Source organism: Hyperoodon ampullatus, assembly GCF_949752795.1.
Source record: "Hyperoodon ampullatus genome assembly, chromosome: 6".
In the NCBI taxonomy this organism is placed as follows: domain Eukaryota; kingdom Metazoa; phylum Chordata; class Mammalia; order Artiodactyla; family Ziphiidae; genus Hyperoodon; species Hyperoodon ampullatus.
The window spans coordinates 39,026,689-39,146,453 of NC_136919.1; the positions used below are offsets into that span (position 1 = coordinate 39,026,689).

At 39.3% G+C, this 119,765-nt stretch overlaps 2 protein-coding genes across 3 annotated transcripts; both read left to right on the top strand.

Moving 5' to 3' along the window:
* Window positions 1-12,779: 12,779 nt before the first annotated feature.
* On the top strand, window positions 12,780-38,451 carry ZNF367 (zinc finger protein 367; the record flags this gene model as incomplete). The annotated part of the gene is made up of 5 exons (XM_079705755.1): window positions 12,780-13,190; window positions 30,949-31,099; window positions 34,130-34,249; window positions 35,567-35,705; window positions 38,229-38,451. 5 exons carry the CDS (start codon window positions 12,780-12,782, stop codon window positions 38,449-38,451), a joined length of 1,044 nt encoding a protein of 347 aa, XP_079561881.1.
* A 4,576-nt stretch (window positions 38,452-43,027) lies between these two features.
* On the top strand, window positions 43,028-95,434 carry SLC35D2 (solute carrier family 35 member D2; the record flags this gene model as incomplete). 2 transcript variants are annotated; one of them, XM_079706341.1, is made up of 12 exons in its annotated part: window positions 43,028-43,179; window positions 59,402-59,435; window positions 61,385-61,471; window positions 68,078-68,145; window positions 72,556-72,627; window positions 73,825-73,893; window positions 78,278-78,380; window positions 79,676-79,768; window positions 85,349-85,416; window positions 92,919-92,997; window positions 93,970-94,052; window positions 94,779-95,434. In XM_079706341.1, 12 exons carry the CDS (start codon window positions 43,028-43,030, stop codon window positions 94,879-94,881), a joined length of 1,011 nt encoding a protein of 336 aa, XP_079562467.1. In that variant the 3' UTR covers window positions 94,882-95,434. The 2 variants fall into 2 exon arrangements, with proteins under 2 accessions (XP_079562467.1, XP_079562468.1); XM_079706342.1 differs by lacking the exons at window positions 78,278-78,380; window positions 79,676-79,768; window positions 85,349-85,416.
* Between the last annotated feature and the right edge of the window lie 24,331 nt (window positions 95,435-119,765).

A 119,765-nucleotide genomic window follows, 5' to 3' on the forward strand; every position in this document is an offset into this window, starting at 1 on the left:
GACATCATAAAGAATTTCACTTATATGACACATTGTATATTATTTCATAATTTTCTGACGTGCTTTAGATAATTAACTCACATGTGTTCATTGAAGAGTACTATATTCAGTGCTGTGTAGATTGTAGGGAAGTGAGTTGAAAAGAGGGTTAATTTCATTTTTAAAAGCCATTCATTGAGTGCCAAATTTCACACACCTTATCTCATTTATTCCTCATACAGTCATGAGGTAGACACTAGATCCATTTTTAAATGTTTTTTGAGTATGGCTGGATTGCTTTAAATGAATCAGCATTTTCAGATTTGTCATTATAAATTGAAGTGCATAGCTACTGAGTTTTATTTTTTTTTTTTTGGCTGCAACCTTAAGCTTGTGAGATCTTAGTTCTCTGACCAGGGATGGAACCCGCACCCTCAGCAGTTGAAAGCACAGAGTCCTAACCACTGGACCGCCAGGGAATTCCCATACTGACTCTTTTTTAAAATCAGTGATTTTCTACTGCATCTTTACATAGCTAGTAAGAGTTTTTAGAGTTTCTAGCATGAAGACCATATTTCAAAGTTAAATTAGTGGTGGTGTCTATTGATATCTATAAATTCTCTTTCCAAGTAGAAGAATTAGTGTCTTTTAATGTCTTGATCATTGACATGCCTCTTTATGGAATTCTTTGGTTTAATTTTTATTGTAAAGGTCTCTTTAAGCAGATGGTTTTCTCTTTTGCCTCTTATTATAGTGAATTTTGTGAAATAATTCTATTTTTTCCCCTCGAAGCTTACATATTGCATATATATCCCTTTCAATCAATCTACGAAACCTGAAGAAAATTCTTAGAACGACTAAATAAAAGTAACAGTGTTGTCATATAGTTTTAAATCCCAGATACAGAAAAAAGACAATAGCATAAGTCCTATTAAACATCAAGCTTCTACTCCATGAAAGCCACACAAGTACTGGCCGTACAGAAAAAGATCATTCAAAAAGAGTCAGGGATGTTCTTTTTAGGAAATAATTTTTCTTACTTTGGCATGTGCACATTTGAAAATATCCATAGTTAAACTAACTTATTTGTAACATTCATTCACTTTATGCCTTCTAATTAGATAATTTTGATATTTAATTCCTAAGATAAATTTAATGTTATAAGAGATCAGACATTTCCAAAGAGGTTCTTTTGAATGTCAGAGGCCTTTGGGTGCAGGTTAGCAAGGAGCCACAAGACTTCAGGGGGTCAGCTATTGTTTTGCGCATGTCAGTCTTAGAAAAGTAAATATAACCCTTTAGAATGGGCAAGTCCATAGAGAGAGAGAGCAAATGAGTGGTTTCGAGGGTCTAGGGAGAGAAAGGGGAATGGAGAATAACTGCTTCATGAGTATAAGGTTTCCTTTTGGAATGATGAAAATGTTCTGGACTAGATAGTGGTGATGACTGTACAATATTGTGGATTTACTAAATGCCACTGAATTGTTCATTGTCAAATGATTAAAACAGTAAAATTTATGTTATGTGTATTTTTTTACAATAAAAATGTAATCTTATTACAAAATAGTAATTTTTAACTATAGATAATTTATACAAACACAAGAAGAAAACATCACCATCAATCTCACTGCTCAGGTAGAACCAGTGTTGCCATTTTGGTGACTATCCTCCCAGTTATATCCCTATGCATATAATTACATTTCTGTTTCAGTTAAGGCTTTTTGGTTGCAAGTAACAGAAAATAGAAAACCTGGTGTCTTCTGGAAACCCTGGGCAGAAACGCAGCTGTGCCTCTGGGGAGTTGAAGGGTCATTGAGAGGTCAGGAAGTTCATTGTATCCTTTCTACATCTCTCCTCTGTGGGCTATGTGGGTCAGATTTCATCTCAGATTTTTCTTCACTTCTCCATTCAAGGGCTGATTGCTGCCCCACAGCTCCTCAACATACCTGCTGACGGTCTAGCTGCACACAGACTGGCTGGCTCTCTCAGACCCAATTCCAAATTCTGCTCATGGTTCAGTCAGCTTTAGCAGGGGAGCTGGGGTAGGCAATATAAACAAGAACCAATTCAGATCACTTGCTTTGAAAAATTTTGAGATAGCTTCAAAAATATTCTCAGCTTTAGCCATTTTCCAAGGCATGAAAAAAATCATAATGATAATAACAGTTTACTCTAGAGGAGCTTTAACAACATGTTATACATATACAGTTGAGGATAATTTTCTTTATTAGTAGATATGTCATAACCAATTGCAAAAGTGGGTGTAATTTTATTTATTTATTTAAAAGTTGATGTGTATTATATTTTCAGTTAAGTCATCAATTTGTCACTTCAAATGGTATGCTCTGGAATTAATTTTTTTCTTAATTTCTTATCTGGTTGAAGGCTAGGCAGTCTTAGGATGCATGTTGATGATATGAGGGTTTTAAATAAATATTACTTCTAACAGAAAAGGGCAATTTGGGATTTTGTTTAAAAACAGTTTTATTGACATATAATTCACATACCACAGAATTCTCCTGTTAAGTGCACAATTCAGTTTAATTAGTTTACAAAGTTGTACATTCATCACTACAATCCAAATTTGAGCTTTCCTTCTACCCCCAGAAGAGTCCTCTGCCCAACTGCAGTCAATCCTTTTTCCGCCTCTAGCCCAAGGCAACCACTAATCTATTTCCTGTCTCTATAGATTTGTAAAAAGGACAATTTTGTTTTATACAACAAAATATTTATGGTCTTTGTGGAGCACTCACAATGTCTTCATCTGTAAATAACATCCAATTTTCAAGTTTGAAAAACAATAACTTTTTATTTGATCTTAAACAAAATATGTAATTTGTTCACCAACATGTTTTTTCAACTAAACATTCAAAGTTATACATGCAAATACAGTATACAAGTATATAATTTTAGGTGGGGATCTTAAGTCTTTCTGAGTTTCCCCCATTAGCTGTCCCTCCCTGCCCCTATCAGCTCTGTCTTTTGCCCTGCCAGTCACCATTTGGAACTCCTAGACTCTTGAATGGGATGCTGTTCTTCTCTACACAAGTCTAGGGAGACTGAGTGAGGTGCCAGCCAGACTTCCCTTTCTACCTTGTTCTTTATTGTTCATTGGACTACCACATGTGCCTCTAAGGATGCACCAGGCTTTTTAGAATGCTTGGAGTTGTTGTACAGGAGAGGAAAAACTTCAAAAGTATACACTGAATATCACTTTCCTGAAGTCCTAGGTATAAAGTTCTCAAGAAGTTAAAGCCTCCAGGAGGACTCCTCATTCCTACCCTAATCTCTTGCTTCCCTGTCCTCAAGGCCATGCTTTTCTTATGGAAGTGCCTCCTTCTAAACCTGGTAATACAGGTGTCCCACTCCCCTGCTACTTTTCAAGAAACTCTAGTCCCTGCACATGGTCTTATTCTGAATCCATGTTTCTTTTTTTAGCAGCTTAAGCCCTTAAGTATGGGTTATTTAATCTAGATTAGAATAACACCCCAGGGAAGAGGGCCTGGAGAAGAAGAGTTGCTGGTGACTCTCCAGGTCCCACAGAACAGTTGGGCATGGAAGTGAGGGCAGACTTTGGTGCTCCATTTCAAGAAGCAGTTTAGAATAGCTGTGGGTAACTTAAAATCTGGTTCTCTTGATCTCTTTCCAGTGGGAGTTCAACATATCTTTTATTCTCTGGACTGCCTAGGCTAACTACTGAATAAAACACACAATACATAATCATGTTCATCATGCCATCTCCCAAGGACAAATTTTAATTCCCAGAAGTAATGCAATGAACCCATGAGGAGAAAGAGAAGTATTTTCCTGCTTACTCATAGTTTATAAGCCACTTCTTGATAAATGGAATCTGTCCTGTACATTATTTACTGGACATTATAATATGAGATGTATTGGTTCTTCCCTTCATTGATCCTTCTTTGATCTCTGCTTTCACATTATGACCTCTCAGGCCTTCTAGGAAAACAAAGCAATCCTATTGTTAGCCCAATAGGTAAAAACTGTACCTTTTACAGGCAGCTCCCTTAGCTATATTAGACCTCGCTAAGGCTGTACTTATAAGTTCATATTAAATTCTTGGCCAAGGTCATACTCTGTCCAGGGAGGATAGGATGTCATGATTTCATTCTTCTATTTATAAGCACATAAATTATTATATGCTCTCAATCTATGTGATTTCTACTTGCCCTATTTACTAACTCATGGATATAGTAGTATTTTGTCAGCCCTGTCTAGTGATGTCTCACAATTATCACCAACACAATCTATTGATAAGACAGAGCTGAGTTTATTGTTTACATTGGTAAGGAAGAACCACATCTCCTCAGAGTTTTGGCAGTTTCTGAAAGGGGGAAGCTCAGGACAGAACTTATTGAGAATTTGAAGTTTGGCTTAAGAAAGGTCTTTCAGTGTAGGGATTTGATTAGAATTGGGTAAAGATCAGATAAAACTGTTCAGGATTGGTAGAAACAACAAGGAATGGGTTTTGAGGCTAGGGATTCAAAGAATCTTAGGGCACAAAATGCCTGTGGATGTCTTACTTTGAAGGGTTTCTTTTAGGAAATTCCTGTGATGAACTGTCAATCTTTGCCTGGGAAAGAAACTCCCAGAAAAGTAATGAAGACAGAGGAATGAAAACATGTTGATGTAGATGTTAATATAGAGGATGAGGTAAGTGGGAGTGAAGTAGTTTCAGTTCTCAGTGTCCGGGGTGAGTGGGGTGTACGGTTTTGGTTCTCAGCCCCTTTCCAAACACTTCAAGTGAATTAAAGTGACTTTAGCTGTTGAAACTGGTAAATTCCCAAATGTTTGATGGCTCAAACATGAAAGAACTATTTTTCACTCAGGTAAAGTCCAAAAGAAGCATTCCTGATTTATGGATGGTTTTCCTCCTTGGGGAGAGAAGGACTCAGGCCCCTTAGAGACTGAGCTCCATTATCTGTTAAGACAATGGCCCTCATATCCGAGCATCATCAGAATCACTTGGAGGGCTTGCTAAACCATAGGTTGCTGGGTCTCATCCTCACAATTTCTGATTCTGTAGTTTGGGGGTGGGGTGGGGTAAGGTGGGGGGATGGGGTCCAATCACTTGCATTTCTATCAAGTTCCCAGGTGATGCTGATGTTGTTGGTCCCCGAGGCCTAGGCTTCATCCGCTGTATCCTCAGCATCACAGTGGGAGATGGGGAGGTGAGGGAGGAGATCTGTCAACTGCTTTGTAATCTCCTTGGCCTAAAAGTGAAGCACATTACTTCTGATCACATTAATTGATGATAACTTGTCACACGACCCCCACCTAGATAACAGGGGGCTAGGAAATGTATTCCTTGGACTAAAAAAGAATCTTTGTAGAAAATGAACTTTTTGTGGTATCAAGTTACAAAAATTCAACCGAGTACATCTTAAAGATCTATTTGGCTTTATTGGATGATTCATGAATAAGGCAGCATTCCATCTAGCAGGTAGAAAGAAGCTCCAAAGGGCTATAGAAAGAGAAAGTTCTTTAAAGGCAACACAAGGAAGTCATAAACAGAAAAGATTATTTCAGGCTTAGGTAACCTCCCTATGAGGACAGAAGGGGTCTGTGTGGTGGACACCTCATCTTCCTTTGTAGGATGAAGAGTGCCCATATGACAGATCACCTCATAGTTGCTGAGCAGAAAACTCCCAGGGGATGTTGAAGCTCCAGTTAGGTTAGGTATTAAGCCCTGGTTTGATGGCATGGCTTAGCATAAGGGAGCCCATTTTGGGCCCATGATTTTCTTTTTAACAGCAGACAGCTATCCATCTCCCCCAGGCCTCTAACCACCAAATTTCCAAGAGCACCCTTATTCTCATACATAGAACATACTCAGTTCCTCCAAAGATCCATCCAATTTACTACATCCAGGTAATACACAGTCCTCTTTGCAAAGCACAAAGTGCCTCCTCATGGTTTACCACCTATAAACCACACAGTTGTCTGCTCTACAATATAATGGTGGAGCAGGGACAGGATAAAACACCCATTTGGACAAGAAAAAAATGGAGACACACAGCAGTCCTTAGTCCACAGAAATGACAAAATCCTGAAGGGCAGGCATTGAAATGGGGTGGGAGTGGGGTTTCATTGAGTGGATTCTGCTTATGCCTCTGGAAGAAACTCCCTTTGTTTCCCTGTGACCCCTGTGGTCAAGAATTCTTTGTGACACTTGGTAGGCTTATGATCTATTTGCATCCAGGCTGTTCAGTATGACTATAACCACAACCTAGGCAGAATTCTGAGGCCTAATCTGTTTCTCTGCGTCTTTGCCCCCTATTGCTCTCTTAACTACATTGAAGCCCTATGAAACAATAGATGAGAATCCTGCACTCTTGGTCTGATTGTTGCCTTAGCCATAAGTTTTGGTACCTAAACCTCTTTGGGTCTTATCTCTCACTGTTTGGGGCCTGCAGACAGCTTTTGCAACCCCTAGAGGCCCAGTGTTTGTTTTTTCTGTATTGCATTCCATTTCTGCTCTCAGGCTGGCCAGTTTTTTTCCCTGAATTCCACCTCTTGCTCGTAATAACTTGCTAAAAGCCGAAAGTAAACATCAGCATATGCTATCACACCAACTCTTACCAACTACTTCCTCTAAAGCTACTCAGTAGACCTCTGGTCTTCCTTCCTACCTACCAGTTAGACAGTTTTGTCAAATGTCCTGTGGCTGCATGACATGGGTCATTCTCTCTTCAGCTTTTGATATCAGTTTCTTTGCTACTTCCACCTGATAATTAACCCAGCTTTGCATATTGTTAGATTTCTGTAATATCAACATCTTACTTCTGATACTAATTTCTGTATTAATTAAGGTAATTCTGGCTGCTGTAACAAATGTTCCATGATGCTCTTTATGGCTGGTAGCTTCTCTCTTTGTGGTGATAGAGGGACACCTCTTCCTTTCAGATCGTGGCTCTGCTATCTCTTAAGGACTCAAAGTCTTTGGTTTGATTCTCTGCATCCAGCTGACAGACAGGAGAAGAGACTGTGGGTTAGGCACATCTTCCTCTTAACATTGCTGGTCTGCAAATAACACATCACTTTTGCTCATATTACATTGCTGAGAACAAGTCACATGGTGACACCCAGGTGTAAGGAGTGACAAAACAGTAGTCTCTACCTGTACTGTCCTTTTATAGGAAAACTCTACACTGTGAAAAGGAAGCTCATGTCTTTGGTGGATATCTAGTTGTGTGACACACCGGACCACTCTATCATTAGAGCCATTCTATTGAAATCCAGCTTGGATATAGGTACTCTACCAGTTAGGAATGGCTTTGGGCCATTAGTGACAGATTCCAGAAATAAGAATGACTTAAGACCAAAGTTTATTTCTCTGTCACATAAAAGATATCCAGAACTGGGCCATCTTGGCAGGTATGGCTGTTGCATCAAGTCATCAAGGACTCAGATTCCTTCTGTTTTTCTGCTTTACCATTCTTAACACTAAGCTTCAGTTTTTCAAAATGGCTGCTAAATCTCCAGACATCACATTCACAATTCAGGCTGGAAGAGAGAAGTAGGGTGAAAAGACTGAAGAAGCTTCCTGTGATACCACCTAGTAACATTGCTTAAGAGCTAATTGAAAATGAACACATCTAGTTTCAAGGGAGGATGGTAGATGTAGAATTTTAGCTAGGTACAATGATGCATCAAAAATATAGGGATTTTATTATGAAGAAAGAAGGGGACCATACGTAGTCAGCTAGTGCCATAGGGTCATTCTGAATACAGAAAGGAGGAACATATAGCTTCCTGCTATGTTTCAGGGTAATAATGATTCAGTGTGGCACATTGGGTACTTTATTCCCTGATTAACCACATGAACTGGGTAAATGCAAAAACTAAAAATATTGTATTTTTAAAGTCTTGTCCTTTTTCTGAGAATCAAATTCCAACTTATAGTCAGTCTAAATAATCACCAATTGTCATCACTATATGTGTGTTAAACAAATTTCATATACTTCAATGTGGTGTTTCCCAACCACATCACACATATTCACTTATGAAGTTAGTCAGTCAATTAACAAATATTAATTTAACCTCTGTGATATGCTCTGCAATTTGAAAGCTACTGGTGAAGATGAAAAAGAGATAAGACATAAGTGCATTGAATTCAGGGTCCATCAAATGGGATATATAAGATCAAATAATATTCTAATACATATCAAAAGACTTAAAAGTTTTGCAAACTTTTGGACCTATCAATTCTACTTAGAAAAATATAACCTGAGAAAATTATCATGAATGCAGGCAAAGATTTAACTATATGCATGGTCATTAAAGCATTGATTTTAAAAACAGAAAACTAAGAAAACAAATTGAAAAATAGAGGATAGTTCAAGAAGCTATGGTGCTCCCATGCAACTAAATACAATGCCACTTAGATCACTGAGAAAGAATACTTATGACATAATACACGTTCATGATTTACTGTTAAATGGAAAACACACATCTCATTGGAAAAGATGTACTTTTTGCATTTTTAGTACTACCTACAAGCCATCTCCCTCTTCTCTGAGAAATGTTCTTCAGATCATAAAGATCCCAGCCCACCTCTTTACTACTGGATTGTGCCTGCTGATTACACTACCTGATCCAAGCTGGACAATCAAATTCTACCTCTTAATAATTTGAAGTTGAGCTTTGCAAATGCCAATCTGTTTCTTCTGGTGGCTTGAATACAGCATAAACAACTCAGAGGCTGGTGTATGGTTGTGTATATTTAGCCATTTACTCGGAAAAGCAAAGAAATGTGTCTTCAGAGAGGAAAGAATGAAGTACACCTACAGATAGAGGAACTGAGGCCAGAAACCATGTGTCCCCAGAAGGCTCTGAAGACCAGTTTCAGGTTCTAATCCTGACTTTGAAGTCCATTTGACACCCCTGTTTCCTTTTAATAATTCTGTCTTTGTTTTCTAAACTGGTCTGACAGGCTTACTCTTACTTGCAGCCAAAGTTAGATTGCCTATTTGAAAGCAAAAGAGCTATTTCTAAGAAAATTAGCAATAACATCATAATGAGATATTTGGGCATTTGTGATGGTAGATAGGCAAATCAATGTTAAAAATGTTTCCTTATACTCTTAACTTGATGAAACTCTCATTGCACAAAGTTTTTGGAAAATATTTTGGGGAAAGCTCTTTTGAATGAAAAACATATCTGGTCTATGTAGACATTTTCCTGTTGATAGAGCTTAAAAATCCCACTGAAATACTATGGGGAACCATTTCCTCCTAGATTTCTTTCATCGTAAAAGGACTTTTTGGAACTCAAGTTTGAGTCTTCTGCCAAACAGAACATTGAGAAAATTATTTTGGATAATTTTTATGGTAAAATATCTTCCTGTTAATCATCTCAAAAGAAGTGATCAGGCATTTTTATCCCATTTCATGTACATTTATTTGCAAAGCTGTTTTATCTGCACTTTTAGCTGTGAAGACAAATCACTTAAAAGGATTTATGTTATGCTCAGTCTCCCACATTAACCAGAAGATTTTGTAGCAATCAAGCAGCTTCAAATGCTTGTTGATATTGTTTTCAAAGTGAAAAAAATCTTGCTTTCTTTTACTCAGATTGTATCTTGAAACTTTAAAATATATTTTAAAAAGAGGGTTTGAGGTATATAACTTTATCAGAATAGGCCTACATTTTTAACAACTGGAAAGACTACTGTAATAATATAGTAAGTATCCTTAGATGGGTTTTAGTATTCTGGGATGTTGACTCTGCCTAGGGCAGAAAAAAGACATCAGAAATATGATCCACACACTTCAGACAGCTTCCTGGTTGCATGGAAATGGAGCCAAACAAGCAGATCTTGCATGACCTCAGCTCTGCTCCTAGAATCATCCTCTGCCCACTTCATACATTCCTGGCATGTCTTTCATTCTCTTGTGGCAGAGAGCAAGTGGAGTTGCCAGCTTACTGTTGATGAAGAGTAATTTTTAGAAGCAGAAAGTCAGTGTCTTGGTTCTGAATGATTCATCTTGAACTCTGGGGCATGTTAAATAGTAACTATTGGTGCTTAATCTGTTGGATCTTACTCAACCCATAATTTGAGAGTCCAAGATGGATATATCACTTTTTTCTTTTCAGTGTTTTTCAAGTATAAAAGAGATGGATTATAGTTTCCTTCTAATGGACTCACAAGTATGTGGTGCAGTCATTTGGCATAAAATTACAAAAACAAAATGAGTGTTTATTAATTAAGTAAAATGAGAAATGAACTTTCAACTTTCCACATCAGCTATTTATTAAAATATCAAATTGGTTTTAACCTCTAAGACCTGAAATTTCTAGAACATGAGAAGGAGGTCTCAGAAATGTGGGGTGCCCATTTTTCAGCCACTTCCTCCTTTAGTTCAGCAGACTCTAAGGGGTATACTCCATAGGCAGTTTTCAGAGCCATCCTTACAAAAGATTTTTATCGAGTTAGGTGACCTTGGACAAGCCTGAAATTTCCTCATCTATAAAGTGGGAATAGTAATAACTACCTCACAGAATTGTTGAGAGCAGTAGAATGTAAGTGAAGCATCCAACCATATTATTGTATATCAGTAGATATATGCTATTATTATACTAGGCCTCCAGGAGATGGTAGCTACATACTATTTTGTTTATTTATTGCAAAGATATTTTCACTTGTTTCAAGGTTCAAAAGATACAAAGAGTTATATGTTGTATCTTTTGAAATCTTTCAATTTGTTTCCCAGCCATATAATTCCCCTTCTTGGGGTCAACTTATGTATCAGTTTCTTGTGTATCTTGCTAGTATTTTGCATATCTAAAAGCAAAAATGTATGTTTATTTTCCACCTTTTTAAAAAGATGAATAAAATCATACTAGTCCATTAAAAAAAAAAAATTGTCTGCGCCGGGTCTTAGTTGCGGCACGCGGGATCTAGTTCCCTGACCAGGGATCAAACCCAGGCGCCCTACATTGGGAGTGAGGAGTCTTAGCCACTGGACCACCAGGGAAGTCCCCATTTTTTCTTTTAATCACTTAAAAATGTATCTTAGAAGTTGTTCATATAAGTTAAACTTGTTTTTAAACACTTGTGGCATGGGGTGTGTGTGGGTGTGTGTGCGCGCGCGCGTGTGTGTGTGTGTTGGGGAGAGAGAATACTCAGCTATTATGCAGGTCTGTTCTAATTACCAATCCTAACCTTTAACTACCAAATATTCACTCATTTATTCAACAAATATTTATTGAAAGTCTACCATGAGTCAGGCTCGGCCCTGGCAATAAACCAAAGAACAAAACAAAACACAGTCACTTCTTTCACATTCTAGTGAATACGAGGCTGGACATCCCATTTTGCCCCATCCCCTTCCGAGCCCACACTGGCCCTCGGTGAGTGACTGTCAGACTTGGACTCCAGTCGTTCAGGATCCCTCTGGTGCGGGGTGGGGTCCTTGAGGCGGGGGCGGGCAGAGCCGGGAATGACCCGAACCCTCCGGGGCACCCACAGCTCAACGCCCCTCCAGACGGGGGATGAAGGGCCGGCCCCGGACGGGTGAGGAACCACGGCGGGAGGGCGGGGAGTCCTCTGGCGTCTTTGGGGCATCCGTCCCGGGGGTAAGAATGGACACACGCCTGTGTTCGTGTCCCCTCCGAGCCGCGAGCAGCACACGGGGACCTCAGAGACGACTTCCTTAACTATCCCACTTTACACAGACGGGAAACCGAGGCCCGGGGAGGCGAAGGCTGGGACTGATGCCCACCTCAGCCTTGGGGCGAGTAGGGGGTGCTGAGAGGGTCAACTCACAGCGAGTCCAACAGCTGGGCAGATGGGAACGACTGGGCAGTAAGAAACGACGCACCTTTTGGTGTCTACTAGAAACTGCAGTAAGAAGGCCTCGGTCCCCCTAGAGCGGGTGGCGGGAGCCACGGACGGGAGCGGGCAGCCCGGGCCCCAGCCCTTTAAATTCCCAGCCGCGCGGGAACGACAGCCCAACAGCCACAGGCGGGTGGGGCCGGCAGACGCGCGCCCCCGCCGGCCAACTACCACCCCTGGCCCGCCCCCTTTCTGATAACTTTCCAATCAGCAACTCTCTTACCGCCCGCCCCTGCCTGTCGCCCACAGCGCGCCTCCAACCCTGACTAACCGCGCGGAAGGACGGCAGGGGCGGGGCTACTGGAGGGTGTGTCTGGGCGAGTGCAGACGTCGCGCGCTCCCCCGGAGTTTCGAACGCTGTTGGCTCTTCAGGCAGAAAAAAAATACAAGAGCCGCGGCCAATAGCGTGGCAGAAAGGACCCGCGCGCAGGTCCGGCTCCGCCCCACTCTAGCTAGAAAGAAATCCAGGCACAGCTATTGGCTCGCATGTCCTGTCACTCGTCGCTGCGGCCAGCGGGCAGGGGACTCGCGGTGATTGGTTCCACCCAGGCGCGAAATGTAACGCGGGAAAAACTGGAGCAGGGACCCCGGCGGCAGGTTGTTATTTTCGGGGGCTCGGCGCCGCGCGTCCTGCTTTCCTGTCATCGCAAGGCAAGGCGCCCGCTGCTTCCCGCCGCTGCAGCCTGCGTTGGGGAGTACAAAGAGTGGAGGGCGGGCTTGACCCAGGGTTGGGGTCCGGCCCTGGCAGCCTGCTGCAGGCCGAGCGGCTCTGCTCCTTCGCTGGCCGCCGCGCAGGAGGGTTCTAGGAAACGTCCGCCTGCCATGAGCCAGCGGGACTGAGAGCCGGCGACTCGGAGCAGCGCGGGCGAGCGGAGCAAAGGGCCAGACCCGGGCTCAGGGAGTGCGGCCCACGGCCGCCGGAGCTGCGGATCGGGGCCGGGCAATGATCCGGGGTGTGGAGGCGCCCATGGCTGACAACCCGCCGCAGCCGCCGCCCGTCATCTTCTGCCAGGACTCCCCGAAGCGGGTGCTGGTGTCGGTCATCAGGACGACCCCGATCAAGCCCACATGCAGCGGCGGAGGGGAGCCGGAGCCGCCGCCACCGCTTATTCCCACCAGCCCCGGCTTCAGTGACTTCATGGTGTACCCGTGGCGCTGGGGCGAGAACGCGCACAACGTGACGCTCAGCCCCGGAGCCGCCGGGGGCGCCGCCTCGGCTGCCTTGCCCGCCGCCGCCGCAGAGCACCCAGGGCTTCGGGGCCGGGGCGCGCCCCCGCCCACCGCCTCGGCCGCCGCTGCCTCAGGGGGTGAGGACGAGGAGGAAGCGAGCAGCCCGGACAGCGGCCACCTCAAGGTAAGCGGCGCGGGCGGGGCTTGGGGCAGTCGGGGCTAGTTAACGGCGCGGCCCGGGAGCCGGCAGCGCCCGCAGACGCGGCGGGCGGGGCGGGGCCGAGTTTAAAACGCGAGGTCGCTCTGGCAGGGGCGGTGGCGTTGGCGGGTGACAGGACGCTGACGTCACTGCCGCGCGGCAAAAAACTGCCCCCGGGGGCGGGGCTAGGTTTCGGTCACGTGACACCTCCCGGTGGGTGGGGAAGCCCAGCAGACCGGAGGCCACAGGCCAGCAGGTGCAGTAGGCGGGAGCGTGGCCTTGTTGTCACGGAGGGGGATGGTCAACCCGGTCTGCCAGTCGTTCGGCCCACCGCTGAGTCTTTTCTGGCGGGAGAGGGCGGGAAGGGCCGCAGGCCTTGAACTGTTCCTCTGGGTGCGGGGGGAGGGGTTGCGCAGTTTCTGCCTCACCGGAGATACCCCGACCCTGCTAAAGATGCCCTGTAGAGATAGCCGAAGAACAAGAAGGGACTTAGGGGAATCTTCCCCAGCGGGAGTTGAGCCCTCGCTGTCTTTCACGCATCCAGCGTACAACTTTGCTAGGTTCTGAGAGCTCAAGGAGTGGAATGGGACGCTTGTTGTCACCAACCTCGAATTGCTTGGAGTCTCAGACTGTATTAGAGCTGGAAAGAATTCAAACCTACAGTTTACGGATCAGGCAATTGAGGCTTAGAGGCATTGGTGAAGGGAGCTCCCCAAGGTACACAGCTAGGTAGCGGGAACGCTGGTACTGTAGTTGAGTTTTTGTGGCTCCTAGTCCTGAAGCATGTGTTGGAGGTGCCTCTCTGCTGACATATACTTACCTCTATAGACTGTAAGCTCCAGGAGCTCCGGGACAATTTCTCTCTGGTAGACTTATTTGACTTTAATACCTTATACTCTGTAAATGCTGAATAAATGTGCTCAGTTAAGTATTTGTGTAATGAATGGTGCTAATATAAGGTTAATATTCAGATTCTATTTGTTAAGTGGCTATATAAGATAAGCAGTTTGCTAAAGATAAAACAAGTAAATCACCTTGTTGATAAGTACGTCTATATTGGCAAATACTATAAAAATTGAAACAGGTTTTATCATCATTTTACACGCAGTAGCAAAGATGTTGAAACACTGTGTTGAGCCCTGAGGAAATTGATACACTTTGTTACTAATGGCATTGTTATTAAAGAACTATAAATTTATACAGCTATATGCCTTGACACACTTCAACTCTTGAAGCTGCACTTCAGTAAAAATTTGAAAGAAGAAGCAGTAGAAATATTTAGATTAGTGCTGAGTTTGTGAAGTGAACTATCACTGTGTGCTGTCTCTAGGTAGCCCTTAGTAAGATGGCTGGGTATCCTAGATATTTTTCCGTGTTAACATATTTACATGTTTAGTACTTAAAAAAATATATATGTAGTAGGTTATATGGTTGAGCAACATAAAGACATATATGCACAAGTTACTTATAGAAGATTTTGCATCTATTATTTTATTCTTAATTATAACTGAATCTAATTTTGGATTATCCAAGAAGATTAATGTTATAATAGATAAGTGAAATCTATACTTTTGTGGGGGGGGGCTAAAACAGTTTTATCTTCACATAAACCTTTTAGAAAACATTCTTAATGCGTAGGTTTGAATTTTATTTCCACTTTGTCTACCTCTTTTCAGAAGTAAAACATAACACAAGTTATGAAAAACATTTAAAAGTGAAAAGGCTGTTGTATATTTCACTTTTTTGTCTCCTCACCATCTTTCATACCATAACTGTTTCATAAATTAGTAAACAAATTGATTTTAACGTGTCCTTTTATCAATGAAGCAATCCAAATACAGCTCCAAAAATTCATTCATTTAGTTTCTGCAACTTGAGGGGGAGCCTCAAGCCTCCGTATTTTGTGGCTTCTGGAATACACTTTCATTTAAGGAAGTTACCTAGTTTGATTTGTGATCAGTACATTCTAGACTAAAGGTTGGGAGTTCCAGCCTCCTTTACTTTGTTTTGCTTCTCTAAAGTACTCGTAGTTCTTTTATCTCCATATACATCGTAGGTGAATCATGCTGGCTGAGTCTGCTCACTTTTTGGGAAGACAAGTTTGTAATATAGTTGGTGCCAATAACATGGCACCAACTTCTACCCCCTTCTCTCAGTATGTGGGTTAGAGGCAATAACAGCTGTGGGTTTGAGAACAACTTTTGTGTTCATTTACTGTCTTTTGATGCCACCTTTCCCATGGGAGATGTTAACATCTGAGTCCTACACACCTGGTGTCAGCTTTTGCTTGCTTTCTTGTTTGTTTCTGCCCAACACTGCCTCTCCGCCTATGAGGAGAACGTCCATCTTCTACCAACTTATTTTGGCCCCTCATCACAAGATTGTTTAGCACTATTGGGATATAGTTATATATTAGCACTGTCTCTTCCCAGGTTGTAGAATTCTGGGAAGGAAGGGAGAAGGTCTAATTTTCATCTGCCAAATGATATTCCAAGCTTCCATATTTTGTGCCCTTTACTCAGACTGCATTCATGAGGTTACTTCTCCACTTTGGGACCCGTGTAGTTTGGCTTCTCTGCACATCCTCAGATACCACTTACCCTTCAGGACCCGCCAGCTGCCTATCCTGTTTCCCCTTTCTATCACCAATCACTTTAAACATCTAGGCTGCACATGACCTTACAAACAGCTGATTAGTACACAGAAGTTTTTGATAACCACCATGTTTAAACATAACGTCATGTTAACATGTTAACGTGAACATGGTAGCCACCATTTGTTATTTATTGCCTTGCAGAGCAAACCACCAGACTTTGTGTTGATTGTTTTGAATTCTTTAATTAATTTACCTTGTTTACCTGATGAAAAAGGATGAATTAGAGAAGTCCCCAAGATTAAGTTAACATCATATAAGTGGCAGAACTGATTGGAAATTTTTAGAGCCCTTACTCTTAATCTGTACCTGATATTGCTTCTGTGTTTATCATGTGTGTGTTGACTTTAGGGGTTTATTTATTTATTTTTAGTATTAAGAAGATGCAAGTAGGGAATTCCCTGGTGGTGGTCCAGTGGTTAGGACTCTGCGCTTCCAGTGTAGGGGGCATAGGTTTGATCCCTGATCAGGCAACAACATTCCGCCAGGCAGCATGGCCCCCCCCAAAAAAAAGAAGATGCAAGTAGACTTATGAAGTAATACACACTATTCATAACTACCTATATCTTGATTGAGATGCATCATGAGAATACACACAGTACAACAGATAGATGCAAATTAAGACTTAGAAAGTGGTCCAGATAGGTCAAGGTGAGGGATAGAGTTAGGAAGCAGATATGCGAGCCATAGGAAATTCGGATCTAAATCTGAATTCGAAAAGGGAAATAAGATCTATTTACATTTTCTCATGAAAGTGAGAAGGTACACATGCCTCCCTCTGAGAACTGTTTTTCTTTTCCTTCCATGTTGTATCTGTATAATTTATTTGAATTTTACTTTGTACAAAAATGTGTTGAGGACTTTTAGTTTTTTTAGTAATCACATGAATATAAAGTTTGAACATAACTTTTTCTAAAGCTTAGGTAAATGTGTACATTATTCTAAGTGGCTTGAGAAATAACTCCAATTTTATTAAATAACTTTAAAGTTATTGACATTGAAAACAAAATATTTACCATGAAATATTTTAGAAAACACTTTCAAAATCACTATCTTCTGGAGGTACGGAGATTGTTTTAAAAATTAAACCTGCTGAAGTATGCAAACATTTTTGGCGATTTATTCATTTTTCTTTCTAGTAGCTTATTTTGCAGCAGTTGCCATATAATAGCAATAGGATGTCTAAGAGTTTCTTTTTTAACTTTACTTTTTTTTTTTTTTTTTTTTTGCAAATCATCAAACAGTCTTGACAAGATTTCTCTCTTAAGCTACAGGTACACTTAGTGGCTGATGAGTTAACTCTATTATTGTCAAAATGTACATAGATACATGGTTTTCTTATTGCTAAGGCTAAAATGAAAAAGGTCCTCTTTAAGTGACACTGCCTATTTTTGTATATATGGTTAAAATATGCTATTTATTCATTTATTTAGGGTATTAGATGATTACTTGCCTTGTTTAATTTTCTTAGTTGAAAGAATGCACTTAGTGAAGTCTTACCTGTATATGGCTGGGATGTTGTATTATGTTGCATTTTTCAGCTCTTTATTTCTCACTTGGAAAATGCAAGTATGATTTGCATTTTCTTGTTCTAGATGAAACAAGATCTTAGAGTTACTGGGAGGCAGCCAAATAGTTAACTTTAAAAAAAAAAATCTTCCCCCACTATTAAACATGCTTGTTAAAATTTTTTTTTAACCAGAAACAGAGAAAATAGTAATGGATAATCTTAAAATTTTGATACTAGATAGTATTTGATACTAAATCAGTGATTTCAAATTGTAATAGAGTCAACAATATGTTTTTATGTATTTAAAAAATATTAGGGGGCTTCCCTGGTGGCACAGTGGTTGAAAGTCTGCCTGCTAATGCAGGGGACACGGGTTCGAGCCCTGGTCTGGGAGGATCCCACGTGCTGCGGAGCAACTAGGCCCGTGAGCCACAGCTACTGAGCCTGAGCTTCTGGAGCCTGTGCTCGGCAACAAGAGAGGCCGCGATAGTGAGAGGCCCGCGCATCGCGATGAAGAGTGGCCCCCGCTTGCCACAACTAGAGAAAGCCCTCGCACAGAAACGAAGACCCAACACAGCCAAAAATAAAAAATTAATTAATTAATTAACAAAGACTTGTTGAGAATTACTGACCCTATACTTTGCAATACTATACATTAAATGTATAAAAAAAAATTAGGGAAATGATCCTTTCATGGCAGAGGAGTTGTATTACTAAGGTTTTTAATTAATCTTATTTCATGTTCCATTTCTTTCTTAACAGAACAAATCATCTGCTATTTTTATGGATCATAGATGCTGTGTTTGTTTTGCATTTTTAAAACTATTTAAAACAATTATTCATGATATGATCATAACCAGCAACAATTTATACAATTATTGTGGAGAATTGATGAGATCTTTATCCCATTAACAAATATTTATTAACAATGTGCCTAAGTCAGTTAGCTTAGGCTAAACCATGCTACAGAATGAACCTCAAAATCTCAATCTCAACCTAAACAAAGCTCGTGTTATGTATCCTGTGAGGGTTAACAGCAGGTGTGCTCTTCATCCTGTTCATTCTGGGACCCAGGAGGAACATCCCCTACCTGGGACATGCGAGTCTCAAGGCAGAGAGGAAAGAGAGATGGTAGAACCTTGTGATGGCTTTTAGAGCTTTTGCTCAGAAGTCACACATGTGATTTCTATTCACATTTTATTGGTCAAAGCAAAGTCATATGGCCAAGTTGGCCTCATTGGGGCCCACAGTGCGGAAAGAGCAGTGAATATTTTAACAATATTATAATCTGCCACAGTGCTTTCTCACATTCTTTTCACTTATTATCATTATTATTTTGGCTGCATCGGGTCTTAGTTGTGGCACATGGGATCTTTGTTGAGGCGTGTGGGATCTTTTTTCGTTAAGGCATGTGGTCTCTTCGTTTCGGTGCTCGGGCTTCTCTCTAGTTGTGTCTTGCAGGTTTTTCTCTCTCTAGTTGTGGTGTGCGGGCTCCAGGTCATGTGGGCTCTGTAGTTTGAGGTACGCAGGCTCTCTAGTTGAGGCATGCGAGCTCAATAGTTGTGGCGCCAGCTTAGTTGCCCCCCAGCATGTGGGATCTTAGTTCCCTGACCAGGGATCAAACCTGCGTGCTCTGCATTGGAAGGCAGATTCTTTACCACAGGACCACTGGGGATGTCCCCTCACATTTTTTTTCTTTTTATACTTTTGTGGCAGAAAACACATAACGTAAAATTTACCATCTTAACCATTTTGAAGTATTAACTATATGAACATTGTTGTAATAGAACTCCAGAACTTTTTCATCTTACGAAACCAAAACTGTACCCATCTCGAGCTCCCCCTTTCTTCCTCTCTGTGGCCCCTGGCAACCACTATTCTGCTTTCTGTTTCTAAGTTTGACCATTTTAGATAACGCATGTAAGTGGAATCATGTAGTATTTGTCTTTTTGTGACTGCCTTATTTCACTTAGGATAATGCCCTTAATACTCATCTATGTTGTAGCATATGGCAGAATTGCCTTATTTTTTAAGGCTGAATAATTTTTCATTGTATATATCACATTTTTTCTATCCATTCATCTGTCAGGGGACATTTAGGTTGCTTCCACCTCTTGGCTGTTGCAGAAATAGGTTTTAATATCTAAGAATTTTTTAGACATGACTTATCCTATAAGATAACTCATCCATGTTGAGATTGAGCTTTTCTTTCAAGGTGAAAAGTGATTGAAGGGAATTTTGCTGTGGCTTATTATCAAGGTTCCAGGCTGATGTTTTTAAGCTTTGGGAAGGCTTTAGGTTTTTATATTGAGAGCAGTAAAAACATCTTCAGTTTGGATGTAGGTTTTTTTTAATTTTTCTTTTTTTTTTCATTTAACTTATATGTGTAAAAATTTAACTTACATGGAAAGAAAGTTTTTTTCTTCAAGGATATGCTTATTTTAGATTAGTTTTACATACGTAGAAATGTTAAGACATTACAGGGAGTTCCCATCAACCACATATCCAGTTTCCCCTATTGCTGACATCTTGCATTAATATGATATATTTGTTACAATTAACGAACCAAATTGGTACATTATTAACTAAAGTCCATAGTATGTTCAGAGCTCGTTAGTTTTTTTTTAAAAATTGAGCAGAAATTCACATAGCATAAAATTAACCATTTTGAAGTATAATTCACTGATATTTAGTAATTCACAATGTTGTGAAACCACCACCTATATCAAGTTCCAAAATATTTTCATCGCCCCAAAAGAAAGTCCTGTATTCATTAAGTAGTCACTCCCTTTTCCCCTCTATAGGCAGTCTCTGGAAAACACCAATCTGTTTTCTGTCTGTGGTTTTACCTATTTTGGACACTTTATTACATGGAATCATATGTGGCCTTTTGTGTCTGACTTCTGTTACTTACTATACTGTTTTTGAGGTTCATCCACCTTGTAGCATGTATCATTTCTATGGCTGAATAACAGTCCATTGTATATGTATATATACATATGTATATGACATTGCATCACACTGTCAAACTTTTCCACAGTGGCTAAAACTTTACATTCCTACCGGCAATATATGAAGTTTCTAGTTTCTGCACATTCTTGACAAAAAAACACCTATTTCTACTTTTTTCCTGGTTTTTTTTTTTTTTTTTGAGTATAACTGAGTTGGTGTGAAGTCGTATCTCACTGTGAGTGTGTGTGTGTGTGTGTGTGTGTGTGTTTAATTTTTTTTCCCTTCAGGCTTTACTGAGATATAATTGACCTCAATTATAGTTTTGATTTGCATTTCCCTAATGACTAATGATGTTGAGCATCTTTCCATGGGCTTGCTGCCCATACATACAACTACTTTGGAGATATGTCTATTCAAGTCCTTTACCCATATTTTATTTGAGTTTTTGTTGTTGTGTTGTAAAGGTTCTTTATATATTCTGGATACTAAAACCTTATCAGACATATGATTTGCAAGTATTGTATCCCATTCTGTAGGTTGTCTTTTCACTTTCTTGATAATGTCCTTTGACACAAATGTTTTATTAAATTTTAAGTCCAGTTTATCTATTCTTTTGTTGCTTAGGCTTTTGGTGCCACATCTAAGAATCCATTGTCAAATCCAAGGTCATGAATATTTATCCCTGTTTTCTTTTAAGAGTTTTAAAGTTTCAGCTCTGACATTTTGGTGTATGATGCATTTTGAGTTAATTTTTTATATATTGTGTGAGGTACAACTTCATTCTTTTGCATGTAGAATTCCAGTTATCTCAGAGCTATTTGTTGAAGAGCTATTCTTTCCTCATTGCATGTTCCTGGCACCCTTGTTGAAAATCAGTTGGCCATAGGATAAGGGTTAATGTCTTGATTCTCATTTTGTTTCATTGGCCTATGTCTTTCCTTATGCCAGTACTGCACTGTCTTAATTGCCATTGCTTTGCAGTAAATTTTGTAATAGGGAAGTGTGAGTCATGCTTTGTTCTTTTAAAATATTGTTTTGTCTACTTGGAGCCTCTTGCAATTCCATGAGTAGAGGATTGCTTTTTCCATTTCTGCAAAAAAGGTCTTTGGGATTTTAATAGGGATTGCACTAAGTCTGTATATCACTTTGGGTAGCAGTGGTATCTTATATTAAGCCTTCCAGTCCTAGAAATGTATCCCATGAATTTTGATATGTAGTGCTTTTATTTTCATTCATGTCAAAGTATTTTCTAATTTCCTGTGTGATTTCTTTGACCCATTGGCTGTTTAAGAGTATTGTTTAATTTCCATATATTTGTGAATTTTCCAGTTTTCTTTCTGTTATTGATTTATAGTTTCATTCCAAGTATGTCAAAGAAGATGCTTTGGATGATTTCAATCTTTTAAAATTTATTGATTCTTGCTTTGGGCCCAACATATGGTCTATCTTGGGAAACATTCCACGTGCACTTGAAAAAAATGGATATTTTGCTGTTTTTGTGTGGAATGTTCTTCATATTCTGTTAGGTGTAGTTGGTTTATAGTGTTGTTCAAGTCTTCTATATCTTTGTTGACCTGTCTAGTTGTCCTATCCATTAATTGAAAGTGAAAGTCTCCAGCTATTTTTGAGCTGTGTCTTTATTTTCAGTTCTGCCAATTTTAGCTTCATACATATTGGGAGCTCTGTTGTTAGGTGTGCATGTGTTTATAATTGTTATCTCTTTTTCCATCCTTTCACTTTTAAACCTATTTATGTTTTTGGCTCTAAAGTGAGTTTCTTGTAGATAGCATATAGTTGGTTCATTAAAAAAAAAAAATCCATTCTGCCAATCTCTGCCTTTTGTTTGCAGAATTTAATCTATTTACATTTAAAGTGATTACTTACAAGGAAGAACTTCTCCCATTTTATTTGTGTTCTATTGTGTTATACCTATTTTGTTTATCAATTCTTCGATTACCGCCTTCTTTTGGGTTTGATTTTTTTGTAATGAACCATTTTCTTTTCTTTCTTGTTTCCTTTTCTGTTTTTTTTTTTGAATTAATATCACCTTAGCACCAATAGTATACAAAAGTTCTGCTCCCATATATTTCTGTCCCTCCCTTTTTGTTATTGTTGTCATAATTACATCTTATATTGTGTTCCCATTAACAAAGACTTATTATTTTTTAATACACTTGGCATTTGTCTTTTATATAGGAAAGAAAAGAAGAGTTATAAGCCCAAAGTGCAATACTTCTGGCTTATGTAGTTACCTGGTGTCGTTTATTTCTTTGTATGGCTTTGAGTTATTGTCTAGTGTCTTTTCATTTCTGCCTGAAGAACTAACTCCCTTTAGATTTATTGTAGGAAAGGTCTAGCAATGAAGTCTCTTAGCTTTTGTTTGTCTGGGAATGCTTAATTTCTTCATTTTTGAGTGATAGTTCTGTTGAATATAAGATTATTGTTTGATTTTTTTTTCCTTTCAGCACTTTAAACATGTCATCCCACTGATTTGCATAGTTTCTCCTGAGAAATCAGCTGTTAATCCTACTGAGGACTGGTATGTGTGATAAACTGCTTCTTTCTTGCTGCTTTCAAGAGTCTCTCTTTGTCTTTGTCTTTTGATAGTTTGATTATATCTCCATGTATATCTCTCTTTGTGTTTATGCCATTATTTCTTCAAATATTCTTTCTGCCCTAGTCTCTCTTGCCTTATGGATCTCCAATTATGTGTGTGGGGGTATGCTTGCTTGATGCTGTGGTGTCCCCCAGAATTCGTGTGTTGAGATCCTGACCCCCGAAGATGGTGGTGTTAGGAGGTCTTTGGGAGGTGCTTAGGTCATGGGGGTGGAGCCCTCATGAATAGAATTAGTGCCTTTATGAAAGAGGCCCTGGAGAGCTCTCTTGCCCCTTTTGCCATGTGAGGACACAGCAAGAAGGCACTGGCTATGATCCAGGAAGTAGTCCCTAACCTGACCATGCCAGAACCTTCATCTTGGACTTTACAACTGCTAGAACTGTGAGAAATAAACTTTGGTTGTTTATAAGTTACCCAGTCTGTAGTATTTTGTTTTAGCAGCCCAAATGGACCCATAAGACACTTGATGTCCTGCTGGTATCATAGGCCCTGTTCATTCTTTTCTCTTTCTGTTCCTCAGACAGGATAATTTCAGTTGACCTATCTTTAAATTTGCTGTTACTTTCCTCCTGACCGTTCAAATCTGCCATTAAGACTCTGTAGTGAATTTTTTTCATTTCGGTTTTTGTATTTTTTAGTTTCAGAATTTCTATTTTTAAAAATAATTTGTGGGGCTTCCCTCGTGGCGCAGTGGTTGAGAGCCCGCCTGCCGATGCAGGGGACATGGGTTCGTGCCCCGGTCCGGGAAGATCCCACATGCCACGGAGCGGCTAGGCCCGTAAGCCCTGGCCGCTGAGCCTGCGTGTCCGGAGCCAGTGCTCCGCAATGGGAGAGGACACAACAGTGAGAGGCCCGCGTAACGCAAAAAAAAAAAAATAATAATAATAATAATTTGTGGGCTTCCCTGGTGGCGCATTGGATGAGAGTCCGCCTGCTGATGCAGGGGACACGGATTCGTGCCCTGGTCTGGGAAGATCCCACATGCCGTGGAGCAGCTGGGCCCGTGAGCCATGGCCGCTGAGCCTGCGCGTCCGGAGCCTGTGCTCCGCAACGGGAGAGGCCACAAAAGTGAGAAGCCCGTGTACTGCAAGAAAAAAAAAATAATAATAATTTGATTCTTTTTTGACATTCTCAGTTTGTTGAAACAGTGTTCTCCTGGTTTTCTTTTGTTCTTTGTCCATGGTTTCCATTACCCCTTTCAGCATATTTAAGACAGTTTAACATCTTTGTCTAGTAATTCCAATGTCTGCTTCCTCATAGGAGAAATTAACTCCTATGTATGGGAGTTAATATTTTTGTTTCTTTGCATTCTTTGTAATATTTTGTTGAAAACTGGGTGTTTTGAATATTATAAAGTAGTAACTCTGGAAATCAGATTCTCCTTTCTCCTCAGAGTTTGTTTTAGTTGTGTGCTGTGGTTTGTAGTTGCTTGGTGACTTTTCTAAACTGTTTTTGTAAACTCTATTCTTTATTGTGTTTGTTCTTTAAAGTCTGTTTCTTTAGCTTTAGTTAGCTCATATTTTGAGAGAGATCTTGAATGCCAAAAGAAAAACCCTCAAGAAACAAAAACAGAAAAGAAAAGAAAGGGGGGGAAAAAACCCTTCTAACTTTGCAGAATGGTCTGTGCTGTAGCTCTCCTGCTCTACTTAGCCAGACTGTTTACAAGTCTGTCTTAGCCTTCATTTCTTGCTTGTGCTGAGCCTAAAGATCAGCCAGAGGTGAAAACTTATGTTCTCTTCAGGTCTTTTCTGAGTATGCTTCCTGCGCTGGGCAGGCAAGTGTGTGGCTTCCTAAATTCCTGTCTTTAGGATATGTGGGCACTTTACAGTGCCCTAATTTCCCGAGGAAATTCTCTCCCCAACTTTTCCTCCCAGGCTTTTGGTGTGTCTGTGTGCCTTAGTTGAAATCTTTTCCCCCAGGTGGCAGCAAGTTGTTATTGGCCTTACAAGGTTTTTGAGAGATGCCCTCTGTGTAGCCACTTTTCTGCCCAGAGAGAGTTCTAAGTTAGCAAAACAAAGACAAGCATCTTGTGTCAGACCTTCAGGTAGCCCCCAGGCTGGGCAAAACAGACAAACAAAATTCTTTCAGAGTAAAGTCTTCTCTCTTCTTTCTTGAACCAGGGACTAGATTCCTACACTAAGAATGAAGGCAGTAATCTTCAAAGACCACTGAGTGAAGGGGTGGGGCAAGGGTTGTAAAAATTGCTGCAAAGCTTCCCTACTGTGTTACGTTGCTTGTTTCTTGATTCATTGTTCTCTGAGTTGCTGTAAATTTCTCATCATTTTCTGGAGATGTGACAAAGCTGATTCTGAACAGTTTTTGCTCGACTTCTTAGTGATCTTTGGAGGGGTGGGCACTTGGAACTACCTACTCTGCCATTTCACTGATGTCACTCAAGAAAGGTTTCAAAAAATTATTTACAGTTATACCTTTGAGATATTGAGGGTTCAGTCCCAGACTGCTAGTCACACAAGCTTTTGTTTCCCAGTGAATAAAAAGTTATGTTTACACTATACTGTAGTCTCTTAAGTGTGCAATAGCATTATGTCTAAAAATTACCTCAATTAAAATACACTTTTAAAAAATTTTTCTAAAAAATATTTCTAAAAAATGCTAATCACTATCTGACAACACAGGGTTGCCACAAACCTTCAATTTGTAAAAAATGCAGTATTTGCAAAATGCAATAAAGTGAAGCGTAATAGAGACTCTGGGAGGGCTCATGCCAAGGAGTACTTCCCAGAACTTCTGCTGCCAGTGTCCTTGTCCCCACAGTGAGCTACAGCCACCCGCCGCCTCTGCAGGAGACCCTCCAACACTAGCAGAAAGAAGTGAGAACTTGATTATCTGGGCAAGAGTCAGCTCTACCCAACACCAGTCCTCCCATCAGGGAACTTGCACAAGCCTCTTAGATAGGCTCATCCACCAGAGGGCAGACAGCAGAAGCAAGAAGAACTACAATCCTGCAGCCTGTGAAACAAAAACCACATTCACAGAAAGATAGATAAGATGAAAAGGCAGAGGGCTATGTACCAGATAAAGGAACAAGATAAAACCCCAACTAAATGAAGTTGAGATAGGCAACCTTCCAGGAAAAGAATTCAGAATAATGATAGTGAAGATGATACGGGAAAAAGAATGGAGGCAAAGATTGAGGAGATGCAAAAACTGTTTAACAAAGACCTAGAAGAATTAAAGAACAAACAAACAGAGATGAACAATACAATAACTGAAATGAAAACTACACTAAAAGGAATGAATAGCAGAATAACTGAGGCAGAAGAAAGGATAAGTGACCTGGAAGACAGAATGGTGTAATTCACTGCTGTGGAACAGAATAAAGAAAAAAGAATGAAAAGAAATGAAGACAGCCTAAGTGACCTCTGGGACAACATTAAACACAGCAACATTAGCATTATAGGGGTCCCAGAAGGAGAAGAGAGAGAGAAAGGACCAGTGAAAATATTTGAAGAGGTTATAGTCGAAAATTTCCCTAAAATGGGAAAGGAAATAGCCACCCAAGTCCAGGAAGCGCAGTGAGTCCCATACAGGATAAACCCAAGGAGAAACATGCCGAGACACGTAGTAATCAAACTGTCAAAAATTAAAGACAAAGAAAAATTATTAAAAGCAGCAAGGGGAAAACAACAAATAACATACAAGGGAACTCCCATAAGTTTAACAGCTGATTTCTCAGCAGAAATTCTACAAGCCAGAAGGAAGTGGCATGATATACTTAAAGTGATGAAAGGGAAGAACCTACAACCAAGATTCCTCTACCTGGCAAGGGTCTCATTCAGATTCGATGGAAAAATCACAAGGTTTACAGGCAAGCAAAATCTAAGAGAATTCAGCACCACCAAACCAGCTCTACAACAAATGCTAAAGGAACTTCTCTAAGTGGGAAGCACAAGAGAAGAAAAGGACCTACAAAAACAAACCAAAACAATTAAGAAAATGGTCACAGAGGCATACATATCGATAATTACCTTAAACGTGAATGGATTAAATGCTCCATAGGGACACATACAGACTGAAAGTGAGGGGATGGAAAAAGATATTCCATGCGAATGGAAATCAGAAGAAAGCTGGAGTAGCAATACTCATATCAGATAAAATAGACTTTAAAATAAAGAATGTTACAAGAGACAAGGAAGGACACTACATAATGATCAAGGGATCAATCCAAGAAGAAGATATAATGATTATATATATATATCCACCCAACATAGGAGCACCTCAATACATAAGGCAACTGCTAACAGCTCTAAAATACGAAATCGACAGTAACACAATAATAGTGGGGGACTTTAACACCTCATTTACACCAATGGACAGATCATCCAGACAGAAAATTAATAAGGAAACACATGCTTTAAATGACACAATAGACCCAATAGATTTAACTGCTATTTATAGGACATTCCATCCAAAAACAGCAGATTACACTTTCTTCTCAAGTGCACATGGAACATTCTACAGGATAGATCACATCTTGGGTCACAAATCAAGCCACAGTAAATTTAAGAAAAATGAAATCATATCAAGCATCTTTTCTGACCAGAGCGCTATGAGATTAGAAATGAATTACAGGGAAAAAAACGTAAAAAACACAAACATATGGAGGCTAAACAATATGTTACTAAATAACCAAGAGATCACTGAAGAAACCAAAGAGGAAATCAAAAAATACCTAGAGACAAATGACAATGAAAACACGATGATCCAACACCTATGGGATGCAGCAAAAGCAGTTCTAAGAGGGAAGTTTATAGCTATACAAGCCTACCTCAAGAAACAAGAAAAATCTCAAATAAACAATCTAACCTTGCACCTAAAGGAACTAGAGAAAGAAGAACAAACAAAACCCAAAGTTAGCAGAAGGAAAGAAATCATAAAGATCAGAACAGAAATAAATGAAATAGAAACAAAGAAAACAATAGCAAAGATCAATAAAACTAAAAGCTGGTACTTTGAGAAGATAAACAAAATTGATAAACCATTAGCCAGACTCATCAAGAAAAAGAAGGAGAGGACTCAAGTCAATAAAATTAGAAATGAAAAAGGAGAAGTTACAACAGACACTGCCAAAATAAAAAGCATCCTAAGAGACTACTACAAGCAACTCTATGCCAATAAAATGGACACCCTGGGAGAAATGGACAGATTCTTAGAAAGGTATAACCTTCCAAGACTGAACCTGGAAGAAATAGAAAATATGAATATACCAATCACAAGTAATGAAATTGAAACTGTGATGAAAAATCTTCCAACAAACAAAAGTCCAGGACCAGATGGCTTCACAGGTGAATTCTATCAAACATTTAGAGAAGAGCTAACACCTATCCTTCTCAAACTCTTCCAAAATATAGCAGAGGGAGGAACACATCCAAACTCATTCTATGAGGCCACCATCACCCTGATACCAAAACCAGACAAAGATACTACAAAAAAAGAAAATTGCAGACCAATATCACTGATGAACATAGATGCAAAAATCCTCAACAAAATACTAGCAAACAGAATCCAACAACACATTAAAAGGATCATACACCATGATCAAGTGGAATTTATCCCAGGGATGCAAGGATTCTTCAATATAAGTAAATCAATCAATGTTATACACCATATTAACAAATTGAAGAAGAAAAATCATATGACCATCTCAATAGATCCAGAAAAAGCTTTTGACAAAATTCGAGCCCCATTTATGGTAAAAACTCTCCAGAAAGTGGGCATAGAGGGAACCTACCTCAACATAATAAAGGCCATATATGACAAACCCACAGCCAACATCATTCTAAATGGTGAAAAACTGAAAGCATTTCTTCTAAGATCAGGAAGAAGACAAGGATGTCCACTCTCACCACTATTATTCAACATAGTTTTGGAATTCCTAGCCACGGAAATCAGAGAAGAAAAAGAAAAGGAAAACAAATCGGAAAAGAAGTAAAACTGTCACTGTTTGCCGATGACATGATACTATACATAGAGAATCCTAAAGATGCCACCAGAAAACTACTAGAGCTAATCAATGAATTTGGCAAAGTTGCAGGATACAAAATTAATGCACTGAAATCTCTTGCATTCCTATACACTAATGAGGAAAAATCTGAAAGAGAAATTAAGGAAACACTCCCATTTACCACTGCAATAAAAAGAATAAAATACCTAGGAATAGACCTACCTAGGGAGACAAAAGACCTCTATGCAGAAAACTATAAGGCACTGATGAAAGAAATTAAAGATGATACCAAGAGATGGAGAGATATACCATGTTCTTGGATTGGAAGAATCAATATTGTGAAAATGACTATACTACCCAAAGGAATGTACAGATTCAATGCAATCCCTATCAAATTACCAATGACATGTTTTTTGGAAGTAGAGCAAAAAATCTTAAAATTTGTATGGAGACACAAAAGACCCTAAATAGCCAAAGCAGTCTTGAGGGAAAATAACGGAGCTGGAGGAATCAGACTCCCTGACTTCAGACTATAGTAGAAAGCTACAGTAATCAAGACAATATGGTACTGGCACAAAACCAGAAACACAGATCAGTGGAACAAGATAGAAAGCCCAGAGGTAAACCCACGCACCTATGATCAACTAATATATGACAAAGGAAGCAAGAATATACAATGGAGAAAAGACAGTCTCTTCAATAAGTGGTGCTGGGAAAACTGGACAGCTATATTTAAAAGAATGAAATTAGAAAACTCCCTAACACCATACACAAAAATAAACTCAAAATGGATTTGAGACCTAAATATAAGACCGGACACTATAAAACTCTTAGAGAAAAACATAGGAAGAACACTCTTTGACATAAACCACAGCAAGATCTTTTTTGATCCACCTCCTAGAGTAATGGAAATAAAAAAATAAATAAATAAACAAATGGGACCTAATGAAACTTCAAAGCTTTTGCACAGCAAAGGAAACCATAAACAAGATGAAAAGACAACCCTCAGAATGGGAGAAAATATTTGCGAACGTATCAACGGACAAAGGATTAATCTCCAAAATATATAAACAGCTCATGCAGCTCAATATTAAAAAACAAACAACCCAATCCGAAAATGGGCAGAGGACCTAAATAGATCTTTCTCCAAAGAAGACATACAGATGGCCATGAAGCACATGAAAAGCTGCACAACATCACTAATTATTAGAGAAATGCAAATCAAAACTACAATGAGGTATCACCTCACACCAGTTAGAATGGGCATCATCAGAAAATCTACAAACAAATGCTGGCGAGGGTGTGGAGAAAAGGGAACCCTCTTGCACTGTTGGTGGGAATGTAAATTGATACAGCCACTATGGAGAACAGTATGGAGGTTCCTTAAAAAACTAAAAATAGAATTACCATATGATCCAGCAATCCCACTACTGGGCATATACCCAGAGAAAAACATAACTCAAAAAGACACTTGCATGCCAGTGTTCATTGCAGCACTGTTTACAATAGCCAGGTCATGGAAGCAACCTAAATGCCCATTGACAAACGAATGGATAAAGAAGATGTGGTACATATATACAATGGAATATAACTCAGCCATAAAAAGGAACGAAATTGGGTCATTTGTAGAGATGTGGATGGATCTAGAGACTGTCATACAGAGTGAAGTAAGTCAGAAAGAGAAAAACAAATATTATATATTAATGCCTATATATGGAACCTAGAAAAATGGTACATATGAACCGGTTTGCAGCACAGAAATTGAGACACAGATGTAGAGAACAAATGTATGAACACCAATGGGGGAAAGTGGTGGGGGGTGTGGGTTTGTGGTGTGATGAATTGGGCGATTGGGATTAACATGTATACACTGATGTGTATAAAATTGATGACTAATAAGGACCTGCTGTATAAAAAAATAAATAAAATTCAAAAATTGAAAAAATAAGTGAAGTGTAATAAGTAAGGTATGCCTGTATTATGATATTTTGTTTTAATGAGTGGAGTCCAAGAAATTATTTTAATGTTTATGCACATTGTTAACAGGATGGAATCCGACGTGGTAGACCCAGAGCAGATACTGTACGGGATTTAATAAATGAAGGAGAGCATTCGTCCAGCAGAATACGTTGTAACATCTGTAATAGGGTGTTTCCACGGGAGAAATCGCTCCAGGCTCACAAACGGACTCATACAGGTAAGTTGAGCAAATTTTAGAGAATGCCAAAAGTGATACTTAACTGAAAGCTGATTTGATGTTTGGGCCTATAAATTAATTTTTAGTTACCTTACATTTCCTTATTGTAAAGTTTTAAAAACAGGCACTGTGTAGTCAGCTTCTCTTTTGGTGGGGAGGGATAGTTTTCTGAGCATTGATACCGTGTGATTTCCAAAGTTATCATGGTAATTAATGTAGTTGACACAGAAATGTTATTACTAAATTTGATTCTATCCTTCTATGCACCTGAATTTTACTTGATATGCCCTTAAGTTGTCTGTATAATTGTTAAAACTGATTTGTAAGCCAAATCCTGTATCAGTTATAGTCGAATTTTTAATAGAATTTCTAGAGTCCTCAGGGTATTTGACCTAACTATTAAATCTAAGGTGAAGTATAATTTTTCAGAATTAAGTGTATTGTAGGTAGCTATCCCAAGACTATCATACATCTTTTTTTGTGTAGAGAAGTTATACTTGCATTTAAAATACCATAAAAATACCATATAGAGGGCTTCCCTGGTGGCGCAGTGGTTGAGAGTCCGCCTGCCGATGCAGGGGACGCGGGTCTGGGAAGATCCTACATGCCGCAGAGCGGCTGGGCCCGTGAGCCATGGCCGCTGAGCCTGTGCGTCCGGAGCCTGTGCTCCGCAACGGGAGAGGCTACAACAGTGAGAGGCCCGCGTACTGCAAAAAAAAAAAAAAAAAAAAAAAAAAATACCATATAGAGAGCAAAAAGATAATATAAAGAGGGCCTTGTTCTTTCCATAGATACAGTTGGTCCCACCCAGAAGGAGCCATATGGTTCTAATAATGATATCAAATAATTTACAGATGAGGAAACTGAGGCACAAAAACACCCAATTACCACTGACTTACAGCTTCTCATACCCTTAAGTCTAGAACTACACTGGCCAGTATAGTAGCACATGTGGCTGTTGAGCACTTGAAATGTGGCTAGTCTAAATTGAGATGAGCAGGATGTTTAAAATACACTTAGTATGAAAAAAAGAGAGTAAATGATATCTTTAATAATTTTTGATAATGATTACAAATTGAAATGATAGAATTTTAGATATATTGGGTTAAATGAAGTATATTATCAATTAATTTCACCTGTTTCTTTTTACTTTGTTAATGTGGCTACCATAAGTGGTTCTCATTCTATTTCTGTTGGTCAGTATGGGTCTAGAACTTGGGCTTTTAACCCTTAGTCCCCTGTTTGTTCCACTATGTTTATGGTCATAACCTGTTTCTTTTTTCTTTCTGTTTTTGAAAAGATATATATATATATATATATATATATATATATTTTTTTTTTTGCCGTACGCGGGCCTCTCACCGTTGTGGCCTCTTCCGTTGCGGAGCACAGGCTCCGGACGTGCAGGCTCAGCGGTCATGGCTCACGGGCCTAGCCGCTCCGCGGCATGTGGGATCCTCCCGGACTGGGGCACGAACCCGTGTCCCCTGCATCGGCAGGCGGACTCTCAACCACTGCGCCACCAGGGAAGCCCAAAAAGATATATTTTAATGGTATGCTAGAATACAGTTTTCTTAGCTAAATCCCTGAAAAAGGGTAAAATTTTAATTTTGAATCATTATAAACTAAGTGGCCAAGATGTTTTGACTTTAGATTATTCAGTAAAACTATTACTGAATGAATATCTGATTTTGAGAATTTTTGTATTTTTTCAATCTACTTAGTCTGAAATAACCCCAAATAACTGGTACACAGCTGTAGAGTACATGTTACTAGTGTGAAATCAGTTGCCAAGATTCAAGACCATGTGGCATAATAAGAAGGTGCCTGAGTCCCAGTCCGATCTACCACTAACCCATTGTGTGTCACCCAGTACTTCCAGGCTTACTGCACTGTATGCCAGGGAACTGAGCCAAAGATCTCCATGCTGTAGTTAAGCTCTAATAGTATATGCTCTGTAAAAAGCTTTTGTCTTACTTTATCCTATGTTTATTAACTTGTGTCCAACTGTCACATTCGTTTAGTACATTTCTAAATAATGAGAAATTTAGGGAAGACTCATTACTGTTCTTTGAGTCATATGGGAAGAACCAGTATATAATTGTTAACCAAAGAATGTTTATTCAAGGAATAATAAGTTTAATTATGATTGAAAAACAACCTTTTTGAGTACCTTCTTTAGCCTAGCACTGTGTTGTATATAGGAATTGAAATGGAGTACAAGGTGTTACGCATCTTTGTATAAGGAGGGTACCATGATACATAAACAACATAGGACACTGAGTTAGTGAAGGGATATGTAGCTTAATATTTGGAGGTGGGGGTTGGGGGGTAGGGAGGAGTTTTACTGAGACTACAGGATTGGGAAGATTTGAATGGGCAGAAAAGATAAGGATTTCAAGGAGTAGAAGATGGGGAACTGCCTCATGGCTGGAATGAATCTCCAAGAGGGAAGTAAAGATAAACCCCACTCCCTAACCTAGTAGCTATAGTGCAGGTATTAGAGGACCATTTAAAAGTCAGCAGATAATTTTCAGTTGTTCAAGGAGTATAGTAGGGTTTGGGGTAATTTTAGAGGGTAGTTGCATGGCAGCTATTCTGGAAGTGCTGTGCAGGTCAGAGACTAGAGGCCTGCCAGGGTTCATTCTAGGTGGGAGGGGCTACCAGTCTGACCAGGGGAGGTGGCAGTGGGAAGGCAGGAGTGGCAGACATGTTAAAGAATCAGCAAGAGCTAGCGATTTGGATTGTGGGGTGAAAATGTGGAATAAGTTGAAGATGATAACTTTAAGGATTTGAACCTGGGTACCTAAAAGCTCAACGCCTAAAGAAAATATTGGGCTTCCAAGTGGATAGATGCTTCATATCATCTAAGTGTGCCCTTAGCACTTCCACTTGCAGCTCTGCAGAGGCTGTAACATGTTTTATTGTTGTTTGCAGTCGTAACTTATATAAAGGTTGATTCTCTCTCCCTGCCCCTTCCCCTTCTCACCTTATTGTCTCAGAAATAATATATACCATCTGTCTACTTAGGTGAGAGACCCTATCTGTGTGACTATCCAGACTGTGGAAAAGCCTTCGTTCAAAGTGGACAGCTCAAAACCCATCAGCGTCTTCACACCGGAGAAAAACCTTTTGTTTGTTCAGAAAATGGTATGGTGTTAGGAGTTAAGTTTATGGAATAGCTAGTTGGGAGTTAAAAGTTAGAATATCTTTTGCTTGAATTTTGGGGAAGTGAGATTTTTGATAAAGATTTAATCAAACCTCATAAGTTTTCTTCCTTGTTAATTGTGATTCATGCTCGATTTCCAGGAAATGACTGATTTTTAAATATTCTTTTTAGGTGAAAATCTTAAAGGGCAATTAAAAATGCTATATCCAGTTGTATGCTGTAGAAAAATCTATACAAGTAAATACAGCCTTTAGAGTAGGCTTTTACTTTGGTTTTAAACTTTTTAACTGTTAAACTGAAAGAAGCACATTATTGTCGAAATTTTCAGTACAGGAGGAGCGGGGGTGGGGTGGATTTTACCAGCTCAACACTGCTACTGTTGGTAATTTCATAGTTTCTTAAGCTGTTTTTCTTATGTACATTTTTACACAGTTATATTTGAAATCCAGTACAGTTTTGTTCTGTTGCTCCATGGTTTTCTTTTTTTTAAATAGATCTTTACTGGAGTATAATTGCTTCACAATACTGTGTTAGTTTCTGTTGTACACCAAAGTGAATCAGCCATATGTAAACATATGGCCCCATATCCCCTCCCTCTTGAGCCTGCCTCCCACCCTCCCTATCCCACCCCTCTAGGTCATCGCAAAGCACTGAGCTGATCTCCCTGTGCAATGCTGCTGCTTCCCACTAGCTAACTATTTTACATTCGGTAGTGTACATATGTTGATGCTACTCTCACTTCGTCCCAGCTTTCCCCTCCCATCCCGTGTCCTCAAGTCCATTCTTTATGTCTACATCTTTATTCCTGCCCTGCAACTAGGTTCATCAGTACCATTTTTTTTTTCGATATATGCATTAGCATATGAACGATTGCCTCAATGTTAGTTATTAAATATTTAATTTGTTTTTAAAATTTGCTTGTTACCAACAAACATGAGGGGCATGTTTTCCTACTTAAACTTTTGTTTACCTTTGGTATGTTTTTTTATGATAGAGTCCAAGAATAAAATTCCTGGGTCAGAGATTTTGAACATTTTTATGACTTGTGCTAATAAATCACTTTCCAGTGGGGTTGAATGCATTTACATTGTGATGACCAAGGTGAAAGAACCGTCTTCACATTCCTCTCAGTGGCATTGATAATATCAGCTTAGGGTTATTTTTTTTTTCTCTTCAAGTTATAGAATGATAAATTTCATCATCTTAATTTATTTTTCTCGGATACCAGAGAAACTGAACATTTTCCATGTCCGCTGGATGTCCAGATTCTGATAACTGTTTCCTTCTGTGTTTTGAAGGCTGCCTAAGCAGATTCACCCATGCAAACCGCCACTGTCCGAAGCACCCTTATGCCAGGCTGAAGCGAGAGGAGCCCACAGATGCTCTCAGTAAGCCCCAGGCTGTGGACAACCAGGCTGCCGCCGAGTGGTTGGCAAAGTAAGGCTCTCTCTGGAGTCTACTGCAGAACACTGCCCAGTGTGGGGGTTGAAGTTGGGGACTTTGACAGTTCTTTCAGTTTAAATAAGTTGCTTTTTTACACATTTTATAAAATAACTTGAAATGGCACTTTGTTTCCTGAAACCACAGAATTGTTAGGAGTTTTATTTGGATCTGTGTGATAGAAAACTACTATATGATATTAATTAGTCTGAGTGCTCAGACCACAATTTATTTTAAAAGCAAGAGTTTACCCCATTTGAAAAGAATGTTTTTTATGTATTCTATTTCATTTGTCATTAATGCAGTCCCTCTTCATTTTCTTTATATTGGTTTTAGCTACGTGTTGATTATTAGAGGGATAGAGACTAGATGTTATTCTAAAGTAAAATTCCAAAAAGCACCCAGTTTAATTTTTTCTAATGGCAACAAGGGGACCAGTATAAAAACATTTCTCTAAGGATATTTTGATTTAAGGAGTCATCTATCACATACACACCAGCAGCAGCTGACTGCCGCTCCCCAGCTTCACTGGCTTCCTCTGTACTGAGGATAAAGTCTAGAATCCCTAATTGTGTTGCTGTGGCTCTGCCTCCCTCTAGCAACACAGCTGTCTCCAGCCACCCGGGCTCCTTGTCTCTCAACAGCACTATTGCTGTTGTTTCCAGGCCTTTGTGCTCACTTCCCTCTTCATTTAGCCACTCTGCTCGTTCTTCATTTCTTACTCAGGTTAAACACCACTTCAGGAAGTTCTTCCCTAACCTGCCCACTAACCCCCAAAACAAACAAGGTTAAATCCACTTAATAGATGCTTTTAAAACACATTGTATTTTCCCTCTCAAAACCTCCTTCACACATTTACTTGTTCAGTGGCTATCTTCCCTGCTGGATCGTAAGCTCCACAAGGGCAGGGAATATGTTTGTCCCGAGTACTGCATCACTTCCTTCCTCCCTCTTCCTCCTGCCTGGCCCCCACTGCCCCATTATATCTAATTTTGCCCAAGCCAGAAACTTATTAGTCATCCTTGTGTTTATCTTCTTTTTCTCCCATCTACTCAGTGACCAACCTATGGATTCTACTTCCTTAACAATTATCAGATTCAGCCACTTCAGTCTTCTCAATCCATTCTCCATGCTGCTGCCAGAGGAGTCTTTCTAAAATGCTAATATGATGCTCAATATTAAGTCTAAGTCCTTTATTATAGCATTCAAAGCCCTTCATTACCCAGTCCTTGCTGACCTTGCTAAGGTATTTTGCTATTTTGCTATTTTCCTTTTTTAGTTGTCCTTCAAGTCATACTGAACTGTTTGCATTTGTCTTTTTATACTTCTGAGTATTTCCAAAACTTTTCTAGTTTGAGTAGTCTGGATTTCCTGAAATCTGGTAATTGTATTTTTTTTGGTATGTAATTTTAAAAACAGCTTTATTGAGGTATAATTGGCACACAATAAATTGTACATATTTAAAGTGTATAATCTGGTGCGTTTTGACATATGTAGACACCTGTGAAACCATCACCAAAATCAAGATAGTGAACTTACCCATCACTTTCACAGGCTTCCTCATGTCTCTTTGTAATCCGTTGTCCCTGCATCTCCCTGCCCTCCTCCACCCCAAAGGACACTGACTGATCTGTTTTCTGTCACTATAGTTAGTTCACATTTTCTAGAGTTTTATACAAATGGAGTCATATAGTATGCACTTCTTCGTCTGGCTTTCTTTCAACCAGCATAATTATTTTGAGAGTCATCATGTTGTTGAGTGTATCATTTCATTCCTTTTCATTGCTGTGCAGTAATCTGTTATATGGATGCACCTCCATTTATTTATTAATTCACCTCTTGATGGGCCTTTATGTTGTTTTTGGCTATTACAAATAAAGCTGCTATGAACATGAATATACAAGTCTTTGAATGGACATTTTTGTAGGTAATGGTACTGTCATTTAAATATGCCTTTCTTTGGTTATCAAAAAAGGTGGAACATTTGTATTTTCTCTTGTGAATTATCAGTTGGCTACGTAATAGAAAATGATAGTGCTCTTAAATTTTTGAGTAAGCTCTATGTGTTACACATATTAATCCATTTGTCCTATTTTGTGGGTTTAAACTTTCTCATAGTTAACTCTGTCAGCAGCCATCATTCCTCTGTGGATAGAATAAATGGGTTTCTAATGATTATTTTACTGTTTCTATATTTTATTCTAGTCCATTTCGCATATGATCTTTAAGGCAGCTATAGTTTAATGACAAAAACACGTGACTAGAGAGTTGAGTATAAGACCCAGAACTGCCACTTGTTGATTTTGTTATTCTGAGCAAGTCCTTCAACTTCTTGAACTTGAATTTTTTCCTCTGTTATGGAAAAACATGTAATGTATGTGAAATCCCTTTATAACTTTATAAACTGAAACACAAAATAATACTGTAGGAAAGACCTCCCCTTTTTTTTTCTTTAAAGAAAAGTGAACATTTGAGAATGTTATATATACTGTATAAGTAATACGGATGCATTTCATATAGGTACTGGGAAACACGAGAGCAGCGTACTCCCACCTTGAAAGGAAAGCTGGTTCAGAAGGCAGATCAGGAGCAGCAGGACCCTCTGGAGTACCTTCAGTCTGACGAGGAGGACGATGAGAAGAGCGGTGCCCAGCGGCGTCTGCAGGAGCAGCGGGAGCGCCTGCACGGAGCCCTCGCTCTCATCGAGCTCGCAAACTTGACGGGAGCGCCGCTCCGCCAGTAGCCAGAACACTGACTCTTTCCACTGTACAAAAGTACTGCCCAGCGTACTTAAAAAGTAGATCCTTGGGCGTAAGCTAAGCACCTTATTTGCTTATCATAGGCTGCTATTCTGTAGAAATTTATGAAGAATGTCATTGCCCCAGAATATGGGGTGAGAGAGAATTGCACTTTTTTTATATGGTATTGGATTTCTTGTAAAGTTTAACATATTTTGTAAATATGGGACGTCTAGTACAGGGTAGAAAACTACATATTGTGGGAAGCTAGATTTTGCAAGTTTAATGCATTCATTGGAAGCAGTTCTCACAGGAAGCACTTTCTGAATAAGACACTTGTATGAAAAAAAAAAAAGAATGGTACATGTAGCCAAAGAAAGTTTAAATAGATTATTTATAAGATCATTTTTAACAATGTATATTAGTATGTTTAACAATACTGTAAACACTGAAACAAGCAAGAAAGTATAAGATGTGTGTAAGATATATATTTTTAAATTGCAAAATAGTGTGCCTAATAAGACTAGAGAAATGGAAAACTGACTATTTCGGAAGACTTTCTAACTTACCGACTTTGGAAGAAAATAGGTATTTGAAGATCTTGGTAAGATGAACAGTTCAGAATTTTCAAAATTGGAGTAAAATCAGTCTTATTCTATCTTTCTGAGGCTTTACAACTCACTGTGATATTTAGGTTTGAAAGCACTCGTCACCCTTAGCTTGTTAACTTGGGACCTTTTGCACATTTCATGTTTCTCATTTGCTGAAATTGAATGATTAATCTTGCAAAGTCTAGGTAACTTGGTAATTGGTATTTTTTAAAAATATTATGGGCCCTGTAATGAGATTTGGCAGTTGGATTTTTTTAATAAAAGGGACATCTACAGGGTTGTTTTGTAGTGAACTGTTTTAGATCCTTTGTTAGCAAACACTAAATTTAAATGTACTGCTTGTTTAGAATTATTAGCAAATGGAAGCCTCCTATTTATATTTTCAGTGCATAAAGCCACCTTCTTGCTTTACTTCAGAATAACATGCCAAGCTATTTTGTGTTCACTAAATTTAGCTATCAGTTAAACACTGCAGAAAATATTAGCGACTCAAATAAGTAGGCTTCTGGAATAGTTTTAACTGCAAGTGTGTTAACTTGTGTGGTGGTTTTAAATCATTTTTTCCAAAATAGATGAAGTTTTTAAACACCACTTTATGTACTGAAGCATGAATAGAAAAATCAAGAGCTGAGTAGTTCACCTCCTTTATGTAGGCATAAGCCTCCACCATTTTAACTTGTTTTAAGCAGAAACTAAATAACATCATAGCATGGTAATTTCATAGATTGCTTAATTGGAGTAAACTTCAGAATAAGAGAGGGAAATATGGGCTCTTCAGCGCCTTTTGTTTATTTTTTGTATTGAAGTAGTAGCCTACAGATGTAGTTTAAACATTATCTAAAATGTAGGCTTCTTTATCTCAAAATCCCAACGTGTTGCAGTACACAGATAGTTTAAAATATGTAGCCATGGGGAAGGGGAGGTACGTAAATGTCTTGAAATGGAGCAAAAGTATGAAAGATGATAGTAACAATTAATGTGTATGATGAGGACATACTTTAAAAATGTAATTCCTCTGTACAGTAAATTACAAATCTTGAGGGATTGTGTTTTTTTTTTTTTGTAATAAGAGAATTTATATTTGTAATGGTTTAAGAATTTTGTTTGTAATCTGGTATATAGAATTTTAACTTGGAGCACTTATGAGCAAGTAAGAGAGACTATAGCATCTGAATTTTCTTGGGTTAGGTTTCAACATTTTTCTCTAGAATTTTTCCTCTCAATTATCACTTAAGTGAATTTAAAAAGCGTCGTCAGTCTTGGGAAATTTAAAATTTGGTGAATTTACCTAAAGAAGGAAGTGCAGTAAGAATTTAAAAAATACAAATACTTGCCAGTTCACAGATAATAAAATTTAAGGCCTTCAAAAGTAAGAGTTTTTGTTTGTTTATCCTGTCAGCTTTTGCCAACTATAATAGTTATATTCACAAACTTTTTATTTGTATAATTGGAAGTTTTAAGAAATTATTACAACTATTTACTATAGAATTATTTTAAATGTTCTTTTTTGATATAAGCTGTATACTTGGACAAAATACATTGGCATCTAAAATTTGAGGTGTGTTAACACTGCTTTTTGTTTTAAAAATGTGGTTTACATTCAGATTTTTGAAGTGTTTTATGCTTCATATGGCTAAGTTGTAGTTTGGCAGAGTTAACAGCATAAGAATAAACATGCTGTAATTTTAAAAGATGCTTTGAATAAAAACTTATTTTAATTTACAGTTTAAAGTACATGTTCATTCTTAAACCCTTTATAATTTGTTTTTCTTTTTAAAAATATAATAGCCATAATATAAAAATCTAAAGATGGAAAGAAATGTCAACTATAGCCATACATTCTCCCATCATTATTTTGGTGCATTTTATATTTCATTCCAGTCTCATTCCAGGCATCATTTTAGCATAGTTGGAACCATCATGTGGATTCCTTTTTCTTACTTTAAAATTATGGCCTTTTAGAATATAGATATTCATTTAACTTCCTCATCTGTTTCATTATTACAGTGTTAAAAATACTGGTGTAAAAAAGTATTAAACTATTGCCAGCTCTATCCCAGGCTTTATATTAGGGTAATCAGCAACTGGGATTTCATTTCACTTGTACCCAGGATGTGTTGAATCTGGGGTCAAACCCATAGAATCCACTCAGGGCCTGATTACTTCTCTGAGTCAAGCAAATTTAATTTTTTTATTAGTTATTTTTGGTAGATCTTTAGTTGTTTACTTGCAATGGCAAGGTTCAGCCTGTCCAGGCTTTGTGCAAAAGAATTTCACAAGCAACTCTTTAGTGTGAGTTGTGGTTTAAGCAAAGTAAGGATGAGATTTTGACAGTGACTTAAGTTCCTGGAAGTATGTATATAGAAGCAAATTAAATGCAAATATGATTAAGGCTGTCTTTAAAAGTGACTTTAAAATAGTCTTAGACTTCCCTGGTGGTCCAGTGGTTAAGACTCTGAGCTTCCAATGCAGGGGGCTCTGGTTGATCCCTGGTCTGGGAGCTAAGATCCTGCATGCTGTGCAGCATGTGTGTGGGGGGTGGGGTGGGGTGGGGGTGGGGGGAAGCGTGACTGTTTTGCAGCCAAAACTTATTTGGAGACTCACTGGAAACACAGTTGATCTTTTTGAGGAAATTAACCAAAATGACTTCCAAGTTCAGATTTTTGGGTTCAACTTGAATATGAATTTATTTTCTATTTTAAACAGTCTTATGTGTGTTTGTTCCTTTCCTGTTTTGGGTAATGTAGACTCTTCCTTTCTGGCTCTTTTAGTGCTAGTTATTTGTCAGAAGTTCTGCTTTAGTTCTTATCAGTACTGAAAATGTTTTTGGTTGTTCAGTGACTCCAAAAGAAAACCATTGCATGGCATCGATATAATTAGGCTCAATTATCTATTTAACTTGAAATCTTTAGCTTTTCTAAGAAGTTGAAATTTCAGATTTTTAAAATTAATTATTTAGAATGAAAATATGGGACATTTAATTGAAAAAATGCTAGAGCAGGTAGACTGGTCAGAGTAGGCAGTTCTGGGAGGCCCTCCTTCAGTTAACATGAACAACAACCCGATGTTTAGATGCACCCATGTAGAAAAGAAATGGGTAGGGGGAGAACCTGCCTTAAAGCACCCAGAGGCAAGAAAAGCCTGGAGACTTTGCACCCACTATACCCCTAGCCATTCCACTCCTACGTATTTCCCGAAGATGAATGAAAATATACGTTCACACAAAATCTTGTACACGAATGTTCATGGAAGCATTTTTTTGGTAATAGCCCTAAACTGGAAACAACAAGACATGCCCACCACCTACCTAGTGAATGGATAAACAAATTGTGGTACTACTCAACAATGAAAAGACTCGAACATGGGTGAGTCACAAAAATAATAAAAGCGAAAAGAGCCTTGAAAGAGTACATGCTCATTTATATGAATTTTCTGAAAAGGCAAATCTAACCTAGGGTAATAGAAAACAGAATGAAATGGGGGGGTCGACCAATGGGACACAAAGGGCACTTTTTGGGGTGATGTAAATGTTCTATGTTTTGACTTGGGTGGTTACACGGGTGTGTGCATTTGTCAAAACATCGACTGTGGACTCGTAAAATCTGCATTTCATTGTATGTAAATTGTCAGTTAAAAATATTGGGAAAAAAAGAAAGCAAAACAAACCCTAAGTCTTAACGTTTCTCACCAAGGCAGCAGTTTGGAGTATAAAGTAGGGTCTTTAAACTCTCCCAAACCCGTCTCTGTTCTCCTTTTAGACACTGAGAGTGGTGCTTTTGAGGACGAACTCCAGCCGAACCCGCTCCTCCCGCGCCGGCAGCGTGGGGCGCCCGGCAGGGCTCTCGGGCTTGCAGGGTTCCCGCCGTGGCCCTTCCTGTTTCGGCCGCGCCCTCTCCCGCGCCGGCCGGGGGCGGGGACGGAACTGGGGCAGTGCGGGCCGGAGTGCGGCCGAGACCGGCGGCTGCGGGACATGACGGCAGGCCGCCAGGCCGAGGGCGCGGGTACGGACCACGCCTCCGCGCGTCTGCCCTCCCGGGTGGCCAAGCTACTGTCGGCACTCTTCTACGGGACCTGCTCCTTCCTCCTCGTGCTGGTTAACAAGGCGCTGCTGACCACCTACCGGTGAGGCGGGCGCCAGAGGTCCGGGCGGGGTCCGCGGGGGCCCCCGGCTGCTCCGCGGCGACCTGCCCCGGGACCTTCCCGTTCCGGCGCCGCGCTGTCCGGCGGGAGCTGCCCCGACCCCCGAGGTCCCCGGGTGGGGGAGAGCGGCGGGGCTGCCTCTGCCCTCGGTGCACCTTGGCCGCGCCCTGGTCAACGGGCGGGCGGGAACAGCGAGCGGGGAGCCTCACTGCTGACTCCCGTGCCAGTGTGGGCGGCTGTGTGCTCGGCACAAGGACCACGTTTTCACAGGGTCGGGACCTTCAGAGTGTTCTGAAAACCAAACCACAATCTAGCAAAGTCATTCTACTGTCAGTGAGTGCGGGCACACCTCACCGCCACTTACTGCTGTAGGACATTCCTCGCAGCTGTGCTTGTAGAGCTACCTCCCAGTGCTTTCACAAGTACCGGTGAGCTGGAACAAGTGATCTGAGTGTGTTCTTCAAATGTGACTGTTCTTTATACAAATCAAGATGTTCAACCATCAGAAAAGTCCTGAATGGATAAGTTTATTCGCATTGTTTGACCATTCATTCTCAGATTATCAGCATGTTCATGGAAAAATGGGGAAAACAATTAAAAATTCATATTCTATACTTTTTTGGATGAATGTGCAGTAAACCAGCAAATTTGTAGTTCCTTGAACCTATTTGTAAAGACTAGAAAATCCTGTTTAATTTTGCATTCGTTGTATTGGCATTGAAAGAGTTGTGAATTTAGACCCAGCTCCACCATTTAATAGCTGTGCCTCTTGGGCCAGCCTCAGAGTCGCAGTTTTTTCAGATGCAAAAGCTGGATAATTACAACTCTGTGAATTACCTCCCAGATCTCTGTGCGAGCTGTCAGAAGTGAGGGCTCCTTGTAAACTATACTGTGCTGCAAGAATGAAAAATCAGAATTTTATAAAGAGCCCAAAGAGACCTTAGAGTATCTTCAGCCCAAAGAGAGCGTCAGAGTATCTTCTTTTTATTTTATACTTGCAAAAGCTGAGACCTACATGAGCTTGGCTGGTTCCACCTCTAACAGATATTTACCAAGCACCTACTATGTGCCAAGCCCATCACTGGCACCAGGGAAGCAGCTGTGAAAAATGCAAAGCTCCTGCTGTGGAGATTCCATATCAGCGGTAGAGACAGAAAATAAACAGGTGGGCTCATGAATAAGCAAGGTGATTTCAGGTATGCTATGAGAGTGCCTGGGGTGGAATGGTTGGGGCTACAGCATTACACACAGAAGAAAATGTGCTGAAGTGGGCATGAGCTTCGCCTGCTGGAGGAACAGAGAGAATGTCATTCTGGCTAGAATGAGCAAGTGGGAGAAGGTAGGCGGGGAAGGCAGAATCAGTTCATTCATTCATTCAATAATATTCACTAAGCCCCTGTTATATGCCAGGCACTGTTCTAGGCATTCGCGATACAGAGTGAACAAAGCAGATCAAAATTCCATACATCGTGAAGCATCCATCCATATTCCTGGAGCATACCCGGAGCCTTCTAGTGGATCAGTAAATAAACTGGTAGAATTTATATTAAGTCAGATGCAGCTGTGTGGTCAGGAGAAAAAAATAAGGAAAGGGAGTTAGGGACTGTGGGCATGGGGAAGAGTTTTCAGTCTCAGCGTGATCAGTGAAGCCTCATTAAGGAGGTGACAGTTGAGCCAAGGCATGAATAATGTGAGGGAGATGGGGGAAGAACATTCCAGCATGGAAGAGTAAGGAGTTTAGGTGGGAATGGTACTAGATAGGGTCCCAGTGTAATGGATTTCTAGATTGTGTAGGGCCTTTGTGGACACTGCGGAAGCTCTGAGGGAGCTTCTGGAAGGTGTCAAGCAAAGGAGTAACATGATCTAACTCCCTCTAGCTGCTATGTTGAGAGCAGATTTTGGGGGACCAGGGTGGAGGTAGAGAGACCATGATAAATAGTTTTCATTTTAGTCTAAATGCAATTGGAAGTCCCTTGGAAGGTTTTAGAATGGGTAGTGACATGGCATCATTTGTATGATTAAAAAGATTTCTTTGGCTCTTGGGTGGGTGAAAAACTGATGGTATTGGAGCCAGGAATCGATTGTAATATTCTAGATAATTTTAAGTGGTGGCTTGGACTGGGGTGGAGGGCAGCAGTGGATATGGAGGGAAGGGATGGACTTGGGATATTTTCTGGTGTTCTTAGGGCTATTGATATTCTTTACAAGGTCTATTAGTGTGTTGCAGCATGCTTGCTGGTGTCCATGGGGAACAGAAACCCTCCCTCAAAGAAATTAGAATGAATAGATACATAAACATGGATCATTTAGTATACAGTGCAAACAAATGAAAGAAAAAGAAAACTTAAACACCTACCGTAAAAAACAAGAGAATGCTATTATAGGCTTTTGGGGAGTGTTGACAGTTATGTCAGTTGAAGTTTGAAGATAAGTCTCTGTTTTCTGCTCTTGACTAAGTAGTGTGCTCACTGACCACGGCAGTCAGTGCCTCCAAAAACATGTGTCTTCTTGTTGGAAGCAGGACCAATAAACACTGGTTAAGTGCTTGGAAGATGAAGGATAGTGTCCGAGCAGAAAGAATTTATATGAGACATCTCATGCTCTAGCCTTTTCGTCTTTAAAATTTTGAGTTCCATGATTGAAGGAGGAAATTGAGTTTTTGTCTCAGCAAAGCAAAGCCCCTTATAACCTTATAAGCAAATATTTCACGTTTCCATAATGTAATATTCAGTTGGAGGGCCCTGTTCAAAAAACATTGTTTATTCTCTCATCTCAAAATAGTTTAGGAGCACGTTTTTGAGGGGAAGAGGGTTGGGGTGATTTGGTTATAACAATAAACCATAGAAATCTGATCCAAACATTAGCTGTTTGAGGACAGAATGTTGTGTTGTAGGATAGAAGGAAGGACCTTTGTGTAGGTAGTCACCTAATTTGCAGGATTACGGGAATGTAGCTCAGGGGATTTTTTCTCTCTTACAGTTTGAGTAGATTGTGTCTGGTTGGGGTACAAGACTGGTGGGTGGTCTTAGTTATTTGTTAGTTTTAGGTCGTCGAGATGCTAAATTTACCTGGTTGGACAGAGAGAGCCTTTGAAGGACTTGGACTGTCAGACCCTGTTGGGGTGAGAGGGAGAAGCACGAATCTGTGGCCACTTGGTGACACTAGTGGTTCTTCGGAATCACATTCATGAGGGTTGTGCAGCAGCCTGGAGTGGTTTTTTTTTGTTGTTGCTATTTTAATACTATTCTCTATGACATGCGAAGATTTACTAATGATGCTTAGTCAAAAATATAAACTTAGTTGTATTCAGTTCAACAAGTATTTGCTCCATATTTGCTGTGTGTCTACTTTTATGCAATCGAAGTCTTTAGGATCATTTAACACAGTGGTTTCCAAACTTGCTTGGTAATGTGAATCACTTGGAGAGTTTTTTTTTTTTTTTTTTAAAGCTATTGAATCCAAGTCTCCAGTGGTGGGTGCTGGAAGTCTATATTAAAGAACAAAAACAACTCCTAATTTTCTCTTACTCTGATGAAAACCGGCTCTCTCCCAAAGATGCTGTTCCATTTGGCCCCTGGAAAGGAGCTGGATCCTGGTCACACCCTAGGTGTGGCCAAGAGGTGGAGTTGAGTCCTCGTAGCTTCCCACTGCCCCTGCTCTGTGGAGAGTCCAGACTCAGCACTCACTTTCTGTCCTCTCTGTAAGAGGCTCCTGAGCTTCTGTGGCTCATTTAGTGGAGTCCTGGTATTCCTCTCCACCCAGACTTGCATAAGCCTTCAGGACTTTGGGATACACACGCTGAACCATCACAGCCTGCCTTGTCCCACATCCCGTGGTCACTCCTAGGGCCGTGTGCTCAGTGTGACCCTGCCAGCCACTCCAGTCCCTGTGCAGGATGTCCACGCTCTGCGCTGCAACCCAGCTCATTTCTGCCACATTGCCCTTCAGGCATCCCTTCCCTCCTGGTCCAGCAGGAAGGCCCCTGCGCTGGAAGCCACGAGACTCCTTTCCAGCTCCTGCCTTGGCTGGTACTTGTCCTGCACAGCCTACCTTCTGCATCCTTCCTTCAGCATGGAGCAGCTCTGACTGTCCTGGGAGAAAAAACACTTTTGGGCTGGCTGGGTTGACGTTGAATTGATGATCACAAGCCTCAACCGGCTCTAGTACCACCTGCTAGTTTCTTCTGGGGGATTGCTTTCCTTGTCACAGAAATGACTCCTTCCCACTTTCTCTTTTACCCTGAAACCTCCCACACCCCCATCCTCCACTCTCCTCTGATACTTCATTGAGGAAATTGAAACTGTCAGATGATGTCCCCTTTCTGCTATGATGGAGGGAGCATCTTGTTCCTGTGGAAGGTCCAGCTCCCCACTTCTGGATGTCCCCTTCTCCCGGCTCCTTTCATTATCCTCCTCTATTCTACGTCAGCAACCTCTCTCTACCGGCTTAAAACATGTTTAGGTTTCTCAAGCAAAAATAACCCTCCCTTGATCCACATGGGTGCTCATTTCTCTGTTCCTTTCAGAGTCAGACTCTTCAAACAGTTTTGCACACATACTGTCTTTACTTCCTTGCATTCAGTCCTAAAATAATTCAGTTAAAATTGGGAGTTACTTAAATACAGAAATGTACAAAGAAGACAGTAATAATATTGCATATTCCCACTACCTAGAATCAATATTTTGAAATATATATATATATATATATATATATTTTTTTTTTTTTTTTTCAGTACGCAGGCCTCTCACTGCTGTGGCCTCTCCCGTTGCGGAGCACAGGCCCCGGACGCGCAGGCTCAGCGGCCATGGCTCACGGGCCCAGCCGCTCTGTGGCATGCGGGATCCCCCCGGACCGGGACACGAACCCGCGTCCCCTGCACCGGCAGGCGGACTCTCCACCACTGTGCCACCAGGGAAGCCCTTGAAATATTTTTTTTAAAGAAAAGTCATTCTGTGTGATCATTATAAAGAATTCAAACAAAAGAAAAATATTACAGTAAAATTTTAAAAATTACTATAATTGACAGGCAATAACTTCAGACATCTTTTTAGATAGATGGATGGATTGGAGAAAGATTCATAGACTGAATTACTTTTTATATAAAGTATATATTATAGATGCTACTAGTTTACTCATTTCTTTATAAATTGTTTTCTTTAATCCAAAAAGGAGTGGGAAATGGAGTGGGGGGGGCTTTCATTTAATTATTTAATTTTTTGAGGATCACCTAAGTCCCTCCACCACTTTTTATTATGAAAAGTTTCAAGCACACAGAAAAGTGGAAAGCAAAGTACAATGAATACCTATACACATACCACTGAGGTTCAGTAATTAACATTTTGCTATGTTTGCATTTTCCCCTGAACCACGGAATATAAGCTGCATACATTATGACACTACACTCAGATATTTCAACATGCCTCTCCTGAAATATGGATATTCTCCTACATAGTATCATTTTTGTTCTTAACAAATTTAACAGTAATTTCCTAAAATAATCTAATACCAAGTCTATAATCATTCCAATTATCCCCAAGATGTTTTTTATGGTTGCTTTAAACATTTGAATCAAGATCCAATCAAAATTCATGCAACACATACAGTTACATCTTTTTAGTTTATTTTAATCTAGAAAAGTCCCCCGTTCCACCTCTTTCCCGATACTGAATTTGAAAAGCCTGGGCCAGGTGTGTTGTAAAGTGTCCCATATTATGGGCTGTCTGGTTTATTTTTTGAAGTCTCACTTAACTTACTCTCTTTTTTTAACTGAAAGTTAGATCTAAAGGCTTGATTACATTCAGATTAAACATTTTTTGGCAAGACCACTTTATAGCTGACCCGGTAAACTTCAGCTTGCATCATACTTAAATACAGAAATGTACAAAGATTGTGCTACCATTAGTCATGCTGGCTGTGATGGAAGGCTTACTTAAGGTGGGGACTGGAAGTTGCATGTACATATAAAATGTAGTTTAACTGAATTGAATGGAGAAAAGAGAAATTAGAGTTCAACAAAAAGAATTGTTGACTTTCAAATATATATTTTTTCAATTTCTGATGGTATATATGGCTTCTCTGCTATAAATGATGACATTTGCATACTTCTCCCCATCTTTCCTCCCCTCCATGTCTTCTTTTACAGTGTAGCATCCTGTTGTGTAATTATAATCCCATAGTAGTTTGAATCTGTTCTATATTAAATGGATACAGTAGTCAGCACCCTTTTATCACAGTGTCTCCATTCCAGAGTTCATTATTTTGATTTGACTCCTAATTGGTTGATTCTGTTGTATGGTAGTATTTTTATGGAGAGTTCATGGCTGCTGTATTAATCGTGTTGAATATTCTTAACAGCTTTTTCTGCAACAAGTGTGCTTTTAGATCTGGAGAGTTTACTTATTCTCCCCATGTCAAGGAAACAAATTTGCCTTTTATCTTTTAATCGTTTTCTCTCTTTATTGAGAGAACAGCACAGCAATTAGCCCTCTCTGGTGGTATCTATCTTCTATATCTGTTTATGTTTGAGAGTTGGTCTTTTCCCTGCTCATTCACTGTGATTACGTCATCTTGGTAATTCAGTTTAAAGCAGTGGCCATTTAGTTCTGTGTTGTTTCTAAATGGTTCATGTGGCAGTTATGTGGTTTTTTTTTATATCTTTATTGGAGTATAATTGCCTTACAATGTTATGTTAGTTTTTGCTGTATAAAAAAGTGAATCAGCTATATGTATACATATATCCCCATATCCCCTCCCTCTTGTGTCTCCCTCCCACGCTCCCTATCCCACCCATCTAGGTGGGCATAAAGCACTGACCTGATCTCCCTGTGCTATGCGGCTGCTTCCCACTAGCTATCTATTTTACATTTCGTAGTGTATATATGTCCATGCCACTCTCTCACTTCGCCCTAGCTTAACCTTCCCCCTCCCCATGTCCTCAAGTCCATTCTCTACATCTGCGTCTTTATTCCTGTCCTGCCCCTAGGTGCTTCAGAACCTTTTTTTTTTTTAAGATTCCATATATATGTGTTAGCATACAGTATTCGTTTTTCTCTTTCTGACTTACTTCACTCTGTATGACAGTCTCTAGGTCCATCCACCTCACTACAAATAACTCAATTTCGTTTCTTTTTATGGCTGAGTAATATTCCATTGTATATATGAGCCACATCTTCTTTATCCATTCATCTGTTGATGGACACTTAGGTTGCTTCCATGTCCTGGCTATAATAAGTACTGCTGCAATGAACATTGTGGTACATGGCTCTTTTTGAATTATGGAATTCTCAGGGTACAGGCCCAGTAGTGGGATTGCTGGGTCGTACGGTAGTTCTATTTTTAGTTTTTTAAGGAACCTCCATACTGTTCTCCATAGTGGCTGTATGAATTTACATTCCTACCAACAGTGAAAGAGGGCTCCTTTTTCTCCACACCTGCTCCAGCATTTATTTGTAGATTTTTTGATGATGGCCATTCTGACTGGTGTGAGGTGATACCTCATTGTAGTTTTGATTTGCATTTCTCTAATGATTACTGATGTTGAGCATCCTTTCATGTGTTTGTTGGCAATCTGTATATCTTCTTTGGAGAAATGTCTATTTATGTCTTCTGCCCATTTATGGATTGGGTTTTGTTTTTTTTTTATATCGAGCTGAATGAGCTTCTTGTATATTTTGGAGACTAATCCTTTGTCAGTTGCTTCATTTGCAAATATTTTCTCCCATTCTGAGGGATGTCTTTTTGTCTTGTTTATGGTTTCATTGCTGTGCAAAAGCTTTTAAGTTTCATTAGGTCCCATGTGTTTATTTTTGTTTTTATTTCCATTTCTCTAGGAGGTGGGTCAAAAAGGATCTTGCTGTGATTTATGTCGTAGAGTGTTCTGCCTATGTTTTCCTCTAAGAGTTTGATAGCGTCTGGCCTTACATTTAGGTCTTTAATCCATTTTGAGTTTATTCTTGTGTAGGGTGTTAGGGAGTGTTCTAATTTCATTCTTTTATAAGTAGCTGTCCAGTTTTCCCAGCACCACTTATTGAAGAGGCTGCCTTTTCTCCATTGTATATTCTTGCCTCCTTTATCAAAGATAAGGTGACCATATGTGCATTGGTTTATCTCTGGGCTTTCTATCTTGTTCCACTGATCTACATTTCTCTTTTTGTGCCAGTATCATACTGTCTTGATTACTGTAGCTTCATAGTATAGTCTGAGGTCCAGGAGCCTGATTCCTCCATCTCCATTTTTCTTTCTCAAGATTACTTAGGCTATTTGGGGTCTTTTGTGTTTCCATACAAATTATGAAGTTTTTTGTTCTAGTTCTGTGCAAAATGCCAGTGGTAGTTTGATAGGGATTGCATTGAATCTGTAGATTGCTTTTGGAAGTATAGTCATTTTCACAATATTGATTCTTCCAATCCAAGAACATGGTATATCTCTCCATCTGTTTGTATCATCTTTAATTTCTTTCATCAGTGTCTTACTGTTTTCTGCATACAGGTCTTTTGTCTCCCTAGGTAGGTTTATTCCTAGGTATTTTATTCTTTTTGTTGCAATGGTGAATGGGAGTGTTTCCTTAATTTCTCTTTCAGATTTTTCCTCATTAGTGTATAGGAAGGCAAGAGATTTCTGTGCATTAATTTTGTATCCTGCTACTTTACCAAGCTCATTGATTAGCTCAGGTAGTTTTCTGGTAGCATCTTTAGGATTCTCTATGTATAATATCATGTCATCTGCAAACAGTGACAGCTTTGCTTCCTGTTTTCTGACTTGGATTCCTTTAATTTCTTTTTCTTCTCTGATTGCTGTGGCTGAAACTTCCAAAACTATGTTGAATAAGAGTGGTGAGAGTGGGCAATCGTGTCTTGTTCCTGATCTTAGAGGAAATGGTTTCACTTTTTCACCATTGAGAATGATGTTGGCTGTGGGTTTGTCATATATGGCCTTTATTATGTTGAGGTAAGTTCCCTCTACGCCTACTTTCTGGAGGGTTTTTATCATAAATCGGTGTTGAATTTTGCCGAAAGCTTTTTCTGCATCTATTCAGATTATCATATGGTTTTTACCTTCAGTTTGTTACTATGGTATGTATCACATTGATTGATTTGTATATGTTGAAGAATCCTTGCATTCCTGGGATAAACCCCACTTAATCATCCTTTTAATGTGCTGTTGGATTCTGTTTGCTAGTATTTTGTTGAGGATTTTTGCATCCATGTTCATCAGTGATATTGGCCTGTAGTTTCCTTTCTTTGTGACATCTTTGTCTGGTTGTGGTATCAGGGTGATGGTGGCCTTGTAGAATGAGTTTGGGAGTGTTCCTCCCTCTGCTATATTTTGAAAGAGTTTGAGAAGGATAGGTGTTAGCTCTTCTCTAAATGTTTGATAGAATTTACCTTTGAAGACTTCTGGTCCTGGGCTTTTGTTTGTTGGAAGATTTTTAATCACAGTTTCAATTTCAATCCTTGTGATTGGTCTGTTTATATTTACTATTTCTTCCTGGTTCAGTCTCAGAAGGTTATGCTTTTCTAAGAATTTGTCCATTTCTTCCAGGTTTTCCATTTTATTGGCATATAGTTTCTTGTAGTCATCTCTCATGATCCTTTGTATTTCTCCAGTGTCAGTTGTTACTTCTCCTTTTTCATTTCTACTTCTATTGATTTGAGTCTTCTCCCTTTTGTTCTTGATGAATCTGGCTAATGGTTTATCAATTTTCTTTATCTTCTCGAAGAACCAGCTTGTAGTTTCATTGATCTTTGCTCTTGTTTCCTTCATTTCTTTTTCATTAATTTCTGATCTGATCTTTACATTTTCTTTCCCTTTGATAACTTTGGGGTTTTTTTGTTCTTCTTTCTCTAATTGCTTTAGGTGTAAGATTAGGTTGTTTATTTGAGATGTTTCTTGTCTCTTGAGGTAGGATTGTATTGCTATATACTCCCCTCTTAGAACTGCTTTTGCAGCATCCCATAGGTTTTGTGTCACCGTGTTTTCATTGTCACTTGTTTCTAGGTATTTTTTGATTTCCTCTTTGATTTCTTCAGTGATCTCCTGGTTATTTAGTAGTGTATTGTTAGCCTCCATGTGTTTTTATATTTTACAGATTTTTTCCTGTAATTGATATGTAGTCTCACAGCGTTGTGGTCGGAAAGGATACTAGATACGATTTCAATTTTCCTAAATTTAACAAGACTTGATTTGTGAGCCAAGATATGATCTATCCTGGAGAATGTTCCATGTGCTCTTGAGAAGAAAGTGTATTCTGTTGTTTTTGGATGGAATGTCCTATAAATATGAATTAAGTCCATATGGTCCAATGTGTCATTTAAAGCTTGTGTTTCTGTTTTTATTTTCATTTTGGTTGATCTGTCCATTGGTGAGAGTGGGGTGTTAAAGTCGCCTACTATTATTGTGTTACTGTTGATTCCCCCTTTTATGGCTGTTAGCATTTGCCTTATGTATTGAGGTGCTCCTATGTTGGGTGCATAAATATTTACAATTGTTATTTCTTCTCTTGGATTGACCCCTTGATCATTATGTAGTGTCCTTTATTGTGTCTTGTAACAGTCTTTATTATAAAGTCTATTTTGTGTGATGTGAGAATTGCTACTCCAGCTTTCTTCTGATTTCCATTTGCATGGAATATCTTTTTCTATCCCCTCACTTTCAGTCTGTATGTGTCCCTAGGTCTGAAGTGGGTCTCTTGTAGACAGCATATATATGGATCTTGTTTTTGTATCCATTCAGCTGGTCTTTGTCTTTTGGTTGGAGCATTTAATCCATTTACATTTAAGGTAATTATCAGTATATATATTCCTATTACCATTTTCTTTTTTTTTTGGTTTTTTTTTTTTTTTTTTTTTTTTTTTGCTGTACGCAGGCCTCTCACTGTTGTGGCCTCTCCCGTTGCGGAGCACAGGCTCCGGGAGCACAGGCTCAGCGGCCATGGCTCACGGGCCCAGCCGCTCCGCGGCATGTGGGATCCTCCCGGACCAGGGCACGATCCCGTGTCCCCTGCATCGGCAGGCGGACTCTCAACCACTGCGCCACCAGGGAAGCCCACCATTTTCTTAATTGTTTTTGTAGGTCTTTTCCTTCTCTTGTGTTTCCTGCCTAGAGAAGTTCCTTTAGCATTTGTTGTAGACCTGGTTTGGTGGTGCTGAATTCTCTTAGGTTTTGCTTGTCTGTAAAGGTTTTAACTTCTCCATTAAATCTGAATGAGATCCTTGCTGGGTAGAGTAATCTTGATTGTTGGTTTTTCCCTTTCATCACTTTAAATATGTCCTGCCACTCCCTTCTGGCTTGCAGAGTTTTTGCTGAAAGATCAGCTGTTAACATTCTGGGGATTCCCTTGTATGTTGTTTGTTGCTTTTCCCTTGCTGATTTTAATATTTTTCTTTGTATTTAATTTTTTGGTAGTTTGATTAATATGTGTCTTGGCATGTTTCTCCTTGGATTTGTCCTGTATGGGACTCTGAACTTCCTGGACTTGATTAACTATTTCCTTTCCCATATTAAGGAAGTTTTCAACTATAATCTCTTCAAAGTATTTTCTCAGTCCCTTTCTTTCTCTCTTCTTCTTCTGGGACCCCTATAATTTGAATGTTGGTGCGTTTAATGTTGTCCCCGTGGTCTCTGAGACTGTCCTCAATTCTTTTCATTCTTTTTTCTTTATTCTGCTCTGTGGTAGTTATTTCCACTGTTTTATCTTCCAGGTCACTTATCCATTCTTCTGCCTCACTTATTGTGCTATTGATTCCTTTTAGAGTATTTTAAATTTCATTTATTGTGTTGTTCATTATTGTTTGTTTGCTCTTTACTTCTTCTAGGTCCTTGTTAAACGTGTCTTGTATTTTCTCCATTCTATTTCCAAGATTTTGGATCATCTTTACTATCATTACTCTGAATTCTTTTTCAGGTACACTGCCTATTTCCTCTTCCTTTGTTTGGTCTGGTGGATTTTTACTTCGGTCCTTCATCTGCTGCGTATTTATCTGTCTTCTCATTTTGCTTAACTTACTGCGTTTGGCTTCTCCTTTTTGCAGCCTGCAGTTTCGTAGTTCCTGTAGTTTTTGGCGTCTGCCCCCAGTGGGTAAGGTTGGTTCAGTGGCTTGTTGAGGCTTCCTGGTGGAGGGGACTGGTGCCTGTGTTCTGGTGGATGAGGCTGGATCTTGTCTTTCTGGTGGGCAGTACCACGTCCAGTGGTGTGTTTTGGGGCATCTGTGAACTTAGTATGATTTTAGGCAGCCTGTCTGCTAATGGGTGGGGTTGTGTTCATGTCTTGCTAGTTGTTTGGCATGGGGTGTCCAGCACTGGAGCTTGCTAGTTGTTGAGTGGAACTGGGTCTTTGCGTTGAGACGGAGATCTCTGGGAGAGCTCTCGCCCATTGATATTATGTGGGGCCAGGAGATCTCTGGTGGGTCAATGTCCTAAACTTGGCTCTCCCACCTCAGAGGCTCAGGCCTGACACCTGGCTGGAGTACCAAGTGTCAGCCACATGGCTCAGAAGAAAAGGGAGGAAAAAAAAAGCAAGCAAGCAAGAAAAAAACAAATAAAATTAATAAAGTTATTAAAATTAAAAAGGTAATAAAAAAAGAAAGAGAGCAACCAAACCAATAAACAAATCCACCAATTATGACAAGCACTAAAAACTAAATTAAGATCATCATAAAAATCAAAAATTAGTCATTCACATACAGCAAACCCCACGTGTACAGTTGCTCCTAAAGTCTACCACCTCAATTTTGGGATGATTCGTTGTCTATTCAGGTATTCCAGAGATGCTGGGTACATCAAGTTGATTATGGAGATTTAATCTGCTGCTCCTGAGGCTGCTGGGAGAGATTTCCCTTTCTCTTCTTTGTTCGCACAGCTCCTGGGGTTCAGCTTTGGATTTGGCCCCGCCTCTGCATATAGGTCATCTGAGGGTGTCTTTTCTTCCCTCAGACAGGAGGGGGTTAAAGGAGAGGCTGATTAGGGGCCTCTGGCTCACTCAGGTTGGGGGAAGGGAGGGGTACGGAACGTGGGGTGAGCCTGCAGCGGCAGAGGCCGGCTTGACATTGTAACAGCGTGACATTGTAACTACTCTGGCAGTGGCGGGCTGCACAGGCTCCCGGGAGGGGAGGTGTGGATAGTGACCTGTGCTTGCACACAGGCTTCTTGGTGGCTGCAGTAGCAGCGTTAGCGTTTCATGCCCGTCTCAGGTGTCCACGATGATAGCCGTGGCTTGCGCCCATCTCTGGAGCTTGTTTAGGCGGTGCTCTGCCCTCTGTGGGCAGACAGGGAAGGAATCCCCTCTCCTCCCATACCCTGAAACAATGGTCTCTTGTCTCTTAGGCAAGTCCAGACTTTTTCCTGACTCCCTCCTGGCTAGCTGTGGAGCACTGGCCCCCTTCAGGTTTTGTTCACGCAGCCAACCCCAGTCCTCTACCTGGGATCTGACCTCCGAATCCTGAGCCTCAGCTCTCAGCCCCAACCTGCCCCTGCAGGTGAGCAGACAAGCCTCTCAGGCTGGTGAGTGCTGGTTGGCAATGATCCTCTGTGCAGGAATCTCTCCTCTTTGCCCTCTGCATCCCTGTTGCTGCGCTTTCCTCTGAGGCTGCGAAGCTTCCCCCCGCCACCTCCCGTCCCCACCAGTGAAGGGGCTTCCTAGTGTGTGGAAACTTTTCCTCCTTCACAGCTCCGTCCCAGAGGTGCAGGTCCTGTCCCTATTCTTTTGTCTGTTTTTTCTTTTGCCCTACCCAGGTACGTGGGGAGTTTCTTGCCTTTTGGGAAGTCTGAGGTCTTCTGCCAGTGTTCAGTAGGTGTTCTGTAGGAGTTGTTCCACATGTAGATGTATTTTTGATGTATTTGTGGGGAGGAAGGTGATCTCCACGTCTTATTCCTCCACCATCTTGAAGGTCCTCCCCCAGTTATGTTGTTTTGATCCTCAGTTGCTTTCCTTAGGTCAGCAGGTTCCCTTTTCATCTCACTTGATTGCTTTGTTATCTCAATTTTGAGCTCTTGTTTTATTGATACCTTCTTATTAAGGTGTTCCGTAGCTGGAAGCAATTATAAAGGGTGCCTTCTCTCTCTGTGTTATATTCTCTTCTAGGCTGATCTCTTTGTCTTCCTTCTGTAAGCCTTTTGTTGTTGTTGTTTTGTTGTTTGTTTATGTTGTGGTTTTATTATTTTGCTTCATGTTGCAGGTTGTATTCCTAAGCAAGGAGACTCTCAGATACAGGGGAAGTATACTGGGCGGAGCTCTTGGGACCCACTCCTATTGGGGAGTGAGGGAAGCAGGATTAGGTAGAGCGAGAAGCTGGGCTGTGCTTTATCACAACAAAGCCTGATCCCAGGCCCTCTGGAGCTGGAAGGGCTCTACAGAGTTGTCTTGAATTGGGGTGAAAGCCCCTGGCTTTTATACCCCTGCATAGACACACAGGCTTGGAACACAGGCTGCTCTCAGGGAGTGGGGGTGCTATTGGCAAGGCAGCTTTCTTCAGCTGAAGTTGCTCTTGAGCAACTGGGGAATGAGTGCTTCAGTCCAGAAGAGGGTGTCTGGGTGACACATCTGGCATCCATTAGAGTTCATTTTATTCTCACAGTGGTGCTGTCCAGTCATTCAGTTTTCTCTGATAAGGTAGGTTGATTCTTTATTCTTTTCTTACCCTATCTGAAATAAGTATGTTTCCCTTTGACATACAGATTGAGGGCTGAGGTGTTATTGTTGGTGGTGGTGGTGGTGGTGGTTTTTTAGGTGATATTCCCCCTTTTTTAGTGGACTGAGAGAATGACTGGGAGCCAGTGAAGGGCTGGAAAGTGAGTGAGCCCGGTGAAGTGATGGGCTACCTTGTTAAGTATGGTATGAGGTAGGGGTTAAGATTCTGATTCCAGTTACCTAGGGCCATTTGTTAAAAGACCATCTTTTCCCTACTGCTTGCATGGTCATCTTTGTCATGAATCAGGTTTCCATAAAGCTATGTATCTGTCCCCATCTGTGTTCTCTTGCTTTGTCCTGTTAGACTATCATTGTGCAAATACCGCACTCTCTCATTTATTGTAACTTTAAAATGAATCCTGGGGACTTCCCTGGTGGTCCAGTGGTTAGGGCTCCATGCTTCCACTGCGGGGCACAGGTTCAGTCCCTGTTCAGGAAACTAGGATCCCTGCATGCAGTGTGGTGCAGCCAAAAAAAAAAAAAAGAATCCTGGCATCACATAGAGTCATTCCTCCAACTTTGTTTTTCTTCAGGATTATCTTGGATCATGTTTGCTTTTTGCCTTTGCATTCAGTCTTAGGATCTGTTTGTCAGTTTCCACAAAATACCTGCTCGTGTTTTTACAGAGAGATTTGATTTTATAGGTCAGTTTGTGGATAATGGTTCACTGCAATATTGATTCTAATCCATGAAATTTATTTAGGGCTTCTTTAATTTTTTAAATGTTGATTTATAGTTTTACATGTAGAGGTATTTCTTAGAAATCTTTTATTAGATTTGTACCTGGGTATATTATTTTGAAAAAAGGAAAACCGTATAATGAATCTCCATGTAGCCATCATCCAGTTTCAACAACCTTGTTAAATTTATATCACTCCTCCTCTCAATCCCAACCTCTCCCCCAAGATTATTTTGAAGCAAATTAAAAATGTATTAAATGTATTAAAATGTCATATGCATTTCAATATGAATTTCTGAAAGATAAGAGGGACTTATGTGTTTAAAAAAAAAAACTACCACCCCAATATTATTTCATGCCTAAAAAAGTAAAAATGATTCCTTATTACCATAAAATATCCAGTTAGTGTTACTTGATGTTTTTTGGGTGCTATTGTAAGTGAATACCTTTAAAATTTTATGTTCTTTATGTTTTTATGATATATAGACATAGAAATGATTTTTTGTGTGTGTTCATCTTGTATCCAGTAACCTTGCTAAAGTTATTTATTATTTCTAGTAATTTATCCCCAGATTACTTTAGCTTTCTACATATACAATTGTGTTGTTTGTTAATATGACAGTCTGCCTCAAGGGGCAATAGAAGTTGCCAAGTTTAGCAATGATCAGTTTAAAAAATGGAAAAGAAATGAACAAATGAAAAGTGAACAAATTTGACAATTTCACTAAGACTGAAAAAAAAGTCTAAGACTTTTTAATAACTCCTATCATTATGTGTTGTATATTGTCTTCAACTTTTTTTATCAGTTGCTAATATTATTTGTTATTCTATGTTCTTTGTAGTTTCCCATCACCAACTGTGCTTGGAATTGGACAGGTAAGTGAAAAAAAAAATTACCCTCTTAATTAGTTGTCAGTACACATGATGAAATTTTAAGTGCTTTTGTTTAAGACTGTGGTTTACGAATTTGTTCAGCTGGCAGAGGACCATGGTACTTTTGGTGAAACAACATGAAGTATTGACATACATCTTATTTCATTTTACAATTTAAGAACAGTTGTATTTGTAGGAAAAAACAACTAATTTTAACTTCCTTAATAGAATTTAATTACTCTAAAGCAAGGGGGCAGCAGACTGAAAGCCTCCAAGGTCTGCTGGGTAACAGATGAGTGTGCACAGTTTAAGCCACTGTGCCTGAGAAGAAAAGGGTTAGGGAGATGAGGTGAGGCCCACTAGGGATCAGGGAAATCTAATTTTTACATCAAACCCCCTAATTTGTAAATGGTGGCAGCAGATTCATATTTTCATAAAACTCTCTACGGGCCGAACAAAACAGTTTCCTTCCTGAAGTTTGTGATGTTTGTTCTCAAGTGTAAGGATAAACTTGGATAAACTTTCAAACTTACCCCATTTGGCTGTTTCTGAAATTTTCCATTAATATTAATTTGTGGCTTTTTTACTTTTTTGGTCATATGCTGATGATTTCTAGTAGGCACATGGTAACAGGCACCAAAGTTTTTTTGTTTTCATTTTCCTTTAGTTTATAAGGAGAAAAACTTAAAATTATAAAAATTGTATCTGTTAACTAAATTTTAAATTGTGAATCTGGAATTTATATGATTAAACATTATTCTAGTTAAATGTTTTGCTAATAAGGTACTCTTTGCACATCGTTTTAGGGAGAAAAAAAATCATGAGGAAACAATATCTTTCCTTAAGGTCAAAAAATTTATATCTTTATGGTTCAGAGTGAAAATATGTTAAAAAGTACTTTAATAGATCAATAATATGTGGTAATGTGCCCTTTGTAATGCCCAAGGCAAATAAATTCACTGGATTGTACTCTATTAAGGTAAAAACGTTTATGATTTGCAATTTGTGGGGGAAGAAGCCAGCAGACCAAATTTAGAAAGTCTGAATTGTAGAATATTTTAAATAAGTGTTGGTATATTTCTGTAAGAATTATAAAGTAAGTCATATATACAAACTACAATTATAATTCAGGGTGGGCTTGAGTTATATAAATCTATTATAAGTATTAAGTTTGTACACTCAGGCTCAAGGTTTAGGATGATAATCATTTTGAAGGAGACCTTAAATTTTTGCATCCATGATAATCATTTTGAAGGAGACCTTAAATTTTTGCATCCTAATGTGGAGAAAAGTAAGTTCTAAAATTTGTGTAGAAAGATATTAAAACTTTTTATTTTATAATAATAATCTGGAGTATTTCTGATATACCTGGTGTAATCCAGATTAATAGCATTTGAATGAGATGTTTTTGCAACACCGGCTAGATTGGAGAGAAAAATAAATCCCTTTTAAAGTTTGTTTTGCTCTTAATTTGACTTTTGTGTTATAGAAATATTAAACTTTACAAAATATGTTTATGTGTGGAGTTTGCCTCCCTTACCCCTTCCTTTCATCCCCACACTTACTTTCTGGGGTAAGGTGACCATATGCTCAGTACATAGGAAGGATGGTCCAGGATCAACAAGCAGCCTCACCGCCTGTGGTCACTCTGGTCAGTTTTGGGGACACCATTCCTTTTTCCCACTGTTGACGTTCCTTGAGCCCCTTGAGATGTCGTATATATGTTATATTTGATGTTATACTTTTTGCCTATAGTTCTGGTGCAATCTATACGGTGGCAAGAAAAACAATTTTAATATTTCAAGGAATGATAATTTTTTTGGAACCTAGAAAATGGACTTTTCAGATATATATATATTTTTGGTGAATCTCTTTTCTTTTGATGATGTGTTTGTACCTCAAATAGTCTTTCCAGATATTTTGCTGAAGTTTTTCTCTCCCCTTTTCTTTAGATGGCAGTTACCATAATGATGCTATATGTGTCCAAGCTAAATAAAGTAATTCACTTCCCTGATTTTGACAAGAAAATTCCTATTAAGGTATGTGATGGAAAGTACATATAGCTATGATGGAAGATGTAGAAATGCTATAGAATTACAAATTGATCTTAAGAGTACAGGTCCGCTTCTGTACACATGTGCTTCCTGCTGGCAATGGGTAGAAACTTCTTAGTAAAGATTTCATATCATTCAGTGGTCCACTAATGTAACATAATAATAGTAAAAGTATGTGCTTAGCAATGGATATTAAATAAATACTATGTGTCTTCTGAAATGGCAAAGCTTTCTAACAGGAATTGGCAGGCTTATCTGGTAAACGACCAGATAGCAAATAATTAGGCTTTGTGGGCCAGACCATCTCTGCTGCAGCTATTCAGCTCTGTACTATGAAAACAGCTGTAGATGATACGTATATAAATGAATCAGTGTAGTTGTGTTCTAATAAAACTTTATTTGCATAAATAAAAGATGGGTTAGATTTATCTCTTGGGCCCTCCCAATTTGTTGATCCCTGTTTTAAATTTTCATTTTTAGCTTGGATTGATAACAGTTGTGAGTAGAATGATGAATAAACACATTTTGATATACGTAGTTTTTTTTCCACGGTGGAACTAGAAACATGAGACCTGCCATTCCTTCCTGGGAATGTGGAATGGAACTAACTTTTTTATTTATTTATTTATTTTGCAGTACGCGGGCCTCTCACTGTTGTGGCCTCTCCCATTGCGGAGTACAGGCTCCGGACGCACAGGCTCAGTGGCCATGGCTCACGGGCCCAGCCGCTCCACGGCATGTGGGATCTTCCCGGACCGGGGCACGAACCCGTGTCCCCTGCATTGGCAGGCAGACTCTCAACCACTGCGCCACCAGGGAAGCCCCGGAACTAACTTTTATTGTACAGTTGCTGAGTGACATGCATGAGGCCAGACATTTAATTCCTAGAGCAATCCCATACGACAGGTGGTATTAAATCGATCATGGTGACATTTTTGGATTTAGGGAGGTTAAATCAGACTGCAGTTCCTTGAGAGTGAGGACCTCACATGGTTTGTTCACTGCCATGTCTCTCAGGCCTGGAAAAACACTGGCATCTAGCTCTGGATTATTCATCAGGTCGACTAAGCACATGCTTACTGCATCAATAATCAGGGACATCCACAAAAAGAGAAAAACAAAATATTGAAGTATAGGAAAGGTATTAACCCAATCATCAAAAGAAAAATCAGAATATTGTTGGGGTTGCTTACACTTAGCTTATGATATAATTTTTAAATACTTTGAACAATTGTGAAATATGATCTAGACATAGGAAAAAAGGCATCATACATGACTGTGTAGTTGAATGAATAATTACCCTTGTAATCATTACCTACGTCATGAGATGGGATCACACAATCCTTCTTTACCCACTATTCTGACTTTTGTAGTAATAATTTTCTTGCTTTCTTTGTAAGTTTTCTAAATTTGTATGTATCCTTGAATTCTGTAGTTTAGGTTTGCCTATTTTGGGATGTTATATAAAGGGAATTAAACTCTATATATTCTTTTGTATCTTGCTTCTTTCACTTAATATTATGTTGGTAAGAGTCATCCACATTGTTGTGTGTAGCTGTATTTTATTTTCATTGTATAAATATATTACAATTTATTTATCTGTTTTACTGTTTATGGTAATTGGGGTTGTTTCTCGTTTGGGCCCTAGAAAAATAAAAAGTACTGTTCTGAACATACTGATAGTTGGATCTTGATGCACAAGTATTAGTCACCTAAGGCTCCCATAACAAAATACCACAGACTAGGTGGCTTAACAGAAATTTATTTTCTCACACTTCCGGAGGCTGGAAGTCCAAGATCAAGGTGCCAACAGGGTTGGTTTCTGATGAGAGTTCTCTCCTTGGCATATAGACAGCTGCCTTCTCACTGTGACCTCATGTGGCCTTTACTCTGTGCCTATGCACTCCTGGTGTCCCTTCCTCTTCTTATAAGGACACAAGTCCTATTGGATTAGGACCCCACATTTATTACCTCATTTAACCTTAATTACCGCCTTAAAGGCCCTATCTTCGCATGCAGTCACCTGGGGGCTAGGGGTTCAAAATGTGAATTTTGAGCAGATACAGTTCAGTCCAAAACAGCACATGTGCGTGGGTTTTTTGGGAAGCTTATCAAGAAGTGAAACTGCTGACTCCTAGGGTGAGCATATTGTCAACTTGAGTAGATAATGGCAAACTGTTCCCCCAAGTGGTTGTACCAGTTCCCACTCCTGACGAAAGTGCGTGAAGGTCCCTATTGCTCCTCATTCTTGCCAATCCTTGGTATGCCAATCATTTTAAATTGTGCTGATCTGGTGGGTGCATAATGACATCTTCTTGACTTTTATTTGCATTTCCCTGTTTATTAATGAGGTTGAGTGCCTTTTCATTTTTTAGTGCCCATTTTGATATCCTCTTTTGTGAAATACTTGTTCAAGACTTTTGCCCATTTTTCTGTTGGGTTGATGTCTTTTTCTTACTGATTTGTGTAGGAGTTTTAAAAAATATATTAATGATAGTCCTCTTCTTAGTTATACACAGCATTACAAATATATTTCCCCGCTCTGTTTCATATCTTTTTATTTTCTTTATTATGTATTTATCTTGTATTCCTTTATCATGTATTCCTTATCATGAAAAGGAATCTTACTTTTAAAATAGTTAAATTTTATCAGTCTTTTCCTTAATAATTAATCACTATTTTTCTTATTTAGGAAATTCTTCCCTACTCTGAGGTTATGAAGATATTTTTCTAGATAAAAGATATATTGTTTTTCAGAGTTAGGTTTTTAATCTGCTTGGAGTTGATTTTTGTGCATGGTGTGAGGTAATGGTGTACAATTTCATTTATTTTTTCATTTGTCACAGACTCAGCTGAAAAGTTTATCCTTAATATTGTGCCACTTATATCATGGTACTATTTCACATATGTTTCTAAGCTCTCCATGCTTTTTCATTTGTCTATTTGTGTTTCTGCACCATTACCTCACAGTCGTAATTACTATTGCTTTATGCAAAATCTTGCTATCTGGTAGAGCAAGTCTTTCCTCCTAAGTTCTTGGTTCTTCACATTTTTATGTGAATATTAGAAGCAGGTTGTCAAGTTTCATGAAAAATAACCTTTTGGGATTTTGACTGGAATTGCATTGAAGCTCTAACGCAATTTGGAATGAATTGACATCTTTAAAGTATTGAATCTTTCAATCCATGTACATGGTATACATACCCCTTCTTTAACTGCCCTCAGTAAAGTTTTATGATTTTCTCTATAGAATTCTAACAGTTTTTATTAGATTTGTTCTGAGGTACATCTTTTTTTTTTTTTTTTTTGGCTATTGCATGTATCTTTTAAAAACAGGGGAATTCCCTGGCAGTCCAGTGGTTAGGACTCCACACTTCCATTGCAGGGGGCACAGGTTTGATCCCTGGTCAGGAAACTAAGATCCCGCATGCTGCATGGCACGGCCAAAAAACCCCCAGATTATTTGGAAAGTTAGAAGTATATCCACTAAAAAATTATTCACAATGTAAAAGTTGAGAGTTATATTTTATTCGGCGGGAATTTTTAGTACTTCAAGCCTGGGAGGCAGCATTTCAAGTAACTGTGAGAGAACTGCTCAGAGGAGGTGAGGTGAGGACCCAGGACATATAGGAGTTTTGCAACAAAGGGCAGGTGGTCTGAACGTCAAAAGATTATTGTTAATTAAAGAAAACCGGATATGTCAACTTAAGGAATTTAGAGCTTTTCTATATATGGGAAGATGCAAGAGTCTGGGCTCACTGAAATCATTCCTTTGATATGCAGCTCAGCTATCTGGGACCAGTATCCTGTGTTTTTATATCCTGAGTTCCTCAGGGCTCACCAGCTCACCATAGGCTGTGGCTGCAAAGGTGTGGCTGCAATGGCTGGTGACTGTGACATCCTTTGTTTGCTGATATGGCAGGACATATTCCACTTCTCAGCTACATATTTTTATCTTTCTTTTGTATATTGTCTTTGTATCTGCAACATTCTAACTTTCATTTCTTTTACTTGCCTTACTGTATAGCACAGGACCTACAGTGCAGTGTTGATAGAAATGGAAATACTGGGCATTTTTGTCTGATCTCAAAGGGGAAACTTTTAATATTTCGCCATTAAGTGTATTGTTTGCTGTAGGTTTTTTTGAGATGCCTTTTTTCTGTGTTCCAGTTGCCTTTTGCTGTAGGGACACAGACACTACCTCTGGATGGAAGGGAGTGTCAAAGTCACATTTTAAGAGTATGTGAGAAGAGAGATATTGCTACAGCCATTATGTCTGATTATGGATTTGTCTATTTCTCTTGGCATTTCTGCCAGGTTTTTTGTTTTGTTTTATGTATTTTGAGGCTGTATGATTAGCTGCCTAAATTTTTTTTTTTTTTGATTGCACCTAGTGGCATTCGGGATCTTAGTTTCTTGACCAGAGATAGAACCCATGCCCCTTGCAGTGGAAGTGCAGAGCCCTAACCATTGGACCGCCAGGGAATTCCCATAGGTGCCTAAAATTTTAATTAGTTAAATCTTACTGGTGAATTAAAGTGTTTAATTGTGCACAGTGGAACTCCTCTGTTTCAGTTCTTTTAGTGTTCCCTTGGAATTCAAAACAGGCATCTCTAACTTATCAAATTATAAAGTTGATTAATTAATGCATTAATTAATCAGCAGGGGAATTAGCACAAGTAATTTAGCCCATGGTTAGCAGAAACTAGAAGTCAGTACTGTCTTTATTTTGAATTGTATATGGAAATAGGGACAAGTGATTCTCTTCAACACCTAAGAACCTCTAAAGTTGTAATATCACCAGCCGTGTGATTGTTGAGTCAGTTGTACACTGTTAACCAGAATGTTGTTGACTGAAAAAAAATGTGCAACGTAAAAGTTGAGAATTATGTTTTATTTTGTGGACAAAATGAGGACTTAAGCCCAGGAGGCAGTCTCTCAGATAGCTCAGGTGGCTCTGAGGGACTGCTCCCAAGAGGTGAGGGAAGGGCCAGCATATACAGGAGTTTTTGCAAAAAAGACCAGGTAGCTGGAACTTCAAAAGATTATTGTTAGTTAAAGAAAGCCAGATAGTATCTCAAGCTAATGAATTTAGTGCTTTTCTATGTATGGGAAGATGCAAGAGTCTGGGCTCATTGAAATTATTCCTTTGATGTGACCTTAGCTATCTGGGACCAGTATCCTCTTCCTTTCCATCCTGAGTCTCCTCAGGGTGCACCATGGGGGTGACTGCAGTGACTGAGGGGTTGGCAGTGGGCAGCCTGTTTGTCTCCATCCTGAGTTCCCTCAGGGCTCACTTTCAGGGGGGCTGTAGTGGCTATCAAGCCATCAGGCTGCAACATCCTTTGTTTACTGATATGGCAGGCCCAAACAATTTTCATTTACAATGTTGATGAATAAAAGGGAAGGTCCTGGATCTATTTTCTTGCTTATGTTTCTTGAGCAAATTTCCTAATAAAGAAATTCTGTAACTTTTTTGCAGATGACACATGGTATTTAAAAATCTTTCAAAAGATATCTGAGTTGCACGCTTAGTGTCTTTTTAGTGGAAAAAGAAATGTTGGAGTCATCTTGATAGCTATGGAGTATTATATTAGTTAAAAAGTTCTTAAAAGTTATCGTATGAGCTTATGAAGGGATTTTTTTTTATTTATGGAAGACTAGGTGTTACATTTTGTCTCTTTTTCAGTGTGTTCTGAATAATATTTCTCTTAACAATCAGAAAATAATTCAGGAGCTCAGAGCTCAGTAAACCTAATTCAAGTACAAGCTACATTGTTTAACCTTGGTAGATATTTAATTATTCTAGGCCTTTAAAACAAATAAAGTAACTCCAAAGTAATGTGGCCAGTATACACAACTTTTTTTTTTTTTTTTTGCGGTACACGGGCCTCTCACTATTGTGGCCTCTCCCTTTGCGGAGCACAGGCTCCAGACGCGCAGGCCCAGCAGCCATGGCTCACGGGCCCAGCCGCTCTGTGGCACGTGGGATCCTCCTGGACCAGGGCATGAACCCGTGTCCCCTGCATCAACAGGCGGACTCTCAACCACTGCACTACCAGGGAAGCCCCATATACACAACTTTTTGAAAGTGTCACCAACTGTGTGACACATCAATGGGATATAGACCTTTGCCTTTGTCCAGAAAAGTGCATATATGCATAGATAACAGAAGTTTGCATACTTTTTCAATGGCCTTCTGAATCTCATTCATAAACTATATTTATATAGTTTATCAGCGATAAACACCCATCCTCAACTCACCAACCTGGCTAGGGATCTCCACCTAAGAGAGGTGCTTGTTTAGAGCTTTCTTTTAGGGAAATAGTCTACTAATGTGGGCAAGGTCAAGAATTCCATTTCTATCCAGCCTCCACACCACCACCATGATTATGGATATCACTTCCTACCTATTTTTTGATCACATGGAGAAACTCATGATGTGTTCTGGATTCTGGAAAATTTAGTCATTGCAAGGAAAGGAACTCAGAATGATTTGCTTACTGATGGGGAGTGAATGTCACCATTTTTATATATGAAAGAAAATGTTATTAGAGTACTAACCAAATATTCTTTCTTTTTTTATTGAAGCTGTTTCCTCTGCCTCTCCTCTACGTTGGAAACCACATAAGTGGATTATCAAGCACAAGTAAATTAAGGTAGAGTGCAGGATAATGGTTTATCGGAGTCTTCACTTGTTTGCTTTTAGTGTCACAAAGACCAGCTTTGATTTTTCAAGATATTGCTTGGGCTACATATAGAAGACAATAATATTCCATATTTTAAGAAAATAAGGTAGAGTTTTGAATTTAATTTGATAATGCTTTAGAAATGTTAAAAAGCTGATATATTTTTCTTTATGTTCAAGTCTGAAGATAGAATGTGAGATCTATAGAAATCAAGATAGAGAAGGTATGATTTATTCAGGAAGATTCATTTATACGAACATGGTTCTGTGTAACTTTTGGTTTCATCACAGTTTTATAAAAGCAGGAATATTCTGTCAGATTTGGTGTAGGTCAGGCTTGGTACAAGGAGAAATAAATGACAGACGTTATTTTCAAGTATGTGATATATACTTCTGAAATCTGCATTTGCATTTATTTTATGGTCCTTTGACTACTCTGTTAAAAGTCACTGCAAAAATGAAAATAGAAGTGTACAAAGACCAAGTCATCCTATAAATTGGAAAGCATGATGTGAAATATGTAGACTAATGAACACACATTAGGGTGACAAACCTTATGAAAAAGATATGAATAATGGGAAAATAAAGTCTGACCAAAGGGTGACAGTAATGGAAGGAAACCTGTTTGTATAGGGAGAAAAGAAAAATGGCAGGTAGGAGGTAGACCAGAAGGAGAAAGTATGTATAAAACTGAGAAATGTGAAATTAGGCCTGTTGCCTTTCACTCTTGTTTGGAAAGGACAGATTGTGGTTGTTGTGAAAAACAAAATGTCCAATACTGTTTTTAGTTACGTATTTTGGTTGTTTTGTTGTTTCCTTCTGGGATTAGGACAGTCAATTTTCCTTAATTGTCTTAAATTTGTATTAAAACTCCCTGTGGTAGGTGCTATTGCTGTGTTGCCACATATCCTCTTGCCCTGTCTCTGAGCCCACCTGCAGTGTGGGGATGCCTTCAGTTACCCTCATAGCTGCCCAGCTGCACTGGGGGTCTCTGCCTCACAGATGAGGACTTCTTGTTTTAGTGATCTTACAAACATCTTTATTACAAGTGTTCTTCAACATTTCTCTACATGCATAGCAGAAGAGGTAAGATGAAGGCTTCTTGGGTGCTGTGGGGGCTTTCAGCAAGTGAGACTGAGGAGGAAGGAAGGAAGATTGCTTATACGTGGTGTTATGTAGTATGTTTCTCTGTCTCCCCTATTTTCCATAAACTGGTAGTTGGTCCTAGAGGCTTGATCAGATTCAGATTCAATTTTTCAGGCAACATAGGTTTATTGGTGATGTTGGGTTCCTTCTACTGCATCACCTCATGGGACACATAATGTTTTATCCCACCTTTAATGATATTTAATTGATCAGTTCCACTTTTAATGATTTTAAGGGGTCAGTCTGGTCCCTTCATTAGAATGTTTCCCATCAATTTTTCATCTAATGGTTTTAGCCTCTATTGATGATCATTGTCTAGATCCATTATTTCATTTCAAATTGAAAAATGATGATTTTCTAACTATATCACCCCTTCTACATTAATTGTCTAAACTTCCTCAATAAATACAAACTTTCATTCACCATATCATACAGGAAAGGCAGGATAAAGCTTTATTTATAAATGTTCAGAGTAATAAATTAGTGTCCTGTCACCTTCAATAGTGAGTTGTTGTTTTTTATTTGTTTTGTTTTTTACCATCATTATTAACTCATGCATTTTCATTTATTTGAAACAAGTCCCTCATGAGATATGCATTTTGCAAATATTTTCTCTCAGTCTATGGCTTGTCTTTTCATTCTCTTAACACTGTCTTTCAGAGCAGAAGTTTTGATTTTAATGAAGCTCCACCATCATTTTTTCTTTCACAGATTGTGCTTTTGGTGTTGTATCTAAAAACTCATTGCCAAACCCAAGGCCATCTAGATTTTCTCCTACATTATCTTCCAGAAGTTTATGTTTTACATTTAGGTGTATGATCCATTTTGAAGTTAATTTTTGTGAAAGGTATAAGGTCTGTGTCTAGATTCAGGTTTTTCTACGTGTAGATGTCCAGTTGTTTGAGCACCATTTGTTGAAAAGGCTAGTCTATCTCCATTGAATTGTATTTGCTCCTTTGTCAAAGATTAGTTGAATATATTTGTGTGGGTATATTTCCGGGCTCTCTATTCTGTTCCATTATTCTATTTGTTTCATTTACTTAATGTTTTAATTCATTATATAAATACTTCTTTTGATGCTCAAATTATATCATCTCAGGTCAGTGGGAACCTCTTTGAGTTGACTCCTATGTTCTAGGGCCCCAGTAGTCTTTGATTACTTCCTTGCTTCCTGGCACATGATGTCCCAGATTTATTTGGACTTTTCCTGCCATTTCTCCAAGGATTCCCTGGTTATTTTTAGTGTGAGGTTGAGGCCATAGTCTGGGTGCTGGATATATTTAGAAGGAAGGGCTAACACAGTATCCTGATGAATAATATGTAGGGTATGAGAAAAAGAAAGACCAAGATGCCTTCATGGTTTTTGGCCTGATGAAGTGGAAGAACAGAATTGCTATTGATTAGGTCTATATCTAGGAGTAGGATTGCTGGGGTATGGCCATTCTGTGTTTAACATTTTGAGGAACTGCCCAGCTGTTTTCCAAAGTGGCTGTGCCATTTTACTTTCCCACCAGCAGTGTACGAGGGTTACAATTTCTGTACATTCTTGCCACATTTGTTATTGTCTATCTTTTTGATTATAGCTATCGTAGTGGTTGTGATGTCGTATCTTATTGTGGTTCTGATGTGCATTTCCCTGATGATTAACGATATTGACTATCTTTTTTTTTTTTTTTTTTTGCGGTACACGGGCCTCTCACTGTTGTGGCCTCTCCCGTCGCGGAGAACAGGCTCCGGACGCGCAGGCTCAGCGGCCATGGCTCATGGGACCAGCCGCTCCACAGCATGTGGGATCTTCCCAGACCGGGCACGAACCCGTATCCCCTGCATCGGCAGGCGGACTCTCAACCACTGTGCCACCAGGGAAGCCCCTCATAAGACATTTTTAAGTGAAGTTCCTGAAAATTCTTTCTGCACTGCTCTCTGGTTGTAGTGTGAAACCCCTCCTAAGGTCTGGTCAGGAGGAGCTGCCCACCCCACCCCCTAAACGCTGTGGTTCTGACTTTCCTTTCTTTGGTCACCATCTTCTCAGGGTCACATTGGAAGCAGATGGAGTTGTGTTTTTCCAGCCCTGGCAGTCTGTGGCTGTGCATTGAGCTGTGTCCCGGAATCTCTGGGTTTTGAGAGTGGGTGAAAGATTCATAAGTATTTTTGAAAGGCAGTGAATGTGGCCTCATTACATAAAGTTTTAGAGAAAAATTACCCATAATTTTATCCTCTAACATACTATTTTAAATACTCACTTTCAGTCTTTTTCCATATACAGAATGTATTTTATTACAGTTGTAGACTCTACATAGTTTTGTCACCTCCTTGATTTATTTAACATTCGTTTTTCAAGAGTGGTAAAGTTTTATATTATAGAATTAATGTATAATGTTCTCCCAAGTGGATTTATCATAATTTATTTAATCATTGCGTTGTTTGATATTCAGGTTGTTTCTGATGTTTTTCCCAAAGACATTACTGTAATGAACATGTTTGTGTGCATGATTTTTTTTCTTTCCTTTGGGTTATTATCTTAGGGTAAGTTTCCCAGCAAGGAGTAATTAGGTCTGGGCTTCCCTGGTGGTGCAGTGGTTGGGAGTCCGCCTGCCAATGCAGGGGACACGGGTTCGAGCCCTGGTCCGGGAAGATCCCACATGCCGTGGAGCGGGTAAGCCCGTGCGCCACAACTGCTGAGCCTGCACTCTAGAGCCCGTAGGCCACAACTACTGAGCCCATGTGCCACAACTACTGAAGCCTGCACGCCTAGAGCCTGTGCTCCGCAACGAGAGAAGCCACCACAATGAGAAGCTCGTGCACCACAACTGGAGAGAGCCTGTGCGCAGCAGCGGGGACCCAACGCAGCCAAAAATAAATAAATTTAAATAAATTAAAAAAAAAAAAGAAGTAATTAGGTCCTAGGTTAGGATCATTTAATGACTGTCCATACATAGTCCCAACTTGATTTGTCAGAGGCTGTATTGGTTCACATTGCATATAATCTTTTAGCACAAACTTTGTAGTAGTTGGATAGTATGATGTTTTGAATTTTTAGTAAGTAAAAGTGGCGTGAAATTATTAAATCTTCATTTCTTTTTATTATTTAATATGATTTATTAGTAACATATGTGATAATTAAGGTTAATTCCTTATATTTAATTTGGAAAATTAATGGGCTTAATTAAAAATGTAAGGCATTAAAAAAATACTTGGTGTCTGATGATATTATACTTGAATCTTTTCCTGACAGCTTGCCGATGTTCACCGTGCTCAGGAAATTTACCATTCCACTTACTTTACTCCTGGAAACCATCATACTCGGGTGATTTTTGTTTTTCTTCTTTTCCTCTGGTGTCCTTTCCCCACACCCCACATTATTTTTACCTAGCAAATTCTCAACATCTAGTCATCTTTTCAAATAGTTGATTTGAAGTGCTAGTAGCAACAACTTAAGGGCAAATGGTTTGTTCACTTAAAAGCAGTCTCCTATTTCCATGATTCCCTAAGAATGTAATGAGTGTTTTTTAAAAACAATTATAATTTTACACTAGATAAATAAAATGTGTGTGTGGTCAAAAATTATTAAAAAAAAAAAAGACAAAGAACCCCAAAACAGATGTAAATCTGTTTCCTGAGCCAGATGGAATATACACTGATTTTGGGATGTAGAGGAAAAGTTGTCCACGTATATAGTATAGAATAGGAGTGCAGAAAATCAGGGAAATTCATTCTGATGCAGTAATTATGATGTAACATCAGAATAAATAAATTTTTATAATGTTGGTTTAAAAATTTCTCATAAAGATACTCAGGCTGACATCTAAAAAGGTGATTCTTGATTTTGCTGTGCAGATTATTTAAGGATGAAATTTGGATGATGGCCCACTGTTTTAAGTTTTACTATTGAATTTTATCTTAATCTTTGGATGCTTGATAAAAGTATATACCAACTAGACCCACCAGCAGGAGCTCTTCTGCATTTCGTCCCAGCGTCTTTCTAGTGAGAACAGAGAAATACATCTGTAATTAGATTAAGACAACTACTTAAGAAATAAAGTAAATTTGGTCTGATTTCCTAAGCCATTTAAGTTACCTTTAGTACTCTTTTTACATAAAGCATTGTCCATTAGATATTAGCTATAAAACTGTTAACAATGTCTGTTTGCAGTTTATTTATTTATTTATTTATTTATTTTTTGCGGTACGCGGGCCTCTCACTGTTGTGGCCTCTCCCGTTGCAGAGCACAGGCTCCGGACGCACAGGCTTAGTGGCCATGGCTCACAGGCCTAGCCGCTCTGCGGCATGTGGGATCTTCCCAGACCCGGGCACGAACCCGTGTCCCCTGCATCGGCAGGCGGATTCTCAACCACTGCGCCACCAGGGAAGCCCTGCAGTTTATTTTAAAAATATAATCTATAGTTTTTCCTCTCCTCCTCCTTTCCTTATCTATCTATCTATCCATCCATCTATCCATCTGTCTGCCTACCTATCCATCCATCTGCTATTTATTTATTACAGGAAACAGTATTCCTTGAACATCATTGTCAGTGTCTTTGCCATCATTCTTGGAGCTTTCATAGCAGCTGGGTAAGACTTTGGACTATTTCTGCTCAATAACTCCTTTGTGTCTTTGACAATAGGCCTGGCCCCCTCCTCATTTTTCATTTTCCATCTGGCTGCAGTTGAATTGAGCAGCCAAGAGACAAATCTGTTGACGTTAGTGGAATCCCCATGTGTTCCTGTGAAAGTCAAACTGGGTTCCAAGTTGGCCAGAACATTTCTGAGAAATATATAGAGTGAGCATTATAAGGTATTAATACATCTTTTCTTCATAAAAAGGAGCAAACTGTATACTTTTATTACTGAATGTTTGTCTTCAATATAAAAATTTTACAAAGAATTTTGAAAAGTTCTTAGGCATTTGACTAAGAAGAATAACAGATTTATAAAGCCGTTGTAAGCTGATTTGTTTTATCATCCTGTGATGCCTTATTGGTCAATATTTCCAAGGGTGGAATACGCTCATTAAATGTTTGGGACATGAGCCAATACCAGTGCATGACTACTATCTTATTCATTAATATACCTGACCAGAAATAGGACTCCAAGTTTGCATTTGAAAGCAGGCACTCGGACTCCTTTTATAGCGTAGTGGTTAAAGCATGTGTGCAGTTACCTTCCTTGGTTTGAAACTTAACTTCTGTCAGCTATTTCTTAGCCTCTCTGTGCCTCAGTTTCCTCATTTATAAGGTATAAATGATACATTTGGCCCTGTGTGTCCAAGGCTTCTGCATCTGTGGATTCAACCAACCATGGATCAAAAATATTTTTTTTTAATTCCAGAAGATTCCCTAAAGGAAAACTTGGATTTGCTGTGCACTGGCAACTATTTACGTAGCATTTACATTGTATTAGGTGTTATAAGTAATCTAGAGATGATTTAAAGTATATGGGAGGATGTATGTAGGTTATATGCAGACGCTGCACATTATTTTATATAAGGGTCTTGAGCATCCGTAGATTTGGGTACCTGCATGTGGAGGGCGTGGGGGTGTGGCGTACTGGAACCAGTCCCCCGTGCATATGGAGGGACGACTGTAATAGAAAAGAAAAACCTATGTGAATGAAAGGAAGAAAGAAAAAGTTGGAGGGATTTCAGTTAAACTAGTTTCATTAACTCATTTAGAAACAAGAGTTCTGGATCATTAATTGCAAATTAAATAAGGTGTGGGCTACAGAGCCAGGATGTCTAGAACCTTATTCTAGTCTCCTCACTTACTGGCTATATAACCAAGAACAAGCTATTTAGCCTCTGTGCCCCAGTTATTTTGACTATGAAATGCAGATTAGAATATCATCCACCTAATAGCATCACTATGAGAATTAAATGAGATAATAATAAACCAAGATGTACACTAGTTCGTGGCCAAATTCAACAAAAACATGTTGAAGCATTTACTATATGCCAGGCATCATTCTATGTGCTGAGGAATCCAGCAGTTAACAAGACCGAGAACAATCCTTGCCTTCATGGAGCTTTCATTCAGGTTGGTGGAAACAGATAATAAGCAAAAGAAATTGATTAAAAATATAGCATGCCAGCTGGTGATAGATATTAGCAATAATAATGATGTTTATTATTGTTATAAATGTATTTAGTCCCTTGCCTAGACCAGGGTTTATTATTTGCATTTTTATCTGTAACTTCCTCTTCTCCAATTCTAGCTGTGGCTGAGCTCAGCCCCCTTAAAGCTGGCCTGTTTGGTTTCAGTGCTGTGTTTCATGCCTGATATGGTGCTGGTACAGACATTAAGCAGCCACACTTAGAGCCTGTTTTGGTCATGAAGACTTTTGTTCAAACAAAACATATGCGTGAAGTAGCTAAAAAAGGGAGGTGCTCTGTTGAAAGTGCCTTCCTCCCACAGGGCTGAGGTCTCCCCTGGGCCTCCTCTCTCTTCTAGGTTTCTTGGAGCTCAGTTTGAAAACCACTAACTTAGAGCCAGTTGAAGACTTTTACAAAAATTGGTTTATAAAAATGTAAGTCTTTGATGAGGAATGGAACTTCAGACTCTGTGTGTATGAAAGCACATCTCCAGAAGCAGTTAGTAGGAATTCAGCTCATAGGTGATACTCTAGTGAGCTGAAAGGGTAAATAGTGTTCCCCAAAACATCTAACTTTTACCCAAGAGCCAGCTTGGAATAGTAATTCTCGGCTTTCCCCTTCCTCAGCACCCACACAATGGATAATATCCCTGTGGGTAACAAGCACAGTTCTTAGCTGCAGCCCAGCTGTAACCGCACCCTTCTCTGCTCTCACTCAAATTAACTCATCAAATGCAGGTAACAGATGAGCCAGTTTAGGCAGCTGTAACAAATAGCCCCTACATCGTGGTTGTTTAACATACCAGATATATTCTGCTCACACTCCAGATACATACTAACATCAGTGAATGCTGTGGGAGCGCTCTGCCCATTGTAGCTACTTAGGGACCCAGGGTGATGGAACCTCTGCCTTAAAGGGGGTTTCCTTGCTCATCCAGAAGAGAAGAAGGCATGTGGGGAACTGTCTGCTGGCTCTCCAAGCTTTTCCCCAGAAGTGATGTGTTACTTCTTCTTACATTGTATTTGCCAAAGCAAGTCACATGACCAGCAAAAGTTGAAATATAATGTCTGTGAACAGCCAGCCCTAAATGACAATCACATGGCTTAACCATGAATCTGCTCCCATTTATAACACAAGTAAATTCTTATCAAACTTCTGTGCTTTCACTACTGACCTAAACAAATGATGTTGGGAATTCCTGGCCCCCTCAAGTAGGAGACCTGAAAACTCCAAGAATTCCCCTTAGGCTCTCTGAGGAAGTGAGTAACACTTCCTTTCCATTCCTCTGGAATCCTCACTTTTTTGCTCATTCATCTCTTTGCCATCTTAGGGAATGGCAGACTCTTCTTAACACTGAGCTGAATGTGGGTAGGAAAGATCTGGAAAACCCTTATTTTCAGAGGTTCTATTGTGATTGAGCCAGATAATTATGATTTATGATGATCTAAAATTAATTTATATTCTCACATATATTTGTAGGTAAATAATGCCAGTGGAAGCCTCAAGCAAAATCTGGTTTAATTTGCATTCAGATTTTGATGCAGTTTTTGCCTATTTCCTTCTTTTTGGTTAGAAATAATCTTATTTTGATACTGAAGGGGATAAGGATATGCCACTCCAATATATGCCACTTTGGCATAAGCATTATTTTGAGTTGAAGGCAATTTAGAATCAACAGATGTGGGAAGAGTTCTCTGCCCTCCCTTTTCTGCCTAAAAGTAGACCATAAGTTTGCCTTTGTGAAGGTGTCCCTTGGTCCTGTACTTGAAATAGAAAAGCAGTTCTTATCACCAGAGACAGAGAGTAAGCATCAAGATGAATCTGCATAAACAAACCTTATTAAAATAACCCTTATCTTCCACTAGTTTCCCCTATATATTTCCTAGTCCCTTTCCCACAATTTATTTGTTCCTTAACACCCAAACCCTCTTTTTTGTTAAAATGGTATCTAAGCCCCAGAGTCTGACCACTTCTTTGATTTTCATTTCTTTTCTGTGAACTCCTGTGCATGTAAAATATTTAAAACAGTTTGTATATTTTTCCCTGTTATTCTGTCTGTTGTCAGTTAAATTCGCAGGCCCCCAGAAACTGACCCAAAGAGGGTAAAGGAAACCTTCTTGACAATATATACTTAAGAATTTGGACATAGGTGTGGTACTGTTTGCAAGGTCAAGTGCAGGTGAACGCATCACATCTGGGATTAGCTGTTGTTCACTCTCTCCTCCCTTTGCCATATTCCCCCCGAACATTTTTATACTAGTGTTATTTATTTAAAATGGAAATTGAAGAGAAGATGCTTCAAAGAATGGGAAGAAAGGAGCCTTAGAGGAGTTGCAGAGAAGGAATGGATCCCTGCCTTGCCTTTTTGATGGGCAGGATAGTGGGGGTGCTAGTGGATGACGTGACTGTTTGGGGACCAGATGGAGGTGTCAGTTCCTCATTTGACCCCTTTACCCTGTCACTGCTCAGCTGTCCCCAGAGGGCTGTACTCTGGGGAAGGCCCTATTTACTACAATAAGAAAAGCCACAGGTGGGTTGAACAAATCACTCCTCTTAGAAAAGCAGGGCTCATGCCGATTTATCAGTTAGCAAAAGAATGGCTTTGCAGTCAAAGGAAGATGGTTAATGTCCCTCTGGTTTTAAGCGGTTGTGATTAAGTTTAAGCCTCCGGAAGGCCTGGTTTTGTTTTTGTCTGGGGACAGGGCAGAAGAATTAACCATTCATCCCCATACAGGGGGAAAATATGCCAGAGAAAAGGTAGTTACTAGCATCACAAATGGATTTGATTAGGAAAGATGAAACAGAGAGTGTCTGAGGCCAAGTTGTGAGTTTCTGAATAATCATACTCCTCTGTGTTCTCCCTCCCAGTTCTGACCTTGCTTTTAACTTGGAAGGCTATATTTTTGTATTCCTGAATGATATCTTCACAGCAGCGAATGGTGTTTATACCAAACAGAAAATGGACCCAAAGGTACCAGATCTTCACTCCTTTAGCTTTTAGGCTTTGTCATCTGGCCACTGAAATTACATGAAAAAATGAACTTGTAAAGCTGACATGTAATTTAATTTATATGTTATGATCTACAGATGACTAATTTCTTTTTAATTATCTTGTCTGCATAGGTTCTTGTTACTCCTTGTCTTGCCAAGTTTGGGTGCAAATTAAGTAGGAAGGGAAAAATGGGCACTATTTTAGATGCAAAGTCAGGATACTATATAGAAAGGGGATTGTTTTGAAAGGCAAATTAAAATTAGAAGAAGATTTTTTTACCATCATCATCAGTGACCAATGTGAAGTCAGGAGTATTCTGAAAGCAGCTGTAGTTTGAGAGTCTGGAGATGTGGGTTACAGATACAAGTTTTGCTGCTGACTGGTTATTGTGACCTGGAACCTTCACTTCTCCAAACCTCAGTTTCCTCATCTGTGGAATGAGATGATTGGAATGGATAATTTATAAGGTCCTGTCACGGGCGGGTGGGCAGATGAGCTTTCCTTCGGTGTGGCTGCCCTCAGGTCAGAGCTCCCAGCCCTCACCCCCACCCCAGCTGTGCAGGAAGCTCTGGAGGATGGGCCAAGCATATGTTTCTTTGTTCCAAGTTCTTTGTGTTGAGTGAGGGTGTTCTCTCTGATGGACAGGCTTATTCCTATGAGCTGTTTTTTTATCTGCGCTGTATTTTTCTGCACTACCATTTGTTTTTTAATGGTGGCAGTTTTACAAAACTGGTTTTGCTGTCTTTTGAGAATCACAGTATGTCACCCTGTATGGAAAGTGGTGGATGTAGCCTCTAAAGAAAATTAAATTTATGCAAGATTAGAAAACAAGATACCTGGTGTTTTAACCCTGCTGTTCCTTAATAAAAAGAGCAGATGTTTTTAAGGGGTTCTGTTTATATTAATATTGTTAATGCTGTTTACTTTGTTCCAGATTTCCCATTTTGAATAACATGCTTTTAAAAAAAGAACAATTAGAATGTTAGAGATGGATGGAACCTCGGAGTCCATCCATCTCCATCCATTTTATCTGTCATTTTTTGGATAAAACAAATTTTTTTTTGGAAATCACAGTACACTTGAAATGAAGCATTTTACATCAGAAATTTGCTGAAAATATTCCAATACAGAGCTGGTCAGAATGCATGTTCTAACTCTGCATAAGTACATGGTTGTATAATTAGCTTCAGGGGAAAAAAAATAAAATAAATGGCTCCAGGAAATCTGATGCTTCATATTTCTAAAATTGAGTGGAGTTTTCTTGGTTTTTGCAGGAGTTAGGGAAATATGGAGTGCTTTTCTACAATGCCTGCTTCATGATTATCCCAACTCTTATCATTAGTGTCTCTACTGGAGACCTTCGACAGGTGAGCTGATGACAGTCATTCATTCTTACTTAGCAGTGTTTAAAATTTTAATATTTAACCTGTGGTACTTACTGAAATAAAAAGTGTATAAAGGTAACTAGGATTTCGGAAAGCAAGATGTTTGGTACCCCCAGTAATACCTTTGGCACTTTCCTTTTTTTGGCATTTATCTTTAGAACTGTGGGGAGTAGCAGGAAGTAGTCCAAAAAACTCTGGTCTTGAAGCTTTTTGCAAAACAACAACAAAAATCTGAGTTTGAGTCTCACTTTCCCCTTTGTTGGCATGGGGATCCTGGGAAAGCTAGTTAACTTTGAAGGGGATTTTGATAGTTTAAAAAATGGATTTACCTATTTATTACCCTTGTTATGGACATTTGGAAAAATACACACAAAATAGAGAGAATAATTTAATGAACTCTCATGTACCTATCACACAGCTTCAACACTTTTTGGCATTTCACCATTCTTATTTCATCTATCCTCACCTGCTCTCACTTTTTTCCCCCCGGAATATTTTAAAGTAAATCCCAGACATCATGGCATTTGCTTCTAAATATTCCAGGATCTACGTCTGAATTTTGAGAAGGTTTTGTTCTTTTGGTATTTGCCCTGTTCACCTTATCTACTGTACACCTGTCAGAGACAAATAAAATGATAAATTAGTATAAGGATGGGAGGCCCAGTTGGGGGGTGGGTATCTCTTAGGAAGAGTGAATGTTCACCCCATAACATCCGCATGGCTACTTTGAAATGTGCGGGCTCAGAAAGTTGCCAGACAAACCACTTTAAGTTCATGTGAGAAACAATGTGTGCTGGGCAAAATCCTGGTCTAGTGTGGCCTCTGGCCTCTCCCACAGACGTCCCCCTCCACACCATGGGCTGGTCATTAACCTTCATGAACCCTGTTGTTGTTGCTGGGCCGGGGGTGGGGTTCACAGTCCCCCACCTTTGCCCCCACCCCAGCGGCAGACGTTGACGGCATTTCTGTGTTTAACAGTCAGCATGGTTGTGTGGTGCACACAGGTTGAGCCTCAATCCCATGTGTCACGTTTTAGGGGTTTGAATGACTTTAGAAGGTTTCAGATTCCGGGGACTCCTGGGGTGAATGTCAGGGCTTGTTGTTCTTTCTCAGAACTATACTTTCTCCCTTGTACAGTTCCTTTCTCAGAACAAGAGAAAGGTTGACCGGCTTAGCAGCAATGTCCCCAGGGGTAAACATCCATTGCCATATGTTTATATTGAAAACTACCAAGAAACCCCAGTTTTGATTAAAGGGGTCTCAGTGTGTGAACCTGGGCCTCACTGTTAGTTCAGAATACTGGAAGTTAAGGTAAGCACCCCATATACCTCTAGCAATGATGAACAGGGCAGAATATCTAAAAAACACGTTATTTATTTTTCAGCTACCATCAATTAAACCAATTTAGTGTCAGCAGCATTACATAAGCAAGGTGAAATTATGAGCCCTCAATGTCCTACCGGCTTGTCTCTTTTCATTATCATAAAAATGAGTTTTTCTTTTGAGTCTCTGGAGTTTATCTGTTCTGAGGTTCTGGTACTTTATAGCCTTTCAGATATATATTTATTTCTAGAAATAGAAATCTAGAAACTTCTAGGCACTCTTAGAACACCTGATTGAAACTAAAAGCACATTTCCCTATGGGAACAGTGTTATAAATGGCATAGTGACCAGAAACTGAATTTAGGTACCTTTTGAAAATAGACTACGTGTATTATGTTAATAATTTATAACAGCATTTCAATAGGAATATGTATTTCCACATTTAAATCATTGACTTACAAACTTATAGCATGGTGCTTTCAGAAGTTGCCACCTGCTTGTAATGATTACCATGCAGAATTATTATACTTTCTCAAGTAATAGTAAAAATAGCTAATAATTATTGAGGAATTATTCTATCAGACATTGTTTGAAGGATTCTACATGAACTGTCTCGTTGCATTCCCACAGTAGCTTGAGGAGAAGGTACTATTATTATCCCCATTTTATAGACAAGGAATCTAGGGCACAGTGTTTAAAAAACTTTCCAAGGACAGTTAGTGATAGATCCAGGAGGCTGTCTGGCTCTAGAAACACATCATCTACTGTAATCTCAATTTAAAAAAAAATAATTTATTTTTGGCTGCATTGGGTCTTCGTTGCTGCGCACAGGCTTTCTCTAGTTGCAGTGAGTGGGGGCTATTCTTCCTTGCAGTGTGCAGGCTTCTCATTGCTGTGGCTTCTCTTGTTGCAGAGCACTGGCTTTTGGCTCATGGGCTTCAGTAGCTGTGGTACGCAGGCTTCAGTAGTTGTGGCTTACAGGCTGCAGAGCACAGGCTCAGTAGTTGTGGTGCACGGGCTTAGTTGCTCCGCGGCATGTGGGATCTTCCCGGACCAGGGCTTGAACCCGTGTCCCCTGCACTGGCAGGCAGATTCCCAACCACTGCACCACCAGGGAAGCCCCTCAATTTTTAAATTTGTATCAGTATACGAAAAGTGTTTGTTTCTTTCCTTCACATATGATAAAAACTATAACCTATCACTTATAGCTTAGAAAGTATAAGAGGCCTAACATTTACCTTAACTTATTCGATCCTGGTGTTCTAGGAGAATATTATACTCCTATTCTGGCTTTCGATGCTGGAATATCTCAGTATTTACCCATCTAGCCTCTTCTATTTGATCAGTCTCTTAAGATTTCAAACAGAAGTTACTATAGTTACCTTAGAGCCCCAGCAATGATAACTGTTCACTGAAATTCCAGATGGATCAGAGCTAAATATATAGATTTAATTTTAAAGTTTATAAGAAAAATTATAATCAGAAAAAAATATTTTTTTTCTGTAAGAGACTGTAAGAAAAGGCCTTCTATAAGATGACAAAGATACGAAAGTCATAAAGTTAAAAATTTGGCTCTAATTTAAAATTATTATATGATAAGAGATGCCAAAAGAGATAACACTGTAATCAGTAATTTAAAAAACTCTGTAGGAAAAAATAGTAAGATTTTCACTACTAATGTTGTTTTGCTCTGTGTTCATTGAATCACTATGAATTTCTTCCAGTTGGCCACTTTTAACCATGGCTGAATCCATTTTAGACTGTGAACCAAATACAAAAAAGTAGTGAACTTACATAATTAGGTGTGTTAGTCTGCAATATAAAATTGCATTTTATTTGCCAAGTTTGGTTTGATTGTATTGAAAGTTAATTGAGGAATTCGAGTGAAAGGTTAACTTCTCTTGTTAATGGAGTACTTTGATGAGTCATTTTTCCCGGTTGACTGTAGGGGGTCAGAGACTGTGTTAAGACTCGTGTGTGTGACTCACTGTACTGGGGGTTCACTCTTGGACCTTGGACTTACACAGTCAGCGACTTAACTCAGTCAGCAGATCTGGTAATAGCACCTTGATTCTATCTGTGATTGACAAAGTCAATAATGCCAGCTCCTCTTGTTAACAAATTAGGCCGCTGGAAAATAGTGGGTGAACTTTCTTTAGTTATTTGAATCATTGCAATAAGTTCAAGGTGCATTTAGTGTGTTGCAGTTGATGAATAGGGATAAATAATAGGACTTTTTTCTGATTAAAAAACACATTAATGAAAAATGAAAAAGATTCACACTGCAACATATTTTCATAACAATAGTGAGTCTAAATGAGAAAGTACTTAATATTGTTACTCATCTTTAATTATTTTCTGTGTTTTCAAATAAATGTCATGCCACATGACTTTTTAAAATGCCACCAGCACAGCCTCATCATTATTAAAGAAACAAAATAAAACTAAAATCTATCAAAATTTAGGTTGGCAATGAATCCAAGTATTTTTATGAAAATTACTACATAGCTCTCAGTGGTTTATGTGGTATCAAGAATATATAGTTTTTGTATACTGTTTTCATAAATACTCCCAGTTCTTTGAGTAAATAAGTGTTTTCCTACCTTTGGTTTGAAGTTTGGGGCATATGCTTTTCTCTTATTCACAATCTTATTTAATTTTTCAGACACAGAATGTTTTCCATAAGTTTCTGTTTGGTTTTGATCTTTGACTGTCTCGGTATAAACTGTCCTGGATGTTTTATGACCCTTTGATCAGCTTGGGGCTTGCCAGTAAGACAGATTTATATTTATTATATTTTTTATTTCACAAGTAAGTGTTAAAAAGAAAAGTTTTATTATGAAAACTTTCAAACCTTTTCAGAAGGAAAGAGAATAGTATAACAAATCCCATGTACCCATCAACCAGGTTTGGCAGTTATCAACATTTAATGTGTATTTTTTCATAAGAGGTGGTCAAAGTGTTACTAATGAAACAGTGACAGTAAAGTGTAACGAGGTTGTACTAATCAGAGAAGAGAATTCCATTTTAATTGGTTTAAAAATTTGAATGATAAACTTAAGAAAGATTTAAATAGTTTTAAATCTACAAAGTTACTAAAACTTGGCTAACAAAGTATTGCTTAATAGAAAGTGAATAGAACTTATATTTAATCATGTTATTCAGCATGTACTTACATGTAGTCTTGAGTCACCATAAAGTCATTTTTGGATGCAGGCAAGGGACAAATCATGAATAAAATACTCCTTTTTATTGTTACCTGTCTTTTCAAAAGGGTTAATTTTATTTTCTCACCTAAGAGCAGAAGCTGTCTTAAACTTCTCTGTCTACCAGCTCCTCCACCCCAATTACTTGATTGCTTTGTAAATAGCAAACAATAGTTTATTTGTTCATGATACTCCCTAAGCATTTGCAAATTCTTTTTTTTTTTTTTGGCTGCTCTTAGTTCCCCAACCAGGGATGGAACCGGGCCCTGGAAGTGAAAGCTCCGTGTCCTAACCACTGGACCGCCAGGGAATTCCCTTTTTTTTTTCCTCTTGTGCAAATTCTTGAAAACAGTTTATGAACTTTAAGTTTTCTTAGTCTTGCCAACATTATTAAATTTATAATAAACTTTCTTTTAATATTATTTATTAAAAACACCATGCTGATTTTATGATTACAAATTAGTAAAGATTTAATGATAGCCACAGCAATAATAGCTGTCATTTTGTTCTTGCCACCTGTAAGTTTCTAAACAATTTCATTAAATCCTCACATTGACCTTTTGAGGAAGTTTTTTCTTTTTTTTTTATTTTTTATTTTTATTTATTTATTTATTTATTTTTTTGCGGTACATGGGCCTCTCACTGTTGTGGCCTCTCCCATTGCGGAGCACAGGCTCCAGACGCACAGGCTCAGCAGCCATGGCTCACGGGCCCAGCCGCTCCGCGGCATGTGGGATCTTCCCGGACCGGGGCACGAACCCGTGTCCCCTGCATCGGCAGGCGGACTCTTAACCACTGCGCCACCAGGGAAGCCCTTGAGGAAGTTTTTTTAAAAAAATAATCCCCATTTGTAAAATGAGCCTGAGGTTTCAGGGAGGAAAAATAATTAGCCCAATGTCACACAGCTGGTATTACCCAGGATTTTTGAAACTGTATTTTCTGTTTGTGAAACTGGAATTTGTACTAGAGTGTACACACTGGTAAAACCAATATTATTAATCTAACCATTAGTTTTCTTTCTTTTTGATAATAGGCTACTGAATTCAACCAATGGAAGAATGTTCTATTTATCATACAGTTTCTTCTTTCCTGTTTTTTGGGGTAAGAAGCCATAGATAAGAAGAAGCTTTGGTCTATGGTATCTCTTAACAAGTCAAATCAAAATATATATTCTGTCTACTCTGTCAAAATCCCTTTTTGCTTCTCCAACTTCTACTGAAAAGTAGCACTGAAGAAGAGGAGTGGATTGGGACCCATGCTAAATGTGACCTCCAAAATATGATGTTGCATATTGATTTCTGAAAGTTAGTTTGAAGTAAAATCAGCTGCCCTATCAAATTCAAATGTGTTTTTTGTCTTTGTCACAATGTCCCAAGTTTCCTAAGATTCTCACCTCACATAAATATTTGGAAATAACCGTTTTCTGTAGTGTTGTACCTGTTATATTCAGGGTGTTTTCTGAGGAGAGGCGCCCAGGCCATTATATTGCCCAATAATTTTAGGCTTTTGATCTTAAAATTTTCCTTAGGTATAGCTTCCTGTTGAGTGGCCATGCAGTTTGTCTTTTTATATGTTCCCCAAACTTGAAAAGTCCTTTTCATGAATAGATAATACATACAACTAGTAAATAATCCGAAAGCTGCAAAAGGATGCATAGGGAACATAAGCCACCTTCCCTTCTTCTCTGCCTTGTGGCACTGCAGTTTTCCTCTCCAGAAGCAACTGCTGTTTTGAAGTCTTTGGAGTATCCTTCCTGGACTGGGCTCCATGTATACACAAGCACCTGTGTCTTATCCTATAAGAAAGGGTCTTTGAATGACTGTCTTGGAATTATTTGTCAAAAGATTTTTCCTGTGAAGAAAGATGAATTCCCCCTTATTTTTTAACATTACTAGTACTGTAATTTTCATTGTGTGTAAATGAACTAAGACAATTCCTGAGTCTTTGATCAACACTCTTCAATTCTTAAACTTGATCTTAGTTGCAGTTAACGTAATCACATCAGTAAAAATATTTATGTATATCCTCAAGTTCAGTAATTCTCTCTTTAGCTGTGTCTGATTTAATGTTTAACCTGTTTTTTGGAGGTTTTTTTTAAATTTATTTTTTATTGAGGTATAGCTGATGTATATTATTATGTGTTTCAGGTATACCACATAACGATTCACAGTTTTTAAAGGTTATATTCCATTTAGAGTTATTATAAAATATTGGTTATATTCCCTGTGTTGTACTGTATATCCTTGTACCTTACTTATTTTATACATAATACTTTGTACCTCTTAATCCCCTACCCTATCTTGCCCCTCCCTGCTGGAGTTTTTGATTTTAACAATTTTATACTTTATTTGTAAAAGTTCCACAGTTTGTTTTCAAACTTATCTGTTCATTCTTAACATTCTTTTGTTGGTCATCTTTGAGACTGTACCTTTTATTTCTTTAAATATTACACACATAACTATTCTGTATTCTGCATCTGATGATTCTAATATCTGCAGTTCTTGAGAATCTAAATATGTAGTTGGTTGACTAAATATGTAGTTTGTGAGTGTCATTATGGTTTGCTTTCTTGTGTATTTGGTGACCTGTGATTTGTGAGCATATTATTTCATCTTAATCAGTCCTGTGGACTGAAAATAGGAACTTGAGAAACTTTCCTGCAGGGACAAATTGTTTTTAGTCTAGTTGGTAGCCAGGTGTGCCCCTGACTTGGACCACTCTGGCCTTTTTGAGGGTCTGGCCTCAGTGGGCTAGTGTCCCTTCTCACTTGGGGTTTGACCCAGGGCTCAGTTTACAGACAGTGCTGTTTTGCAATGGCCTCTGCCCTGAAGCACCCTGATCCTGTACCTATTGTCTGCTGCTCTGATGCCTGCCTGGCTCAAATCCCCTTATCACTCTGTACCCAGTTTCTCCCTTTTCCAAAGGGGGGATATTAGGCAAGCTCTTGTGCCTCTTTCAAAACCAACAGTCTCTCAAATAATGTGTTCTTTCAGGCATTGGTTGTTTGGCAATGGGTGAGTACTAAGTGCTCTCAGTACTTAGGCAGCCATTGTTGGATGCCTAAGTGTAGTAGGATATTTGTAGTTTTCCCAGTTGTTGACTGAGAACATATAACTTTGAAAAAAATCTACTAAGCTGTGTTTGTGAGTTACCCTTTGTGAAATCATCCTTTTCCCCCCATTACAATTAAAAAAAAGTCAACCCATATCACACAAACTCAGACCAGCACGTTTCCTTGCCTAAGCCCATGTTCACCTGTGAACAGCAGAGCCAAGTTTTAGTTTTATCTCATGTCATTATAAACTTGATAATATTTTTGTTTTGTTTTGTCTTTTTTTTTTCACTTGCACTTTACTATTTAGCCATTCCATGAAGGAAATCCAGAAGTAAACCCCTTTTTTTTTTTTAATTTAAAGAAATTTTATTTTTGGCTGCGTTGGGTCTTCTTTGCTGTGTGCGGGCTTTCTCTAGTTGTGGTGAGTGGGAGCTACTCTTCATTGTGGTGTGTGGGCTTCTCACTGTGGTAGCTTCTCTTGTTGCAGAGCACGGGCTCTAGGGATGTGGGTTTCAGTAGTTGCAGCACGCAGGCTCTAGAGTGCGCGGGCCTCAGTAGTTGTGGCACGCAGGCTCAGTAGTTGTGGTGCATGGGCTTAGTTGCTCCACAGCATGTGGGATCTTCCTGGACCAGGGCTCGAACCCATGCCCCCTGCATTGGCAGGCGAATTCTTAACTACTGTGCCACCAGGGAAGTCCCAAGAAATAAACCCTTTGACGTCAGCTGTCTGCAGTGAGTGGTGGGGTGGGCAGTGCCTGAGCTGGCACTTCTGGGGCTTCTTTGTCAGAATCTTGACCCTATTTATCTACAACTACATGCCTTTTTTTTCCAATTAATAACGTGCTTCCTAGAAAACAAATACTCTCTTTATAAAAGTTCTTAATCAGTATTTTATCAGTAGTCATTTTGCATGTAAAAATGTCATAAAGGCATAGTAATTAAAAATAAATCAGTAAATGATGAAAACATTAATATTTCAGATTCTGCAACTTTAAGGGTAAAAACTAGGTAGGTCTCAATTTTTTAAGTGGGTCTTTTGAGGATGCTAAAATCATGTCATCATTCTAACAGGTGCCTGTACTCTGGAATCAGATGGCCTAGATTTGAATCCTGCCTTTGCCACTTTTTAGCTCTGGGTCCTTGGATAAGTTATTTACCCTCTCTGAGCCTCAATTTCCTTATCTTTAAAATGGGAACAATGAGGTAATGTAGCTAATTTATAAGGTTATGTGGATTGAATGAGTAAAGAACACTTAGTGTAGACATATAGAAAATGTTCAGTAAGTGTTAACTATTGTTGTTGTTAATATTTCTATTTCGTGAGTCCAGCCTGTTCAGTTTGGCTGTCCTTTTTCACCCCAGACAGATTTGGTTCTGCCTATAGCCCATGACTTCAATAGTTTTTCTTCTGTTATGTCTACTTCATCTTCAACCACCAAGTTTTAATTCTGAAACTGCTCTAGAAGGAAACTTCCATTTTGGCATGGTGCATTTTTCAGAATCCTGCTTTCTTACAGTTTCTCACTCAGAGGACACTATGATCAGGTCACTTGCTTCTTCACAGTAATAGAAACCATTGTAAGCTTCTGAGCATATCCTTGCTTTTCAGAACAACTGGAACTGGCTGTCCCTTCTCTTCGGTTCATGCTCAAGGAGCCTCAGGACTAACATGTGCGCCTTCCAACCCTTGACTCCAGAGAACTCTCTCTCAGCTTCTTTCTTATTTTCACTGCTTTCAAGTTTGCATTTCAAACTTGCTTTCTCTGACCACCAACCCTCTATCCGGAGTTGAAAATATAATTTAAAAATTATAACACTTTAAAACTGTATGTTAAGAAGCCAGTGGAATGGTGAGAAGAGCAGACTTTTCTTCTGAGTTATGGTGAATTATTCAGCTTTAAGAAATGCTATTTGTAATCAAGAGTTTGTAAATAAAGCATATGATGAAGTGAAATTGCATCAGGCAGGTAAACTGGATTGTGGGAGCCATGATAATTTAATGCAGGTAGAGGTAAAATAAGACTGAAATTTAAGTTGACAAACTAGATTTTAAAAAGCTAGCTCTGCTGTTCTTTTTAATCTTGCCGAGAAGTGACAGGTTCTGGTTCATTCACACCAGCATCTGGCACCAGCCCCTAAGCCCTGGAGGCAATTATCCTAATCTGTTTCTGCCCTAGTAGCAGCCTCTTTGATCTCACTGAAGCAGTAATATATTCCTTAATAGAAACACAAATGTATCAATTTTCCCTACTCACAGCATAAAAAAATGTTCTATTCTTTGAACCTTCACTGATCCTGCCAAGATGTAGGGTACAAGACAAAATAGGATTCTGCTGATTGCTTGGGCACAGGAGTGACAGAACCTTCAAAGAGTGCAGATATTTCCACCATTTCCCAACAAACCAAATTGTAGTGTAAAATCGATGCTCCAGGAAAATAGATCATATTTATCCCATGACTTTGGCTTCCCTGGCACACCACTGAGGTCTGGGGTAGGAGCGAGTTTTTACCAGAGATGGGCAAGATGAGATTACTTGAACTCCTTTGAAATCTGAAATAAGAGAGTAATGTGCTTGGGTACAATCGTGGTTGGTGGAAGGAGTGTAAAAGTAGCATTTTATTATTTGAACATTCGTGTTGGATTTCTATGTATGCTTGTACATGGAATGGTAACCAGCAACAAGTTGTAAACAAGGCCATTTGAGTTCTGCTTGTGACTCCCACGAGTGTGCCGTCCAACTTTGGGTTAATCAGTTATTTTTTGTGTTATTTTTCAGAAACAGGAAGAAACCTTTGAGCAAGGGTTCTGGTTCAGGGGTTTTCACATGGGCACCTCCATCCCTTGGGGCCCTATAAGCCAAAACACCAGCTGGCATCTGTTGTCTGAATAAATGTGTATCTTTTGTATGTGCCATTATTTTTCAAATGTACACAGATGATAAGTACGATTTTATAAGTACGTAATGGCAGAAATCTACTGAGCAGTGCTTTTAAATATCTTTACATTTTATTAATTCACAGATGCTAAAATCAAAACTGTCATGTGGAGGTTGACATTTTTGGTGTTAAAAGTGGTTTCCTTTGCACTGAGTTAATGGAGGGTCTTTTAATTCAGAACCTTGGTCTTAGCCAAAGGACTGTGTAGGTACATATTTACATATAGAAATAAATCATGTTTCTTAGAAAAAGTTTTAATACACTCCTTTGATCCTCGTCATTTTATAGTTACCCTCTCTGGAGACACCCAGGTGGTATACTAAGAAGTGCAGCCTTTCTGTCTGCAGAAAGTGGCTGTTCCTGTATCAGATGCCATCTGTCACTTAGGAGGACTGCCGCTAATTCAGACTCCCCTAGGAGGCTGGAGACAGGGACTCCTCCCCTCGCTCAGCCCAGCTGGTGGGTGAGCGTCCTAGTGGCCCACACTCATGCTAGATGGATATTGGCCAAGGTGGCTTCACTAAAATGTGGAATGAAGAAAACATTGCATGATTGAAACCCTGGAGTAGGAAATTTTAAGCAAAAATAGGACATAAAGGACATTCATGACTGTCCTGGGTTTAAGGCTGCACTCCAGTTTAGGAAGCCTGCAGGAAGCTTTTCTGTGTCCTGGAAATTGGGTTGGGCCCCTCCTGGGAGTTGTGATCTCTGTTATTTTATTAGACTCTTAGCTCCTCCAGGGCAGATGCTGTGGGTTATATACTCTTACTACCCAGGCCCAGCAGAGCAGGCACCAAGTAACACCAGGTTGAGTTTTTTAATCTTTTCACTTTATGCATAAGTTGGATTATTTATAGTTCCCTGGGACTCTAAATTAATGTTGAATTTATTAAAATTGTAAAAATTTTTTAAAAACTTAGATTTTCTTAAGCCAATTTATAAATATTCTTGCTCTATTTATAAAGCTAGTAATTTTTATATTAGCATAAGAATATTTACTTTCAATATTCGATTAGTGGTTTGTTAACCCAAGTTTAACTGATTGAAATCTCCTAAATAATTTACTGTAAATCAGTCTTGTTTACAACTTAGTGAATTTTAAAAAATTAAACATTTAAAATGTGATTTACAAATGTAATTTACCTGATTTTTCCAGCAATTCCAAGCCTTAATAAGGCCCTAGAGAAGCTGATGGGCCAGGTTGCTTTACAAGCCTAGCAACTCTTTGAAATCTAATAAACCAAACTTGGCAATGTGGTAAATCAGCTTCTTTTAAACATCTGAATACTGTGTACAGACTTAGATTTTCTTATTCCATTCAAGTGAAAATTGCAAATTTAATATCAATTGCACATTTTAAATACAAGCCACAAAGACCAAGATGTTGGATTCTCTAACTTGCCAAATTATTGTAATTACCTTAATAACAAAGACATACATTATTTTGAAGATTACAGAATTTGTTTGTAATTGAGTTTATTCCTCAACTTAATGTAAAAGCTTGATGTACGTTATCTCTAATATTTTTCTCTATCATCCCTGGTAATGAATATACTCAGGACAAAAACGGTTACTGTGTTTGTGATCTAGATTCTGTTATTAACAATCAGAAGTTTGGTCCTGGACCTGCGACTGGGTGCTAAATTGCCCCAGGGGGAGTCTCCCTAATGCTTAGGGGCTGAGCCCTTTCTTAGAGTACAATTCCCAAGCTCATGCCTTCTAACATGTTATGTTCTCTCAGTATCTTTCCAGTTTCATTCTCAACCAGTTTTTATTGTAACCTCTTTCAACATTTAATCACCTGATTCCAGTGGATGAAATTTTGCACCCCACCTAGGTTACAGCTAATTTTCATTACTACTTGAGTGAAATGAATATATTTCTTTACCTCTGATTGAATTCTTCATTCCTGTGTATATGTATATTTTCTTATCTGGTGTTTGGTCATGATTCTGTAGTCATTTTGTTGACAAGTGTCAATATACTGGTCAGTGTTGAATGCCTGTCAAATTAACTTTAGTAATAAGGTACAGGAGTACCACTGGCATGTGGAATCCATTATTTAAATCTTCTTTGTCCAAAGCTAGCAATCATTCAGCTGATTTTCCCTGCTTACACCAGTGGTTCTCAGAACAGGCTGCACATTAGAATCATCCATAGAGCTTTGATATGGCATATGGCTGGGTCCCCACCTCAAACCAGTTGGAGACCCTCTGCCGGGCATCATGGTGTTAAAAGTGCACCAGGTGATTCTGATACACAGAGAGGATTGAAACCCACTGTTGTAACATCTGTTAAAGGAAAGATTTCAGATCATTTAAAAAATCTCATTGTCCTTATCCCCTTTTTGTGGAAACACTGATGGAAAATGCACAGACAAAGTGAAAAGGACATCTAAGGTAGAAAGTTTGGCTAATGCACGACTGGACCATTTTCCTGAAAATGTCGAATTATTGAGATGTTTTAAGATGTAGGTATTTTTAAATCTTTATGGTGTGTTTTTCTTTTTTATTTGTTTAAAATACATGTGTGGGTCACTTACTGGCTCTTCTTAATCTGCTTATTACCCAGACCAGTAAGGCACACTCAAGTGTTTTCTTCCTTGCCCCAGGTTTCTGTTGATGTACTCCACACTTTTGTGCAGCTATTACAATTCAGCCCTGACGACGGCGGTGGTTGGAGCCATCAAGGTAAGTGGTTGAAGCCTTGAAATGCACAACCAACTTGGGGAATTGACTGTTTGATTTTATTGTTGTTATTACCGTGCTGTAGTAAGAGTGGAGGCTTGTGATATTTTCTGCCTGGGTAATCCCTCCTACGTCTTCTAATCTAATCCACAAAACAGAGGGAAGACTTGCTAATTTAAAAGGAAGGGACAAATTATGACTTAAATTGAGAATGGTGGGAAGGGATGGTCTGGGAAAACCAAGTGAAATAGCTGAAAAAAATTCCAAATTTCTGTGCTAAGATACCTTGTGATCTACAGTTCGGTTTTCTGGGAGAACCTTGCTGACTAAGAAAGAGAATTCTTGTGAAGAACTGTTTTCAGTCTAGATCTATACTCAAATATAAGGTGATTAACTCTGGGATTGGTGTGTATGCTGCGTGTGTGTACATGCATTTGAACACACACTAATGAATAGGAGGGTGGAGGTGTTCTAAATTCTGTTCTGCAGTTGCTTTGTGTTTCTGTTCATGTGAACTCCTACCGTGAGTGAGTGCTTCAACAGTAGACTTCTCTGTTGGCTGCCCAAGGGCCTCTGAGAATACACTGGACAGAGTACTGCTTGTAATTTATCAGATGTCTTAGTTTGTTCAAGTTTAGGACTAATATGATTAAAATTCACTACCCAATGATGGTAAAGAGATGAAATCTGGAAAGCTGATTACAACCCAACTCTTACATCTTTTTCCTATGTATTAACTGGAAGAGGGTATGGATAATGCAGTTTCTGTGGTTATGGTGCTGTAGTTTATTTCATTTTCTTTATAAAGCCATATGTAATGGTTTTTATCCACTTATTCAATATTCCATGAACCCCTACTATATGCGAGTCTCTTTGAAAAGTAACTAAAATATTTAGTTTCAGGTGTCATATATATATGAGTTTTCCCCCTAAAGCCTTTACTTTTAAAATCATTAATCGTCTCTTTTTCTGCAGAACGTATCCGTTGCCTACATTGGAATGTTAGTAGGTGGAGACTACATTTTCTCTGTATTAAACTTTGTAGGGTTAAATATTTGGTAAGTGGGATTTTTAAATGAACTCATTTTAGTAAAATATGAATTTTTAAAAACCTGATTAATACAAGTGAAAGAGCAGGAGGTGTTTTGACTTTACAATTTCTAGGATAAAATTTACTTAAATCATTCAGTTCATCTCTTTTTATGACATACACTTTCATGTGGACCATGGGGACATGTAATGAAAATTCAAAGGGTTGAGATCTAATTTTCTATTTCCTCCTCTCAGAAAAGCCCTTAAGTTGTGTGTCTTCCTTTTGTAAATGGGCCTCACTAAATCTGTGCTCCATTGAAGTGCCATGTGCTAAGGATATTGGGAGGAGTGACTAAGATACTTTTGAAAGGCATTTTGGGGTCTCAGAGATGGGACACCATTTTAGGATAATGTATAGTTTATTCAAGTAATAACCAAGTGCTTATTTTTTCTCCAAGTTTCTCTATTAGACTTGATCTGCTCTTTTTCTGCCCCCAAAGATTTGTAAATAAGAGGGTTAATTCTCATCGATTAATACACAAATTTGAGGAAGTAAAACAGGGGGCTCAATAATTCCCTCCAAGTTAAGCTGACTGCATGGTAAATCACCTATACTTCAATAAAATAAAGAAAAAGAAACAAACAGCCAAGTTATCAAAAAAATTAAGTTGACTGTATTTATAAAGATGTCAGTAACTGTTGGTTGTACCATCTATGGAATTTATTTTCACTCTCTTTTATTCTCCTTTCAGCATGGCAGGGGGCTTGAGATACTCCTTTTTAACTTTAAACAGCCAGTTAAAACCTAAACAACCTGTGGATGAAGAAAACATCCCTCAAGATTTGAAGGGCTAGAACCTGGGGCAGAATTGCAGACTGGCTTGCAGACTGGCTTGCAGACTGGGGGGAACGAGGGAATATTCCCAGCTGTTTTGGTTGTGGCACTCCCCCCTGGTTAAGGCACAACAGGAATGTCTGCAAAATGCAAAGAGAATCTACATCATGTGCTGCATGAGGAGCCATCATCAGCCCTGAGAAATGTATCCGGGCAAAGCCTTACCAGCTGAAAGTGAATCTTCTCAAAATAAACCACTGGTGAAAGGGATTGTTTCCAAGGCACTTGCGTGGACCACACATCTGTGTGCTGTTCCAGGTACTGGGAGTGCTTCAAAGGAGGTAAAAGGCCGATGCTGTGAGGGTGCTTATCAGCACCTTGGCCTTAATTTCAAAGGTCCCAGCCAAAGCAAAGTGCCAGTGGGAACATTTTTTTGGTTTAAACAGACATGTCTTTATTTTAATAAAATCAGCCACTTAACTGCCAGTAGAGTTATTTGTTAGCTTTGATTTGATCTTATATGTTGGTATCTTTTCCCAGTCATCAAAGTAAAATAAAAATAATTTATATGCATACCTCATACTGTGATATTATTGTAGACAGGCAGAAAAACAGTAGGTCATTTATTCAGTCTGCCTTGAAGGGTAATATTCCTTTTAAGGCTCATGTTGGGAAAAATTACAAAATAACTCAATGGAAAAAACAATACTCAGTGTGCCCTGTCAACATTTAAGTTGGTCATATTTCTCTCCTCTTCTCCTTCCAGGTTTGTTCAGGGGCTTTGAAATTCAGATCATATGGACTTTAACCAAGGTACATTTTTTTCCTGGGCTTGCCAGACCCCCCAGACCAGTGGTGTGTGGGAAGGATCCCCGGTTTGGATGAGAGTTATCATCTCCATCAAGAAATGGACTGTCCCTGTCGGGGTCGTGGTGCAGGGTAGGGCCCCAGTCTGGAGGGGGCCAGTCAGGAGCTCTTCTTTCTAGTCTTGTCTTCACTGCTGACCTACCAAGACCTTCACAGGTCATCTTGCCAATGTTGCCTCCATTTTTTAATCTTTAAAATGGAACTATGTCTCCAAATCCCTGCCAGCTCTGACTTTCTAAGTTTATAGAAGCTGAGCCAGATGGACAGGGCAGCAAATGAAGGAATGATTGTGTTGACATGCTTCAATTTACTTTAAAATTAAAAAAAAATTTAATTGTAAAATACACATAACATAAAATTTACCATCCTAACCATTTCTAAGTGTACAGTTCAGTAGTGTTAAGTATATGCACACTGTTGTGTAGCCAACCTCTACAACTTTTTCATGTTGCAAAACTGAAACTCTATACCCATTAAACAATAACTCCCCATTCCTCCCTTTCCCCAGCTCCTGGCAACCACCATTCTACTTTCTTTCTCTATGAATGTGACTACTGTAGGTACCTCATAAAAGTAGAATCACACAATATTTATCTTTCAGTAGCTGGCTTATTTCGCTTAGGATAATATCGTCAAGTTTCATCCATGTTGCAGCATGTGTCCAAATTTCTTGCCTTTTTAAGACTAAATAATATTCCATCATATGGATATACCACATTTTGTTTATCCATTCGTCTGTCAGTGGACATTTGGATTGCTTCTACCTCTTGGCTGTTTGTGTATAATCCTGCTATGAACATGGGTGCACAAATATGTCTTTGAGACCCTGCTTTCAGTTCTTTCGGATAGTTGAAGGAAACTTGTTTCCTCTATACACAGAGCACTTCTGATGCCAAATGAGTGGGATCTTTCCCTCACATTAAGCAATTCTCCAACTCTTTGGACACCAACTAGGGGTCCTACAATTAAATGCAGACTCTACCCGGAGTTAGCACAGACCCCACAGGTTAAGCGCTTAGTTCCCCAAGACTGCTCCCTACTTCAGATGCCAAACCCAAGTCCCAGGTTGTGACTGGTGCTTCGGACCAACTGACCATCAATCTGGGGTCTCCACACCCCCTTCCTCGGGTTTAATAATTTGCTAGAATGGCTCACAGAACTCGGGGAAATGCTTTACTCTCTATTACCAGTTTATTATGAAGCATACAACTCAGGAACAGCCAAAGGGAAGAAATGCATAGGACAAGGTATGTGGGAAATGGTTTGGAGCTTTCACAACTCCTCCAAGTGTGCCCCACTCTCAGCACATCAATGTGTTCATCAACTGGAAGCTCTCCAAACCCCATCATTTGTTTTTCACGATAACACATGAACCACAGCCACACCATTTTATATTCCCACCAACAGTGCACGGGGATTTCAATTTCTCCACATCCTCACCACTTGTTGTTTCCTTTTTTTTTTTTTTTTTGGTAGTAGTAGTAGTAGTAGTAGTAGTAGTAGGTGTGCTAATGGGTATGAAGTGATATCTCATCATAGTTTTGATTTACATTTCACTGATGGTTAGTGATGTTGAGCATCTTCTCATGTGCTTGTTGGCCATTTGTCCATATTCTTTGGAGAAATGTCTATTCAAATCCTTTGCCCATTTTTTTTTTTTTTTGCAGTACGCGGGCCTCTCACCCCTGTGGCCTCTCCCGCCACGGAGCACAGGCTCCGGACGTGCAGGCCCAGCGGCCATGGCTCACAGGCCCAGCCGCTCCGCGGCACGCGGGATCCTCCCAGACCGGGGCACGAACCCGCGTCCCCCGCACCGGCAGGCGGACCCCCAACCACTGCGCCACCAGGGAAGCCCTCCTTTGCCCATTTTTGAATTGGGTTGTTTGTTCTTTTGTTGTTGAGTTGCAGGAGTTCTTTATTTTTTCAGTTTATTTTTAAATTGGGGTATAATTGCTTTACAATGTTGTGTTTCTGTTGTACAGCAAAGTAAATCAGCCATATGTATACATATATCCCCTCTCTTTTGGATTTCCTTCCCATTAGGTCACCACAGAGCACTGAGTAGATTTCCCTGTGCTGTACAGCAGGTTCTCATTAGTTATCTACTTTATACATAGTAGTGTATATATGTCACTCCCAATCTCCCAATTCATCCCACTCCTCCTTTCCCCCCTTGGTATCTATACGTTTATTCTCTACGTCTGTGTCTCTATTTCTGCTTTGCTGATATGTTCATCTGTACCATTTTTCTAGATTTCACATATATGCATTAATATACAATATTTGTTTTTTCTTTCTGACTTATTTCACTCTGTATGACAGTCTCTAGATCCATACACATCTCTACAAATGACCCAATTTCATTTCTTTTTATGGCTGAGTAATATTCCATTGTATATATGTAACATATCTTCTTTATCCATTCATCTGTTGATGGATATTTCAGTTGCTTCCAAGTCCTGGCTGTTGTAAATAGTGCTCCAGTGAACATTGGGATGCATATGTCTTCTTGAATTATGGTTTTCTTAGAGTATATACCCAGTAGGGGGATTGCTGGGTCGTATGGTAGTTCTATTTTTAGTTTTTTAAGGAACCTCCCTACTGTTCTCCATACTGTCTGTATCAATTTACATTCCCACCAACAGTGCAAGAGGGTTCCCTTTTCTCCACACCCTCTCCGGCATTTACTGTTTGTAGATTTTTTGATGATGGCCACTCTGACTGGTATGAGGAGATACCTCATTATAGTTTTGATTTGCATCTCTCTAATAATTAGTGACGTTGAGCATCTTTTCATGTGCCTCTTGGCCAACTGTGTGTCTTCTTTGGTGAAATGTCTATTTAGGTCTTCTGCCCATTTCTTGATTGGGTTGTTTGTTTTTTTCATATTGAGCTGCATGAACTGTTTGTATATTCTGGAGATTAATCCCTTGTCAGTTGCTTCATTTGCAAATATTTTCTCCCATTCTGAGTATTGTCTTTTCCTCTTGTTTATGGTTTCCTTTGCTGTGCGAAAGCTTTTCAGTTTCATTAGGTCCCATTTGTTTATTTTGGTTTTTATTTTCATTACTCTAGTAGGTGGGTCAAAAAAGATCTTGCTGTGATTTGTGTCACTGAGTGTTCTTCCTGTGTTTTCCTCTAAGAGTTTTATATAGTGTCCAGTCTTACATTTAGGTCTCAAATCCATTTTGAGTTTATTTTTGTGTATGGTGTTAGGTAGTGTTCTAATTTCATTCTTTTACATGTAGCTATCCAGTTTTCCCAGCACCACTTATTGAAGAGGCTGTCTTTTCTCCATTGTATTTTCTTGCCTCCTTTGTCATAGATTAGGTGACCATAGGTACGTGGGTTTATCTCTGGGCTTTCTATCCTGTTCCATTGATCTATACTTCTTGTGCCAGTACCATACTGTCTTTCTTTTCTTTTTTTTTTAAATAAATTTATTTATTTATTTATTTTTGGCTGAATTGGGTCTTTGTTGCTGCATGGGGGCTTTCTCTAGTTGTAGCAAGTGGGGGTTACTCTTTGTTGTGGTGCACGGGCTTCTCATTGTGGTGGCTTCTCTTGTTGTGGAGCATGGGCTCTAGACACACAGGCTTCAATAGTTATGACCACTCGGGCTCAGTAGTTGTGGCGCATGGGCTTAGTTGCTCCGTGGCATGTGGGATCTTCCTGGACCAGGGATCACCCGTGTCCCCTGCATTGGCAGGAAGATTCTCAACCTATGCCACCAGGGAAGTCACTACCACTGTAGGGATTTTGATCACTGTAGCTTTGTAGTATAGTCTGAAGTCAGAGAGCCTGATATTCCTACAGCTCTGTTTTTCTTTCTCAAGGTAGCTTTGACTGTTTGGGATCTTTTGCGTTTCCATACAAATGGTAAAATTTTTTGTTCTAATTCTGTGAAAAATGCCATTGGTAATTTGATAGGGATTGCACTGAATCTGTAGACTGCTTTGGGTAGGGTACTCATTTTCACAAAATTGATACTTCCAATCCAAGAACATGGTATATCTCTCCATCTGTTTGTGTCATCTTTGATTCCTTTCATCAGTATTTTGTAGTTTTCTGAGTACAGGTCTTTTGCTTCCTTAGGTAGCTTTATTCCTAGGTATTTTATTCTTTTTGTTGCAATGGTAAATGGAATTGTGTCCTTAATTTCTCTTTCTGATCTTTTGTTGTTAGTGTATAGGAATGCAAGAGATTTCTGTGCATTAACTTTGTATCCTGCAACTTTACCAAATTCATTGATTAGCTCTAGTAGTTTTCTGGTAGCATCCTTAGGATTTCCTATGTAGAGTATCATGTCATCTGAGAACAGTGACAGTTTTGCTTCTTTTCCAATTTGGATTCCTTTTATTTATTTTTCTTCTCTGATTACCATGGCTAGGACTTCCAAAACTATGTTGAATAATATTGGCGAGAGTGGACATCCTTGTCTTGCTCCTGACCTTAGTGGAAATGCTTTCAGGTTTTCACCATTGAGAATGATGTTTGCTGTGGGTTTGTCATATATGGCCTTTATTATGTTGAGGTAGTTTCCCTCTATGCCTACTTTCTGGAGAGTTTTTATCATGAATGGTGTTGAATTTTGTCAAAAGCTTTTTCTGCATCTATTGAGAGGATCACATGGTTTTTACTCTTCAATTTATTAATATGGTGTATCACACTGATTGATTCACGTGTATTGAAGAATCCTTGCATCCCAGGGATGAATCCCAGTTGATCATGGTGTATGATCTTTTTAACGTGTTGTTGGATTCTGTTTGCTAGTATTTTTCTGTATATGTTCATCAGTGATATTGGTCTGTAATTTTCTCTTTTTTTGTGATATCTTTTTCTGGTTTTGCTATCAGGGTGATGGTGGCCATGTAGAATGAGGTTGGGAGTGTTCCTTCCTATGCACTTTTTTGGAGGTGTTTGAGAAGAATGGGTGTTAGCTCTTCTCTAAATGTTTGATAGAATTTGCCTGTGAAGCCATCTAGACCTGGACTTTTGTTTGTTGGAAGATTTTTCATCACAGTTTCAATTTCATTACTTGTGATTGGTATGTTCATATTTTCTATTTCTTCCTGGTTCAGTGTTGGAAGGTTATACCTTTCTAAGAATTTGTCCATTTCTTCCAGGTTATCCATTTTATTGGCATAGAGTTGCTTGTAGTAGTCTCTTAGGATGCTTTGTATTTCTGCGGTGTCTGTTGTAACTTCTCCTTTTTCATTTCTAATTTTATTGATTTGAGTCCTCTCCCTCTTTTTCCTGATGCATCTGGCTAATGCGTTATCGATTTTGTTTATCTTCTCAAAGAACCAGCTTTTAGTTTTATTGATCTTTGCTATTGTTTGTTTCTATTACATTTATTTCTGCTCTGATCTTTATGATTTCTTTCCTTCTGCTAACTTTGGGTTTTGTGTGTTCTTCTTTCTCTAATTCCTTTGGGTGTAAGGTTAGATTGTTTATTTGAGATTTTTCTTGTTTCTTGAGGTAGGCTTGTATTGCTATAAACTTCCCTCTTAAAACTGCTTTTGCTGCATGCCATAGGTTTTGGGTCTTCGTGTTTTCATTGTCATTTGTTTCTAGGTAATTTTTGATTTCCTTTTTGATTTCTTCAGTGATCTCTTGGTTTTTTAGTAGTGTATTGTTTAGCCTCTATGTGTTTGTATTTTTTACAGTTTTTTTCCTCTTTTTTTTTTTAGTTATTTATTTTTGGTGTGTTGCGTCTTTGCTGCTGCATGCAGGCCTTCTCTAGTTGCGGCAAGTTGGGGCTACTCTTCGATGTGGTGCGTGGGCTTCTCATTGTGATAGCTTCTCTTGTTGTGGAGCATGGGCTCTAGGGCACACAGGCTTCAGTAGTTGTGGCTTGCAGGCTCAGTAGTTGTGGCTCGCAGACTCTAGAGCACAGGCTCAGTAGTTGTGGCACATGGGCTTAGTTGCTCTGCGACATGTGGGATCTTCCCAGACCAGGGATAGAACCCATGTCTCCTGCATTGGCAGGTGGATTCTTAACCACTGCACCACCAGGGAGGTCCACACCTGTCATTGATTTCTAATCTCATAGTGTTGTGGTTGGACAAGATGCTTGATATGATTTCAATATTCTTAAATTTACCAAGGCTTGAGTTTTGACCCAAGATGTGATCTATCCTAGAGAATGTTCCATGTGTGCTTTAGAAGAAAGTACATTCTCCTGCTTTTGGATGTCCTATAAGTATCAGTTAAGTCTATCTGGTCTATTGTGTCATTTAAAGCTTGTGTTTCCTTATTAATTTCCTGTCTGAATAATCTGTCCATTGGTGAAAGTGGGGTGTTAAAGTCCCCTACTATTATTGTGTTACTGTTGATTTTCCCTTTTATGGCTGTTAGCATTTGCCTTATGTATTGAGGTGCTCCTGTGTTGGGTGCATATATATTTATAATTCTTATATCTTCTTCTTGGAATGATCCCTTGATCATTATGTAGTGTCCTTCCTTGTGTCTTATAACAGTCTTTATTTTAAAGTCTATTTTATCTGATATGAGTATTGCTACTTCACCGTTCTTTTGATTTCCATTTGCATGGAATATCTTTTTCCATCCCCTCACTTTCAGTCTGTATGTGTCCCTAGGTCTGAGGTCGGTCTTTTGTAGACAGCATATATGTGGATCTTGTTTTTGTATCCATTCAGCCAGTCTGTGGCTTTTGGTTGGAGTGTTTAATCTGTTCACATTTAAGGTAATTATCAATGTGTGTTTTCCCATTACCATTTTCTTAATTGTTTTGTGTTTGTTCTTGTAGATCTTTTCCTTCTCTTGTGTTTCCACCTAGAGAAGTTCTTTTAGCATTTGTTGTAAAGCTGGTTTGGTGGTGCTGAATTCTCTTAACTTTTGCTTGTCTGTATAGCTTTTGATTTCTCCATCGAATCTGAATGAGGTCCTTGCTGGGTAGAGTAATCTTGGTTATAGGTTTTTTCCTTTCAACACTCTAAATATATCCTGCCACTCCCTTCTTGCCTGCAGAGTTTCTACTGAAAAGTCAGCTCATTATCTTATGGGGATTCCCTTGTATGTTATTTTTTGCTTTTCCCTTGCTGCTTTTAATATTTTTTCTTTGAGTTTAGAGTTTAATTTTTGTTAGTTTGGTTAATATGTGTCTCAGTGTGTGTCTCTTTTGGTTTGACCTGTATGGGACTCTCTGTGCTTCCTGGACTCGGGTGGTTATTTCCTTTCCCATGTTAGGGAAGTTTTCGACTATAATCTTTTCAAATATTTTCTCAGACCCTTTCTCTTTCTCTTCTTTTTCTGGGACCCCTATAATTCGAATGTTGGTGAATTCAGTATTGTCCCAGAGGTCTCTTAGACTTTCCTCATTTCTTTTCATTCTTTTTTCTTTATTCTGCTCCTTGGCAGTTATTTCCACCATTCTATCTTCCAGCTCAGTTATTCGTTCTTCTGCCTCAGTTATTCTGCTATTGATTCCTTCTATTGTATTTTTCATTTCAGTTATTGTGTTGTTCATCACTGATTGTTTGTTCTTTAGTTCTTCTAGGTCCTTGTTAAACATTTCTTGTATCTTCTCGATCTGTGCCTCCATTCTATTTCCGAGATTCTGGATCATCTTTAGTATCATTACTCTGAATTCTTTTTCAGGTAGATTGCCTATTTCCTCTTTATTTATTTGGTCTTGTAGATTTTTACCTTGCTCCTTCATCTAGAACATCTTTTTTTTTTTGTCATTTCACTTTTTTTTTGATGAGTGGGGCTGTGTTCCTGTCTTGCTGGTTGTTTGGCCTGAGATGTCCAGCACTGGAATTTGCAGGCAGTTGGGTTGAGCTGGGTCTTGGTGCTGAGATGAGGACCTCCAGGAGACCTCACTCTGATTAATATTCCCTGGGGCCTTAAGTTAGCTGTTAGTCCAGTGGCTTGGACTCAGTACTCCCACCACAGGAGCTCAGGCCCAACCCCCAGCCTGGGAGCCAAGACCCTGCCAGCTGCGTGGCACAGCAAAAAACAACAACAACAACAACAAACAAAAAAGAGCAGAATGATAACAAAGAATAAAAAATGAAGTTAGAAAAATAAAAAATATATTAGAAAAAATAGAAATGAAAATGAAATAACAACAATAAGGCAAAACAGAACCACAACAGCAAAATATAAAATAAAATAAAAACTTAAAAGATAAGAATAAAAAAATAAGAAAAAAAACATTCCCTGGTACCTCTGCTCTCAGTGTCCTTGCCCCTACAGTGAGGCACAGCCAACCCCCGCCACCCCAGTAGGCCCTCAAAGACCCCTAGTTAGGCCTCTGGACCCGGCACATCAACCCCACCTCTGTGCGCATACCTTTCACCAGTGTCTGCTCCTGAAGCTGGCCTGGAGCACATGTGCCTGCAGGGGCCAGCTGGGGTGCAGACCTCCACAGGCATGACCGCAGGGGCCAGCACAGCAGGAGGAGCCTTGGAAGGAGGGCAGTGCTTGGCCCTCCTGGACCTGTAGAGCCAGAGGAGGCCTTGGTGGGGATGTGGCTCAGGCCTGGGACCTGTGCTGCCAGAGGGGTGTTTAAGGGGGGCTCAGGCCCAGGACCCATGTGGCTGGAGTGGGCTTTGGGGACACCCAGGCCTGGGACCCCAGCAGGCTTGCTGGGGCCTAAGCAGGCAGGGGAGATCCTGGCCACTTTCCCTTCTGATCCCATGATCCCTCAAAGGTCCCTCTCCATCCCCGCTGATCCCCTCACTGTGAGTGGGCCCCTCTGAGTGTGGGAATATCTCTTCTCCCGCAGTCCCCCTGTCAGGGGCACTGGTCCAATCCTGCCTCCACCCTTCTTACCCCCCCTTCCTTCCCTTCCACGTCCTACCTGGTTGTGTGGGGATTCCTCCCGTCCCTTTAGGTGTCCGAAGTCTCCCACAAGTGCCCAGTAGGTGCTCCCTCAGAAGGCTGCCTGTGAGGGGATACAAACTCCATGTCCTCCTACTCTGCCATCTTGACTCTGCCCCCTGTTTCAGTTTACTTTTTGTTTGTTTGTTTGTTTTTGCGGTACGTGGGCCTCTCACTGTTGTGGCCTCTCCGTTGTGGAGCACAGGCTCCGGACGCGCAGGCTCAGCGGCCATGGCTCACGGGCCCAGCCGCTCCGCGGCATGTGGGATATTCCCGGACCAGGGCACAAACCCGTGTCCCCTGCATCGGCAGGCGGACTCTCAACCACTGAACCACCAGGGAAGCCCTCAGTTTACTTTTAAAAGGCTTCTAGGGTATTACCTTGGGGCTCCCAAACTGTGTAACCACCTTCTCTTGCATCATCAACATCATTTCTGAAACCCAGAGACCAAAAGTGGTAAGACTTGGAAAATGTAAACATCAACTCATTTTTTTCAGTGACAAAACAAAAACAGGGACTTCCCTGGTGGTCCAGTGGTTAAGACTCCACACTCCAAATGCAGGGGGCCCGGGTTCATTCCCTGGTCAAGGGACTAGAACCCGCGTGCCCAACTAAAGATCCCTCATGCCTCAGCGAAGATCCCGCGTGCCGCAGCTAACACCCAGCACAGCAAAATAAATAAATAAATAAATAAATAAGAAACAAACAAACACAAGATTTGCTTTCTTGCAAAAATTTTTTTTCTAATTTTCATTGTTAGAATTCTTAAAGGAAGATGCTTTTGTGTTTTTCTAAAGTCTTAATATGGTCAGTCTTGTTTTAATAGCCAGAATGCCTTGGAATGGGGTTCTTATTTAAATGTTTTTCTTTTGCAGTCACCTCAAATACTTGGCCTTAAATGACCCTTTCTTTTTACCAGTGTGGAAAGACTTCTGCTTCCATATGTGGCCAGCAGAGGGCACCCTAAGAACAGCCCAGCAGTCCTTGCAGCTGGGTTGAAACTTGCAGTTTCTGCTCTTCCTCTACAGAACCAGATTCCCATGGTGGGAGGTTGATGGTAGTGCCAATCTGGCTTTTGAATTAAGGTTAGCTGAGAATGCTGGATGCAGAGAGGTGGTGCGAAAGGGATCCATGAGTTCCAAGGAGGCTAAAGAAGAAATGTAGCCCAGTGCCCCAGGTCTCTGGATTTCTTTTAAAAAAAAAAAAATGGGCTTCCCTGGTGGCGCAGTGGTTGAGAGTCCGCCTTGCCGATGCAGGGGACGCAGGTTTGTGCCCCGGTCCGGGAATATCCCACATGCCGCGGGGCGGCTGGGCCCGTGAGCCATGGCCGCTGAGCCTGCGCGTCCGGAGCCTGTGCTCCACAACGGAGAGGCCACAACAGTGAGAGGCCCGCGTACCGCAAAAAAAAAAAAAAAAACAAAAAAAAAATAGAAACTATTCTGGATGGAGCAAAGAAAATTAGTTTAATGTGCTTGATACTTTGCTTACGTCTGGCTATTTTACTGCTAAAAACAGTGACATTTGTTAACTTGGACTTTTTCTTGCTATTTTAATATTTTTCTATATATTAGATATGTAAGTACAAGTACAGGGGCACTGGAGTTTTGTGACAGCTGAGTTTGCCTAAAGAATGAAACCTAGTTTAGAGAAGAGTTATATATTTTATATATTGTTATTATTGTATATTTATATATTACATATTATTTTAATTTATGTATATTTTCTGTGCTCTCAGGAAAATGGCAAAGGTACATATGTCAATACTTTCAGAGACTTTAGTGACATTTTTCCTTTTGCATCATTGCGTCAACTTTTCAGTCTTGGTGAGTCATTTTTATGACTTGTGAGTAATTTCTGTTTTCTGTGAATGGATATGTGTACCTGTGCATACATTTTGAGTGCTGGGATTTGCCAAGGGTCAGCGATTTAGCTGACCAGTAGCTGCTACTCCGTGGTAGCTTTGGGAAACTGAGGGCATCCAGCACTCAGAATGTCCAAGTTCTCTTTCTGTCATTGAATACTGAAGCACATGGTAAAACAAAGCATGCCTCTTTAGGATGAAACCAGAAACCCCAAGCCATTTCTGGGGACTCCCACAGTCAGGGAATACCATCTGTGTGCCTCTGACTCTCACCTCCACTCCAGGTTCAGGTCTCCCATGATAAGCCTCAGAACCTTTTCTCTGCATTGTGACCTGGACCAGAACATCACATTACCTGGGGCTTGTTACAAATGCAGAATATCAGGGTGCACACACTGAATAGGAATCTGCATTTTAACCCAGGTGATTTGAGAAGCACTACCCCAGACTTTTGGCCCAGACCATATTTTTAGTACCAAGGGTTCATAACCTGGGGTTCACAGAATTTAGTGGGCTGGTGAACTTGGATGGGGAAAGAATACATATTGATTTTCCCAAACCAAAATTTAGCATTTCTTTTTATTTGAATGTAGGCAAGACCACAGTAATACTGGCTGTGTGTGTGACTTTGTTATCAATAGAAATTGAAATACTTTCATATCACTTTATAGTTTTTGTAGAAAATCATTTATGTGCTGCTCAGTATTCTGGTAGTTATTAGTGCCTCCACTAGTTCTTGTTATTTAATATGTTCATAAAGAAGAATATTTTTAGTATATCATATTTAGAAAATATTGCAATAACTTTTTATGGTAACTGGTTTTCTTTATAATTTTATGTTTTTTTTTGTTTGTTTTGTTTTGTTTTTTTGCGGTACGCAGACCTCTCACTGTTGTGGCCTCTCCCGTTGCGGAGCACAGGCTCCAGACGCTCAGGCTCAGTGGCCATGGCTCATGGGCCTAGCCGCTCCGCAGCATGTGGGATCTTCCCGGACCGGGGCACGAACCCGTGTCCCCTGCATTTGCAGGCGGACTCTCAACCACTGTGCCACCAGGGAAGCCCAATCTTATGTATTTTATTTCATGTATTTAAAAACATTATTTGGAGAAGGAGGCTGTAGCCATCCCTAGACTGCTGTTGTAGTTCATGGCACTGAAAAAAGTAAGGACCCCTGCCTTAGAGAGAAAGAAAAAATTCCAGATTAATATGTTTCCTCAAGAAGTTGTTCCATTTTTGGCCTTAGTACCAGTGGAGGCTCGCTCCTAGGTGGGTATAGGTAAGCCTGGGGAAATTTTTACATCTGCTACCTGGTGGGAAGGCATCATCCTCCAGTCAGTGTGGTCAACTGTCTGCAGCTAGAGGGAGAAAGAGGGAGAGGGAAAGGAAGGGGAGGAGAGGGGAGGGGAAAGGGAGGAAAAGGGAGGGAAGGGAGAGACAATGGGACAGGATAGCTAGGCTTCACTGCCACATCCTCTTCATTCAAAGTTCAGAACAGAGATGTGCCTCGTCAATTGTGTCACAGTACTCAACCTTGTTCTTCAAAGTCTGCTTACCTGAAGCGTGATGTTAAGTCTATGGAAAGGCGGGACGGCAGCATAAGATGCTCTGTGGGCCCACTCTCCGGTGAGACAAGAGAAAGTAGAAAAAACTATAAAAACCGTTTAAGGTGTCTGGAAATTGTCCTAAGGGCAATTAGAGATTAGAGATATGTTTTATTTAGGTCTATGCAGTGTTAAAATATTTTTTGAGTTTGTTGATGTATATTGCTCTGTCATTTAAATAAAATTTTTTATAAAAATTGAGGAATTTCACATTAGAAACTGGATTTCTAGCATCAGTTGAAAGGAATCACAACTTGCCAGCTGGGCCAGAGTTTCCACAGGACAACACTCAGCTGGCACTGAGGTCGAGGGGGCAGTTTTAATTTTGCCATGTTCTCCACCATTCTCTGTGTCGCCAGTGGTGTGGCTATGTTGGCCTTCCATCAGTGTGCTTGTAGTGTGTTTCCTTAAAACAGAGTTGAGAGGATAGGAGGGAAGTGATAGCTGAATCAAGAGAGCCAAGGTTTGTATTTGTGGAAATAGAAATTATACCTACTCTGTGCCTGTGTTGAAAGAATTAAGAATTAAGGTGTCTGGCCTACTTCATTAATTTGTTACTTCTCTGCCTTGACTGTAGGCATTTGAGTTTTTTATTCCAGTTCTAGAGGGCTAGTTCTCAAACTGTTTTATCTCCATACTATGTAGAGTTGCTAGACATGTATGGCAAGAAAAAATTTTTGTTACCATTTATTGAACTATAAAAATAATGTATTTACAGCCAACATATTGGTGGTTGTCAAGGTGGTGGGGTGGGGGTGGGTGAAACGGGATCAAAAGGTATAAAAACATCCAGTTATAAAATAAATAAGTTATGGAGATGTAATGCACAGCATGGTGATTATAGTTAATAATACTGCACTGCATATTTGAAAGTTGCTAAGAGACTAGATCTCACCATAAAAAAATTTTTGAAAATTTTGTAACTTATGTATGGTGATAGATTATTTTGCAATGTATACAAATACTGAATCATTATGTTGTATACCTGAAACTAATATAATGTTATATGTCAATTATACCTCAATAAAAAAATCAAACATTAAAAAAATTTGCTGACGTAAGTATACTTATGATGGCTTTCCAGCTTATACAGTTGTTTTTAAAATATAAAAAGTGTTATAAAAAATTTTAAAAGACAAAAAAAGTATTTAAAAGCTTTACATTGAAGTTAATGTTTATTGCTATAATAACATAACACATTCAGTTGCATTTCTTCAGTGGGGAGAAAACAGCTAACAGACTGGAAAAAATAACAGGTCTCCACATTGAAGAATTTAATTTTCAAATACATTGAGGTAATCTTGTGAATAGTGAAATACGAATTTATTTTAAATCTTTTCTGAATTCATAGTCAGATATTGACAGGTAATTTCTCAATCTATTAAGTGGAGTTGAATACATTTTTTGATGTTGAAAAGTAAAGGTAGGGGAATTCCCTGGCAGTCCAGTGGTTAGGACTCTGTACTTCCACTTCAAGGGGCACGGGTTCCATCCCTGGTTGGGGAACTAAGATCTGGCCCAGCACAGCACAAAAAAAAAAAAAAAAAAAGATGGGAACTTTGGTTTAAAAGCAAGCACACAAGTGAACTACTACATACTTCCATTTCTGGTAATATGGAAGGCTAAGTTATCCACCCTTTAAAAAAAAACTGTAGGATAAAATTTGTTTAAACTGAGGTATAATTTACATTCAATAAATTACACAGACCTTAAGCGTACTGTGCATGAGTTTTGATAAAGTTGTACTCCCATGAACACACATATCAAAATATAGAACATCCTCATCCCATGGAAAAGTTCCTTATGACCCTAACCAATCAATCACTGCACATCTACCAAGAAACCAGTGTTCTGATTTATTTTACTGAAGATTGGGTTTGCCTCTAAATGGCATCATATAGTATGTACATGTGGTGGGTAGCTTCTGAAATGGATCACAATGCCTGCCTCTTTATATTCACTTCCTTGTATAATCTCCTCCCTTTGAATTTGGGCTGCACCTAGAATGTGAGCTAGCTTCTCATGTATAGAATACAGCAAATGTAATGGGTGGTTCCTTCTAAGATTAGGTTACAAGAGAGTGTGGCTTCTCTCTTTATCTCTCTGACTCTTCTCATTTGCTTGATCTGATGAAGCAAGCTGCCATTTTCTGAGCTGTTTTATTAAGAGGCCCACATGTCAAGGAACAGCTGTGTGTGTGTGTGTGTGTGTGTGTATGGTGGGGATGGAATTAATCTGGCAACAAACATGTGAGTGAGCTTCGAATGCATCTTTGCTAGCTGAGCCTTGATTCAGCCAATGGGAAGATCTGGAAAGTTTTAGTAAAAGTGGTATCATCTAACCCGTTCTTCAAGTTTTGGTGGACTTTAATTCATATATATGATTTTCAGTTCCAAAAGTAATACATGTTCATTGTGGAAATTTTAAAAATATAGAAAAACACAAAGATGCAAGTTTAAAAAAAAATGAGCTCATAAATCCCACCACCTCAGTATAAAAACATTATTAACATTTTGGTGCACATTCTTATAAACATTTTTCTTCTAATCATCACATCTAAAAGAACAATTGGGACCATGCTGTTTAGTCATCTGCATTTTTAAAATTAATTAATATTTATTTATTTAACACCTTTATTGGAGTATAATTGCTTTACAATGTTGTGTTAGTTGCTGCTGTATAACAAAGTGAATCAGCTATACATATACATATATCCCCATATCCCCTCCCTCTTGCTCCTCCCTCCCACCCTCCCTATCCCACCACCCCATCCCACCCCTCTAGGTGGTCACAAAGCACAGAGATGATCTCCTTGTGCTATGTGGCTGCTTCCCACTAGCTATTTTACATTTGGTAGTGTATATATGTCAATGCTACTCTCTCACTTCGTCCCAGCTTACCCTCCCTGCCCCCCATGTCCTCAAGTCCATTCTCTACGTCTGTGTCTTTATTCCTGTCCTGCCCCTAGGTTCATCAGAAACATTTTTTTTTGATTCCATATATATGTGTTAGCATATGGTATTTGTTTTTCTCTTTCTGACTTCACTCTGTAGAACAGACTCTAGGTCCATCCACCTCACTACAAATAACTCAATTTCATTTCTTTTTATGACTGAGTAATATTCCATTGTATATATGTGTGACATTTCCTTCATCCATTCATCTGTTGATGGACACTTACTTAGGTTGCTTCCATGTCCTGGCTATTGTAAGTACTGCTGCAATGAACATTGTGATATATGTCTCTTTTTGAATTATGGTTTTCTCAGGGTATATACCCAGCAGTGGGATTGCTGGGTCATATGGTAGTTCTATTTTTAGTTTTTTAAGGAACCTCCATACTGTTCTCCATAGTGCCTGTATCAATATACATTCCCACCAACAGTGCAGGATGGTTCCTTTTTCTCCATACCCTCTCCAGCATTTATTGGTAGATTTTTTGATGATGGCCATTCTGACCGGTGTGAGGTGATACCTCATTGTAGTTTTGATTTGCATCTCTCTAATGATTAGTGATGTTGAACATCCTTTCATGTGTTTGTTGGCAATCTGTATATCTTCTTTACAGAAATGTCTATTTAGGTCTTCTGCCCATTTTTGGATTGGGTTGTTTGTTTTTTGATATTGAGCTGCATGAGCTGCTTGTAAATTTTGGAGATTAATCCTTTGTCAGTTGCTTATTTACAAATATTTTCTCCCATTCTGAGGGTTGCCTTTTCATCTTGTTTATGGTTTCCTTTGCTGTGCAAAAGCTTTTAAGTTTCATTAGTTCCCACTGGTTTATTTTTGTTTTTATTTCCATTTCTCTAGGAGGTGGGTCGAAAAGGATCTTACTGTGAATTATGTCATCGAGTGTTCTTCCTTTGTTTTCCTCTAAGAGTTTGATAGCCTTACATTTAGGTCTTTTACCATTTTGAGTTTATTTTTGTTTATAGTGTTAGGCAGTGTTCTAATTTCATTCTTTTACATGTAGCTGTCCAGTTTTCCCAGCACCACTTATTGAAGAGGCTGTCTTTTCTGCATTGTATCTTCTTGCCTCCTTTATCAAAAATAAGGTGACCATATGTGTGTGGGTTTATCTCTGGGATTTCTATCCTGTTCCATTGATCTGTATTTCTGTTTTTGTGCCAGTACCATACCATCTTGATTACTGTAGCTTTGCAGTATAGTCTGAAGTCAGGGAGCCTGATGCCTCCAGCTCCGTTTTTCTTTCTCAAGATTGCTTTGGCTATTTGGGGTCTTTTGTGTTTCCATACAAATTGTGAAATTTTTTGTTCTAGTTCTGTGAAAAATCCCATTGGTAGTTTGATAAGGATTGCATTGAATCTGTAGATTGCTTTAGGTAGTATAGTCAATGTTCATTCTTCCAGTCCAAGAACATGGTATATGTCTCCATCTGTTTGTATCATTTTAAATTTCTTTTACCAGGGTCTTATAGTTTTCTGCATACAGGTTTTTTGTCTCCTTAGGTAGGTTTATTCCTACGTATTTTATTCTTTTTGTTGCAATGGTAAATGGGAGTGTTTCCTTAATTTCTCTTTCAGATTTTTGCTGTTAGTGTGTAGGAATGCAAGAGATTTCTGTGCATTAATTTTGTATCCTGCTACTTTACCAAATTCATTGATTAGCTCTAGTAGTTTTCTGGTAGCATCTTTAGGATTCTCTATGTATAGTATCATGTCATCTGCAAACAGTGACAGCTTTACTTCTTCTTTTCCGATTTGGATTCCTTTAATTTCTTTTTCTTCTCTGATTGCCGTGGCTAAAACTGCCAAAACTATGTTGAATAATAGTGGTGAGAGTGGGTAACCTTTTCTTTTTCCTGGTCTTAGAGGAAATGTTTTCAGTTTTTCACCATTGAGAATGATGTTGGCTGTGGGTTTGTCGTATATGGCTTTTATTATGCTGAGGTGGGTTCCGTCTATGCACATTTCCTGGAGAGTTTTTATCATAAATGGGTGTTGAAGTTTGTTGAAAGCTTTCTCTGCATCTGTTGAGATCATCATATGGTTTTTATCTTTCAGTTTGTTAATATGGTGTATCACATTGCTTGTTTTGCATATATTGAAGAATCCTTGCATTCCTGGGATAAACCCAAATTGATCATAGTGTATGATCCTTTTAATGTCCTGTTGGATTCTGTTTGCTAGTATTTTGTTGAGGATTTTTACATCTATGTTCATCAGTGATATTGGCCTGTACGTTTCTTTTTTTGTGACATCTTTTTCTGGTTTTGGTATTGGGTGATGGTGGCCTCGTAGAATGAGTTTGGGAGTGTTCCTCCCTGTGCTATATTTTGGAGGAGTTTGATAAGAAGAGGTGTTAGCTCTTCTCTAAATGTTTGATAGAATTCACCTGTGAAGCCATCCAGTCCTGGGCTTTTGTTTGTTGGAAGATTTTTAATCACAGTTTCAATTTCAGTGCTTGTGCTTGGTCTGCTTATATTTTCTATTCTTTCCTGGTTCAGTCTTGGAAGGTTGTACTTTTCTAAGAATGTGTCCATTTCTTCCAGGTTGTCTATTTTGTTGGCATATACTTGCTTGTAGTAATCTCTCATGATCCTTTGTATTTCTGCAGTGTCAGTTGTTACTTCTCCTTTTTCATTTCTAATTCTGTTGATTTGGGTCTTTTCCCTTTTTTTCTTGATGCGTCTGGCTAATGGTTTATCCATTTTGTTTATCTTCTCAAAGAGCCGGCTTTTAGTTTTATTGATCTTTGCTATTGTTTCCTTCACTTCTTTTTCATTTATTTCTCATCTGATCTTTATGATTTGTTCTGCTAACTTTGGGTTTGTTTTGTTCTTCTTTCTCTAATTGCTTTAGTTGTAAGTTTAGGTTGATTATTTGAGATTTTTCTTGTTTCTTGAGGTAGGATTGTATTTTTATAACCTTCCCTCTTAGAACTGCTTTTGCTGCATCCCATAGGTTTTGGGTCGTCGGGTTTTCGTCATTTGTTTCTAGGTATTTTTTGATTTCCTCTTTGATTTCCTCAGTGATCTCTTGGTTATTTAGTAGCATTTTGTTTAGCTTCCATGTGTTTGTGTTTTGTACAGTTTTTTTTTCCTGTAATTGATATGTAGTCTCGTAGCATTGTGGTCGGATAAGATACTTGATATGATTTCAATTTTTTAAAATTTACCGAGGCTTGATATGTGACCCAATATATGATCTATCCTGGAGAATGTTCCATGTGCACTTGAGAAGAAAGTGTATTCTGTTGTTTTTGGATGGACTGTCCTATAAATATCAATTAAGTCCATCTGGTCAAATGTGTTATTTAAAGCTTGTGTTTCTTTCTTTATTTTTTTTTTTGGATGGACTGTCCTATAAATATCAATTAAGTCCATCTGGTCAAATGTGTTATTTAAAGCTTGTGTTTCTTTATTTATTTTTATTTTGGATGATCTGTCCATTGGTGCAAGTGGGGTGTTAAAGTCCCCTACTATTATTGTGTTACTGTCGATTTCCCCTTTTATGGCTGTTAGCATTTGCCTTATGTATTGAGGTGCTCCTATATTTGGTGCATAAATATTTACATTTGTTATATTTTCCTCTTGGATTGATCCCTTGATCCTTATGTAGTGTCCTTCTTAGTCTCTTGTAATAGTCTTTATTTTCAAGTCTATTTTGTCTGATATGACTATTGCTACTCCAGGTTTCTTTTGATTTCCATTTGCATGGAGTATCATTTTCCATCTCCTCACTTTCAGTCTGTATGTATCCCTAGGTCTAAAGTGGGTCTCTTATAGACAGCATATATATGGGTCTTGTTTTTGTATCCATTAAGCCAGTCTGTGTCTTTTCGTTGGAGCATTTAATCCATTTACATTTATCACTTATCAATATGTATGTTCCTTTTACCATTTTCTTAATTATTTTGGGTTTGTTTTTGTAGGTCTTTTACTTCTCTTGTGTTTCCTGACTAGAGAAGGTCCTTTAGCATTTGTTGTAAAGCTGGTTTGCTGGTGCTGAATTCTCTTAACTTTTGCTTGTGTGTAAAGATTTTAATTTCTCCGTGACATCTGATTGAGATCCTTGCTTGGTAGAGTAATCTTGGTTGAAGTTTATTCCCTTTCATCACTTTAATTATGTCCTGCCACCCCCTTTAGACTTGCAGAATTTCTTTTTTGTTGTTGTTGTTAACATCTTTATTGGAGTATAATTGCTTTGCAATGGTGTGTTAGTTTCTGCTTTATAACAAATCGAATCAGCTGTACATATACATATATCTCCATATGTCCTCCCTCTTGCATCTCCCTCCCCCCCTCCCTATCCACCCCTCTAGTTGGTCACAAAGCACTGAGCTGATCTCCCTGTGCTCTGTGACTGCTTCCCACTAGCTATCTATTTCACACTTGGTAGTATATATAAGTCTATGCCACTTTCGCACTTCGTCCCAGCTTATCATTCCCCCTCCCCATGTCCTCATGTCTGTTCTCTAATTCTACGTCTTTATTTATTTTTCCTGCCCCTAGCTTCTTCAGAACCTTTTTTTTTTTTTTAGATTCCATTTATATGTGTTAGCATACGGTATTTGTTTTTCTCTTTCTGACTTACTTCACTCTGTATGACAGACTAGGTCTATCCACCTCACTACAAATAACTCAATTTCGTTCCTTTTTATGGCTGAGTAATATTCCATTGTATATATGTGTCACATCTTCTTTATCCATTCATCTGTCAATGGACACTTAGGTTGCTTCCATGTCCTGGCTATTGTCAATAGAGGAGACTTGCAGAGTTTCTGCTGAAAGATCAGCTGTTAACTTCATGGAGATTCCCTTGTATGTTATTTGTTGCTTTTCCCTTGTTGCTTTTAATATTGTTTCTTTTTAATTAATTTTTGATAGTTTGAGTAATATGTGTCTGGCATGTTTCTCCTTGGATTTATCCTGTATGGGACTCTTTGTGCTTCCTGGACTCGGGTGGTTATTTCCTTTCCCATGTTAGAGAAGTTTTTGACTATAATCTCTTCAAATATTTTCTCAGACCGTTTCTCTTTCTCTTCTTCTTCTGGGACCCCTATAATTCGAATGTTGGTGCATTTAATGTTGTCCCAGAGGTCTCTGAGACTGTCCTCAATTCTTTTCTTTCTTTTTTCTTTATTCTGCTCTGTGGTAGTTATTTACACTATTTTATCTTCCAGGTCACTTATCTTTTCTTCTGCCTCAGTTATTCTGCTATTGATTCCTTCTATTGTGTTTTTAATTTCATTTATTGTGTTGCTCATCATTGTTTGTTTGCTCTTTAGGTCTTCTAGGTACTTGTTAAACATTTCTTGTATTTTCTCCGTTCTATATCTGAGATTTGGATCATCTTTACTATCATTACTCTGAATTCTTTTTCAGGTAGACTGCCTCTTTCCTCTTCATTTTTTTGGTCTGTTAGGTTTGTACCTTGCTCCTTTATCTGCTGCATATTTCTCTGTCTTCTCATTTTGTTTAACTTATTGCGTTTGGGGTCTCCTTTTCACAGGCTGCAACTTTGTAGTTCCCGTTATTTATGGTGTCTGCTCACAGTGGGTGAAGTTGGTTCAGTGGCTTGTGTAGGCTTTCTGGTGGAGGGGATTGGTGCCTGTGGTCTGAAGGGTGGGGCTGTTTCTTGTCCTGTTGGTCAGCAGAGCTGCATCCGGTAGTGTGTTTTGGGGTGTCTGTGAACTTAGTATGACTTTAGGCAGCCTCTCTGCTAATGGGTGGGGTTGTGTTCCTGTCTTGCTAGTTGTTTGGCATGGGCCATCCAGCACAGGAGCTTGCTGGCCATTGTTTGGAGCTGGGTGTTAGTGTTGAGACGGAGATCTCTGGGAGGACTCTCGCCAAGTGATATTACGTGGGGCTCTGAGGTTTCTGGTGGTCGAATGCCCTGGACTCAGCTCTCCCACCTCAGAGGCGCAGGCCCGACACATGGCTGGAGCACCAAGGCCTTGCCAGCCACACAGCTCGGAAGAAAAGGAAGAAAAGAAGAAAAAATGAACAGATAGAAGCCCAAAACAAATAGTAAAAGCAAAACTAAACAGACAAAATCACACAAAGAAAAATACACACACACTCATAAAAAGAAAATCAAACAAAAACAACAATAACAGAAACTAAACAAAGAAAAAACCCCAAACAGACAGAACCCTAGGACAAATGGTAAAAGCAAACCTAAACAGAAAAAAATCACACTAAGAAACACACACACACACACACTCAAAAAAGAGAAAAAAGGAATAATAATAATTAAAAAAAATTTTTAATGGGAAGATAGCAACCATACCAATAAACAAATCCACCAATGATAACAAGCACTAAAAACTAAACTAAGATAAATATAAAACCAAAAACATATCAGACGCAGAAAGCAAATTGCAAGTCTGCAGTTGCTCCCAAAGTCCACTGCCTCAATTTTGGGAACATCTGTTGTCTCTTCAGGTATTCCATAGATACAGGGTTTATCAAGTTGATTGCGAGGATTTAATCCACTGCTCCCGAGGCTGCATGGAGAATTTTCCCTTTCTCTTCTTTGTTCGCACAGCTCCTAAGGTTCCGCTTTGGTTTGGGCCTCACCTCTGCATGTAGGCCACCCCCAGGCATCTGTTCCCCACCCAGACAGGAGGGGGTTAAAACAGTGGCTGATTAGGGCTCTTTTGCTCACTCAGGCCGGGGAGAGGGAGGGGTACGGTAGTCACAATTGGAATGTGGGGGGAGCCTGTGGTGGCAGAGGCCAGCATGACATTGCAACAGCCTGAGGTGCAACTTCTCCCGGGGAAGTTGTCCCTGGATCACGGGACCCTGGCAGTGGCGGGCTGCACAGTTTCCCAGGGAGGTGTGGGTAGTGACCTGCGCTTGCACACAGCATTCTTGGTGGCAGCAACAGCAGTGTTAGCGGTCCATGTCCTTCTCTGTGGTCTGAGATGGTGGCCGCGGCTTGCACCTGTCTCTGGAGCTCGCTTAGGCAGTGCTCTGCCATCTGTGGGCACACGGAGTAGGTATCCCCTCTCTTCGTGCACCCCAAGACAATGGTCTCTTTCCTCTCCAGCAGGTCCAGAATTTTTCCCAGACTCCCTCCCAGCTAGCTGTGGTGCACTAGCCCCCTTCAGGCTGTGTTCACTCAGCCAACCCCAGTCCTCTCCCTGGGATCTGACCTCTGAAGCCCGAGCCTCAGCTCCCAGCCCCCACCCGCCCCTGCGGGTGAGCAGACAAGCCTCTCGGGATGGTGAGTGCTGGTCGGCACCGATCCTCTGTGCGGGAATCTCTCTGCTTTGCCCTCTGCACCCCTGTTGCTGTGCTGTCTGTCCTCCTTGGCTCTGAAGCTTCCCTCCAGCCCACCCCCGTCTCCACCAGTGAAGTGGCTTCCTAGTGTGTGGAATATATATATATATATATATATATATACATACATATACACACACACACGCACACACACATTTTTAAAGGACTCCACATATAAGAGAGATCATATAGTATTTATCTTTCTTCTCTGGCTTACTTCACTTAGCTTAATGCCCTTGAGGTCCATCCTATCCGTAGAGTTGTCATTTAAGTACTTATGACTGCTTTTGTACTACAATGGCCAGGGTCTGTTTTGCAACAGAGACCGTATGTCCCACTAAGCCTAAAATAAAATCTTTACTATCTGGCCCTTTAAAGTGAAAGTTTGCTGACCTCTGCTCTAGATCTAAATAGTTTAGAAGAAATATAGGGGACAAAAGAACATGTTAAGCAACACCATGGAGATGCAATCAGCAAATTCAAAATGTGGAAAATTCTATAAGATGAACAACTTAATTTCTTAAACAAATAAATGATAGTAAACATTTTTTAAAGGGTGGGAGAGAAAACCTATACCACTTATGAGACATATGAATTTAATGCAATGTGTAGTCCTTTCAGAAAAAAATGATTCAAAAGTCAACTTAAAAATATGTATGTAACAATCAGGGAAATTTAAATACTGACTGTATATTTGATGGAATTACTACTAATTGTTAGTTTGTAATAACAGCATTATTTTTATGTTATTCTTTTAAAGAGCCCTTCCCATTATAGGGGTTTGGGAGTAGGGAAAATGGGTATATACAAAGTAAAAATGGACAAGAAATAATAGTTAATTTTGTTATTAACTGTCATCATAGTTACCTATACCAATGGGTAAGTGAGGGTTCATTAAATTAGTCTCTCTACTTTTGCATATTTTTGATATTTTTCTTATTATAAATTTCTATAAGAGCAAGAATTTTTAAGGAAATTATAAAAGTTATTGAGAGACATTAAGAAGACCTAAAAGGAGAGATATGCTAGTTTGTAGGTTGAAAGACTCAATATTGTAAAAATAAATGTCAGTTTTTCCCAGTTGAGCCCCAGTAGGGCTCACCCCAGGGAGTTCAACAGCAACCACCCCCACCCCCACCCCCCAATAGCTTTCCAGCAAGTTTTGTCAGCTTCCCAGTGGGGATTTTTGGTCCCAGGCAGCAGTTCCCTGCTAACCAGACTTATCCTCCTGACTGTGAACAGCTCTGTCTTGGGCAACCCAGAGAACTTCATCACCAACCAGTTGGCTGCAACCACAATCTCTCCAGTGAGGTCTGAATCCCAGCCTTGGCTCCAGGAATTCCCTTCCAAGTTCATTTGTTTCCTAAATACTCTTCTTCAGCCTTTGAGTATTCTTTTGAGTTTTCTTTTATGCCCTTTTAGTAGCTAATTCCTAACTAATTTTTTAATATTGAATAGTCCGTATTCAAATTGCT